The 105,445-nt window shown below is 45.1% G+C and overlaps 1 protein-coding gene across 2 annotated transcripts; it reads right to left on the bottom strand.

Moving 5' to 3' along the window:
- Positions 1–1,327: 1,327 nt before the first annotated feature.
- zbtb16a (zinc finger and BTB domain containing 16a) lies at positions 1,328–104,383 on the bottom strand. 2 transcript variants are annotated; one of them, XM_068332108.1, is made up of 7 exons: positions 104,225–104,383; positions 99,771–101,111; positions 62,264–62,361; positions 35,732–35,818; positions 9,896–10,066; positions 4,130–4,300; positions 1,328–1,584 (listed from the first exon to the last, which is right to left on the bottom strand). In XM_068332108.1, exons 2-7 carry the CDS (start codon positions 100,997–100,999, stop codon positions 1,355–1,357), a joined length of 1,986 nt encoding a protein of 661 aa, XP_068188209.1. In that variant the 5' UTR covers positions 101,000–101,111; positions 104,225–104,383; the 3' UTR covers positions 1,328–1,354. The 2 variants fall into 2 exon arrangements, with proteins under 2 accessions (XP_068188209.1, XP_068188210.1); XM_068332109.1 differs by having other exon boundaries at positions 4,130–4,297.
- Positions 104,384–105,445: the final 1,062 nt, after the last annotated feature.

Raw genomic sequence — 105,445 nt, 5'->3', positions numbered from 1 at the left:
TGTTTTCGGATGCAGCCTTGTGGAACCCGGCTCACAGTCTTTCACATTCATATTTTGATGCCACGTAAACAGTCTTCGTCCTGCTCGCTGCGCCGCCGTCCGTCACGGCGTGCGTCTAAGGCTTTTCCCAGCGCTTCATTGACATTCGCTCCAAGTCGCGGGGACTCACGCGGAAAAGCAGACCTTTCGACCATGCCCCTCCCTCCCCTTTTTTTTTTTTTGTTTCGCCGCCATGCCGGCGAATTGACAGATCTGCTGCGGGTGTGTCGCTGTTTGTGTGTCAGTTTGTGCACTTCATTAATAGTGTGTGATAAGAGTCATCCGGTGAACGTTTATGGATAGAAGCAGTCCGGTTACCTATGGCTGGGTGTAATGTGACATACTGTGATATAATGAGCAGAGATATAACTTTGATAGACATCGAACAGAGACTGTCGTCGTGATTCGTTGTACCTGTGCAATCAAGCCGCGATAAACTAAGTTGAACGACAGAACGAAAAAGAAACAAAAATGATGAAAACTGAGGCGCGTTGGCCTCCGTCGACGATGACTCCACTTTCTCCAGGAGATGCAGAACCAGGAAGACTATACTGAGAAAACGTCCAATGGAAAAAAAAAGAAAAGAAAAAAAGCAGCAGCAGCACCAACATCTTCCTCCTTCTCAACCAATCAGATTGCTTGGTTTGTCTACAGGCTCCGCTTGCTGATTCTCAGGGGCTGTCGGATCTCGACTGAAAGGTTGTGATGTGCATTTCTTTAGTTTAGTCAGTGTCAAATGGTGAGACTTTGGGAAATATATGTTGGTTTGTAACGTCTAGCAGATAAAAGTTCGCAGTTCGTGAGGCACGATGAAGCCTCAACTGATATATTCACATCTTTTTCATCTGATCCGGACTGAGAATTAACGGATAAACCAACACAGGACAAAAACAAGACCTTTCTTGTCTTGAAAACTTACTTCCTGTCACAAACTGGTAGGGTTAGAAAGCCCCTGGGAATCAACCAATGAGAATCCCCGAACCGCCTTTTTTCCGTGCAGCCCTCTGGCATCACGGCGCTGCCTAAAACCAAATAAACCAGATGTAGTGAATGACCCGGTGAATCCGAACAATGGCGGAGAATCTCTCTCTCCGAGTCCAAGACGTCGCCGTTTAACCCCTTCGCCGCTGCATTTGCGCGAAAAGAAAAAAAAGGAAAAGAAAAGAGCAAACAAACCGTCTTTGCTTCCGCGTCTTCGTCGTTGCTTCAACCGATAGGTTCCCCCACCCCCCCCCACACACACCCTTTTTCCTCTCAACCCCATCCCCCACCCTCAAAACGAGCCCCCCTTCCTGTCGTCCGCCCACCCGGCCCCTCAGACGTAGCAGAGGTACAGGTAGGTCTTCTCTATGCGCCAGTCCGGCGGGACGTCCTCGGGCTTGTGGCCCTTCATGTGCTTCTGCATGGCCGACAGGCTGGGGCAGTACTCCAGGCAGATGGTGCATTGGTAGGGCGAGGCGCCGTTGTGGGTGCGCAGGTGCTTGATCATGGCGGAGTAGTCCCTGGATCGCTGGTGGCACAGCTTGCACTCGAATGGCTTCTCACCTGCAGAGTAAAAGTGGAAGACAGCGAGAGTTTCAGCGCCGCGGCCCCCCTGTTGAAGGCTGATGTGACTGTTAAGCAGGAAATAAATGCGTTTGATTCGAGGATCAATAGAAACAGGAAGAAAAGCTGATTAGTCCTGGAGGTGTTCGCTGAGAATTAAGCCGCTTTTGTCATTCGCGGCAGGAAAACAACACGTTACGTGCTTCCGTATTGTTCCGTGATCTGTTCGGGAACGAGACGACATCGGGGCGGCGCCGTCGACGACACGCGAGCGGCTGAAGGCGTCCGACAGGGAGAACCGTGGCAGCTGTCTGGCTGTGATTTATGGTTTTCACGGCATTTTTTTCAACATCACACCATTTTCCATACGATAAGAAGACAAAATCACCTGTCAGTGACGACATTTTATCTATCAATAGTTGAAACTGGGATTCGAAAATGACTTCAGCTCCCAACAATCCTAAAAAAATAACACCGTCGAGGTAGCGGCGGTGCATTTCCAACCCTTCTATTAAAAAAGCCCGATCCAGGTTGAGACACGTTGTGTGTCAAATATTAATAAATCACTGCCGTGTCATTACAGCATACATACGTGTTTGAATAAGTCCCAGCATGTGAAACCTTCTTTTTTATTTGTACTTATGACTTTTTTGGTCCATTAGAATATCTGTTGTTCCTATAATTGGTCCGTGAAGAGAATAAGTGACAAGTCAAACCTCGGCAGTGTTTTCCCACCCGTCTCTGGGGGACTTACTTTAGCGACTTTAACGTCGTCACAAACGACCGAAACGATTGCGGAAATCTTTGAAAATACGAACCCGTCTTTTGATTGTGTGTGTGTGTGTGTGTGTGTGTGTGCGCGGGAGCAAAACTTACAGGAAATGAAATAAAATATATAACTCGTAAAACTTTATTAAGATCTAAATGGGTTAAAAATCCAGGAATATGCAGTCAAATGTCTGCCATTTCTTTTGTAATCCATCTAATCTACGCTTCATTATGCAAAATGCAGCTGCCGGCATGGACAGCTCCTGAAGGTGTCATAAATCAAAGAGCGGCGCCGCTTTCTTCCTGGGGTTGGTGTGTGTGTGTGTGTGTGTGGTGGTGGTGGGGGGGGGGGGGGTTTGCTGCTATATTCGGGAGGTACATTTCAATTCAGCAACAGCAGCGGTCCTAAATGTGCTAATGATTTGAGTGATGGCGGGGAATAATCCACCAGCAGACGCAAATTAGACATGTAAATGCTGACCTTTCCCAATGGCATTTGAAATGAGCTGTCGGAAGCCATCTAGCTCGCCGCTCGCTGTCAACCTTTCAGCCGGAGCCGAATCGGAAGGCCTCCGCGCCACCGCCGACGGGTTCGCTCTGATCTTTTGGAAGCGATAGTTAACCTTGACCTCCGCCTTCTAAGGGCTCGCAATTAAGACGCCTTTTTTAGCCAATGAGCATCTCTGATGGCCGTCGTGGCGTGGCGTCGCTTGGCGGCGGCGGCGCGGACGCCTCGCATTCTGTTCATATTGATAACCGGACTGTAAAAACAGGGTCGCCTCACATAACCAGCTAATAATGAATTGCAAATGAGGTTGGGGTATCGATTCGACATTGGCATTTGGGATGTGTGGATAGAAGCGGGAGGCGGGAGTTGGGGAGGGGGGGGGGGGTGGTGGTTAGGTTGCCAATGTCGATGATTCATCAAGCAGCTCCCTTTTGTGCGAGGTGGCCTTTGACTGTGAGCTTGTCACTTGCTCTTGTTATCTGCTGTTGCTCCACGACTTAACGCAAAGCCCCTTCCCCACCCCCCACACAAAAGGGGGAAAGGGTGGACGAAGGGGAGCCAATTATTGGACAGGCTGCCTCGATAGTGTGGCTTAACAGCTGGCTTATTGAATGTGAGATGGGGAGGGCCAATGCGGGGTGTGTGTGTGTGTGTGTTAGAGGAAAAAAGACGTGGTGAGGAAGCGTTAAGGTTTTGGCCGCGTGCCATCCTGGCGAGCGCTCCTGGTGTCCTCGTTCGAGTCTGGTGCACAGCTCGCACTCGTTTCTCCAGGGCACCCAGCTTATCACTGTGTCAACATCTTTATGGGGCTCTAAATATACTGCAATCAATACAAAGTCTTCCGAGACATCCGTCTACTGTATCACGGCAACAAAGATACTCATCTGGTTGGGATTGGTCTGAGCGGCTCGGCAAACAAAAGTCTGCGTTGTATTTCCGATCACGTTATGGACCGCTGAAGAATGACATCAGATATACGTATATGATGGAAAATACGGTTTTAAAGAATTAAAATAAATATTTTAAATATTCATATTGATGATCATGAGACGAGAACAGTCTCATGTCTGGTTTTCCAGGTTTAAGCGAGGACATTGTTAGCTTAGCAATGTGAAAAATGTAACTTCCTTCCCCTCCTGGAGATCAATATTTAATCTTATGTTGGTTGTTTAAGATTATTATTTTTATTGGGGACCGTTAAAAGATTAGAAATGTACTCTGCAGCTCGGTAGGTTGACGGTGGATCGATGCGTGATGGGGTGGCGGTACCTGTGTGCACACGGTAGTGGGTCTCCAGCTGGTGCTTGAGGCTGAACTTCTTCCCACAGCCGTTACATTCATAGGGCTTCTCCCCGGTGTGGATGCGTTTGTGGCCCTTCAGAGTGCTCTCATCCCGGAAGCAGCTCCCGCAGAACTCACACTCGTACGGGTGGTCCCCTGCTGGAAGGTGCAGGGAAAGAGAAGTTCACTTCACCTGAAGACCAAGGTGAACCCAACTTAAATTAAACTTAACCCTGATCCAACCCTACCAAATGTCACCCTACCCTAAACCTAACCTCACCTAACTCAACCCGATCTTACCCTAACCCAACCTCACTGAATCTTAACCCTAAATCAACCTATCCCAATCTAACCATACTAAACCCGAGCTCACTTAAACCTGAGCTCACTTATACCTAACTTAAGCGAACTCAATCTAACCACAGCAAAACCTAACCTCATCTAACCCAAACTACATCATAAATTAACACAAACACACATAACCCTGAAATAAACCTAATCTGACCCAAACCTATCCCTTTCTAGCCCTAACTTAACCTAACCCAATCGAACCACAAAAAACCCAATCTCACATAATCCTAACCAAACTCTAACTTAAACCAACCATACCTAACCCTAACTTAGGCTGACCCTATTGTATCCCAGTCTAACTCTAAATTAACCTGACTTAACCTCACCTCACTAAAACCTAAACACAAAACCTAACCCAACATAATCCTAACCCAAACCGAGTCTAACTTTATTTAGCTTTTTTTCAAGCTGTTCATATCTTCTGCTTTTAAAACCTGGATGAACAAACGAGCCCCAGACCAACATATTTCTGTCCGTGTGATTTCACAGCTCGTCATCAGCATACGTTCCGTTTCTACAACCGTGTTCTCGCTCACAGGGCGCCGTGTTTTCACCTGCTAAGCACGAGGCTAATTTTAGACCCCTGGGCTGGTAGCGGATGTACAGTATGTGGAATGAAAACGACAACACGTCCCACTCCTGGGGGCCGCCAGAGCCCGGGACCCCCGCAGGGGCGGGAAGGGGGGCTGTAATGGATATTCAGACGTCAATGATCGGGGATATTATGATTTGCGGAATGCTCTCACCGCCTCCATCAACCTTCCCCCGCCAGCTACGCCTCTCCAGCCGAGTGAGACCGCGGTTATCTATTAATGCGTTTCACTCCACCACTACAGGTTTAAGACGCCATCAATGACCTGTGCCTTTCATTATCTGCCAGCGTCGTGCCGGGGAATAAATTACATTCCTCGTTCTGAGATGCCACCCCGTCGTCAGGCGACAAAATGTCACTTCAATCCTCCAATATTTTATTTACATACAGCTGTCACACGTGATTCGGTTTATTTAGGAGGAGCGACGGGAGGCGGATCGCCATTTAAATGCCGATCACATCTATAGGTGTGCAAATACTTTAATGAATAAAATGTTCTCCGCGTCTGGCCGCGCTGGATGCCTTCCCATTAAAAGGAAAGCTTTGTCGGGGATGGAGTGGTGTGGGTGGAGGGATAAAAACCGAGACAGGGATGGAGCAGAGGGGGATGCGGGTGCATACGGTTGGTGGCGGTGGGGGTTAGGGGTAAAAAATCAATAAAAGTGACAGTCTTTATTTGTCTGCGTGAAGTTATCAGTGGCTCCCGCTGTAAGACATTGTGCTCTTTCTAGCGTTTCAACCACAGCAGAGATCACAATCCATCACGGGGAGCTCGGTGGGCTCGCGCAACGCCGCATGAATAATAATGGAGTTCAGATTCACCTGCCTTTAATTAGGGCCCAGGATCAGACGGGCGAGTGGGATGCCAATACTCCAGAGGAGGCCTGTGGAAGGTTATTTACGCTTAATGTCCTGCTGTCTCGCTAACGTGCTAAAATATGGCTTTTCTACCTCGGATTATAAATATGGAGACTTGTGTACATGCTAAAAATCTTTCAGTCGCTTTCGCAATGACTTACGGTTGCAAAACGCAAATAAAAACATGCAGGTCATGTGACCGGGTGCGACCTATCAGACGCAAACACGTCCGCCGTCAGCCAACAAACAGAAGGTCACGACATGCAAATGGGGTCACCGTCCGGCGTCCCGTTTGTCTCCAGGGTGAGTCGCGTTCGTTCCAATTCCAGGTGGATCCCCCCCCTCCCCCCCGGTGGCCACTGGGGGCCGCCAGAGTGCAAAAAGCTACACGGCCTGAGCTGCAAGTAAATCAAACGCAATCCAATAATCACCTTGTGAGGATGTAAAGGGGGGGGGGGGGATAAAGCTGTCCCCCCCATCATCCCTTCTTTCCCTTCCTCTCCGGTGTGACCACATGGCGGGGGGCGCAGATGACGACCCCTGCATAGTGAGGTGGAACCCGAGCGCGGTGAGTGGACCCCCGAGCATCACCACCTGCGTCTCCTGAATCACCCCCCCACTACATTTACCACCCCCCCTCCCCCCCACGACTCTATCACCACCTCTGACACCCAAAAAGCCTGCTAAGGGTGGCTGTACCCACGGGCACCCGGGGCGTGTTCATTATATGCTGTAAGAGGCTGTAAATCAGGCTCCATGACTGCCAGGACCAGCACTGCCCCCCCCCCCCCCGCTGCCCCTCATACACACACACACACACACACACACACACACACACACACACACACAACACACACTCTCCGTCTGGCTGTAGCGCTATCAAATACAGCTGCGAACACAAAACACCCAGCCATAGCAGACAGCAAATTGGCTCCGGGTTAAAAAAAAACACACAACTCACACACACACACACACACACACACACACACACACACACACACACACACACACACACACACACACACACACACATTTATATACAGACACACACACACACATTTATATACAGACAGTGCACAACAACAGAATAATAATGAAGGCCTGGTCTGTGTGTGGTGAGAGGTGTTGGGAAGGGGAACAGCACAGCTGCCATGACTCCCACTGTAATAAGCTCACGCTGTGTTGTGCGTCTATATTGTACATATATGCAATAAAGATGTGCAAACAACACACACCACCTCTCCGCCTGTCAACACAACTAAAGTGGAGGTAGAGGAAGAAAATGAGAAGAAGCGAGGGAGGAGAAAAAAAAAGATTAAGATGCTGAAATAAGAGCTGGTGAGTCAGATTTTTATTTTGTGTGTGTGTGTGTGTGTGTGTGTGTGTGTGTGTGTCCGTGTCCTGAATGGCGATCCGGTCGGTGTCAGAGTCGGAAAACCCAGCAGGGCTGCGTTGGGAAGATAAGCCGGCAGACAGGTAAAATGAAGCGCGCGTAATGAATGCCTTTAAAAGAGCGTGTGGCGGATTCTTCTGCTGTCAGGCGACTCGACGCGACGCTGACTCAACCGCTGAAGCTGCTCCGTCCAAACAGGCTCAAGTCGGACGCTGGAAGTGGAGATCTGGATATTTAAAGGCTGGGATTTCTTTATTTATTTGTGATTTTTACATGTGTGGCTCTAAATGTTTATATGCTGCAGGATAATGGATAACACGGAGGCATCATTACGCCACTAAACCTCATTAATGACACCGTTAAACAGCTGCGTGTTAAAAACCCTGACCTTGAAACGCCGCTCTGACGGTAATCATAACCGAGCGGAGCCGGCGGGTTTCGATTTTAATCGTGAGATTTCCTCCTAAAAGTTTGTCTGACTTTACAAGCGCTGTGATTTAAAATGTGAAATAAAAAATAAAAAAACTCCATCAGATATACGGAGGGTCCTTAAACGCATCACGATGCAGAGCTGAGCTCAACAGGTGCAGCACTGGATGCATAAAGAGAGAATTAACTTTAAAGGTAAAATAGACAAGAATGATAAGGATGTATTTATGATATTTATGATAAACTGTCAGATTTCAAATTAATGTTCAATTAAAAGGTGCTACTTTCACATATTTGCTTAGAAATAAAATATTTTTTAGCAGCTCATGCATAGAATTTTAAACATAAATACTCAGATCAGGGTAATAAACGCGTCTCCTGAGGAACAAACAGCCTCCATGGGGGTAAATGCGTGCGGTGGACGTGCTGAAGTGTGGATGAGATTCTTAACATCAAAGCATGCATGCATTTTTATTTTTTTATTTCTTATTCTAGGATAAATTAGGACCTATTTCTGGAAACCATTTGCGGCTGCGTGAGTTGCTGACTTTATAATCCCCCCTTGCACACACACACACACACACACACACACACACACACACACACACACACACACACACACACAAAGAGGCTGCACATCATTTTTAAAACGATTGCTTTCACGGCTGGCTCATTGTGATTTAACACACACACACACACACACACACACACACACACACACACACACACACACGGCGGTGGGGATGAGCTTCAAAATGGCACGAATGCGAGCCGAGGTGACATTTGCGTCGCCCGGGCGGTGCAGGTGGATCGGAGGCGGCGCTCGCCATCCTCTCCCGTGTCTGGGAGACGGGAGCAGATGTGCATGGCGCTACTGTACCGGCGGCTCCAGCTGCCCCCCCCCACCACCACCACCACCTCCACTCTCCTCCACCATCACACACTAATGGTGTATTCGCCTGACTTGTAAATAGGGCCGACTGCTCTCATCTCGCTGCCTTTCGTTTCAAATATTTATCCGTGAGCTGGTGAGCTAAATCGGCTCTGACAGGGAGACTGTTATTTAAGGTCGCAGACAGGCGAGGGGGTGAGGCAGGGATGGAGGGGGGGGGGGGTGAGGGACGAAAAAAAGCATCCAACCCTCCTCTGCTGCTGAGATGGGATTCATTTCCATGTGTTCATATTCTGTCATGGTTACGTTTTGTGAATAGCTGCATCCCTCAGACTCTCTCTTTACCAGGCATTAGCATCCCGGCTTCACCTCAGCAGCCGGAGAGAATCACAAGTGGACTGAAGGGAGGAGAAAACAACAACACTCACTGTAAATAAGCGTCTGACTGCGGCGCCATCCATTCCGCTCCCGACCTGAATTAATGCTGTTTATTCAGCGGAGCTAAAGTTTGCAGCGTGAACGGAGCAGAGGAACATTCATTCCTAAAATAAAACACGGCTGTTTGCTTTTGTTTTACAGTGGAAGCTACATTTTTAACCCACAAAACAAACTGTCACCGTGCAACAAACTGATTGGTCGGATTTAGATGGAGGAAGACTAGAAAGCTTTATCTCTGGTTATTTATTCCTACATCATGAATCACAGTCATTTCATCAGCCAATCAGAGCAGGAGGAGGCTGTGCCGGATTGCTCATGACCGACCACGCCCCGCTCTGCCTCTGATTGGCTATGGAATTACGTTGATAATTCTCACATTCAGGGACTTAATAATAAACGACATCTAATATATAGTAATTGAAGCTCCGCTCAAACTATTCCGAGATAATTCCAAAGATTTAAATCGTCAGAAATAAAAATCCTGTGACGTCACGGCGACCACGCCCGTCTGCTCCGCTCCATTAGAGGTTCGCTGGAAACAGATCAAATTCAGTTTTGAGACTTAAAAACGCAGACAAAAAAATAAATAAATCGGTGATGCAAGCGCAGTGCAAATTTTGTACTTCAGCATAACTATCATAGTTGAGGAATTTCCCCGACTAGAGATGCAGCTGCAGCGTCGCACCGGAGGCCCTGATGGAAAATGGGTTAGCCCCCCGGAGGGGTGAATTATTACTACCACAGGAAGCCGTGCACAGTATAAAACACACATATTTACATCAGCGACGGCCTTCCACCGACCTGTGTGTGAGCGGAGGTGACGCTTGAGTGCAGTATGGCTGGGGAAGGTCCGGTTGCATTCGCTGCAGATGTAGCTGCGGACGCCGGCGTGGACCTCCATGTGCTGCTGCAACGCCGTCTGGGTCTGGAAACGCTTCCCGCAGAGCAGGCAGAAGATGGCCATGTCCGAGCCTGCAGGGAAAAAACAAAAAAGGACATTTTCTAGCATCTTCTTTTTTAATAATCAGGCAACATGGAAGTGGGTCCAGACTGAGAGAAATAGATCCGAGTTGTGTTATAAATGATTTTCTTGCTTTAGAACCCAAGGCCACAGATCACACTCTGGTCTTGTGTCAAACTCATGGCCCCGGGGGCCAAATGTGGCCCTCCACATCATTTTAAGCGGCCCGCGAGAGCATAAAAGGTCAGTTAAAAAAAAAACAACAAAAAAAAAAAGTTCAAAAGTGTGCTTTGAGCAAAACTACATTTCCCACAATGCAGTGATTCAGCCCATTTTAACTCTGATTCTATTTAATCATTGGACAGTTTGATCTTTGAATGATGGAGTTTTGTGGGTTTAATAAAATGAAAAATATAACAAAGCAACAAGTGAACATTTTTTCTGTGTAACTGCAATGTTTGTAACTTGAATGTTTGTAGCTTGAATGTTTGTAACTTGAATAAGCAATAAATGGATGGATGGATACTTTTTTTTTATCCTAAACTGGGAAGCTTAAAAAAGTTATTTAACATTAAGTCGTAGTTACATTTATTTTCCATAACATTGAGTTACATTAGATGACTTTTACACACCTGTACTACAGCATACGCATTAATGTAGGCGCGACACGTTCCAGTTTATCTGCCGTCATTAGCTGCGAGTCGTATTTATAGGATTAAAAGGTGTGCAGAATACTCATCTTTCAGGGAGGTGGGTAAAAAGATAAAGATCTCCGATGCAATACTTCAATCCAGTGTCGACTCGACGTGAGCGCCGAGCATTTTTCTCCAACGGAGATAAAGAGCGCAAACACATAAAAATCACAAACACATGGGAACAGACCCACACACACACACACACACACACGGTCGCAACACGCCGCCTTCAACACACTCCCTTCACACTTTTTCAATTACCAGGCTGGGGGAAAACTCTGGGGAAGGACTGAGTGTTTGGAGCTCAGTTTCTATTTCATCAGTCAATAACACATCTTTGGGGCAAAGCTGACACTAATTTAAAAATCTATGAAGAGCAGCCCGCCTCATGTTCATAACCACCGAAGGAGGGAGGGAGGAGGGCCCACGACAGTCCCCCCCCCCCCCACAGACAGATCAATCACCGTCTCAGCCGCTCTGCACGCTAAAGAACCAGGATGGAGGGAGGAGGAGGAGGAGGAGGAGGCGCTGGAGAGGGGATGATGGGAAAGGAGGAGGAGAGAGGAGAACGGCTGGATGGCGAGGTAAAGATTGGAGATTCGTTTAAAAGCGAAGGGAAAATATTCCACTGCGTGGAGGAGAGGGAGAAATATCGACGAGGCTTCTCCTTCCAATTTTAAAGCTTCGGTTTTTGATCGGAGAGACGAGCGTCTGCAAGTGGGAGGGGGCAGACGTTTCATTACATCCCTGTTTGGAAAGTCTGAGGCGCTAATCTGTTAGCTCTGCAGGCTAGGAGGATTCTAGCTGATGCTACGTAGCATATGCACATGTAACTAATGCTAAACCAGTTTTCTCCGTGATGGATTTCTCTCCTCCTCCTCCTCCTCTCTGCTTTCATCAATGAAGGAGATATCGACTGGGGTCGACCCCCCCCGCCCCCCCCCATGACTTCAGGTACTTAAAGCAGCTTTGACGGACAGGAACGCCTCCGACTCTCTAACTTAACTCCCTCGCTCAGTAGAATATCGTGTATTCTAGGTTTCATCCGTCGTCGTCGTCCTCCAGGGCGCTCCTGGGAAGTTGGAAACAGACGCGCCATTATTATCGGAGGGGACGACCCCCCCCCCCCATTCGACGGAAGGAAGTGGAGAGAGAGAATTAAGGTGGAGAATTAGAGGAAGAAGAAAAAAAAAAAAGGTTGAGGAATGTAAAAGGTTATCAGACCTTTGACCCCCCCCAGGTCGAGGCCGAGGCGTGGACGCGAGTGAAACACGAAACCGGCGCACACTTACATGCAAACAAAGACGGCAACTGAGCTGCGGAACAAAGAGAAGAAGAAGAAGAAACACGTAATGGAGAAAGACGTGGACTTTGAAGTGGCGTGCAGCTGCAGCGGCGAATCCCGTCGCGCTCACATGTCATCTTTGAAAGATGACACTTTAGGACGCTTCTGTCGGCGTGTTTTTCAAAGCAGCCTGAGATGAGAGGGGGAACAGATAATGTGCCGGTGAAGAACAAAAGGTACATTTAAAAATACACGGGGCGGCGCGCAGCGTCTGTCGCCATCGCTGCTCGTCACATGACCGTCAAACACGCCGATTGACGCGGGTTCACGTCCCGTTGGCGACGTCTAACAGTAACTTGTCTACATCCGGCGTTCCCTAAAGGACGGGATCCATGGAATTAACTTCATTTCTTCTCAGAAGCTCTGGGATCTGTTATAGTTTCTCTTTTTGGAAATAAACCCGACGTGTTATTTTACTTTCGTCACGTGCGATCGTTCGATTTGAGCCGAGCGTTTGCTTATTTTTACGTCTATCTCTTCACCGTGGGCGGGACTTACGTCAGTCCTCAACACACACACACACACACACACACGAACAGCGAAGAGGAGACGCATGAAGGTTACTAGAGTTGACATCTCATTAAATTAGATCTTGTTACTTCTTCCTCTGTTTTGTTCGGGTTCAGATGCGACATGAATCAACAGGCGGATGAGCTTTTGCTTCAGTTTCAAATGAGATCTGAAAGAAATTCTACACCTCCCTCCCCCCTCCCCCCCAAAAAAAAGATAGAAGTGGATTTTTTGGGGGCGAAAAACAACAAACAGGTTGAGGTGACAGAAAAGGTTTAGATGCTACCTGACTGTGTTGCCCATAGCAACCCAAGAATGAATCAGACTAATGCGATAACGCGACACGCTTCCTACGTGGTGCGTTAAAAATACTCTGATTGGCTGTCAGAGAGCAGGAAGCAGGTGAGTCTGGACAGGAAGTCGATATCACTGGAACCCACGATGATTTCACTCATTCACACCTCTTCTGCTTTAATAATCATCAGGATTACATTCAAGCGCGATTTGAACCCCATCGTGCTCATCTATACCACATGTGTCAAACTCATGGCCCGCGGGCCGAATGTGGCCCTCCACATCATTTTATGTGGCCCACAATAGAAACAAGCAAACACATTTTTTTCTGTGCAAATACAACATTTGTAACTTGAATAAGTAATTAATTTAGTTAATTTACATTAAGGAGTAGTTACATTTAGTTACATTTATTAGTTATATTTGGCCCTTTGAGGACAGCCATTATAATGATGTGACCCTCGGTGAAAATGATCTACCTTCACCTTTATTCCTACAAACCAGAGCCTGGAGTAAAATGTGGGATGAACTCTGATTAGAGCGAGACAAAATAAAGTGGAACAAACGCTACAGTGAGTAAAGGGAATAAAGTGTGTGCAGGGAAGTGACTTAAAGTGTTTTAGCTCCCTGATAAATGAAAAGAGCAGCGGAGAGATAAGCAAAGCGAGTTAGGGTTTGGGGAAAAAAAGAAAGAAGTTGACCCAGGAGGTCCATTACAGTGTAAAATTGAGTCAGGGGCAAAGTGACACCTGAATGGAGGGGCTGGAGGAGCAGCAGCGAAGCCGGGGACCAGCTTTGGTATAATTTACCACCTCTAACCAGTCGCTCTCTCTCTCTTACCTTCTCCCGCCATCTATTTATAAAGGCTGGGGCAGTTTGGGAGTCTTTGTGTGCGGGCATGGCAGCGCCGCTGGTGTCTTAATGTGCCTGGAGTGGCAGGGCTGCTGTTATTTAAGCGGAGGATGGACCCAGCCCGGTAATGGAGAGAAATACTCCCCAATGGGAGGTGACAGTGGCTGGATAGGCTCGGAGAGAAATGGCCTAAGGGACACTTTTTTCCCCCTGATTCTTGGATAACCACGCGCCCATGAACCCAACGGGCATTAAAAAAAAATCCCCTCCAAAATATCCCAATTAATGGCCTCGAACTACTTTTAAGGGCCTCGGGGTCTCATTGCATAATTTCATTGCTTTTATAACATCTTGTGAGAAGCATCGCTCCATTAAGAGGACAATGAGGCCCACAGAGAAGTCGCCAAAGTCCGCCGGATTTGGATTTAGGGATTTTTTTGCCGATTAATCCACAAGAATGCGAGCACTAAAGCTAAAGTGCAGGATTTCCTCAAAAATCTACAGGTAATTGAAGATTCTACAACATGTTGGTGCTTCTGGAAACCTCAACTGAACCTCACAAAAGAAATGCATCCACAGAACTGTTTGGATGCATGTGGCCTTGAAGCCAACCAGGAAGCTGGGATGTTTAACGCCTGGAAGACACGCTTGAAGACGGTCCTTATAAACTCTTCCTGAAGTCTTGAACTGTAGACAGTTAAAGGCGTCCTAGCCGAGGCCTGCAATGCAGCACGATGAACAGAGGACCTGCCAGAGTTAATGAGGCAGAGAGCAGTGGGACCTCAGCACAAGGTGTTCAATCACAGGCCATTACCACGGCTCTCAACCTCTGTTACTGCTTCCTCTTGTCAATAGTGATCCATAATAAACTATACTTTATCTACAGGGAGGGGAGCCCGGTTGGCAAAGCGTTGGCTCCCGTGTCCTAAAGCAACTGTCGATGATTCCAGTGTCACCGTCGTTGCCTCCAAGTGCTGCCTTTACATATATCTGATGCAACTGCCTCGCTTAATCTCAAGGTTGCGTATTTCTGACATCAATCTCTCCTTTTGTCTCTCATTGATGATGTCATCCTCTCGGAGGATAGCCTGAAACCAGAGATGCAGATATCTGCTCCGCTTTATTCGAACACGCATCTCCATTGTCGTCAAATCCCCCTCCGTCTCCCCCAGAACCCGCGTCATCATCTTGCAAGACAGGTTAGCGCCGCCTTTTAAAGCAGCCGGATCAATCGTCCCCCCCCCCCAACTCCCTCCGTCTCGCCTCGGACGACTGTTCCTCTGCAGCGGCTTCGGCAATCACTCACAACAACACCTCCCAAATGGGTGCTCCGCTGAATACTGAGCTCGGCTAGCCGCCACCGCCTCATTGACGCGGTTGAGTCCCGACGATCAACGGGGGAGGGGACACTTCATCTATAATGTTTGCTGTAATCAGCCTTCATCACACATCAGATCTCAGCAGCGCCCCGAAAAGGTCACCAAACACCTTCATACCCCTGCCCCAACGGGACGCCACCAACAAATAAATGCCTTCTGATATTTACTCTTGTATGGGTTGGAGGGTTGTCGTGCTATTTTTCATCATTTCTGGCATATCGCCCCCCCCCTCAGCTGGACTCCTCGGGGCTGCTGCCCGTCTGGGGAGAGAGACCAACTACCATGCATAAAGATTTACCACCCAAGGCGTTCCTCCAACCCTGCAACCGCCGACGACCTTACCCCTTAGACGCACACGTACACTGATCGGGGGTAACAAAGACTTGTCAAAGATTTAATAAGATTGAGATTTAATGAGGATCATCAGAAGTCAGGAGGTGAAGGAAATCTTTCCAGATGATCTCTACAGTAGAATCTCTGTTATCTCGCAAAATTGCAAAATAAAACCAAAATTAGCTTGTTTCACCGAGACTATGTCTTAAGGTAACAGCGCAGGAGGCATCCAAGACGAAGACTATCAACAGCTTCCCGAGGACAACAAAGATGAAGATCTGGACAGGGGCAGGGTAAACAAGTTGTCATCTGAGGAGCAAATTTAATTCGTTAATTTCTCTGACTGACACGACAAAGTCGATCTCGCTTTACCGCTAATTTCTCACTCTCCGCACCGTCGGTGAACGCCTCATTATATTACGATCAAACCGGCGTAGCGTCGCCGTCGCCCGCCCCCCCCCCAAAAAAACCCTTCGTCGTTCAGACGTACAGTAAAAGGCATGCGTTCCGTTTGTCGCTCTGGGAAAACGTCTAGAAAACCAATTTGTTTTTTAACAGCGGAGAGAATAACGGCCGGCTTTTTTTTTTTCTTCCCCGCGCTCGCAAAACAATTCCAGGAGATTCCGTTTCATTCTGCACGAGTCCCCAACACCGACGGCGGAGGAGGGCGACCGCATGGTGGCTAACGGAAACATGAGGTTTACGTAACAGGCGTTGCATCCAAATTACGTCACTCAACGCGACCTGGGAAGATCATCTCCTGTGTGACACGCCGAGTAAACATCTTGGGTTAAGATAGGGATTAAGTGAGGATTACTATTTCAGGCCTTGACATCTGCTTTATGTCCTGAGATTTCCCCCCAAAATTCCTATTCCAGGAGCTTCCAAATATTCCAGACACGCTAGGATAAATTTGCGTGTGCGCAGCTACGTTAAAACCCCGATGAGGACCAATCCGGCGGCGACACACGGCCGATTCGCTGAGGGACGAATGAGGAATCACACGAGCCGCCGTGCAGCCGACACACTCTGCCCCCGCTGTGCTTTGTTTGTTTCCTCGCCGCCCCCCCCCACCCCTACACTCTTCCATCGGGTGGCGATAATTCACGTCTGGGGGCCCGCAGCGGCGGCGCTGACATTGTAAGATTAACTGCTCCCAGTTAGATTAATGCCACCAGATGCCAGGCGAGATGCCATATTAATTACCCAGCGATAATGTCAGCACAACCATATGGCAGCTCAACTGGCCATTTAGTTGACAGGGAGAGGTCTTTATAGCGCCGCCAATGTCCCGTCATCTCGCACGGCGGCGGCGTCGCCATATTCCCTCCCTTACTGTAACCGCCACGCGTGCGCTAATGCTGGGATTATTGTGGTGATCAGTCAGGATTAGAGGTCAAATATTTCTCCTGCATCAGACGATCAAATAAATGATTAAAAAAAAAATGCTCCCAACGTGAATGAACACCTCATTCCTTTGTGCCAGAGATGTAAAAATCAATCCATGAGCCACAAATGCTGCACAATTCTCCATTAACACACACACACACACACACACACACACACACACACACACACCATCCTGCTGTAAATATTCACCAGGACGCCAAATTTATATTCATTTACAGATGGAAATAGTCTCCAGGAAATAACCCTGTTTGAGAAATGTTCAAAACTGGAGCCCATCTGTTCCAGGAGAAGCTTTTTACAACAATTAAATGGTGTATTTTGTGACCCCATACCCCACCCTCCAATGGTTTTCACATCTTAAACACACATCCTAACCCACCTTAAGAGGCTTCAAATAAATCGTAAACCCCCCCCCCCCCTGCACCACAGCAGTGCAAATAAATTCTGAAATGTCATTAGAATTTATTTATCTGCACGTGTTTGTTTCTCCGCTCGCCTCCGCCGCCGACTGTAAAGATCATAAAGCCGGGAATTAATGCCGCCGCCGCCGCCGCCGTACCCTTTACCGTGATTTACAGTTCCACCGCCGGCCCCCTTCCCCGCCGTTGGACGGGAGGATCGTTTACAAAAGACGGACCAGGGTTGCCATCCAATCCACCAACCGGAGCACCAACCTACCCCGCCCTGCAATCCCCCCACAAATCCGATTTAATCAGACAACTTGTGCAGTGTGGCTCGGAGTAAGAAAAAGGATAATTAGTAAACAGAGCAGCTCCTCGCCAGGCTTCATTGGCATTCGCACCGGGTTACTGTGTCGCATTTAAAATGCAGTCTGATGAAGTCTACAGAATCAAACCATTTGTTACTCCTATTGAGGAGGCTTCGGGCTACTGGCAATTAAATTGGAATTAGCGCTGGGGAATGAGATACGGCAGATTCATACCAAGGAGGGGAGGAGGATGGGAGGTTAGGGAGGGAGAAGGAAACAGGGAGCTCTTTCTGGACCCGGCTGGATCAAATCCGGAAGTCATTCGGTTTCCTTTTACTTTTTATTTCCTTGTTGTGTTTTTAGATCCAGAAGCATCACCTCATTTCCAAACGTCTTTGAAATATGTCGTTTTAAACCGATTTATGGACTTCTAAAAAATAGATGCTGAAGAAAAGAGGACAAGTGAGCAACAAAAGGGTGATTTATAAAAAATGAAATATAATACTGGGTGGCTTTTAGTACTCTTAATATCCATCCCCGTTGGTAACGAGTATATAAAAGCAGTATATAAGAATAAAAGCAAATATATAGCTGCACTTAAACTCTCAGTGGTTGAGGGATGGGGTGGAGGAACAAAGGGATGCCATTTGCTCTGCCACAGCTGACTGGGCACAGCGGAGAGAACGCCGGTCCGCTGGCAGAGGGAGGAAGGAGGGATGGATGGATGGAGGGTGGGAGGGGGGGGACAGATAAATGAAGTGGAAATGAGAGGGAACAGCTCCTGAGCCCCCCCCCACCCTAACTCAGCCAGCACGGCCATGGCAACTGGTACGCTCTTCCTCCGTCGGGCAAGAGGAAGAGGAGCTGGAACAGCTGAAGGAGGGTTGCCAGATCTGAGAGAATAACCCCCACTTGATGTTGTGGTGATGGAATACAGTGACCCACAAATTTATAAAACAACATGACAAATAGGAGATGTGACATGAAACTTTACCCAGACAAGGAAGGGTGAATAAAACATATTATTGAGATGCATTATGGGAAATGTAGGACTTTTCAGGCTTGACCTACATCAGGGGTCCCAAATTCATTTTCACCCAGGGCCAAATCAGCATAATGGCTGTCCTCAAAGGGCCTGATGTAACTAATAAATGTAACTAAATGTAATGTAACTAAATGTAATGTAACTATTCCTTAATGTTAAATAACTCAAATGAGAAACATTACAGTCGCACAGAAAAAAAATAAAATGTTTGCTTGTTTCTCTGTTTTGACAAATTATTTTTATTTGTCAGGTTATTAAACCCACAGAACTCCATCAATCAAGGATCAAAATATCCAAGAGAATAAAGAAAAAATAAGATCAAACACAAGTTAGGACATTAACTTTGTTTAAAATGTGTTTGTCAGTGTTAAAAACGGCTTGATTGCTGCATTGTGGGAAATGTAGTTTTGCTCAAAGCACACTTTTGACCCATTTCTTTTTAGACACTCTGACCTTTTATGCTCTCGCGGGGCCACATAAAATGATGTGGAGGGGCCACATTTGGCCCCCGGGCCTTGAGTTTGACATATGTGACCCACAGCATGGACAAAAAGAAATGCTGCATAGGAACTGCTCATAAATATCCGTAGAAAGAGAAATATGCTCTATGCTAACATGTCACCGTTTAATAGCAGCAGTAAAAAGAACATTAATGTTGTTTAATTGTCATTGGAACCACTCTAACATTACGAAAAAAAGAAGCAAAATAAATGAAAAAAGAAGTGCTTTTAGAGGAGAGAAAAAAACATTAAGCGCGTCGATCATTATCATAGCAGAGCGCGTGTCCGCGTGTGCGTGACTGACATATGCACTCATACGCCTCATCCTCAAGGTTAAATACAAAGATGTTGTTCAAGCGAAGTCCATTACTGCAGGAAACCAACGGAAATAAATGACAGCGTTCGGTGGGAGGTTGGAGCGTCCCACTGAGAAATTTGCACAGCTCAGTCATTTGTATACCCAGTTTTCCCCACATGAAATGCTCAATTGTGTGTTTACAGACGGAGCGCGGCGTTTTAGCGCAGCCCTATTTCTCAATAGGAAATGGAGACATTTTGGCTCTAAATAGATCAGCGGATCTGTCAGCTGATGTAAATCCCTGTCATGTAGATTTATGATGTCGAGCGTTAGGAAAAAACAGTCTCCAGATCTTCAATTTGTACAATTATAAGACTGGAAAAAATAGGGACAAATACCAGGTACGTTAGCAGGATGTTAGTTGGAACAAAACAAATGCAGCTGGAAAGAAAGAATAGAAATATTCTCTCAAATAAATAGACGATTTTCCATCTTGACAAATTTTGGCTTCCTGTTCATGTCTGATCAGGTTTTTCTCCTCTTCAACCAAATTCTAGTCCTCAAACATCACTCATAAAGAAGAAGAAAGATTCCCTACATCAAATACACAGTTAAGAGAAATAAAACTGTTTTTTTCCCCCCATCAAAATATGGTAAAAAATAAAAATAACTTTGAATTATTTCTGCTTTTTAGCTCCAGAACTGACATCTTAAATCTTAACGTTTAGTAAAATTCTAATTTATTTATTTTTGGACTGGACATACCGAGCACCGCCCTAACCCTATTAACCTCCATCACCCCCCCCCCCCAAACCCCAACCTTTACCCCCACCCTGTCCTGCAATGGAATCTCAGATCTGTCCTCACCCTCTCAGGATCTGTTCTTCTCACCGGCCATCTGGACAGTCAGGATGGACAATGTAAAGGGAAAAAGGGGCTGGGGGGTGGGGGTGGGGGGGCAAACCCACATTAGTCACAGGCTCTTAGGTCCTGCAACCCACACACACACACACACACACTCATAAAAAGGCCGAAACCAAATGACCCCCCCCAACCCACCTCACATTTTCTCCTCTCTGCTGCTGACATTGTCTTTCCTGCTGGACAAAAGGCTTTTAGCACCTTACTCTACTGTCCTAAACACACACACACACACACACACACACACACACACACACTGGACAGGATGAGGTGTTTGTTTTGTTTTCGGCCTGGGAAGACAGGGGCGGGTGGGGGCAGAGGTTTTTAGGGGCGTCGGGGTGGTTGAGGAGGGGGGGGGCCGATCTGACGAGTGTAACTTTAAAAAGTGGAGCAAACATGAATGCGTTGGGAAAAGCACGTCCAAATCGCCCCTGAATGATGACAGCGGCGGGCACAATGGCGGCGGCGTGCTCCTCGGATGGCTTAGATGTAGTTAAGGCGGGGGTTTTGTCGGGAGTGGCGTGGGATGAGGATTGGTGGGGGGGGCGGCGGCGGAGGTCCGGGGAGTAAAGTCACGGCGCTTTACAAGCATCCATTGTGGAGGAGGAGGGTTTAAATGCGGCGAACGCAGGTGAACGTGAGGAAGAGGCGGGGCTGTGACATGACACTGCAGGGGTTGATGGGTAAAATAATCACCTGATTTCACATCGGCGATGCTTCCGTTGTTTTAAAATCGGAATTTACGACATTTTAGAAGCAGTTTGTTTCCCGTTTCCGTTCATTATTCTTCCACAATTAGACGACGTACACAAGACCTGCAAACCTGATAAACCCGTTAGAATAAACATATCAAATACTTGACGATCTTCATTCCTATCGTTAAAAACACAACGTGTTGGATTTTCGAGGAAAGCCAATTTTCGAGAAATGCCGGGGTGGTTGGGGTGACGGAAAAAGGGGTGGGAAGTTTGAGTCATTCTTTCACCGGCGTTTCTGAAAAGGAACTCAATTTAATTAGTTTTGATAAATAAGGGAAAGCAAATTAATTATGAACGTCACCACAAGAGTCGGGGAAAAACGCAAAAACAGACACCTGCAGATGCTAATCTGTGGGTTTTAAGGTTGAAAACAGGTCTGGTGTTCCTCAGGGAGCACAGCTAAGAATCTTATCTCTTTATAAACATTTATTTCTATCAAACCACAGATTTTTGCATAACAATTTATACGCTTTATATTCACAGATGCAAAAATAAATGGATTGAATCCGACATACCGAACACTGTTTTGTATTTTCTTTTTATCTCAAGCGGCGAAGACAAACAAACCACGACCTGAAATTACACCACGCGTCTGACTCGTTTCCACGGTTTTTGATTCTCATCTGCCTCTTTTTTTTTTTCCCTTCCAGCAGGGACTCCACTTATCACAATATCACTGGACAGCTTGTAGATGCAGTCATTTGCATGTTCAGGCGGAGGAGTTTTCATGTTTTCTTCCTCGTTTTTGTACAGAACAATCAAAGGCCGCTCGCAAACAACAACACTCAAAAAGGAGCGGAGAAACAGTGTGTGTGTGTGTGTGTGTGTGTGTGTGTGTGTGTGTGTGTGTTTGTGTGTGAAAACCACCTGTATTTGCCCACCTGCTGCTTTTAAAAACCGCTCACACAAAGAAACTGATGCCGAGAGGGGAATTAAAACAAATTCTGAAATTATCCCTAAAAGAAGACTTCACCGAAAGATTGCCGATTTATTCCTACTCGCGCGGCTTTTCTTATCTTAACCCCGAGCGTGTGTGCGAAATGCAGCCAAATTGAGCTTAACTGAACATTCCCACTCGTGACGATCACATCGGGATTCGCTGATGGCAGAAATCATGACTAAAAAGACCATCATCTTAAGCCTCCATCTCTGGAGACGAGCGAGAAGTCTGCTGCCCCAAATTGCCTAAAAAATAAAATACAATAAAAAAATACAGATATGAAACATCTCTACAGTAGAAAATAGTCCTGTAGGAGAAATCAGCACCGGTTGTGACAAAACGCCCTTGTGATGTCACCTCTGATTCAAAAACAGGTGAGACAAATGAGCTGATGCTGGGAAGATGGATGCGTCAGTACTGCCTCTGGCCAGCAGGGGGAGCTCCTCTGTCTCAGCACTGGTTCCCACTAGAGAACCAGAGCAACAGGAAAGTCCTCACATGACCTTCCAGTTCACTGGAGTTTGCCTCCAGAAAAAAAAAAAAAAAAAAAGCCTCTTATATGGTATATGGTGAGACTTAACAGCCTGAGTGTCCACCGGCGAGGCTGTTAATGGCTGAGAACGGAGATTAGAAAGTAGTTTAAAGGGTCAGGCGTTTGTTAGGGGCGCTGGGGTCAAAGGGGTGTGTGTGTGTGTGGGGGTGCTTCACATACAGGCAGTAAAGTTAAATTTAGATATATGCTAAAGACGTGCTACAGACATCTAATTATTGCATAGACGACTTCTTTAACCGTCCAATGGCGTGAGACGATCCGTGACCTCGATTGTTGTCCATGCGAGTTCTTCAATAAACTTTTGAAAATAGAGAAATTAAAGAAATGATTGCTGATTAGTTTAGAAAATTGCAATGGGAAGTGTGTTTTTTGTGTGGTTTTTTTTTTAACTTAAATTACGGCTCCTGATCTGAAATTGGGTTTTTTGGTGTGTAACGTACATTTATTGATCCTCAATAACTGAACTTAAGTTTGACACAGAAACAGAAAAGGAGAGGCTGCAGCCTTAAAGGACGAGGATTTAAATGTGTAATACGTTAATTAAAATAAAGTGCGGTGGAAGGATAAAGAGAATAAAATGGGATATACATATATATTAAAGTTATACATTAGCAGAACTGGGTGACAAATGTGATTAACTAAAAAACTGTGACTAAAAGAAACGGAACAGAAAGATATCCACTAAATGACAGACTTCATTAACGAAATCACGAGTCAGCGAGAGGCTTAAAAGGTCAATAAAAATGGTAAAAAGATAAGCTCTGATTATATTTTCTAATGTCTAAAAACAACAAAACCAACACCACAAAACTTCTCCTTAAAGCCACTCTTTGTTGTTCCAAACGGATTTTTTTTTCCAGGACTATTTGTTGCTGAGGATGAATACTGTATTTACTAGTTTGGAGTGTATTACAGCAGTGGGACGGTGTTTTCTCACCACGCCGTCGTTCCTGTTCACAGTGAAGAAGAAAGGCATCAACATTACGGCTCATTAGTTCTCTTCTCGTAGTTGTTTTGGACAATAATGAAGCACAGGAGCGTCGGGGCGACGCAGGTTGTTAGCGACATCAATTCATGGGCTGACGATAAGAAAAATATGGAGGCGGCCAGCCTTTATCTTTTTACCTCTTGAAGCAGAAAGATTCTGTGATGAGCCCTTCATTTGTTCCCTGAGCGTCATTAAGAATCATTAAGGATCTTAATGAAAGACATTGTGAGATTTGTGCTTAATGGAAAACAATGTGTAGCTTGTTGTCTTCCCACAGCGTCTTCCTCATTTCCATCATCTTCATCCTCAACTCTTTCTTCTACCTCAACGTCCTCCAGGGCCGGATTTCTATCCGTGGACAGAAATTATAGTGTGGCGTGGGGGTGGGGGGGTGGGGACATCAAACACTCCATAATCTTTTTTTTTTTTATTCTCCCACCTTGACCTCTTCACATTCTGGGTTCATTTGACCCGCCAACAAGCCGACTGACCGCATTTCTGACGTTACACATGTGACCGCACAACCACAACCGCCTGATGCACAACCAGGATTGTGTCTATGGAGACAAAGAAGGGTAAAAAAAATAAAGAAAATGAGACAAAGAAGGCACTTTTAAAAAAAAAAAAGAGTCTCGAACGGATTAGCATCTGCTAACGCTAACAGCGTATCCTTCCATCGCCGACAGGAGAAAAGCAGGAAGGAGATCGGTTTAACTTTAAGCTCTCAGACTCAGACAGTTCAGACAGTTGATCAGTTTAAACTACCCAGGTAAAAACCAGTAAAGGAAAAAAAAAAGTTTGCAAATAAATAACTAAATAAACAGATAAATAAATAAAAGCATAAATAAGAAGCACTTAAGACGTATAAAAGAACTAAAAATGTGTGGCGTTTTAAAAAGACTTTCTCTTTTTACTCCTTTCCCCTCCTTTTCTGCCCTGTTTGAGATTCCTGGCCTTTCACCTGACCCCAGGCCTCAGCCAGGGCAGTGTGTGTGTGTGTGTGTGTGTGTGTGTGTGTGTGTGTGTGTGTGTGTGTGTAGGGGGGAGATGGTTGCTTGCAGCAGTGGGGGGTTAAAGTGTAATCCTAGTCCTGTGACCACAAAGGCTTGGCCCCAGAGGGGCCAAGGACCGGCCACATATTCCGAATTGCGACGTTATGCGTCTGCAAACCCTCCGGACCGACTTCATGTCACAGGATTACATCCCGGGTCCGAAGACGACCCCCACACACCCCCACCCCTAGAAATGCAACTTTTCCGCAGCCTGTTTTAATTATATTTAAAGCGTCAGAATCCCGTCGTACATCCATCTGTTAACGCGAGTCACCGCCACATATCATCGTTACAACGGACGCATATTTTTGCCGCCGTTCAGACGCAGATATCGGGCTGCGTGCGCGCTGCTAATTGCTTGCTTAAGTAATCCATTAAGGAGTGTTTCTACAACAGCTTGCATGCTCCATTATCATTAGTTTTATTCTGAGGAAAACCTTAACAACCCTTTTTAGCAGCGCCGCCTCGGCCCCAGCGCCTCTTTATATTTAAACCTAAAGAATTTGCGCCTTTTTTTTTTTTTTTTTTTAAAAGGACCAACTTCAGAAGATGGAGAGAACTGAAGCGAAAGAGAGAAAAGGTTTAATTGACGCCTCCCCCCATTTTCCCAGGGTGAAGACCGGAGGGGGAGGGGGGTTGGTATGACACCGCTCTCCTGGTGTTGCGACTGTACAAAAGGAAGCAGATTTGCAGAGGAGGTGACCCCTGACCTCTAAAGCTGCAGAAAGGGCCCTTGGTGGCCCCGGCGCCGACCAATCAATCACCTCCCTGAGCCGGCCGGTCAGCCGGACTGTAAGAGGACACCCCCCGTTTGGACGGCTGGACCCACCCCCCCACCCCCAAACATTCCTGAGGAGGAAAGTTAAACTAAAAAAGTTGAGGCGGGACGGTCAGGATTCTTTAAAATTACAAAATAAAAAATAAAAATCCGAAAAAGTCTAATTTTTTTCTGAAAGATTTGCAGTACAGAATGTTTTCTGTTTAAAAAAAATCTGAAAAATAAAGAAATGCCACATAATTATTGACTGTCATGGAAAAAGGAAGCGGAAATGCTGGTGATGTGCACTTTTGGAATTTTTTTAATTTTAATAATGATGTCAGCAAAAGATCTTGAGAAAACGCAGTGAACTACAAACCTTTTTTCAGCAATTTAAATCTACTTTATTCAGAATAAACCACCAGAAAATCTCTAGATTTCTCACAATAATGCGGAGTAAAATGGAATATTTTAGCTAAACTCGACGCAAACTTGAATTATAGTTGGTGAAAAATAAACAACCCTGCATACCTTGACAACTCTTATTCAAATGTTGCGTGACATTTGGATGCTGCACACAGAGAAAAGGCCAGAGATTTATTTTTCTTGTATTTCTACCTACGTGAAAGGCCGCACTCTGAAAAAACAACAAAAAAACACAACTTGTGATTTTCCTGTGACATAAAAAACGGATGCTTCGCGGCTTAGAAGACAAGTCAAGGTCAGCGTTTCGCCGAACAGCTGACTGCTTACTTATGAATGTGTTTCTGCCACCGCCGAGACTTCAGGCTCATTTGCGCACGAATAAATACATAATTAAATGGTAAATTAACTTTCAAGAGAACATTTACATATTAAAGTCAGGAGAGCGGGAGTGAGACGGAGCAAACACAACAAAGAACCGGTGCAGGGCCTCGAATCGCTGGGAAAATATCATCCGACCCCAACATGAGGTTAAGCGTTTTAATGCTTTTTTTATTCTAACGCTTAATATCCAGCGTCTCTTTTCATTATATTCAACAGCAAACCTCCCATAATGCAAAGCGCTCTCGTGCTGTCGTGCAGAAGTAACGACGGATTCGAAGAGTCGTGGATCTTTTTGTACAGTAATCACCAATAATGGGTTTAATAATGATCTTGCGTGTGATGCTGGTTAGAAACGTTTCCATTAGAGAGAATCCTGCCTCCAAGTCGGAGATCTGGGATCAGCTTCAGCCTACTTTACATCCCTGAATTATATTCCAGGTCTAATTGCAGGGCATTAAATTTTACTCATCATTGGAAAATCATTGTTTACGTTTAACCTCCATCTCCATGGAGACAGGTTGTTCCATGCTTACTGCCGTTGATACGGGACTAAAAAAAATCAGAATAAACAGCAAAATAATAACTCAAGATGTCAAACGACAGACGAGGACCGAAGCATTCTGGGTCACCGGAAAGATTTCTAATCAGAAATCGTGAATCAGTCGGGAAACGTTCCACACGTGTGGTTTTCTTCTCCGCTTCCACCGATGAATGAACGCTGTTGGGATGCTGGTTTTATTTTACTTCCACGTCTTATCGCTAGTGCGTGTATTTTTTTATTTTTTTTTGTTGGCCGGTTGGCGAAGACTTGACCAGGTGCCATCTATCAAAACAATCTCCTCTCAGGGGAAACCTGCTATTAACTGATAAGAGTCTGCCCTCAGTGGGGTGTAATGGGTCCCACTTGAGTTTCTTTTCGGAGTATTGTCCTATAAAAAAAAAAAAAAGGCCACCTCCAACACACAGACCCAACTGAATGGCTGCTCCTCTGTTGGATTACAGGAGCTGTTTGCAGCTGCTAGTCGGTCCTCGAGACCCAAAATCAGCCTTTAAATCACAGAATCAAAACACAAACTACAATTAAAATTTACCGCCATGGAAACGAACTCCACCTCTAAAAGTTTCAACAGGTCGATGTGAGCAAAACGGAATTTCCAGGAATCTAACGTCGCGATCGACCGGATCTAAACGTCATATCTTAAGGCGCATTTGTCAAACTCAAGGCCCGGGGGCCAAATGTGGCCCTCAATATCATTTTATGTGGCCCCGCGAGAGCATAAAAGGTCCAAGTGTCTAAAAAGAAATAAGTCAAAAACGTGCTTTGACCAAAAACTACATTTCCCACAATGCAGTAATTCAGCCCATTTTAGCTCTGACAAAAACGTTTTTTGAACAAAGTCAATGTCCTAACTTGTGTTTGATGTTATTTTTCTTTATTCTCTTGGATAGTTTGATCCTTGATTGATGGGAGTTCTGTAGGTTACATAACCTGACAAATTAAAAGGATTTAAGTTAGAACGGAGAAAAAGGCAAACATATTATTTCCGTATAACTGTAATGTTTGTAAGTTGAATAAGTGACGAGGCACACCTGAGGAGAATGTACCTTCGGTTGCGTTACGCTCGGAGGGAGCTGAGACAGGCTGAAGATGAGGGAACCCCACTCTTCCTCTTCCGTCGTTGCGTTTCTACGGGAAGGCTGCCAAAATGAACTGTCAGAGATTGACGGGGGTTAAGCTCCCATAATCAATATGACACCGCTAAGTGCTCTTTGATTGAGCTGCACGCGGCGTAAAAAGGACATTTCTGCGTGCCAAGCTGCTCTCGCCGCTAAGAAATGCAGCATTTGTCCAAAATTAAACCGTCTCCCGAATGTCATTGTCGCGGGTACATTAACTTTTATACGAGTCTGAGAGACGGGCGACCGAGGGAGGGAGGGAGAAGGGCCGTTTTCATCAGCGTGGCTGCTCCGTGCCATTAAGGGCGCCGTCAGACGGACGGCGACGGAAACGTTTGGGTGCACAAGCGCCGGGGATTTCATTCCCTCGCTTGTACCACCAGGAGCCAAAGGCGGTGGCGGCGACGGCTAAATTTGCCGGTGTGAACCCCCCCCCCCCATGTCACTAGGCAACTGGATCCGATGGCGCCTTTGTTTGGGGTGAAAGGTTGGAAGCACTCTTACTAATCTCCTTGCTTCACAATTAAGGGACACAGGAGGAGCCGCTCGAAGCTCTTCCCGCTCTCCAACAACAACAAGACCCAGAAAAGGATTGAAAGACTCCGCTATTGTCCCTCCTCTTCGGTCCTGCCCCCCCCCCCCCGAACCACCACCACCACCCTCCTCTCTAATCGAAAGGTATTTGCACTGTAAATTAAAAGGGCCCTCGCGCGTTGCTGTTTTAACACCGACGCGCTCGCCTGGGATGTCCACAAACAGCTCCGATCTAATTACATACGGAGATTTACTCCAAATAACCGCCGGGACAAAAGGACCCCGGCTATTGTTGACACGATAGACGCCGTCCCACATCTATTTCTCTCTCTTGGAGCGAATCCCTTTATGCTAAAAGTCCTCGCCTTCGCCAAGGTTAAAATGCGATGGGATATCTCGGAAGAAGTAGGGAAGCTCCTGACAAAAGGAGTCGGCTTTTAGTCCCCAAACGACAAACGGCCTTCATTGGTTGTTCTCTCTCGCTTTCCCTTATCTCACATTTTATAAGTGCAGTATTCTGGACTATAAGGCGCACCTTCAACGAATGGCCTATTTTAAAGCTGTTTTCATATACAGGCAAGCCTTCGTTACTGACGGCTGTTCGAATAGCGATTTGTTGGAATTCCAAATACATTTTTCCACATTACAAATAATGTAAATGGTCTTAATCGGTTCCAAGATGCTACAAAACTACCTTTTTTTTCAACATATGTTATTTCATAATGTCGTTTATGTATCAAATTGTATAGAAATGTAAATGAAAGAAGCAAACACGACAAAGAAAGAACAAACATCGACGTAATCAGGTTAGCCTAAGGTACGAGTTACCGTCGTCTTTCGGACTGAAGTTTACGGTACCGTAACTCGTACCAGAGGCAATGGAACGCAAATTAAGTGAAACATTATTGAGTACAGTAAACTAAAATAAAAAGAGCATTAACGTCATGTTTTCTCTCGACTTTTCTCACCGCAAGGCGTTTGTTTTGCGTTCGACTTCCAAATTTTGTTCGACTTCTAAGACAAAAAAATTCCTAATTTTTTGGTCAAATTCCGATTTGTTCGATGTCCAAAGCGTTTGAAAACCAAGGTTTGCTTGTATATATGCACTCTGGCAGTTTTTGGCTTTTATTTGCGCCTTAAAGTGTGGAAAATACTGTATATACTTGTTTTAACCAAGCAGATCTAGAACAAAAATGCCGCCGCCGACATGCAAATGCAGAAAAGCGGCGTCCGGGGGAGCGGAGATTGTCCTTGGGTAAGGGGGGGGGGCACATCCTCCGGGTCGACACAAGGAGGAAGAGGATGGTGGGATATTGGCCGGCCAGATTTGCAGCGTGTCCTGCTGACTTCCATTTTATGTCCGGTGAATCGCGGCGCCCTCTAGGAGTCTATAATCCTCCTGCCCCCCCCCAATTCAACCCAACCTTCCGCTGCCCATACCGCATGATTTTATCGCCCTCTCTCTGGATCCACAATGATCCGTCCATGTGGGGGATTCTCTCACAGCCAGACCAACATCCCCAATTTGTGTCTGGATCCCACCCACCTACTTACCCCCCCCACCATCCCACCCCCCGTCTCATAAGAATACCACCTCCCTCCTTGACACGCTGTTGTCTCCTGGTTTCCTACGGCGACGCCTCAAAGCAGTTGTGCCCACCGTGACACTAAAGCCCCGGCGCTGGGGCCCGATGGCGCTGGGGGCCCAGTTGGGTATTTCTCAATGAATGAAGCTGGATGTGGGGTGCGGATAGGATTGGGGGGGTGGATGTAGCAGTGCCAACTCTCATTCATTCATTTTATCTCATTTGCGCACAAACTACACATCTCCTCTTCACACTCGGCGGCGGGTTGTCGTCCGCGCCGCGCCCGTATCCATCAGCCTGAACGCAGCATCGTCCTCCGCCTGGAAAAACTCATTTAGATCTTATCTGGGGGAGAATTTGTTTGTTGAGGGAAAGAGAGAGAAAGAAAGGGGGGAGGGGGGTAGTGGCGGGAGAAGAGGCAAGTGCCGCTTGATTTAATTTAGCCGCCGATGACCACTTGTTTCTCCGGGAAGGTGAGAGTCAGAAATGCAAGGAGGACGGAGAGGATTATCACCCGCATCCTCCGCGTGGAATCGAATGGGGATACCCCAAGCTGGACGCCGGGATGGCGAACGCTTCCCTCCATAAAGACGGCCGCGTGGAGCGAAAACTTCTATTATCCGTAATGTGACAACATAACTGTTAGCAGAGTTAAGAGTGAACGCCGGTTTAAGTGGAATCACATTTACCGGGTCCAGAGGCATGTGTGTGTGTGTGTGTGTGTGTGTGTGTGTGTGTACAGCCTGCCTGTGCTGAGGGAATATTTACTTTGCTTATTGCCGCCCTAATGCTCACTGACAACTTAATAACATCACAATTAACTAAATGCTAAACAGATGCCGGCGCTGGACTAATGTGATTGAGACAATCGGCACTTTTTGACGTGACCCCCGTGTCGCTCCGCCACCGGCCTAATTTGCTTGAGTGACACGACCGTGTGTGTGTTTGCAGTCAGGGGGGGGCGGGGGCGGAGGGAACTGATTGGCGAGGCCACCGCCGCGAACAAGGAAAAAAAAAAAAAAACCCTCACAACGTGACTAAACAGAGCTTATTTTTACCACGTTGTCGATCTTTTCTCTCCTCTATATCCTCCCTCCCTTTATTTCTTTATTTCTTTCTCCTCTTTGGCCAAAACTATTTCTGGCTTGAGAAAAGAAAGTGTTTACTCTGCGGCGGAGGCCTGCTGGAATCACGCTGTGTTCCCACTGGCTAAACCCACTATTGCCACTCCATGGTTTGCATATTTTCCCTGTATTACAAGACTTAAAAAAAAAAAAAAAGTACTGAAGGAAATAAAGAAAGTGAGAAGAGAAAGAGAGCACCCCCCCCCCCTTTTTTTTTTTTCCTATTATGTGTGGATTTTCTCTGGCACGGCGTGTATGTATGTGTAAATGGAGAGGAATAATGTATAAACAGGAACACCAACACATTCTTCAGAGGCCTGTGGACTCCCAACTCATTTCTACACGGGTCACATGGGAGATGTGACCCCCTCCTCCTCCACCCCCTCCAGTTTAAACTACGAGTCTCCAATTGCACGCAAGTTTGGTGGAGGCTGCAAACGATAGACGACGCGTGATTGGACGATGTAAAATGCATGAACCCATAGTGGTGAAAACTTCTTTTTTTTAAAATCTGTGCTTAAAAACAAACAAAATAAATGTAACTTTTTGTTTGTGAGTCTCTTTCTCTGAGCTTTAGGTTTTTCTGCACCGAGCTGCAGTTTAATGGAGTGGAATGCGAGCGCGGTGGGGTTTATTTATTTATTTTTTGCCAGTGAAACACAGCGGCTATAAATCACGGCCGCGACCAAAACAATCTAATAAACAATGAGATGAACACGACCGGCAGAAGCTCGGCGATAAAGACGGAGCGAGAGGAAGAAAATCAGCAGCTCGAAAGCTGGGAACCACCTCGTACTACTGAACGGGACGAGGCTACAACCTGGAACGATTGGAAAACAGTTCCATGACGTGAACTTTGCAGCCGTGATGCACGATAAATATTGACTTATGAACAATATGCATTCTGTCACATCAGGATTAGACCAGAGTCATCCTAAGTTTTCAAACATTAAAATGTATTCACTTATTTCCATGTAGGTGCGTTATTTTAATACTAGACCTTCATCAAATAAAACTCTTTGAATAAATTTGCCGTCTTTCACTGAAAAGAATTATCAAAAAACAAAATTCATCAATGCCAAAGAAATGAAAAGATTCTTTGGTAAAAGGTCTGAATTATTAGTTTGTAGGATAATGAGGAGGGGGCGGAGCTAATCCTAATTCTGTGTGGTGTTGCACATTTCCTTCAACATTTTTTTTTAAATTTTTTTAACCAATAAATCCCTTTGAAGGAGAAAAGAAACGCGGCTCACAAAACCATACAGCTGATACGCTCCTGGAAGCATTTCCAAACCGGTATTACATCAGAAGTCACTTTAATATTTAATTATGGCGTTCTAAATATTTCTGCCAAAGGTCTGAGAAGCTTCAATCTGGTCCAGGACTCTCATACTTAACGCGTTTAAAAAATATGCCACAGGAAGAATTAAAAAAAAAAAAATCCATCTTTATATTTCTTTTTGCATTTAAAAAAACCCCACTTTAGAGTCCTTTAATAGCATCACGTGCAATTCATTAGTTCTTCCTGTTAATAACCTGGGAGCCACACGATGCAATGAAAGTCTCATTTTCCTGTCAGCATGTTAAAATAAGAACCTGTTAGCACCCAGATAGAGGAGGAAATTTCAGTGCAAACACTTCAAACCACTTCAAAAATAAAAAAAAATGCCCTGATGCCAGGTCCGGTTGTTTGGAGACTACACCCCGGACGCGGCGCCATCCAGTTTGGACGTGAGGCTTCAGCTCCTGAACAGACACTCCAGGATGTGGATGTGTGGCTGCCAAAGACGACCGTGTGTTTGTTTTTGTGCATTTGTACCCAACACACACATGATGTTTGGATGTAAATTTCCTTGGCATCACAACCAGCAAACACACACACACACACACACACACCCCTCCTCTCTAATCCACACGCAAAAGACCTCGACCGTTAGGAATGACGACAACTGCAGACAAGAATGTCTCAATAACCGCCGCTTTACATACAGTCGTGGGGTTGTTGGGAGGTGTGTGCCGCGTCGAAGGATGGGTGGGGTGGGGGTGTTCAAAGCGACACACAGAGGTTGAGTCAGACTGCAGCTGATCGGGCCGATGAAGGAGACGCCACAATGGTGCCCATTCAAAGCGGGAAAACAGCCACAGCTTCAGATGCCAAATATTGTCATCAGTGAACACGAGCCAAGAGCTGAAGCGGCGCCAGGAGGCAGCGATCAGATCTGGCTTTGATGGCCAACAGTAACCCCATGATCCCACCACACACACACACACACACACACACACACACACACACACACTGATGGTGTGTGAGACGCAGTGTACCCACAGATGCTGGTGTGAAAGTAAATGTCCTGATGTCATTTGGGATATAATGTAATTTTTAAAAAAAGGCAAAATGTTTTAATCTACTATTAGAATTTAAGGGTATGAACGCAGCAGATCAATGAAATAATCATGTTTTATCCATAAATATCCATTTAGAATTCAACAGCAATCACCCCAGCCGCGTACTGGAAGAAAATAACATTTGACGTCCAAAATTCCTGTTATTCAATATAAATTTCAAAGTGAATTATCGCCGGGGAGATCGACCGTCAGATTCACGCTGACGGGCGTCACGTGTCGCTGGTTTCCTTTCACACGCTACTGGGATGACGTCGCGTTAATGTCAAGTGTGAAAGAGGCGTCACATGATCAGCAGCTGCACTTTTGGTGACGATAACCCCCATTGATCAGCTGATCGATAACGCTAGGCACATTTACGTTTGGAACTTTATCGTTGCGAATTTTTACATCATCAGATGCTAAAACCTGTGGATTCGCTGACTACCCTATCAATCCTGTGTTCTGATTGGTCCATTCGTGCTCAGCCACTGACCTCTGACCTTTGCGATAGCTAACAGACTTGCGCTAAGAAAGCGATTACTACTACTATTACCACTACTACCAATACTTAAAGCGACACAACAGGTTTATCTGGATCTGCCGCTTCCAATACTCACAGAATAATTATTTAGTTTTATCGCTTCATTTTTAAAAAACAAACATTTGGTTTTATTTAAAGTCTTTCATCTGATAAACTTGAAAAAAAATTTTTTTTTTAAATATTTGTTTTCCGAAATTCTGATTTTCTCTTTTTCCCCAATGTAGACAGTGAACTGTCCCGATCTGATGATGTCATCATACAGTATGGGGGTGTAGGGGGCGGGGCCACACCGTGTTGAGGAACTGCCTTGTCATATTTTCGCAGCGCCCCCCCCCCTCCGCCTCCGATTCCTTCAGATGGACTCACAGATGATCGCTATATTATTACTGCTGCTGCTCCCCCCCCCCCCTGCAGTCGTCTGGCAGGCAGACCCGTCTGCCCCCCCCCACCCCAGTCCCTTCCTCTCCTTCCAGACTGGAATGCCTATATTTAGAGCGCTCCTTTCCGCTGTTATGGCTGTCGGATCATTAGCCTCATTTAACCCTTCTTTACCTCCAGCGCACTGATTGGTCGAGGGGCCAGCCCCTCAGGAGGAACTGGACCGCACCGGCTCACCCTGTCAGATGTGTGTGTGTGTGTGTGTGTGTGTGTGTGTGTGTGTGTGTGTGTGTGTGTGTGTGTGTGTGTGGTGGAGCTGAGGGTCAGGGCTTCAGATGAAGGACAAAACAAGATGATGATGATAATGATGATGATGATGGTGTGCAGCTATTTTGGGGGCTCGTCTCTGGCTTGAATGCATTTGACAGGAGGGGGGGGGGGGCTTAATTATTCTGTGTCTTTATGTCTTTTACAGAAAAAACCCTGCAGGATACAAACGCATGTGTGCAGGACAGAAAGAGGAAGCTCCAGGACGTTTCCGATCCAGTCCTTTCTCCCAAATTAAAGAGTTCATCACCGGCAGAATTCTGGGGGCCGTCACACATCTGCCGAAAGTGTGTGTGTGTGTGTGTGTGTGTGTGTGTATGGGGGGGATTTACGTCTCCCTATTAACATCTTGGCACCCGGATCGTCCTCCTCTTCCCATCTTCATAGCTGAGCGCTGATAAACAACACCGGCCTGCCAAGTTTCTCCCTGTTTGTTGATTACTGTTGTGTCGCTCTTGATTTAGGGCGAGTGGGACTAATCCAAGATGATGTGATCTATCTATCTGTCAATCCTGGGGGGGGGCGGGGGGTGGGATGTGTGTGTGGGGGGGGGGGAGTCCAGTTAGCCAGGGAAGGATGGATGAGCTGCATGCGCTACATGCATGCTAATTCAGGGAAATACAAAGAGATCGGGCCGCGACCCGACGAGAGCAGGTTTAACATTTAACTAACGCCGGAAACAGACGTCTTCATCGTCGGCAGTTTAATAAAGATTGTTTTTATGCTTGTTTTTTGATCTTATTTTCCACATTTGAATGATTAATTTTGCTATTACCGTCAATAAAAACTGCACCATTTTACTCCAATTTCGAACAAATGCATCTTTCAAAATAAAAGTGCGTCTTCTTTGAAATCCGCCCATCACAGATTCACACGTGTTGCGTAAACCCATGCATCTTCCTGCTCGTGCGTGTGTGATGTCATGACGATGTCATCCGGTTGTGTGTGTGTGTGTGTGTGTGTGTGTTGCGTTCGTACCGGTGTGTATCTGCCGGTGAGCCTCCAGGGATTCCTCCGTTTGGAACTGGGCCCCACATTGGTCGCACACGATGGCCTTCTCACCGGCTGCACCGACAAAAAAGAATGAAGCAATAAAGCAGTTAGCAGACAGTTGAATAATATACATTACAGTGTGTAACGCATGTTTGCGCCATGAAACATCCTCCTGTTTCATTCCAGTTATTTCAAACTGAAATGCATTATTCTGACTCATTCATTTGAATCGCGGCACATCACTAGCTTTTAATTTGGCCTTGAGGAGTAAAAAAAAAAGTCCAAATTGAATTAATTAGCATATCGTAGCATGAGATGTCATCTCCGGGCCCCTCTGCAAATGCTGGATGGGGAGTCGCTATTTATTCTCTTGATACCGTGACGGTTTTATTCCACACAGTCTAGGATCTCCTGCGTTGGAATGAGATATTTGCGAAGCCATATTTAGCGCGTTCGAAGTTGTATCGGCGTAATAAACGCCTCCGAGGATGCTTACAGAGCTAATCTTGACTCCGTCAAGTTCTCCTCGCGGCGCTCTCCCGCTTGTGTCGGGTTATGTAACGCGTCAGGTAGCCCTGGTGATAGGATCTGAGTCGCCTGGTCCTTCATGGACGTGCGTGATCCAGCAGCCTGACATCCACACATCCAGTGTTTGTTGGGGGGGCAGATCGGATCAGGTCCAGGCAGCCACTTCTTTTATGGCTTTGGCAACAGGCGCACATGCCATAGACATCACACACATGACGCACATTTAACATCTGGATGTTGTGTTTGTGCATGAGAGTGTTTGGAAGCCATGTCTCCTTCCAACCCGGGCCCTGGTTTGTTCTTGGAACGGCGTTCCCCAACCCCCCCCCCCCCCCCCCAGGGGTGAGGGGGTGGATTACGACACTTCCAAGGAAAGATGGATGAAAACAGGAAGTGAATTCTTACAAGACAGAAATAAAAATTTTTAAAAAAAGTGGAGAAAAAGATTGGCTTGTGTGGTTTTTCTGTAACGGCGGTGACATTAAGGGACGGGCTGTACTGTAACAAACCGGACCCCCCCCCCAAAAAAAGCAGAAGCGACGCGGCCGGATCGTGACAGAGTGCGGCTGACAGTTGGACGCTTATGCAACAAGTTATGCAAAAAAAGACGATCCGCTGCAAAAAGCGAGAGTGTGAGTCGATCACAAGCCGCCGCCGTGAACCCCCCCCCTGAAATCCACTTCAGCCTGGATTTGCCTGTGATTTATTTCCATTTAACAACTTTAGGCTAAACGGATCTGGCGGGCTATGGCCTTTTTTTTTTTTTTTTTTTCTTTTTTTAATTGGCTGCATATTCTAGAGGCGTACTCCGTGGTGGGGGAGCGTACGGGACGCCGATGTTAAATGCACAGATGAACATATGGTGGAATTAGCCGGCAGCGGCGGCCACTTAACCTTTAGAGAACAAGACGTGCAGAGACTGTCGGGAAAGCAGGCCCACAAATAACAGTAATTATTATTTTCTTTACACACTTTAGCTACCGTTTAAACGGGGTTGGACTGTTTCCATCATACGGGACAATTTTATGACCGTATAAGAACAAAGCTGCACCATTACCCAGCTATTACACACACACCTCAGCGTTCAGAGCAACAAAAAAAATACAGAAATTCACATTTTAAATCACACTTATTCTCTAATTCCTATTTCGATTGAACTAATTTATGTATTTCTTTTTTTTATTTATTTTAAATTTAGCTGGAATCTAAAGATAGCTGGGAAAAGTTATAATTTTTTTTAAATTTTGTAAGATTTAAAAGGTGTTTTCTCAACTTTCTTTAAATTCCATCTGAATTGAAATAAAAGAAATCTACAAAAATCAGTTAAAGCGAAATAGGAATTAGCGAATAAGTGTCATTTATCCCTCCCACAGCCCTTACTGTAACCTCCAGCTGGCCCTTAAGGGCCCCTCTGCAGCCAGAAAAAAGGTGATTATACCTGATAGCATCCAGGTGTGAATGTGTGTCGCTGTGTTGTGTGTTAAAAATAATAATTTTTTAAAAAAAAGGCTAAAAGAGTTAATCTGGCTAAAGAAATGTTCAGACACCAGGCAAGAAAAACCCTCAGGTATGATTATCAGGGCAAATATTCATGAGATTAGGGGCAAATCAGATTAATGCCGGCGTGATTACTGATAATTAACAACCCTGCCTCACCGACGGCGGGGGCAACACTATAACTAGTCTTCTGGGAGGCCAGGAGGCGTGTGCTAAATGGGCCAGGGGTAGGATTTTTAGTGTGGGGCATGCCCCCGCATGTGGCACACGGATATAAATTGTCAGGAAATGCCTGCGTGGTGCCTCGCTTCAAGGAGAACGGACTTGTGTGGGGTCACCGTGGGGCAAAAAAAAGGGGGTAGAGGAAGAAGTTGGGAGCCACCCAGCCACATGCCCGTCACTCCAGTTAGCCGGCTAAGCGCTAACAGGGGTGGGGGTGGGGGGTGGGGGAGGCTCTGCCTGGTAACAGCCGTTTGCACTGCCAAATTAAAGTGATAAATCTTTGGAGGAGCCTTTGATCACAAGAGGGCGGATTCGTTCGCCCCGGGAAGACGGGGCAAGAGAGACAAACATCCCCGACCAGAAGTGTTTAAGAGACGGCGGCGACATTTAGCCAATCTCTCATTTTATCAAGAGGCAAAACAAAACGGGAAACGTGGGACTGAATAATAATGTCGAGGAAATAAAAACGAACTATCGCACAATTTTTTTTAAAAAAAGGACACAAACGAACGTGACCGCCGCCGGCGTTGCGAAAAGCCGATGCTGACTTTTACAGTGTGTGTTTTTTGCGCACAAGAACGGAAGGCGATCAGGTGGCGCACGCCTTCCGACGCCGCTTCCCTTTTCACTTCCTCTCTCTTGAAATATTGCTCAACCGTTGTTGCAGCACAGCGTGGCTCGATTATTTCTTAAAGGGTTGTAAAAAGAGAGAACAAACTTCTTTACAAAGTCTCGGCGCAACAGACTCCTGAATGCACCGTAAAAGCCCGACGCGTTTACACGCGCCGGCGTTTAAATCCGGTTTTGGGAAGACGACTCCTCTACATGCAAGTGAATGGAAGCGACGAGAAAAGATCGCTTCCTCGGTTTCATTCTTTCACTTTTCTTCTCCTTCAGTAGAAAAAAAAGACCTCTTTTGATTCTTTTTCTTCACGTCCCGCGGAAGTTTTCCCCGCGACTTTATGCCCACATCCAGAGTCGACACTCGTTCCAACCTACTTTCCTTCACAGGTTGAGCATACATGCTAAGTTTGCAACAGATGTCGCCCCCGTGGGGATTGTAGTCTAAACAGAATCTTTCATCAAAGACAATGGCAGAATTAAACATAAGAGTTACACAGGCTGTCTTTTGCTCATAGCGACACAAAAAGTAGGCCAGCGTGTTGATAGGAGCGCATTAAGGGGGGGTGGGTTTGGCTGTTTCTTCATTTCATAATCTGATGGATGCATGGATCTGCACATTGCGACACATTGCGACCTATTAAAACGTGTCACATGACACAAAAGCTAAATCTGCCATTCAAAAAACAAAAAAAGAAGAATTCAAGATGCGTTTTTTTTTTTTTCTTCTTCTTTTTTTTCCAGCATTTCAGCAAAATTCTATCAGAGACTTTCTGTTCCCTGCAGTACAGTCATTCAAGTCGGCGGTCACATGTCTGCTCGCGTGCGATGGCATGACACCGTTTAGCATCCATTACTCAAAAAAACAAAACACCCGTCTCAGAGCTTCCTCATTCAGAACGGGATCGACAATAGAGACCCACCCGTCATCATTTACTGCACATTCTTACAATAAAATTAATCAGTTAGTTTAATCAGCCGACTTCCAATTGGTTAACACATCGCTAGCATATAGTTGGAGCAAAGTTGCAGCTTCTGTAAAGTAAAAGTCCTGTTTCCATGATAAGGCTTCAATTGTATTTTGCAAACTTCATCTCCACACAAACAAAACAGCTAAAAAGGAACAAATGAGTGGCCGTGAGTCAAGAGGATATAATAGTGTTGTGTAAGCCACCTCTATAACTTGTTAGTCATAAAATGTTGTTATGATGGCTTCAGCATCTTTAAAAGTTATTGCATGATTCAAATTGTCTTCATGCAGATGCAATATCTAGAATAACCCTGTTGGTACAAAAAACAGAAATGCAGATGACCAAGAGGCCTAAAAAGCTGCCACAACTAAAATTTCCCCTTTTGCACATTTCCTCTAAAAAAACGCTCGGGCTGCACCGACCTGAAAAGTTCAATGTCTGTCATCGTTTGTTCATGTCTGCACGAACGTGAATGTGTTCAGGTTATCCTGACATGATTAGAGTTGCAGGTCGGATTTTTCAGTTCCTGCGCAGGCGTTTTACTGTACGTACACATATTTCCGCAGAAAGTGGCTGAATGAATGCGAGGAGGGAGTGTTGGGGGTGAGGGTGTGGGGGGTAAATGGGAAATTAAAAAGGCTAATTGCAGTCTGTCTGTCGATGCCCATCCAATATCACACCCGGTGGTTTTTAACAGTGTAAACAGGGCAGGAAGGAGAGAGCAAGATGCAGATTAGAGAGAGAGTGTGTGTGTGTGTGTGTGTGTGTGTGTGTGTGTGTGTGTGTGTGTGTGTGTGTGTGTGTGTGTGTGTTTGAGTGTGACAGAGGGAGGCAGCCTGACAAGCCCAGTCACCAACAAAAACATAGCCTGGCTGTTCGCTGAGCCTACATAAATGTCTTACGTAAGACGGGACTCTCAGTACCAAAAAACTGCAAAAATCCATAAACACCCCCCCCCCCATGCACAAACACACACACACAAACACACAACCACACACAGGTTGGTTTTACTACCTCGATTCATTCCCACAAAAAAAAAAAAAAAAAAAAAAATCACCCCCCCTCCCTCAACATTGGGTGCGTTGGATTCGTCTCCTCCAGAAAAACAAAAATTGACATCAGGTGTCAAAAAAACCCTTTTTATTCCCAGCGTCTGAGGCTAAATCTGGCTCACAGACAAATAGCAATACATTTGTACATTCATGGGAACACACAGACGCCGTATGCTGTCAGTACAACGAGTACAGACACCACATGCTCCCTCTCATCCCACCCCCCCCACCACCACCTCACCCATCCTCCTCTGCCTCGCTCTACCTTCAGCTTCATAACGAGGCACGCTGTACAGTTTTATTTACACCAGCCTCTTATCAGCGGTACAACAGCACAGAAGCTGCCAATTGGAGAGGACAGACTCCGGTACTGCCTGTACCCGGTAGTGGAGGAGGTGTGTAGCGCCCTGCTCCCAGCATTATCAAGGCTCCGAGATGAGCAACCCCCCCTTGCCAGACCACCACCTCTCAAAATACAGGAAAAAGATAGTCATGCAAGGTGAGTTTGCATGAAGTCAACGCAATAAGAGGTGTATGATTGGAAATTGGGAGGTGTAAGATAGTCTTGAACAGCTTCGATAGATTTCAAACATTCTTAATTCGACACCCCAACAGGTGCCTGGAAAACAAATGTCAATAAAGTTTTACAAATGCGCAAATCAAGACCCATTCCAGGAATCTCAATGGTGTCTCTGCCAAACTCTTCTGACATTGAAAGGGAGAATTGGCAGGCGTGGAGTAATTCTAGGAAAACTGGACCTATCATGACAGATATTGTGTCTTCCAGGATGGAGAGAGAGAATCCATCCCAACTGGAACCAGTGGATCCAGGATCCATGGTGGGATGACGGGTCGCCAGAGTCTAGAAGTGGGCTATCTCTGCTGAGAGGTGTTATACCAACGCATTCAGATGACAACTTCCAGGAAAGTCAGTGTTTATAACCGCATCACCGCTTCATCAACTAGACCGCCCCGATTACAGTCCAGACATCTCAACCCTCATCTCCACCCACAAAGCACCACAAACAAATCCCAAGACTGTCAACGAAACCAAAGTCATATCCAGTAAGAAGAGGAAGGCAGTTCCTTGTTTATTACAGACTGTTTATACTTGTTCATCCACCACCTAATTACTCGGAATTGGCCTCACACCAAGCTAACTTTGACGTAGCAACTTGGATTTGTTTGCAGGCTAATGCCTTTAGTGGCAAAAAGTGACCAGTGGATCAAAAAATGGACAAGATGGGATAAAAAAGAGTACAAAAACAGCAGCAGAGCAAGGAATTCTGGGAAAACAAACAGCTGCACGTAGGACATACATATTTTACCATGGAGACGATGTTGCCGCAGGCTAAGTATGAAACACGTGCTGCTTTTTCACAAATATCAGTCATGCACATTGGCAGAAATGACATTATGAAGCGGGCGCAGCCAGCGCGAAAAGATAAGGAGCTAATCTTGCTTTTCCTGTATCGAGCCATCAAAAGCGCGGCAGCAGGTTTGCTTCCCGACGACACCCTGCTATCGACAGGGAGGAGAAAGAAATCAAAGGGGAAGCCAGGGAGCACGAGGAAGAGGGGAGGGAGAGGAGGAAAAGGAGGATACAGATGAAGACAGAGAATATTCAGGTCGCATTTGACAGCTTTACGGTCCGTTGCGCCGACTGGGATGTCGAGGGATGTGGCTAAGCAGACAAATATTGACTCGCGGAGTGTTCGGATGCACCCATACATACTCCTAGACAAGGGAAATTCACGACACGCTTCCACGTGAAGAAGCCTCTAAATTCAGGCCTGTTTCAAAATGCATGAGCTCGCATTGCAACATCAGTCAGCCTCGTTTTTTTTCCACCCGACTCAGGCCTTTAATCCATTTTGCCAGCAAACCAATTTGTTTGTCCAGTAGGTCACAGACAGTTCCCTGTCCTCACTGTTCCCTGTTCCTTTGTACTGTTTATTTCTCTCTCTCTCCCTTTTTTGAACGCCGGAGCCATTTCCAGAGATTTGGCCCCGTGGGACAACGAGGGCATCTCAGTCCACAGATCAGCTCCTCCTCCTCTTCCTCCTCTTCCTCCTAGTTACCTTCAACTGTCCTGTCCACTTTAGTTTTGCTCTATCAGACAATCTTTTTTATGCATCTATTATTACTATTCAAATAGCTTTTAAGCGATAAGTACAATCAGATTAGGACTCAGGAAGTGTTGGCCTGGGACTTTCAGGAACCTGGTGCCTTAATGATAAAAGATTGGATCAAGATTTTACTCCTTTATTCTCTTAAAATCTTTTTATTTCATGAATTATTTTGTCTTAAATTGGATTTTCTTTCCACATAGCATGTTAGCATTTGCGACACAGTCTTTTGTTCACCATTCTGTCATAACTGGAAGGAGTGGAGGGTGAATGGAGAAAAAAGAAGGGTTTGAGTTGTAAAAACACACACAGGCTACACACACCCCGTCTCACCAGTCACAGCAATTACCCCGCTGTTGCCAGACACTGACCAAGTGTTTCAAAAATACCCCCACCCTCCCCTTAAACTACAGTCCTCTCTCCCTCCCTCCCCCCGACCGCCCAGTGGAGGTGAAAGGTGCCATGTGTTTTCAGCTTTGCTTTTTAACCCCCCTCCGCTTTGAAAGAGAGAGGAGAAAATGAGGCTTTGACATGCATCCATATGCTCCTGCAGGCCGCAGACACAAGTGTATCTCCAGGGCCTCTGGTGTGTGTGTGTGTGTGTGTGTGTGTGTGTGTGTGTGTGTCTGCAAGGACATGTGTGAAGACGTGCAAGAAAGGAAACAAGAGCTGGATGCACGGAGGAACCACCCGGGGCTCTCCTGGTGTGAAGAGGCAGGAAGTGAGTCGGGCTGCTCTGAAGTGCCAAAGCCGACCGTTTCTCACAAGCCTGGGGGTCTGGTATTAATAGATCCTGCTTGGACCGGGGTGGGTGGACTCCTGATGAAACGCCGACTCCGGCGACCCCCCGCCGCCGCAGTTTGAGTCTGTCGACAGAGGCCTTGATGAGATTACAGCAAACTGGATTCTCAGTCTAAATAAATGAATCCGTTGCTCGGATGTTGTGTAATTTGTAGCTGGGAAGGGTTTTCTGCCTCCGAAATAATCCGAGGTGATAATGGAAAAATGCACACAGAGCCTGGTGTTTACCGACCCGAGCCGTCTGCGATGGGGTGTAACAAAGCCAGGGGCGTTTAAAGATCTGTTCCTGCAGCGGCGCCGTGCACACGAGTCTTACGCCGAGGCTGCTGGGATTCTAAGTGGTGGAGTTTTGGGGGAATTTTTTACAATATTTGTAGCGTTGATACATTCATTCTTTCCTTTATTTAAAAGAAATACATGCAGGCTCCTTTGCTATTTGATAAATGTAATGCCCCGACAGCAGATTGGCTGCAGAAGCACGTCCAATGCACACACTGATTAGCCTGGCTTTTCTGTTTTCACAGTTCTGTGGAATCATCATTTGACACCAACATGATGAATAATCAGTGGCTCACATGTTGCTCTCTCTATCTCAACAGCCTATATATATTATGTTAGCAACAAACCAGTATCTGTACTATTGTTTTGAGCACAATTCATCTAAACCTGATGACCCAAATCAGATCCACACTTGTGGTTACTGCGAAACCTGATGATATAAACCGACTTCATGAAAGCAGAACTTGATGTAGAAAGTTTAAGTTACCAGGAGCGACATCTAAGGACTATTAAGATGTCAAAAGACTGGATTAAACCAGAGATGTGAGAGAACAGGATGGGAGTCGGTGAAAGTTGTGTTGCGATTTAATTTCAAGGGTTTTGCATTTCTCTTGACAAGGAACCCGCGACATCCTCTTTCTGGTGAATGAATTCATTTAATTTCACTCCCAACACAATAAAGACCGAAAGAAACCTTCTTTAGTTCTATCTACCATTAGCATTTTAGAAAAAAACCGTAGCTCATCACGACAAACATCCAGTCTGTCAGTAACGGCGGCTTCGGCGCTTTGATTTCATTATATTCATGTGCGTCTCTCAGAGATAAGTGGACCCCCCCCCCCCCCATATAAAATCCCCTGTCCCTTGATCTGCGTTTCAGTTCCGCGTCATTCCTCAAATCAGCCGTCATCTTGTCATCTCTTCAAAAGCAAAAGCAAACACTAGCTGGAATCTGACTACCTGTTGGGTATTAACGGGGGGGGGAATGAACGCTACGCTACTTCCTGTTGACGTCCAACTCCACGAAACCCCGATTGAACTCTGATGCCCTTTGATCCAGGTGAGCTGCCACCCGCTCGGGGTAAAAAGAAAAAAAAAGAACAGTTTTGTTTTCGATGACGCTATCGGGTTGGGAAAGTATGTCAGTCCCGTTCTTGCGTCATCCAAACATCAGCATCGACCTTGAATTGATTCGCTGCTTATCGCGTGTTGGTCTCTTTCCCTAGAGCTTGTTGTCGGGTACATTTAGTCCGTCAACAACCTCAGGTGTAGCAGCCAAACGTCGACCCCCAACAGAGTCTTCTTCATGCGGACGAGTCGGGCTCTGGCAGCGAAGTGTGATGAAACTGAACAAACCTCTTGGCCAAGGCCCACTGAAGGATCACACGGCGATAATTCACCGAGTCGACAAAACCAGGGTCAACGCCAGTGCACATTGTTTCACGACTTCTTCAGGGGGGAAGTTTGTGGTGGTCGGTGAGGCGCAGATTTTCACAATATCACCCCCCCCCCCAAAAAAAAAATGAGGAAGATCAAATCAACAAGCATATTTGTGAACTAATCCAACTATCTGCTGGATTGCAGATAACCATTTTGGATGGGTTTGTGTTCAAGACAAAAAGGAATGAGAACCCAACAACATCAGAATTTTGTAATTCTTTTTGATTTGTGATGAAATGAAAATTGTGATGAAACAGAAAATATTAAAAGTTTAACCTTTAACTTTGCCGGTCTTTTTAAAATGGATTAAGATTTGTATTTAACATACAAACGTTACAATGAAATAATAAAAACAATTTTTAATTATAAATAATATAATAAAAATAGTAATTATTATAATAATTACAATAATACTTAATAATTAACAATATAAATAAAATATATTAATAATGGTAATTCTTAATAATATAATAAAATATTAATAATAATAATAATTATTATCATACTAATAATAATTATACTAATAATACTAATAAACAAACCTCACTTTGGAATAACTTGATGTTTTGAGTCGTCTGAAGCAACAGTCAAATGGGAGACGCTGATTTATTCACCGATGACGTTTCATTCTGTGTCTAACTGGTGATAATAATAAGGCCAAGAATCTGTAAACGCCGGAGCAACAAATGTTTGTTGCTTCCTTTCAGATTGGATGCAATCACCTTTAAGTTGTAAGTTGTGACTGATTTCAACCGGATCCTTTCAGGTCCGTGCCGTTAAAGCGGCTCTAGCATCTTTCAGAACCCTGACATTTTTTATTCCTTATAGGGAGTTCATCGCCGAGTCGTGTTTATCTCTGTATCAGCTCGTGAACGCTCCCGATGAATTTCTGCTGCATAAAAAACATCTACTTCTCTGCTCTTGCAGCAGGTTTCCCGAGGCAGTTTTGACATGAAGCAGAAGCTGGCGACGTCTCACAAACAAACTCAAAGTAGTCCTGAATCAGCAGAGCAGCGTGAGCCGTGTCCATGGCGACCGCGGCAAACACCTCGCTAGGAAATGTTGGGAAACTTTTGATATTTCTGTGTAAAGAATAATCAAAATAAAGCATGCTGGCTGCATCTCAAGGAGCGAATGTTCTTTTAAACCTTCAGCATTTAAACCTCACCAGTAAGAAGACTGACAGTCGAAGCCAAAACACTGTTTTTAAATCCATGAATATCCAGAACAAGTCATTCTGTCTTTTCGCCAAAAGTCCTGGAACAGACTGAACACACATCGTCAGAGTTTGAAGCCGAGTCAAAGCCGAGCAGAGCACTTACATGTGTGCAGACCTGAGGGTGTGACCGGCTCGTGACCCCCTAACCCCTCCGATCACCACGGACCTGTTGCCCCCAGCCAGCTGCTGGGAATCCAGCAATTGACATCCTCTTTACAGTGCTGTAAATGCATTTATAGTTCAAGAGAGGAAGGGAGAGATGGCGGCTGGATCGGGGATGGAAAACTCATTTTGGGTTCCTGGGGGGGGGGGGGGGGGGGGCTGAGGTTTAAAGGTGATTGCACCGAATCTGAAAGGAAGCAACAAACAATCGTTGCTGCGGCATTTTTTAAAAATATTTTGATTTTCTTCTTCTTTTGCAGCAGAAATAACTTGAGCTCGACTTTAACAGCGAAACAAGAGATACTGAGCTGCTGCTTATTAAAACCTGGGTGGGTATAGAGGGGGGTGGGGGGGGGCATGGAAGTTTGAGCTACTTTCATGGTAGGATATGGGAATGGAGGTACTGTGCAAAAATATTTAAACATCCTGTCCTGTTCTTCTACTTTTAATTTACAGTAAAAGAAGAAAAAAAAAGGTCATATAAGAAGTGAATTAGTTACCGGACGCCCCCCTGTACATTCTCTCCTTCTTTCCCAGGTCAATAACCTGTAAAGATTTAGTGTTTAGGGCCCATTATTTCCTGCTTTCAAGTCACACATTGTCAAAGGCAATGCTGAGTTTATTAAGGCTGGAGTCACGGGGGTCGGGGAGGAGAGCTGGGACGCCGGGCGATCACCTGGGTAGTAAAAGACCCCAAAGGAAGAAAAAAAAAAAAAAAGGAGGAAAAGGGAATTAAAGGAATGAATCACGTTAGAATATACTGAATTATATTTGATGGTAGGACGCCGAGCCAACAGAAACAATGGGAGACACGGCTGATAGAGCAGAAAATGGGAAATCCAACAACAGGAAATACTTGAAACACAGTTTTGTTTTGTTTTTCTCTCTACCGCACTCAGGTGCATCGATTTACATGTTTATTTGGTTTGATTATAAAATCCTTTCTTCCAGCCGGTTAATTCTTCCACGTAAAAAACGTAATAAGCGTCGACTTCAAACGGGGCAAATTGGACTAATCAGGGAAAACGCACAACAAATGTTATTTAGCAATAAACTCTTTAAAAAAACTAAAATAAAAAAACCCCGCCGCGGACCTGTAGCCACGGGGCCCGTGTTATCTGTCGCCACCAAACTTCCCAGTGTGAATGCACTAATTGGTTAAATTTAAATAAATAAATAAAAAACTCTTCAAATTCCATCCAGACACTGGGATCCAATTAGAAATCATTTATGAGAGACTGAGCTCAGCTTTCTTGGCTCGCCTTCGTCGGTTGCGTTTAATTTGGAGCGACAATAAGTTGTTTTAAAAAAATTTAAAAAAAAAGACGCACGCTGAACTCATCAGAGTTTTTGAAAAGTTTCAAGCTTTGCTGGATTGGAATTCAGCTTCTTCTTAAACTTTAGATCTGCAGGAAATGTCAAAAGATTTCCTCACCAGAGCCAATCGGTCCGGATTGGAAGGATTTCCCAGGCCACACACACACACACACACACACACACACACACACACTTAGCTGGATATACATACACAACGGGGCTGATACTGTAGAGGCAATGACAGCTCCTGGCCGGCAGCCAAAAGTCGGGAAGTGTGTATGTGTAGCTGGAGGAGGTGGTGTGTGTGTGTGTGTGTGTGTGTGTGTGTGTGTGTGTGTGTGTGTGTAGGGGGGAGTACGATCAGCTGAGGCAGAAATAGGCCAAATGGTGTCTGTATGGTTCAAAGGGTTCATGTGTCCTGCAGTCGCTCTCCGTTTGCTTCACTTTGAATGATGGATTTTAAACAGAAAGCAGAATCCTGTGCACCCGGGTGACCCTAAGAGCAAAATATTATTGTTGTAATATTCCTTTTTAACCTCTATTCTTTCTCTCCTGCTGTCAGTTCTGAAAAAGAAAGTCTTTTCTGCCCGTTTTCCGTCTCCTGAGAATCTGTAAAAACGGGCAGCCTCGTCTGAAGCTCTCACCTCAGTGAAGACGACGTTTCAGCGATCCGAAACCCAAACGGGTCCGAGGTGGAACACTTTCTATCGGTCGGATGCGCGTTTTGATGTTTGGTCCAGAGTTTGCAAAGAATTTTCCACATTTCAGAGCTTCATTTCAACTCCTGAAGTCTCCATCGTTCATTTTAACCCCCGGATGGAGACACGTTTATGTATATGTGGACACGTCATGAAGAAAAGTGTGTGAAACAGTTGAAATATAACACAAGACTGAGTCCTATCAATGCACGTCTGATGTAATCCAACGGCCCAGACGCTCCAAAACTCACACATAAACCCCGTTGAGCACAAAACAGGGAAACATCTTGAAGTTTCTGACTCCAGATTTACTGTCGGATTACCACGACTGTCGTCTAATCCGGCATAAACCCCCCTCCTCACATTAAAACCCAACTGTCAATAAGACCTCAGATTCTCTGACAAGCATCAACCTGCCGGAAACGTGTCCGAAGAGGATGACCCTGGCTCCCCCCCCAAGAACGGTGAGGATTTATCATTTCATTGTGTTTCAATAAAGACGTCAGCCAATAAGACGTCGGAAACGACGGCTGGACGTGGTCTCTGACATGTGATACGAATAAAAACGGGAAAAGGATCATTACAAGGCAGCAAAATCAAGTCCCAGGATGGAAACGGAGAGATACCCCAATAACCTGAAACAGATGGTGGATGGGAATCAATACGATGTGAGAGGAAAGTCTGTTTACCCCTGGACCGAAGAGCTCTTCTCTGGCCAGTCCCATTACAATTATTCTGTTGCTTGCTTGTTTTGAAAAGTTATAACAGAATATCCATCCTTTTGCTTTTATGTCGCACCTCCCAGTGGAATTAGCAGCATAAAAAGCGATCCTTGTGTGTCCCGGCTACTTCCAGATGGCTTTGGGAGTGCTTTTATCTTTTCTCCCTCTGCCTCACTCGCTCCAGTCTCCTTTCACTTTTCTCATGCTTTCTTTCTCCCCCCCCCCCCCCCTCCCCCCCTGCCCGACATGAAAGCGCCGTCGGCGGATCTTTTGCTTTAGCCGGGGTTCATTCTCTCCTTCAATCCGAAAATATAAAAGTTTCAAAAGGAGTATTTCATGAGGGAGCTCTTCCATAAATGGGATTCATAGCTTTCTAATCTGTGCTGCGAAATTGATCTAAAAAGTTTCCCAGAGCTATTGGGCCAACTTACATAATGCAATAAAAAAGGTCGCGCCGGAGAGAGTATTTACTTTTATTAACGTTTGTGTGGCAAACATCACCCCCCCACACACACACACACACACACACACTCTGCCGTCCCAGGTGGAAAAGCATCCAAATCTGAAATGAAAAGAAGCCGTGATTTTATTCTAAGGCAATATTTGGAGCAAAAATTGAACGAGTGAGTGGAAATGAGGAGTTTAATTCAATCGGTGAAGATGTGTCACATGGTGCAGAGCAGAGGAACACAAACCGTTTATCCAACCAGCATAATGTAACACACACACACACACACACACACGTGTGCGATTGTCTCAGCTGGCGTACGAGTTCCCTAATCACACACACGACTCGACGAATGAGCTGTCAAAGCACGACGTCTCGCCGTTTTTTTGTTGTTTTTCTTTTTCTGCCGATGTCGCCGCATACCGCGGATCTCGTTACGGAAAACTTGCAACAAAGTGGTAATGAAAAAAATAAAAAATGGAAATCTAATCGCCATGCGTGAATGTGTGACACACTGTCATATCATTACCCAGAACAAGGTGGTACTGTTGGGGCAATAACGCTGCAGAAATCTGAGGAATTTCTGGAAACAGTGCTTTAGCTGTGGTTGTTTTTTTGTTTTTTTCCCACCAAAAACAGCTTGAGAGAGGATGACGGTGACAAAAACACAAGGAAGGAAGATCCGAAACACGAGCGATTTTCAGTAAGAGATATTATATGTATGAATTTAAATGAACGATGATCAACTTGGATCATAAACACACAAGTTTGGCAACAAAAACAACAACCCAAAAAACAAGAGGCGACATCTTTTTAGCAGATTTTGCGCAATTACTCATGGTTTTATTGAATAGAGGGAAAATATGTGGCAGTAAAAAACAAAAACAGCTGCTCACAGCTGTAATCAGCTGTGCAGACAGTACACAGCTGCATTCATGGGTCGGGTTTAAAAAAAAAAAAATCCTAAACCCAGATGCCCAGAACCTACCCCCACCCCCACCCCAGCCTGAAAAAAATAAGTTAAGTAGAGGGAAAATAAAAGACAGGAGGTCATTTTCAGGAGAATTTCTGCAGCAGACGCAGCAAAAATAGTAAAGTCATGGTTTGAAAGGGGGGTAAGAGGGAGGATTGACGGGTGGGGGGGGGGGTGCTCTGTGCTGGTGAGTCACCAGATCTCAACCACACACTGGGTTTATGGTCACATGTTGAAACCAGGCTGACTGGTAGAAAATGTGGAGACACCAAGGGAAGAAAAGGAAAGGAAAAGTTGGGATAAACTACTGTAGGTGTTTATATCATTAAAAACGCTGACAGAGGGTGTTGATATAAACTATAAACGACGCTAAGCTAAGCTAAACTAAGATAAGATGAAATTCTTGCTCCAAAGGTTTGCAAATGACGTAACATATTCCAGGAACACGGATTATATGCGCTTCCAGAATTTATTGCAAGAAACAAAATTTTCGGATCCACTGGGAATCGATGACTAAATGAATAAAAATATTTTAAAAAAAAAAAACCTTTTCCAGTTCCCATCATGCATTGCATTGACAAGCTGAAACTCACTCATCGGAATGTTTTTATGATCCTTGATGGCAGGAATCATAATACTGGTGCATTATGGGATGTATCGAGCGTTATTCGACACGCATTCCTGAAGCGCGACGCGTGACGGTTTCACACACACACACACACACACACACCGACGGGCGTCACAAAAACAAAACAGGTGAGATTTACAGTCGACCACACCTGCGGTTCGGAATCTGGTCCAATCAAACGCGTGCTTTCACTTTTTCTTTTTCACCTCTTTGCTGGAGAGAATCCATTTTCCTCCAACCTGATGTATTTAAACGCCGGGCCGCAACCAGGAAGGAGATGATTGTGTCATTAGCGTCCGTTAACGTACAAACATTGGGAATTGCGGCGTCGGCGCGGACCCGCGCCGGATGTACGTCTCGCCGATTGGCTGAGCGTGGGCGTGCGCGGTGGCGCTTCACGCACGCACTCACACAAATCCATACCAGCCACAGGCTGCTCTCCAATCTATTTTCTGCTCAGCTGGTTTTAAATGAAGTTATTATGACTCATTAAAATGCCCACAAGCTTGTGGAAGTTGGCCAATTACGATTTAAATTTAGCCTCCCGCTCTCACAACCTTATCTCTCCCCTGCGCTACCCACCACTCTTCTTCTTCTTCATCTTGGGGAAGGGGAGTGGGGGGGGGGGGGGGAACTACTTGTAAACGGATTCAAACATCCTTTAATGACCCCACCCCAGACGGACACACCGAGATAAGACCGTCGAGCTCCAGCGATCTGCGTGAATATCTTTTTGCGAGTCTAATAATCGCATATCAAACAGCGAACGCACACACACACAAAAAAAAAAAGATCATGTCGACATGTGTTCTCCAGACGCGCTCCAGCACCTCCTCCCAACGCGGCCGCGTACCACTAATTGCTATACGGAACTGCACGACTGGATCGCGCCAAATACCGCACAAGCACGCACGCACACACACACACACACACGCACACACACACGCGCTTCTTAACATGACGGTTTTTCCTCTGCAAACTTTTGGTTTTCCCTTTTCAAATACTAAAAAAACCGCACCGACACAGGATTTTACAAAATACATCTTGTCGTGCAACTTCTCATTTTTTTGGGGGGGGGCATTAAAGGCCAGCTGGGCTCGTGTGCCACGGAACAAACACACACACACACACACACACACACACACACACACACACACACACACACACATGCCGTATGAAGCACCAGGTGTCTGTCTTTCCTACAGGTTTTCTGTTTTCAGGAGTCGTTTGACTGCATTTCACTTCTATTTTTTTTCCGAGACGCCTCCAATCAAAATTAACATCCTGGGGCTGGACTCACAATCTGCCCACCCCCCACCCCCCCACCGCCCCTTCTGTCATCTGGACACCCTGAGATAGTCTGGAGGACCACTCTACCTAAAAAAAGACACCCCCATAATACCTGGAGACAAAATCCGAGCAATTCCACCTGATCCCACTTTAGCCCCTTTAAGCAGTGTTCTCTATTCAGCCGCCTCCCCAAAACACACACAACCTAATTCAACATCACACTCCGAAGCAAATGAATGTCTGCAGCCTGTGCATCCTCTTCTAGCTAATGCTGAGCTCCGTGTGTGTGTGTGTGTGTGTGTGTGTGTGTGTGTGTGTGTGTGTGTGTGTGTGTGTCCTACAGTATCATTCGAATTTCCAGGAGAGCAAATTAATTGGCAGCCTTTGCAATAATTGAGTTTTAAGACAAGACACACACATCTCACTCACTCAGACACGCATGCACGCGTCCACGCAAACACACACACACACACACACACACACACACACACACACACACATCGCTGGCTGACAACAAAGCTGCTGGGAGGAGGGAGGGATGATGAAGTGAATCCAAAATTCAATCGACTGTGTTCCCGTTTTGAACAGAAGGGACAAAGTGTACTGTACTGCGAGAGGCCATAAAACTCTCTCTCCTGCAAAAAAAAAAAAAGAGAAAAGAAAAAGAAAAACAGCCTTCGGTGTAGACACACAGACGTTTCAGCAATCACCCTCCATCAAAACACTTTGTCTCGCATGCAAAAAATAAGACTTGGCATCGGAGCGGAATACCAAATCACACCCATTAAAGGAGCAAAAGGGGCACTTGCTCCTTAGCAACCGAAAGGTTTCGACGCGGCTGTACCCCCCCCCCACCCCCACTTCTAATATAAAAGAAATCCTCCTGTTATTTTCTTCTTGTCTGAAAATAGTCTCGTCTGTCAAAGCTGCTTGTTTGACAAAAGCTAATTACTTATAGAATTATTACATTACGTTTATCTTGTTCCCTTGCTGTAAGAAAGTAAAAAAAAGCCTAAAAAGGCGATAAATTAAAGGTATAATTGTTCAAGATAAAGTTTTATACAGTGGTTAAATTTGGAGTTATTAACTTACGATTTTTCGCATCCTTTTTAACTTTTGCTTTCATGCGTTCCCGCTTGTTCAATCGCACATCGCCTCAAATCAAAACGCGTCAGTCCGACGAGACGATATCGCAAAAACAAACGAGAGCTCTTCTCAACAAAAAAACTTTCAAACCCCACCAAAAAAAAAAAAAAAAAAAAAAAGGATTTAAACGCTTTAGTTTAGCATCGAGCTGCTCGGATTCTGCGTGTAGCATCAATAAGAGACGACGCCCCCGCTGGAGGATCGGCGTCGACGTCGAGATTGACGGCGTCGAATCTTTTATGAAACAACAAACGCAAACTGTGTGACTATCAGATGGTAGACGGAGCTCAAACAGACAAATATAAAAAAAAAAGATTCCTTTATTCCAGGGAGGAACGAGTGACGGGGTTCATGGGAAATATGTCGATTTTTGAGGTAACACAATTGAGTTGACTTAGCGTAGCATTGAGGAGCTAATATTTTATTTAAGGGTAAAAAAGGAACCCTAACTAAAGCAAAACGATGACATTGTTCCAGGCAGATTTTGCCCCAACAGATGAGCTAATTCTTGATTCTGATGCTAACTGCGGTTGTGCTAACCCAATAAAAGAGACCTTTCCAGTTAATATCCTACAGGTGTCAGGTGGAGCCACGCTGAGCAAAATAATCCGGCCTTCCACTCCCCGAGCGTACTTTCCAGACACGGAACTGTCAGCCGGATCAATCAGAGACTGTCATCGCTCGGATTCTTTTCAGGCTCGACTATTTTTACTTTATTTCTTCTTCAAATAAACAAGAACAAGAGTTTTCCAAGAAGCTTTCAGCACAGGTACGCCGAGATCAGGTGAAGCGTTTCCAATGAAGGATTTGACATCCAACAAGTCTGTCTCTGCGGGAGGGTGAAAGTACCATCGTCCTGACGACGACGGCCGATGCTACGGCAGGGCAAGCACCACGTCTGCCTTGAGATTTATCCACCTGCACAATCCGGGCAGCGTTCAGGACGGTAAATCAGCGCGCGAGGGAGCGTTTTGCAAAAAAAGTGCATGAAAATTGGGAGCTTTAAGTTACAGAGTGTGTGTGTGTGTGTGTGTGGGGGGGGGGGGTGACGTTATGCTACCAGAGCATGAGCTACTGCTGTTTAGTCGCTCTGTCTGTCACCCCCGGGTTAATGTAGCCAGGAAACAGCTGTGATGTATGTAGATGTCTGCACACGTGTGCATCAGCTGGGGTGGAAAAAAAAATGTACATGCAAACCGCAAAACACTTCGGATCATTCTTGATTTTTTTTTTTTTTCTCCTTTTCCTTTTCCGACCTCTTGCTTTAAATAGCGCTTTGCCTCTGCCACTCCTCCCCCGAGTCTCCAGTCTTTCTCCTCTCACTCATGCATAAGCAGACACACACACACACACACACACACACAGACACATTTAGGAATTTGTGGCCTGGAAGGCAGTCAAGTTTCATTAATTTCTGGGTTTTGGTACAGTACAGTATGTTCCTGGACTCACATCTGCGAGCGATCATAAATGCTGGAATGCTGGCAGAACATCCAGACCTGCCGGCACAAATATGGCGTCATCACGGTGAGGGAAGAACCCGGCGTGACGCCAAAAACAGCCGAGCGGCCGACGGCCAAAAAGGCCAAACAAACGCCACAGAGTTAGAAATGCAGATGGGGGTGGGGGGTGGAAAGGGTAACGGGAAAGCAGCTCCCAGACTCGAAGGGTTCACATCCAAATTCTTTGCATTCATCTAAAAAACAAACAAAAAAAAAAACGCTCTGGACGTTTACATGAGCGTTTCAGTCCCACGCTGATCGGGATCAGATCAGAACAAAACCAGACTTTAGGCTAACTCTAGTCTGAGCTGAAGTTATGGTGATCTCTTTCTACATGAACTCCACCAGGACTTCTTTTTTTTCCACCACCACCACCAAAAAGGAGCTGATGTTGGGCAGAATAAAGTCAGTTCTAAACTGTAAACCTCCCTCTAGGCTGACTGATGCTCTAACCAAACACAGGCATACCAAAGCGATGAAGCTCGTGCTGCACACCATGACACAGCGTTAGCATATGAGTCAAGGACATGATCAAATAAGTTTCCATGCAGGGATATATTATGGGCTAGATCAGGGGTGTCAAACTCATTTTCATTGAGGGCCATATCAGCATAATGTCTGTCCTCCAAAGGGCCAGATGTAACTAATAAATGTAACTAAATGTAATCTCTGACCTTTTATGCTCTCGAGGGCCACATACAATGATAAGGTGGGCCACATTCGGCCCCCGGGCCATGAGTCTGACACGTGGGCTAGGGGATAAACTGGGACTGATGGGTGAAGAACAAACTGCCATTTAAATCAATTACTGGTAGCTTTTTGTGATTTTTGAAAAGATTCTTTACAGTTTGACACCTCTGTCTCCAGATGTCTGTCTGACGCACCGTTACGTCTCCATTTTAAAGACACATATGGAATAAGAACAAAATAATCCAATGCTTTTTCTATTCCTTGTTGTAATATGTGTATAAAATGCTGTATTTTGAGTCATTTCCGCACAGGAGGCGTGCCGCCATGTGACCGCCGTGTGACCCTGACGGTTTTCTGAAACTATTCGTGTCACAAATCGACCCCAGAGGGTTGAAAACGAGCACAAAAGAAGCTTTTCCACCTCAGCTCATGTCGCCGTCTATTCATTCAGGCAGTCAAGCTTAAACAGTTGAAAAGAAATGATTTCAAACGCCGACTGGATTCAGCAGAAATCCAGTCGATAAATTTTGAATGAAACAAAAGAAAAAGAAGAAGAAAAAATCCGAGGTTTGTTTGTTTGCGCTCTGAAATAAAGTAGGAAATATGCAAAGGATATAACCTGAAGAAAACAATCAGCAACAAGGCCAGGTAGTTTGTGAATAAAGACAAGCAGATGGTGTAATCCACTGGTTTTCTTTTGTTCCCTTTACTACTAGGAAACACATTAAAGAGAAGCGGCTCTCCATTCATACATCATCACGCTGGGCCCTTAAGCAAGACACGTAGCCTGTGAATAAAGCAAGAGTCTGTTTTTAATGTGCTTCAGGTCTCACTCACACGACTAATCCGGGAACTCTTTAATATGTATATGTACTGTAAATGGAGGATTAAGAGTCTTAAGATATAAAAGGCAGCAGAGATGAAGAGTTGCTGCTGACGGAAGATGCGGCGCGGGTGTTCCAGGAGTCTCGTCGGTTAATCTTATTACGCTGCGACGACTTGATCTGGAAAAATAAAAGCCGTGGATCATATCTGGTCGGGTCACGGTTGATGGGTTCCGACACACACGTGTGCACACACAAACACACACACACACACACACACACACACACAGTTTGGACGATGAATGAAAACCGTTCTGGTGCACCAACCTTTAATTTATTTACATTTCAGTTGAAATTTTGCAGGTCTGGTTGGATTTTTAGCAACAAAACCATCCAGTTATGGAAGGGCAAAGAAACCATGTCAGCTAAAGTCAGTTTAACTTGGCTCCAACTCGACTCTGGTGTGTTTTTATCCTGGTTCCAGTTTCATTCAGAACAGCCGTGATTATCCTGGGATTTAGTTTCTATTTCAGGTACAAATTAAAAAAAAAAAAATATATATTTTTTTTTTTCCTGGGTCGATCTTTTATCCTGAATAGTCTAGTCCCAAAAAATAAAAAATACGGGAATTATTCTTATCTGACATGTTGGTGTAATATCGAGCAAACAACATCAAGGACCTTGAATTGAACCCTGAGGTGAGTCACGGCTCTCCACCCTGTTTGAACCTCGGTACGCCGGCTGAGGCTCAAACATTAGGCATTAAAAAAAAAGAAAAAGAAAAAACAATGTGGACTGAGACAGAACGAGACGAGAGGGAGAAAACAAATAGCTGGCACAAGGTAGACTGTACATACTGTACCCTCGGCGGTGGCAGGAAGCCCAGACTGGAGCGCCGCCAAGTCCTCCATGCAACAAGCAAAAGAGAGACAGACAGAGGAGGGGGTGAGAGAGGGGAGGAGAGGGGGGAGGAAGGAGAGGCAGCGGCGTCGGAAACGCTCCACATTCGCCACGCGCTGCGCATACCAAAAAGCCCCTCTCTCCACTCTCTCTCGCTTCATCTCCCCAATATTCTCCTTTTTCTGAAGTGAGCTGAGGGATGATGGCGGCGGCAGAGGGAGGAGGATGGGGAGGGTGAGGCGGAGCGGTGCTGAGGTTGAGGGTTTTGAGGTTTCGGTTGAAGTGTCATCATTACACAGAGACGCAATATATATATATATATATATATATATATATTAAAAATCGAGACCCGAGAAAACCTTGAAAGTCAAATGTCGGAGATGGAGGAAAGAAGGAAAAAAGACAACAAAAGCGATCAAAGATGCTCCCCCCCCCCACTCCTAAACCGTCGCTCATGTCGACTCGTCTCGACAGAAGCGCTCGTCTCGCCTTTTACGCCAGACCAAAGCGGCGATGAATCAACGCTGATGTGTGTAACAGTACAGGTTGATGTCGCGTCGACGCAGCCCCCGCTCGGAAAGAGGAAAAAGAAGAAGAAGAAAAAAAAAAAAGAGGATAAAAGAAAAAAGTTTGTGCACTTCCTGCCACCGAATCTAAAAATATGATGCCCACATCTCTTCTTCGAGGTGGAGCGAGTTGTTCTTTCTAGAGTTTTAAGTCTGATCAGTTTTAAGTCTGACCTCCATGGCTGTGGACCCCTACCTCGTGAGCTGGATTACGGACTACCTAACGGACAGACCCCAGTACGCCCGTATGGGGGACTGCTTGTCTTCTATGGTGACCAGCAGCACGGGGGCGCCACAGGGGACCGTTCTATCCCCCATTCTCTTCACCCTCTACACATCAGACTTCAAGCACAACTCGGATACATGCCACATACAGAAGTACTCCGATGACACCGCGATAGTGGCATGTATCCGGGAGGGTGATGAGGGGGGGTACAGGGCATTGGTGGCTGACTTCGTGGAGTGGTGTCAACAGAACCAGCTCCAGCTCAACGTCTCCAAGACAAAGGAGATGGTTCTGGATTTCCGGCGGACACCTCCCTCTCCACAGCCGGTGATCATCAATGGCAGTGAGGTGGAGGTGGTAGAAAACTATAAGTACCTGGGACTGCAGCTAGACAGCAGACTGGACTGGTCACTCAACTCCAACTGTGTGTTCAAGAAGGGGCAGAGCAGGATGTACTTCCTAAGAAGGCTGGCCTCCTTCAACATCTGTCCTAAGCTCCTTTTCATGTTCTATCAGTCCGTAGTCTCCAGTGTGCTGTCATACGCCATTGTGTGTTGGGGTGGGGGGGCCAGGAAAAGAGATATGGACCGTCTGAACAGACTCATCCGCAGAGCGGGCTCAGTGGTCGGGCTGAGCCTGGACTCATTGGATATGCTTCTGGAGAGCAGGACCATGTCTAAAATTAAGGCCATCATGAACAACACCAGGCACCCCCTACACACCACCTTCTCCCAGCAGAGAAGCACCTTCAGCGGCAGACTGCTGTCACACAGCGCCTCCACAGAGAGGCTGAGGTCCTCCTTCGTGCCCCGTGCCATCAGGGGGTACAATGACTCTCTCAGGAGGAGCGGGGGGGAGGTGGCGAGGTCAGCACGGGGTTGAAAATGGATTTAATTTAATTTAAATTTAATTTTATACTGTTGTATATATATATATATAAAATTTATTTATTTTTTATACTGTTTTTATATTTTAATTCAATTTTATACTGTTTAGATTTTATTTTATACTGTTTATATCTTAATACTGTAATATTTTTAAATTTTATACTGTTTATATTTTTAGTTATAGTTTAGTATATAAGTCCTGTTAGTGCTGCATGTGCCTGTCTGTTAGTGTAATGTATGTCTTGTGGTATGTCCTGTGATGTCAGTGTTTCCTTTTCTCCTGGTGTTTATCCAGTATTATTTGTTAAGTAATGCCTGAGCAGTGGATATATGCAATTTCCTCCGGGATTAATAAAGTATCTATCTATCTATCTATCTATCTATCTATCTATCTATCTATCTAAAAAAAAGTTATTATTAACCTGTTGATACTAAATGTCTCCTTTCTGCTATTGTTGGTTTGTTTGTTGGCGAGTAACACAAAAAAACTACACAATGAATCTCGATCGGAGGACGGAAATCAAACTAAAAATGTACCTCCTTTTTCTTTTTTTGTTTGCCTTTTTTCCAACATTTTCAGGAATATTCTATGGATGTTACTGTAAACTAAAAACACCTCATGTATTAGAGTTAACGCGCTAATGGAAAATTAAAACACAACTCCATCGACTTAAAACTTGCTTTCATCGACGCTAGCCTTTAGCAACAAATACGACTAATGAGCATTTTTCTGTTTTTTTAATCAAATAAATTTGAGCGATTATAATATTAGCAAAGCAAAAAAAAAAAAAAAAAGCAAACAAATACTTGTATTAAAAGGATAAATAAAGATATATCAGGACGCTCTCTTTTCATTTGGATAATCTCCAAGGCACTTCCTGCCAGACTTAAACGCGCCTTGAATATTACTTCCATTATCGTCCTCACACACTGTAAGGGATATGATTACTGCTACCTCTACAGCTATTATTTGTGCAATATCCAATATTGCTAGTGCAGCTGTTACTGTGTTCATTATCATTATGACTGCTGCTGCTTCTCGTACCTCCAGTCTGCAACGCCGAGGCTTCCCTTCATTAGAAAACTAACCAACAACGGCCTTAAACGGTTACGGTTATGTTCGGAATCCTGGGCCCGGGCTCTCCGGCATATCTCCATTGGAGCATGCAAAAAGCAACACACACACACACACACACACACACACACACACACACACAGGCACCCACACATACTAGGAAAGGCCATGTGTCGCTATGCAAAGAATTTCTTGGATCAGTCTCGACTTTAAGCAAAGTTAAATTTCACGATGCGACGCGTAGATAGTTGATGTGTTTCCGTGACGGATGAGGAAGAGGATGTTTGTTCAGGAGGGACTGGGACAACTGGGACGTTAAAACAAATTTAAAGAGCGTCTCTTCGGAATAACGTTTGTTTTTGACACGTGATCTGGGTTGATTCGAAGTTTCACTGCGAAATTATCAATTAAGAAATTATCTCAGCGATTATTGGTTTCTGCAGACTGTGTGTGTGTGTGTGTGTGTGTGTGTGTGTGTGTGTGTGTGTGTGTGTTTGTGTGTGTTTCCCTCAGAAGTCCCATGGTTTTTACAGTGTCCCAATAAACCATCTGCACTTAGAGCCTTAGGAGTGAGGAGCTCTTTGCTGCCTATAAAAAATGGTCCATTCCATAAAAGCTGCGCTGCCCTAAGTAGGCTCAGTGTGTGTGTGTGTGTGTGTGTGTGTGTGTGTGTGTGTGTGTGTGTGTGTGTGTGTGTGTGTGTGTGTGTGTGTGTGTCAGTGGGTGTAATAGTGTCACACTGGAACAATCAATGTGTCCAGTGTTCTGACTTCTCCTGGCTTTCAGACCTCTCCTGCCACAGAGGTGTAGGATGACGGCGTTGACGCTCTGCAGACACCGATTCGGTTAAGTTTCCCCGAGCCGCACGAGGTTTTTCAGGACCGCCGGGATATTCAATCCACAAATCACACGAAACCGGATCACGGTCACACACAGTCAGAAGTAGCGTATTTATAGTACGATAAAAACAAAAGCGCTGCAGAAACGCCGGGATAAACTCACATAAGACCATCGATACGTGACATTAATGCATTATGCAAAGTGTCTGAACTGATAGCGTCTGAATGTGTGACTGGCTCTTAGCCTGATTTGCGAGACAAGAGAGTAAAAAAGTCGTTCTTAGGAGTGTTGTAATATAAATTTCCAAGAAGAGGAGATTCACTCTCCATTAGGAGGGTGTTTTTAACATATTTAACACATTAACTTGGAGTCACACACTTAGTGTGAATCATTTAAATTAGAATGGAATAGCTTGGACGGAAGCCCGAGTTCCTGGATGCAGATGTTTAAGAATGGAATCTGAAGAGGAAGCTGGCAGGTTAAAAGTCTCTGGGTGGGGTTGTGGTGTTGCATCTGGACTCTGACCACAGTCGTAATGAAGTGCTGGCAACAGCCCGGCTTTGACTCATATATTTATTGGAGTATTCTTGGCTAACGTCCAGTTGCATTAAAAAGCCAAAGTGGTTGTAAATAAACAACAAGGTTTTGTAGAAATAGCAGCAAAACGAAGGGGAAACAATAAAAATCCGCAATTGTAAAATCCCATCGTCTGCAGGATGTTGCAGAAAAAGTTATGATTTGTAATAAATGCATGAAAACATCCAAAAGCAGAAACGCCGGCTCAAAGGGTGTTCTAATAAGGTGGTTGTTGAGGGTTTTTTTTTTTTTTTTTTGGGGGGGGGGGTGTTGGTTTGATTTCCTTACCTGAATGGGAAAGCAGATGCATTCTTAGACGGAGGCTGTCCAGGAAGCTCTTCCCACACAGCTCACAGCCGTAGGTCTTCATTCCGCTGTGCATCTTCCTGTTGAAGAAGAACAAAAACCAACACTTTACCATCAGAACCCAACGTGCATGCATGGCACTCAAATACGTGTATTTTCTCACAGCTCATATCAAATAATGTTCAATCAGATCCTTTGCATTTTCACAAAAGTACCGAGCGTCCACCAACATCTCGTTTCCTGCAGGAAACCAGGCCGTGACTCACGGCCGTAAATCAACTCGCTGCTATTCAAGCGGCGGTGTTATCAACTCCTGACATCTCAAGTGCTGCAGATGGATACCAAGCAATAAAAGAAATGGAATGATTTATTCAGGCTAACATATAACGCAAGCCACTTAGCGTTACGAACCAATCACGGGGTCGCTTCTTTGACTACTGCTCTTAAAACGACGATGGGGGTGGGGGGGTGGCGGTGTAGCTCGGAGCAGCACCTAATGTGCAATGAATAGACAGTCATTTGGCCGTAACACAGTTTGCGCGCACAAGGTCAGACCAGACCAGGGTTCAATATTTGATTATGTGGTCAAGACCTTGAAGGTTAGGCGACAAAATAACATCCGACAGCAGAAAGCCTCTGGAAATCTGCCTACAAAGTGCTTTATTCTGGAGAAATATCGGAAAGTGCTCTAAAGCAATTGAGGTGACACGTCTGAGACTCTTCCAGATGCAGTCAGCCAATAGAATGCGCGTACGTTATCACGTGACTGCCTACCAAAAATCCGCGATGCGATGAAGTCGCGAGCGTTCCATAATCTGTTGCTCTGGAACAAGTGTTTGTCTTTTTTTTTTTTATTTTGATGACGCCGCCGCCGCAATCAGGTAAAATAAAGAAAAAGTGGCTGATATCTCGCATTTGAATAAAAAATGAACACTTTATGACGGAGCCAGAATCATAAAACCACATTTGTACCCTCGGATCAGGTGAGAGCAGCTCCTGGCAGATACAAACCGGGCGCTCTTGACGGAAACGAACGCCCTTGATAAGAGATCTGCTCGACTCGGGTGAGATGACAGCCATCCATCTCGGCGCCGCTCCACAAAGTCACACGGGAGGAGGAGGAGAGGAAGGATGAGGAGCGATGGGGGTGGGGGGTGCGCCGCTCTCCGAAAACATGACTGATTGATGTCAGATGTCGAATGCAAATTGATTTACAGCTCTCTTTCGTGACTCAAGAGCGTCGAGGAGGGTGGGGGGGGGTAGAAGGAGCGGCGATGAGACCGGGGCAGACGGGAGGAGATAATGGCGTGTCTTACGACGACGGTTGCAGGAATTATTTAATGGAGTCTAGTATGACTTCCTTGACAATTAGGAAGGATGGAGATAACTTTAAATGTGACGGCGGTTTGAATTTGTGTCTCTTTGACAAACAGTGAGTAACTACGGAACAGGGGGGGGGTTGAAAAGGCAAAAACAGGGGGCAGAAAGTGATGAAGAGATGAATAACACCACTGAGGATGTAAATAATAGTCAACTACTAGATTGAAATCTAAGAGTCTCCCAAATTTGGTCCATTTTGTCATTTAGTTCAATAAAAACTTTATTCTTCCTTCTTTTCCCAGAATGTCGTTCCTTTTGAATCCTCTGCACACAATAAAAATTAGCATACGGCGATAGCGTTGGAGCGTGTGGAGCTACAGTACAAAGAAAAAAAAAAACATTTGCGGACAAATCAATAGCAATCGCCTTACAGCAGCATTGCATTCTGGGAAGTTGAAGCAGCTGCCGGCGAACGAGCTGCACCTCTATTCAGGAAGTAGAAAAACACCTTTAACATTTTAACTCTAAAGCAGATTAAAAATATCTTTATGTAGTTTCTGACCAGTTTTTTGGACGCGTTCTCCTCTCCAACGACATCAATTTACCGACAAATAAAAGGAGCGGAATCGGGCTTTCGCCCGCCGGGATCACGCGCGATGCACTCGCACACCTTCCACTCCGATAAGGGGGCGACACACGCAAACGGTAACGCGCAACACAACACGGCACAAAGCCTTTCAAAGGCCTTTTGTGTCCCTCCTCAATCTGACCATTGTGCCCCTCAGACGGAGACCTGATAAGGTCGGGATGGACTTATTAAGGCCCCTGGTAGTGGAAGCAACGGATTTTCACCTCCAATGCAGTCGGTAAACAAAGTGAGGTGTGTATGAGTGTGTTAATGGCTTGCGATGGTGTATTATTTGGTGTTTAACGGAACATTTTCTGGTTTTAAAGACCGCCCTGGAGCTTTGATGATGTTTGAGGCAAAAGAATCAGAATTATAAGGATTGATTTCAGTGACAGGACGACAATCTGAAGCCAAAACGGTTTTGAGAGACCTGGTAGTCTGGTTTCTAGATTCAGGGAAGGGTTAAAGGAATTTAATGCACTGAATGCAAACCCAGTATATAATTCTGTGGTGAAAAGCTGTTGGGTCTCATCGAGTTCGATCAAACTTGACCCTCGGAGGCCGGAATGCCCCCCCGAGTGCCCCGACTTTGCGGTTCAATCAATTAGCCCTGCCGACACCCCCGGTAGTAGAAAAACCGAAGACTACGCAAGAACAAGCGATTCCTCATCGCTATACATGAATACTCTCCACGGATAATGCAGGGCAGCGTTTTTGGCAGCTGGAATCTGAATTATAGAAATCTGAAATTTAAAAAAAAAAAAAAAGGATTGAAATGAAACCTTGAGTTTTTGTAAAGACTCGTCGATGCCGCGCGAGTCTGAGCGGAGCTAATGATATACATCACGCAGCTTTAAGAGCAGTTAATGGCATGTAAAAGGAAGCTACAACATTTGGTCGCAAGCAATTTAGCTCAGACACACACACACACACACACACACACACACACACACACACGCAAATCCTATTGTAACTGCTTTAAAGTTGAGCTTCTGAATCAGACAATGAAAGGTGTGAGTGTGTATGTGTGTGTGTGTGTGTGTGTGTGTATGTGTGTGTGTGAGCTCGGGGAGGATGATTTGAAACAGACTGACTGTAGCCATTAAGGAAGTTCACATAAAACTCTCTCAGGCCATTTACTCAGTTAATAATCGACTTTGTCCAACAGTCACTTTTGACAAGGGTAATAAATTTTAAATTTATGTCAACAAAACATATGCTGATCACCTCGCACCGTGTGCTTCCTCGTAAAAACCTGCCCAACCAAGGGCTGTCTGACTGCGAGTGTGTGTGTTTGAAATGTGATCGCATTACAGGCCCGGGTTATTGAGCCGTAACAGCTTGCCTTGTGCAATTCAGAACTTTTTTTTTTTTTTTTTTTTTTTTACCCCCCCCCCCCCTACTTCGCCGCTGGACTCGGACTCGGTCATATATCATAAACAGCAGCGAGTCTGGTGGAAAAAACTTCACACCTGCACCTCGACTGGTGAAGCAACAATCACACAATCTAAGGGAAAAAAATGCTAAACTAACCCACGGAATTATTCTGGTTAAAAATCAAACATCCAAACCTTCTGCAGCGGCGCAGCTACGCTGATGACTCGCACTTATTCCTCATTGCTGCACCCAAAAATTTATTTCTCCCCCAGTAGCCTTGAGCGTCGTTCTCTATCGTCATCCATCCTTTCATCTTTTATTTTTCCATTTTTCACCTCCCTCCTCGTGAAGGGACTATAAAACAACCTGGGAATGATGTTCGTAAATAAAAAGCTTTGGCGCGAGAGCGAAACGCTAAAAGCAAGAGAGAGGCGATTGATAAGGCAGTGGTAAATTGACAAAAGGCTGTGTGTGAGACCGTTTTGATTAGTTGGAAATCATTATCATCAATATCCCTGTTTGTGAAGTGTTTTTTATGTATTCCGCGAATCCCCTAAAGCCGCACTAATCAATATTTGCAGACTAAAAATCAAACAAACGATTAGGTGTAAAAAAGAAAGAAAGGATCGCTCTTTCCTCTTTTTCCTTTTCATTTTCTGGAGAAGCTCTTTTATTCAGCAGCTGGAGGAAGAAGACGGAACGTCGGCCTCGCACTCATCACATGGCTACCTGAGCAGCTTCTATCTAACATGCTAGCGGTAAAACTTAATAAGGTGATAATAGTCCATTTCCAGCTCCTTTTATTAATGCAATTTTACGATCTACAGCGATGTGTGTAAATTTCAAACGCGGATGCGATGAAGATGAGACAATTTCATAGCCAGCAGGTGAGCAGCAATTAGCCTAGAATACCACAGGCAGGAAAAACCAACGCAGGGTCATTCAAACCGGGCAAAAAACGGAGCTGTGACAATAAAATGTTCTTTGTTTTCTCCTCCTTCGCTCCTACCTTTCATTCTCCGTTTGACAAAAATCCAATCCAAAAACACAAGACGGGGTGCATTTCAGTGAAAATTTGTTTAAATTATGTGTTTGAGATAAGATGACATCAACAAAGTTGAAAATAAGTGATAATAAAATGCTAAAAATGACCAAATGCACACAAAAAAAAAGAAATCGAAGACAAATTCTACCCACAGAATGAACCCTAGTTTGACCCAAAGAGGCGAAATTGTTTTACGGTTTAAAAATTATTGAGCTCAAATCCAATTTGCAACCATGGCAACAAAAAAAAAAAACCCACAAAAAACAACTGAAAATATAATTAAGCTTTTAGAATTATGCTCTAGAAACAAGACCACACTTTTTTCTCGTCTTTTTCATTCAAACGAAGTTTTCACATTCAGTGGAAAAAATATTTATATAGTGGATTTAGGGCAAAAGCGCTTAAATTCATTTGTTCCATCCAGATCTTTGTTTATCTTTGAATCACATCCTCAGTCGCCGGAGTTTAAAATATTAAATATTTACGCATCTATAATGTAAAGCTTCTCAGACCGGAGCTGGAAATAATCACCCGCCAGTAATTGCCAGGCAGTAACAGAGCATGTAATGTGACATCGAATGCAAATACAGGTCAATAAAGCATGGCGGCGCAAAACGCAAGTCAATAAAAAGACTTTTGGGGTTTTAAAAAAATGATCCATGGTATAAGTGGAATAAAGCACTCGGGGAGGGGAAGAGCCCGAGCGACGCCGCATTCATTCGGGGATAAAAAAGCGCAGGGTGGGGAAAGAACGCCGCCGCACACACAACTGCCTGTCATGGTGAACAAAGGCAAAATGATGCACGACGCGATTCGGTGACACTTTGTTGGCTGATCCTAATGTGACCATAAGTGGCACAGTGTGCCGCCGCCACCTCTTATTTTGGGTTTTCTGACAGGGGGAAGGAGCGCGGCACTGGTTGTTTTTTGTTGTTTTTTTTTACTCCAACATGAATTTCTAGTCCATTAGAGGGTTGACCATGTCAGAAACAGACAGAAATGGCAGGAAGGAGTGAAAAAGGAGCGGTTGGAATAAACAAAAAGCAAATATTCAGATGTAACTGAATGCGTAAAAAAAAACAAAAAAAACGACACAGGCTGTGTCTGTTGACATTCCTCAAACGTCGCCCTGTGTGGTTTCTCCATGTTTCAGCAGGTCCATTTTGAGGTAATCTGGAGAAGCAGCTAAAAAAAAATAAACCTCTCTTTCTGTCATTTTATCCCTGCTTTTAAGCCTCCTCAATTCGATTGCCCTCCCATGCCCAACCCCCACCCCTCCGGTCTTTGCTCAATCAAAATGTATCAGGCAGGCTGGCGTAACACCGGTCGGCGTGGGCTGTTTATCCCGAGTCCTCCTGCACATATCAATGACTCGGCCCCCACCACCACCACCACCACCCCCTCCCGCTGGGGCGACGTTCATATAAATTCAAGCCACACACGCAAACACCGAGGCACTCGTGTCGAGCATAGATGAGTAGCGAGGAAAGGAGGAGAGACAGAAGGATGGGGAGGAGGGGTGCGCCGCTGCCTCTCATCCTCGCCGTGTTATTTATAATATCACACATACGACCACCCTCAAAAATATGTCACCCCCTACCCCCCCCCCCAGCCGGGGGGCATCTTGGGAGACGAATAAAAGCTCCGTCTGGGTCAGATCGTGGATTTCAAAGCAGTGAAGAGCCTTTCATGAGTGACAGTCAGTCTCAGCCAATCAGGAGCGACATGCATCACCTGTAACGGCGACGCCAATTCCCTCAACTTGTGAGATTCTGATTGTTTTTTGACAGCCGGCTAAAACCATTCAGATTAATGATATCTGAGAGTTTCATTAAAAGCCAATCAGTCATGTTTGAGTTGGCCCAAAAGACGCGTCTTCACCAACAGGCCTAATTAATGTGCAGCAAAAAAATTGCAAATAGCGCCGCATGTAGCTTAAAGGTTCTACACACAGCGTTCGCCATCTCTAAAGACTCCGTTTTTCCCATAAACACTTTGGCTTCCATTCGCAAACACATGTCGCTTCCTGCTGTGACTAGTTTCCTTCTGAGATGGATGATCGGAGCGAAGAGGCATTCTATCTGGGTGTCAACCTCAAACAATTCATAATTAATGCCAGACACTCAGGATTTGCCTGTATTTTCTTCTAGTAATGTGTTTTAAATACGGAATAAAGACTATTTCAGGTACTAAGTTGTCTTTTTCATCAAGATTCACCCCACGGGTCAAGACGGAGCGTTGCTTTCCTACTCAAATTGCCCAATTCTTGTTTCCTGCGCAAGTGCAGAGGCCGCGTCTCTCCTCACCTTTATTCATGTTAAGTTCAAAGATGCATTAATATTCATGCAATTACGCAGGGTTTAGTGTTACACCAACGGGAAAAAAAAAGAAGGCTTCCATCTGCGCTGATTACCGCCGGCCTAAACACTGGCGTTACCTCAGCGCGCACGCTTCAAGCACTCGGGCATCGAGGTGCTCTTAATTGAGCTTCCTGGGCAGTAAAACGCCTTTTTAAGCTAATCCCAGGTAGAGACACAGATCCCCCCTGCAAAGCCAGGAAGGGGCAGATTCTCTCTCTTTCAACCTCTACTCCAAAAACTGACAAAAGACATTTATTTAATGGAATTCAGCAGGTGACAAGACGAGCCAGTCGGGTTAGGAGATCCGATTCCCTAGATTGGCCATCTTTCTTGTCCAGGCGCTCCGAATGCAAGGGGGAGGTTTCAGGTAAACTTTATTCCAAAAAAGATGTTTCAGGAAAACAGCAACTTTAGATTCGCACCATTTTTGAGGAATAAATGACATGTAATGAATGATTAGTCAGAGGAGTCTCATTATCCCGTCACTACGAGGTGGAACAGAGCAGCTCACAGGTGGCAGCCTGTAGCTTCTACCCCGGGTCAGGACTATAAATGACAGTATATATAACCGACTAGCCGGGTTAAATAAGGATTAGAGGGATGGGGGGGGGGCTCCACTTTTGAAGGTAGGCAAACGATATTCCGCCATCAAAAGCAAACGCTGGGCTTCTACTGCAAATGATTTGACATCCTCGGTTCCCCCCTCTCGCCTGCCCCCTCTTGTTTTCCTCGTCTTTAACTAGACCTATATACGCTTCCAACCGGAGCGACGCAACGGCGGGAACAAAGAGGAGGGAGAGCATGTAAGATCACACGTGTAAAGTATTTCTGTTAGAGCCCATCTCGGAGACAAACACCAGCGCCAACGCTCTGCATCCCCCCCTCCCCCACCGCCGCCGCCGCCTCTCTTTGGTTTGTACATCAAAAGACGCTACCATCTGAAAATAGCACGTCAACATCTCTCTTTCGTCTTGTTGTTTCTTCCTTCTTTTTTTTTACCCCATCAAAATTCTAGTTTGCCACATTACCGTCTTTTTTTTTTCGTTTCTCCCTGCGCTCCTGCTCTCTTGATGTGCAAGAGGTTACATGGCGTCGAGCGAGACGGTCGGCTCCGGCACGCTCCTGCAGCTTTGGTGGTCTATAAAAAGCAACCAGACGAAGTCTTCCCCTCTCTCTCTTCCTCATGCATTATGCATTGGCATCACCTTCCATCAAGTGACAGAAAAACCTCAAAGATGTCTAAGTTTAGCTCTCGTTCTGAAAGCCAAACACAAGAGGAGGAGATGGTTTTATTTGGAGCTAAGCACCTGTTACATCAATAAAAAGCTGGATTTCGCAACAACAGCAGCGACGACAACAACAACCTGTATGATGGCGCTCGGAAACACGCAGATAGCAGCGAAGGAGAATGTGAGAAAAGAGACTTCAGGTGAGATTAGATGACGCCGGATCAACGCTTTGACCTTGATGAGAAGTTTGGGACAACAGCAGGAGCAGGAAAAGATTTCCACAGGAGCGGCACAGAAGCACTTAAGCACGAAAAACTACAAGTTTTTTTAAAATGTATTTATGCCAGAAAGGCAAAGTGTGCAATCCTGATGAAATTTATTCCTAATGTTAACATGCAAACATGAAATTTAACATGAAACTTTTTTGATTAAAAAATCTATCGATTTAAAGGTCACATGACACATTGTCGCTGATTGGTCAATATATCAGGCGCCGTATTCAAAATTAGCTGCTGTAAGATGTTTGTTTTTCTTTATGCTGGCATACTTCTTTAAAGAAGTGGAGGGGATGTACGCGTCACACAGTTTTATATCCTGTCTCTATGACGACCACCTAATTGAAAACAACCACTGATGCCGGAGTCGAGCAGGGGCCGGATTAGGCAGTGAATACGAGGCTGTGATTGGTTGCTGTAAGTGTGTCCAAATACACAAATACAAAATATATTCAGACTTTAATTTCTCCACGATGAGAACTTCCGACCTCCTGTCAACACGTTGTTGACGGCGGCGTCCTAAACATCCTGACGCCACCCAAGGGGGTAAACAAGGTAAACATCTTGTTTAACTGTAGGTGGGATCCGGATCTTGTGGTGTGTGTGTGTGTGTGTGTGTGTGTGTGTGTGTGTGTGTGTGTGTGTGTGTGTGTGTGTGTCTGTGTGTGTGTGTGTGTGTGTGTGTGTCTGTGTGTGTGTGTGTGTGTGTGTGCTAAGCAATCCACAGCCGAGCAGCTGACAGGTGATTATTTCGGTATTCGTACACAAACTTATGCAACGCCTGTGGGATTGATTTACTGTACGCGTTCCACCGGACGGATTGCATTCTTGGAAAAAAGATAGCAGCAGGCTTCTATGTGTGTGTGTGTGTGTGTGTGTGTGTGTTCAGTCTGAAAGTAACAATTATATTATTAGCATGGATGAGTGTGTTTATGCTGAAGGAGAGGAATGTTCTAAAGCAAAGCGGTAAGGTTTCAGGGACTTATTTTGGTGGTGCAGATGACCGCAGGCGCCTTGTTTTGATGTCACTGACCTCAGGAACTGTGTGTGTGTGCATGAGTGTTTGGGGGGGGGGGGCTTGGAGAGGTTCAGGTGGTATCCGTGGCGTTTGGCCATCTGCCCTGTCATTCGCTGCATGTCCACCTTCCAAGAGTTGCAGCGCACCCATGGGCATCCCAAACAGCCCCAGCCGCTCTGCAGGGCAGCAGTAAACAAGTCTGTGTGTGTGTGTGTGTATGTGTGTGTGTGTGTGTGTGTGTGTGTGTGCGTGCGTATTGTGACACTATATTCCAGCACACATGATAGCAGCATGGCTGGAATCTTTTGTCTCGTGTTCCCTGGTCACAGACATCCACATTTGTCTTTGACTTATATTAAATGACACATTAAGGATTTCTACAGACTATATTAACATATATATGTATAAATATATATGTACATTTTGATGTGTTTTTGACAAACGCCTCCCCCTCCCATCAATATGTAACTGTCGAAAATTAAAACACATATTTAATCTATTTCTACTGACAGTTTTTTGTGTTTCCCTAATTTATTATATTTGATTAAAGGAACACTAACGACAGAAAACGTCAGCCGGATCATGATATATTCATTAAACACTTATGTAAACTAAGATTAATGACCAAGACGCTACTTGTACATCACCAATGGCGCGACAAAAAATAACATTTGTTTTTCGGGGTTCCCGAAACAAAGCTTTCCTCTAATGAGGAACGAGATTAAATACGACTTAATATGAATCAGGAATAAAAACTATTTCCAGTTCTTCCTGGTTTTTCCTGGAGACTCCGAACCTGACGTCTGTGTTACATAACCCCCGCCTGCTCTGTGTTCTTACCTCCCCAGGTGTCTCCTGGTTGATGATGTCATCAACCAGGAGACACCACGCCTGACCTAAAAGGCGTTGTTATATGTCGGAACATAATAATTACTGGTTTGAGCATCGTATCGAAGGAAGAGAACAGCTACCAGTGAGGCGAGTAAGGCGGGGGCCTCTGTCCTAATAGTGTGGGGGGGTCAAATGAGGGTTGCAAAATGTGGCGACTAAGACAAGGTTGGCTAGTATCGTTGGCATCGACTCAGTTTTAGTTTGCAAAACCTAAATTGAGGATGTTTTATTTGAAGCTGCCGACCCAAGAAAACGGACGAGTGTCTCTTCAATCTTTAAAGGGACCAGGATTGGGAAAAAAAATAGAAAAGAGAGCACAGGAACAGGAAGTCCTACCGCCTTGGCTGAAGAAATAGGACACATATCGATCTGTTCGGGTACAAAGAATTCCACACACCGACACGGTCGGGACTGTACGATCCTGAGACGCTGTCGGGCCCCATCAGCGGCTTGCAGCGGGTCAATATCACCCGTGGTTGAACGTAGAGAGGAGAGGAGACTATTATACAAGAGCTCCGACGAGAAAAGAGGGAGAGGGTGGGAAAAAATACTGTGTGAGGGACGGGGTAAAATATGTGCTGACAGTTTTTTGGCCCGCGGGGCTGGAACACTGAAATAGTAGCGTCTGGGTGTCAGAGCCGGGTCGCAGACTTCCCCTGACCTCGGCTAGGAAAACACGGCGCGCCCCCCCCCCCCCCCCGACAGTGGGCTGATAATGTAGTATCTGACAGATAATGTTCACGCCTGTCAAAACGTGACACCGACACACCTTAGAGAAGTAAAGAACCCTCCTGTCCGTCACAACGCCTGCATCTTCGTCACCGCTGCGGAGGAAGAGGAGCAGGCGGGATGGAGATGGGGTAATAACGCGGGATTACGACGGGTTATTATTCTGTGGATGCTGCTGGGGAGTGGGGGTGTTGAGGGGTGGATGTGGTTTCTGCAGGCGGGGGCCGGGTTCACCTTTTCTTTATGGTGGCAGAAACCATAAAGGAAAGAAATCGATATGACTGCTAATGCTGTGACTCACCAGACGCTTGTGTAGTGTGTGTGTGTGTGTGTGTGTGTGTGTGTGTGTGTGTGTGTGTGTGTGTGTGTGTGTGTGTGTGTGTGTGTATAAGAGGCTGGTGGTTGTGGGGGTGCAGACAGGAGCAGCTAAACAACAAACAGGACCTTTAAATGTTTGACACATGCAGCGTGTTTGCGTGTGTGTGTGTGTGTGTGTGTTTGCATATTTTTAAAAAGCACTGTCACACCTCAGTTCTGCTATTTGATTGGCAGAGACGGAGTAACTTGCTCTTTCGGTCGCAGAAATCCAACAAGTTCCGAGGAAAAATGAACATCAGCTGACATCACTTCCAACAGAACGCTACCAAAATAAAAGTCCGGAACTGACGCGTCACAGATTTAAATTATGCAAATGAGCCGCAGACGTACAAGGTGCTTATCTATGGCGTGGGCCGGCTGTCACACAGCTTTTAAAGGAAGTCCTTTATGTTGTAGAGGAACGTCTAAATTTAAACAGCAGCAAATAAAAAATAAAATAGTCGTAAGTCCAAACGTTAAGTCGTACCCAGAATGTTTGTCCAGAAACATGGGGATGATTTTGTTGTTTATGCAAACACACACACACACACACACACACACACACACACACACACACACACACACTCCCATGTTGAGAAAACTCCCTCTTCCACAACACAAATCAGACAGCTGCTCAATGTACTTGAACAGAAGCGGGTACCTCAGTGTGTCTGCCTTAACGTGGTTAAATATTTGCCAGCTGGGGTGCTTTTCTCTACGTGTGTGTGTGTGTGTGTGTGTGTGTGTGTGTGTGTGTGTGTGTGTGTGTGTGTGTGTGTGTGTGTGTGTGTGTGTGTGTTTGTGTGTGCCCTGTTTGTCACGAAAGGCACAGTTGAGGTGCTGAATCAATCATACATGTAGATAGAATCCAATAAGCGCCGAGCGAGGCTGCAGCTGGGGTCCAAAGGAGACGAGCGCCGGGGAGAGAGAGAGAGAGATGCTCGGCGATGCTCGCTCGCTCACCCGTCTCAGCAGATGCCACGTTACAGAACGGGTAATTAATAGCCCAGTGGGGCCCGAGCGAGAATTGCACTAGACACACACACACACACACACACACACACACATGAAATAATAATGTCTCCATTTGCACCCTGGAGCAGCTTTGTGCCAACTAGCCTTCACCTCATTATGCCAATCAATTGGACTGGGGGGGTGGATGGGTGAGGGTGGGGTGGAGAAGGGCGGGAACAAGCTGTCCCTTCTCATTCGTCCTCTGCTGGCGCAAAAAAAAAAAAAAAAATTAAGAGCATGGTCACTTTAAGGCGACAGGAAGTGAACCAAGATCGGCTTTTTCAATATTTTTTGATTTCCTACCACTTTAGGGAGCGTTTGATTCACGCACCCCGACCTCCAGCTGGGCTTTCTACGGGGTCACTTTGCCATTTTCCTCTAAACTATTTACAGTGTGGGTGCCAGCAAAGTACTTTAAAATCATAACAGATTTAAGTGGAAACCATTTCTCCAGTGAAAAGTTGTCATGTCAAATTAATCTTTACTAGCAGAGCAACCCCCCCCCCCACGGGGACACATTGGAGAGTTTATTGGTTACAAATAAAAGCGTTTTGGTTTGGCTGCATGTTCGATGACTGCACATGTTGTTTACTTTGGTAGGACGCCGTGATCTTCTTCTATTTTCTGATGACGTGGAGCAAAAAAAATAATGTTGCAATCGTCAAAAAATTTCAAAAACAGGATTTACAGTCCGGAATCGGAGAGAAAAGTTTTGTTCAAGAACAATTTGTTCAAGAACTGACAGGATCCATATTTATCGGCTTCATTACAAGCATCTAAATCTCTTAAAATGAAGATTTCAAGCGGGGGGGGTTCTTGGAAATCTGACAGAAAGCTGAAAAAATCTGCTCTCCCTACAGCTGCGATCATGCATAGTTATCATCAACCTCATCTTCATCACATCACAGAAGCTCCATTTGAAATATGTTTCTGTGTATACTGAATAAAACACCGAATGTGCAGTGAAAGGAGCTTTTTCACATTTTTTAGCTAAAATATAAAGAATAATATGTCAAAAACATGACTCCAACAGCTTATTCTGCCCCCTAGTGGTCAAAAAACCCAACCTCCTAATTTTATTCCAAGTCCATTCAATGGAGCGGCCTTATTTCTAATCATTGAATATAAAATAACAAATCATAAAATTACCTTTTAAAGACTTTTCCTTTTCCTACAAAAGCTAACAAGAAGTAACTAACTTTATTTTCAGCAATATCCTTTTATTGTTGTCTTATTAATTAAAAGAATTACGCTCAAATTCAGCAATAACAATAATCTAAATTAATTTCAGATCATATGAGTAAATTAATTATTGGTAACTCGCTCAAATGAATCTTTATGAGGCTGGAGGCTGGAAGGCAAAGACATTCTAACGCTTCTAAAGCTCCACCTTCGCCTTAAGTGCATCCACCATCAGCGCCAGAGATAGCTAAACACCCCAACCTGCCGTCTCCGGCGACAGGGGAGGCATCAGCAGATGCACTTAGACTCTGCCGGGGGGGTCTTTCTCCGGTGTCAGGACGGCGTTTAGGTCGCTCCAGTAAACAGCATCGGTCGCATTCCGTCCCCTGTAGCCTCATTGAAATCAGCCTCTTAACAAACACATCTCCATCCTCTTATTTTGTCGCCGGCTCGCTCCATCCGACCCCACTTCTTCCCCCCACCCAAACCCACGCCGCCTTGCAGCCACTGCCGTCACCAAACTCCCCCTGTGTGTTACCTGAGACAAGCAATTTACCTTTTTTGTTGTTTGCCTGACCTAGAGAAAACAATTTCAGAGGGGTCTTCCTGCGCTCTTAACAGCCCTTTCGTTTGAACAGGTAAAGGCGACCGCCTCGCCACAATGGCTTTTTTTTTCTTCTTCTTCCTCCTAGAAGATGAATTGGCGAGCTGTCAGCTTCAGACAGGCCGAGTAGCAGTGTTTCTGTAATGGGACACTGGAAGTGTCTTTGATTAATGGAAGAGCCATACTGAGCTGTTAGGGATCCCGCCGCGGCCCCAGTGAGAGCGATTGAGCGGCGGATACGTGCCGACAGATGCGCCAGGGAGCGCCGGGCGCCTTGATGCCAGCAGAGGAGGGAAGAAACGGAGTAGAGGAAGAGAAAACGGTACTCTGACTGGCATTTGGCCATTTCTAACCTGGAGTCTTCCCATTTTCTTTTGTCACACAGATTGATTTAGACTGGAGTCTTGTCAATTACTTGCCGGCAGAGGTGTGTACATCTTTGTTTGCTACGACGAAGCCGAGAAAAAATATGAAATGAGACTTACAGGGAAATCTAATCCAACAAAATCCTCTTGTTTTTTTTGACGATACCTCAAAATTGTAGAACATCTCAAAAAGAGCTCAAATTCAACCAATGGTTGCCTTGACTCTTTTTGTTTTTTTGCTAGTCACGACACCGACACATCTTCCAACTTTAGGAACGATGCCAAAAACCAAAAGAAGTTAGAAAACAAGGGGGTTTTGGTAACTGTAGCTGAGACTGTTCGCCGCCGTTATTCCCGTCTCCGGTAGAACGAAATCCGAGGCGAGACGTAGATGTTTCCTTTCTTCTCAAAATACTTCTTTTCTTGCTTCGTGTCTCATTTAGACTCGTGTCGTCTTCTGATTCTAGCTGACAAACAAATCTATGAAAACAAGAACACCCCTCATGCGGGGGAAACAAAGGAATATTATATAATTCCCCTGCCATGAGTACTGCACTATAAACAAGCTTTAATTCCTCCCTGTGTAAAAAAAGTGTCAAAATAAACACTTAGAACAGCTGAGATGAGTGGATGAAGTATAAAAAGTGCGTTTTAAACCTTCACTGATTAAAAAAAAGCACAAATCCCTCCATCCTGATGTTTCCAAGACGGCTGGGTCAGACGCTTCCAGGTGATTTCCCCGCCGCTTCAGTTTGAATACTTTATTCAAATTGTGACCTTGCTGTGTTTTACAAGGCGATTATTCGATTTATAATCTCGCCCTCTCCGCCCTTCACAGGAGTCTGCATCCCGGTACTAACACCAGTGCCTGTGGCAACTTTTACCATGCATTTTCTTTAATTTCTCTTCTTTCTGAGCTCCAAACAGGGATAGGAGGGATTTTAGGTGAGTGCCATGGGGGGCTGGGTATGGGTGTTTATGTTGGCCCTTGTTTCCAGGGTCGGGAACTGTCCCGAGGGAGCGCATTCCTCACCCAGAGCACAACTAAAGGTATGTGAACCATCTGGACAAAGCCAAGAGCCACAATGGCCCTACTCAGACCCGGTTGCATGTGGTCCGGCGACTAGTCAGCGCTCTCACACTGTCAACTGTTTCATTCCCATCCCGACTCTGGAAGCAGGATCTAGATATCCATCGGCCGTCACCTACACTGTGCGTTTTTTTTCGTACTTCCTCCTGGACGAGTCAGGTCCGACGGGGTTGTTTGCGAAGCCCGCACGACCGCGTGGACGCCCAGGAATGCCGCCCAAGGGTCAACGAGACAATTGTTTCCTCATTGGCTTGTTTTATCAGCATCTCAAATTGTCATATGACTCCGGTTTGCAAAAAAAAAAAAAAAGAAGAGGCATACATGCCAACAATGAATGCACAAACGACAAACAGAACGCCTACTCAACATTCTCTTGTATTACAAAATGCTGATTCAGTTCATTTTGTTATCAAAAGATGGGGAAAATAAAGTTTCTATCATACTTCATACTGGAGTTATTCGGAAATATCAAAATGTTAAAAGAACATTAAAATCAAAGGATCTTTCTAGTGATTTTTTTTTTTTTTGCCTGGAAAAGCGTTCCACTCTGTACTTTTTAGAAATCTGAATCGATGACCTCGCACTTTTAGGACTCCATCGATTTTCACTCGAAATGGAGATAAAGGTTGGGATTAGATAACACGAGCAAGCAAGTTTCAACAGTCAGAAATGAATGGAGATCAATGCTTGCAAACATAGAGTGGATGGGTGCAGGAAAAATACATTTGTTTAGCTACGATGGCTAGTTGGGAGGCTCCTACTTTTTACCAGAGCGGCGATGGGAGTGTTGGGGGGCGACGGCAGAGGCAGCTGTGTCTAATAAAGAAACCCAATTTGATAATCAGCCGAGACAGTCAATTTGCTAATAAGGGAATCTAATTAATTAATCAATGTGAATTTGGTGGGAGCAGCCGCGATTGTCAAGAGCGGTCAAGTGCAGTTTGCTTCGCCTCTCTTTTCTCGCCCACTGAACGCAGAAGCTGTTTCCAGTTTCCTCACTAGAGAGGAGAGGACGATTAAGTTGTACTACTATAAAATATTTTTAAAAAAGGCAAATTTAATTCATTAAAATGAAGGCTTAACTTTTATTTTTTATTTATAGTGACTTGTTTGATTAGTGTTTACCACAGAGGGAGAGAAATACGTGCCAACTCAACCCGGTGCAGGTGGGAAAAAAATGCAATCAGCACCATATGATACCGATATAGAACCTTAAAAAAAAAACACTCCTATTTGTGTCTCCTCTGAGTTTTTCCTGTTTGACAGAACAAAGTTTGTTTTGACTGCCCTCCTGACCCGACTTTCCAGCATTAACAAGTGTTGATTGGCCTCCTCTCGGCTCCGACGGCGCTGATTTTAACACTTTCTGACTTCAATGAACACACGGCACTTTTTGCTGTGCAGTCCAGTTATCTTTAGGTGTGTGTGTGTCTGTGTGTGTGTTGTGGTTGCCGTGGAAGTCCCTTGTATTGCAGGCAGTATAGTGCCCTCTAGGCATAATCCAACCCCCCCCCCCCAACAATCCAACTACTTCTGCAGAGAGCAAATGCTTTTCAAGGAGAGTCTAGAAATATGAAGACTAGCAAGTATTTTCATGACCTTAAAAGACCCGAGACCCTCACATATGTTTCGCAAAAAATACAAAGAAGAAAAAAAAAAAAAAGGAAAGAATTTATAGTAGTGGGTCGACCGCAACGCCTCACATATGTGCTGTTGAAATGAATGTACACAGACAGAAACCAGAGGAAAAGGTTCCAGATGACGATTCCGCTTCAGCGACGGATCAGAAAACTGTTCTTTGGACGAACACCAGACGTACAACCAGAGTATTACGGAGCTGCAAAGAGGGAAGGAATTTATAGAAGGGTGGGGGGTTATCCTCCCTGGTCGTACTTGTGTGGTGGGAGGGATGGAGCGAAGTGGTGCTAGAGGTCAGAGGTCAGCTGCTTGCACTCAACAGCTGTCCTAAAAGCAGCACAGATAAGGACTGAAAGCATCCTGTGTGTGTGTGTGTGTGTGTGTGTGTCTAATACTAGCCACTAGGCAAACACATACAGTAAAGCCTGAACAACCAGAATCTCCTGGCTCCGCCTCCCGCGTCCAGCGGACTGAACGCTTTTCAAACTTTAACTCAAAGCCTTGAGAAAAAAAAGGAGTAGATTACCCCACCGAGGGAGGGGGGGGGAGGGTGAGGTCAAGGCTTGACCGGTAGGCCAGGTCATTCATCAACCGCTAATGGACAGAGCTTTATGCTGTCACGATGAATGACCTTTGTCCAAGAGGGAAAGACGTAAAGCTCGACCGCGAGACAATGGCATCTGCAGAGGCATCAATTCTACATGTCAGTGGAGTTCTGAAGTGTGTGTGTGTGTGTGTGTGTGTGTGTCATGACCACTGTCTTTAAATGTTTGTGCATCAGCTCAGGGCGATTACTTATCACCGGCGCTAACAGGACAGGCTGGGGCTCATAGCGGGGGCGGGGGGCGGGGGACAGGTGGTGACAGCGTCCTGTTCAGGCCTGTTCGCCGTGACCCCACCCAACGTCTCACCGCTCCCGTGTCGTAATTACATTGGACGCCGTTCAGGATGGAGGATCGGGGATAAGAGGGGTGTCTTTATAGATCAATCTGCCCCCCCCCGCTACACCAACTAGAAAAGCATTAACTGCGTATTTCTTAATAGCATGTGTGTCATATTAAAGACGTAACATTTGAAAAATGATGCATTCATTCCAAATTGGACAAAAAATAAAAATTTACATTAATGGATGTAAAACTGCGTCTGCGTTGCGACTAGTTTGACATTTTCAATACGAGTCATGTCGTAAATTGGCGACTCGCGGTTCAAAGCGGCCTCTCGACAGCGACGAGCGTCTCATTTGTGTTTGCTCTGCACCCTGAAGGAAGTTATCATCTGTTGACTTAATTTCCTACTGGCCCTGAACGCCCCGGTGAAACTCATCTCCCCCCCCTGTCAAACAGGACTTTTCTGTCCTGCCTGGATCTCATTACTGCAGGTACTACAAACCCAACTGAGGATAGCAAACACGCTTTATTTGAACAACTATTTCGACATTTATTGGTCAGATTTTATGAATCAAATGTAGAATATTGAATTTCTTTTGGGGGTTTTTTTCTTCTAATTTTTGTTTTTTTTAAAGGTCGGTTGAAACTTTTATCCAAACTGCAGAAAAAAAAAATCTACAATTTGAGCGTGCGAACAAATTGCATGGATGTATAATTTTAAAAGCCCCTCATAAAAACACTTTATTTGGAGGGGAAAACTTTAAGTGACTTCACCCGAAATGCAAATAATAACTCCTGGAAAAAGTGTCGGCTCACCGCTCTGTGAGTACAGTAGGTGAAAGTTGATCCAGAATGTGGTCAAGCGTGAAGTTTTCAACAACCTTTATTTACTCTTTCAAACTATCACTTTCACACACTAATTTTTTTGCGAGACGTAATCATTCTTTAAACCTGGATTTTTTTTTTTTTTTTTTTCCTTTTTTAATCTCAGAAACGTTCCTAAAAAAAAAATGAAACGGGAATCCAAGGACGCTTTAATTTGCAGGTTCAAATCTGTTTTGGGATTCTGGGTTGTTTAAAAACTTTAAATAAATGATGGAAACTAACACTTTTCTGTACGTAGTGTGTGTTTATGAGCTGCCCAGCGCTCTCTAGTAAAGTCACTGATGCAAGAAGCGCTCAGAATAAAAAATAAATTAAAAAAAAAAAGACTCGTGTGAGCGATTCCTATCGGCGCCGGAAAACGGCTTCTCTTCCTCTGCACGACTATCACTTCCTCATCTGGAGGTCTGCGCTCATTTCCCCAGACGCTGAAGAAATTCAAATACTAAACTCATACATTATTACTGCTTACACACACACACATGCACACACACTTAAACCTTCTATTTGTCCAGTTTGGTCTCATTAGAATGTGCTTCATTATTTAAAAAAAAAAAAAAAAAAAAGGCATTAAAAACACAACATCCCCCTCTGGCCTCGTGGACACCTTATCATCTTATAATAAAAAAGATGTAGGGTGCGTTTCTTTCCTCTGATCACTGGGCAGACGTCGCTGGACCGTCTCTGATTGTTCCCCCCCCGCTGGTGTCATTTGAAAATGTGAAAAATTAGCAGGAGCTCTCTGCTGGACTCATTCCTGTTGGCTTCATCCTGGTCCCAAAGAAACAAAGTCAGTCCTGTGACCGGCATTGGCTGTTCAGACAAAAACGGGACGTTTTTTTTTTTAATGAGCTTTGTTGTGAATGTTTTGGGGGAAATCCGTCCAACACCCATCTGATTCTACGTGTTAATGACTTTCTGACAGACTTTTTATCTACTATAATAAAAAATTTCAGTAAAAATGAATACAAACAAGCTCCAAACAAACCCCTTACGGAGGACTTTCTGAGCCGTGAGTCACCGCGGGCCCGTTAGCTGCCGCTCTGCTCTCGCGTTGGTTTCTGGCTTCAAACGGAAGCAGCGAGATGCAAAGGACTGATCTCATTAGATCCATATTTTTGAGAAACGCACCCGTCGACAAATTAGGAGGCGGCTGAGGAACAAACGACGCGTTTGCTACTCACCGACTGACGGATAACGAAGTAGAGAGGAGGATGTAAAGCATCTGAGGATAAAAACGATCCAGTTATCAGCATCAAACAAAGACAAAACACTGGATTTCCTATAGGAAGAAGCTGCAACCTGTGGAGTTCCCACCGCTGGAACACACAGTAAATCCCTACAGACGCTCTGTCTCCTCATAAAACTACTTCACAATAATTGCGCGACCTTTGCCTTTACATAAATGTCACTTCTGTGAGTTGCTGCTATCTGATGCTAACAATCAAAAACACAGAGAGCTTTGGCATTTCTTCAACTCCCGCTGGTTTGGTAGCTTTTCCTGAATGTCAAATTTTAGTGCACAGAGGTGACGCATTTAAAGTTTCTTTCTATATTTTTGGTTGATATTTAAATAGAGCGGCGTATCTGAGGTCAGATCAGCAAACCCGATTAAATGTTTCCTGCTTCAAATCAGGAAATACTTTCCAACTTTCAAATTTTAAAAAAAGGTTAATATTTTCTAACTTATGGAGCCTTATCAGATTTAAAAACACTTATTAGAAATACATTTGAGAGTATTCGGGACAAGCAGTGCTGAAACGATGGCTGAGCTGAACTGCAAAGACAAAAACAGCCACCAGCCTTGCTCCATCTTTTATTGCCACATTTCCAGCACAGCCAGATATGTAGTAATACTGATGCTGCAAACAAGACGAAGCAAAATGGATGTTTAGATGAGGTGGTACACCACGCCTGATGGCGGTGATGACATGCAACTGTGACAAATAATGGAAAGCGTTGCATAAATATTCCTTTAAAATCAGATAAATTGCACAGCAGCCAGTGCAGGATTTTCTGCCGGTTTTGCTCCGATCCCCCGATCTGCTGTCCGAATACAAAACCTAAGCAGATGCTCATAAAATTTTTTTTTAAAAAACACAGGGGAGAAAAATAAAAAAATAATAGCAGTGTGTTTCTGGCCTTCTGGCTGTGTTGTGGTTTCATTACTGCGAAAGGACAGCGAGCGTTCGCTGCCGTTATTGGCATACTTGGAATTTCATTTTGCGGTTGATGACAGACGGAGCTGGAGTGGATGAATCTCCACGAGTTCCATCAGGGACACGGTCACAAGTATTTAGCATCCTGTTCTGATTGTTCATCAGATTTTTTAAATACTCTTCCTCGCTGTTGCTATGATACAGCATATATACATACAGCAGGAGAAAAAAACGTGTATTCACGCTTTATTTTTGCAGGAAAAACAAAACAAAACATCCATTCGGTTGTCAAAAAAAAGAGACCAGAGAGGAGAATCTTTCACTATAATGTCAATATTATGTGTAAAATTAATGTGCATTCCCTTTTCCTACAAGGTCATGAGCTCACACACTCGAGAGGTCCTATTCATGGCGTTTCAAACCATTTCTGACAGTTGCACTTGTATAGTAACGGATGAAAGAGGCTTTTCTTTCGAGTGGAGGGCTCCACGTTACCCTCCTCCAGTAACTTTAAGAGAAACATTAAACTATCACAAGTGTGTTCAAGGCAATTTAAAATAATCTTTTTATGGTATTGACCAAAAAAAAAAAAAAAAGTCCTTAAAAAGAGACTGAGAGAATAATTCTGACGTTAGAGCATCTGGAGTATTTACGGCCTTTGAGTCAGTCGCTTGGGGATTCAGGCGTTCTCTGGATCGGGACCAAAGAGCGGCTTCAGCTTCTACACTTCAAACAGATTATTTGTAGAGCATATTGTCATCAAAGGTCATCGTTTCAGCTCTTTTTGAATCCATTTTTCTGCATTTTTCAAAAAAAAACAAAAACAAAAACGAATCACTTAGAATTTCAATCCTTAAAAATTTAGCCGGGTTGAACAAGTTTTTGTTTTTTTTTTGCACACGGCTCTGACGAAAAGTCGACATCGCAATTTAGAACTTGTGATTCCTCCAAATATAATGGAAAATAAAGCTGTGAGTGCACCACAGCATCTTTTTGTTCAACACAAATTTCTCAGCTTCCTGTTAAAAGAAGTTTTTAAGGGAACACCGGAGAAGAAAACCAATAATTTTCTCGATCTGGACCTGACTCATGACGGTAAACCCAGCTGAGCCGATCCAGGAGGAGGACGTGTTCCACCTCATCCAGGGACGATCAACGGCTCAGCCAGAGATGAAGCCTGACTCCACATCATCGTGGACGCTCCTGGAATTACACTCGGCGCGTGACGCTCCAGACGTCCGCCTCGTAATAACAACCGCGCCGCTGGCGCAGGAGGATGGAGTGTCCCCTGCCTTATTGCGGATGCGATTGCCGATGCCACAGAGGAGAATCTGACTGGTGATGATGCTCTATAGGGGGGGGGGGGGTTTGAAGAACGTCTGAATTATGGCCTGGCTTATTTAGCAGAGAAGGTAGAGATGAGACTCTTACGAATTGGAAAAGCAAATTGTTTGGAGGAAGGAGGACGAGTCGGAGCCGGAGATGTCACCACCTGGCAGAACACCCGTTTGGCTCGGCACCGTGTTTGTCGGCTGCGAGTTGTGTTCAGGCTCTTGAACACAAGGCCAGACAGATGCATGAAGAGGATGGAAGTCAACTGCATAGCAAATCTGAAATAATTGGAATGGCAGACACTCCGCCGCTGAATAGGAATTGAGGATACGGGAGAGGATTATGGGAAATGTGGGAGGAATTTAGTCATTTTTATTAGCGTTGTTCGGTCATGGATGAATGCTGTGTTTTTTTGAATGTGGTTTGACGACACAGAGGTGGAAACCTTGACACGAAGATTCATCGTCTTTCCAAAAAGCAGGGGCGTCACTCAAATACTGCAAAGAGCTACCACTGATGAAGATGAGCTGCTGAAACTTCATCTTTGGTTTTTGGTGGAACACACATCTTCCAACCAGTCATTTGGTCAGTCGCAAAAGTGAATAAATAAAATGGAGCTGCACCTTGCTTGTGCATCATTTGCACGCTCTGTGCAGTGCGCTGCTCATGCAGGTGTTAATTGTTGTGTGAATAAAACAACTTTCACTCGGTTTCTGCTGATAAAGAGGTGAGGATTCTAGAAAGGTGCACAACTTCACAGCACCGACGGAGACACAATGTGATGTACTGTATGTTCCAAGATCACCCTGAGGAACTCCAGCATGCTTTAAACAGTAGGTTCTTTTAAACCACTTAAAACTCATCTGTAGCCAAAAACTCTCACAACTTATTTTTCTTGTTTTAGTCTTGGGTGTATATTTATTAACTTTTTGGGTGACATTATGTTTTAAATCTTAAAACCTTATTTATTCCATTGATATCAGCTTTTTTCCTTTTCATACCAATGGTTATTACATTTACTATTATTAAAATTATTATTACTGTTAAACGATAATGTTTCAATATTTCAATCATTATAATTCTTATCATATAAAATAGATTATATTATTATTCTTGTTTTATGATATACTATATTATTTTTATGATATACTTTAAAATTATTATTTCTAATATAATATTGTCGTCAATAAAAAGATTAATTATTATTATTACTACTGAAAACAATGATGCATTCACATTTTATGACTTATCATATATTGATGACAATTTTATTATTTATTTATTTATTCATAATCCATGATTATATTGATGGTACATATAATAATCATAATGCATTATTTTTTATTGACGTATTGATGTAAAATTATACGAACATTATTATTGCATCATCAGTGTTTTATCAGTAATACAACAAGAAGAAGAACAGTAACAACAGTAATAACAGATAAACAGCAAAATGTTACTCAATGCTGTTTAAAACATTGAATTTCCTGGATTTCGTTAATTCCTGTGGGCCGACACCGCTATTAAAAAACACATCTGCTAAAAACAAAAGGCAGCAAAGAAGAAGGTCAAGAGGAGAAAACAAGCGTTTCAACAGATCCAGGCAGAAACCAGGGATTGGAAAAGAAAGTGAAGCCGTATGTAAAACATACTGGAAACCTGCTCTCCTCTTCCTGCATACTTTAACTAGCATCTTTAAGAGCTCATTGAATTAATTAAAAGACAGTAAACTCTATTCTTGGACACGAACCCCCCCCCCCCCTCCCGCAATAAAGCATTACCAGTCTTTTCCATGGCTGCTGACGGTTTTATAAAGACTGTTTCTGTAATGAGAGCTTTTGTAAGATTCACATGACATTAAAAGTGAGGCCACAACTCTAGCAACAGAACTGCGGGAAGTAAATGCGATTAAAAAAAAACAAACAACAACATTAAAGGATCGGAATTCTGGGAATCGTTTGCCTTTACGTCGCTATTCTTAAATCTAAAAATAAAAATAAAAATTTCTTCATTTATGACACTTGTTTGCATAACTTGACTTTTATCCAAAAGATCTCGGTGCTTCCAGCGCCGGGTCTGAAGGATGACCCTGTCACGCCCGCAGCAGCCAATCAGGTGCTGGAATAACCTCATTTATTAGTATTGATAAGGTCAGACTGGGAGGAGCTGTGATGTTAACTTCACATCCTGGAACGGTTGAAGTTTGGGACCCTAAAAACCACTGGTGTTTTTACCTTTTCATAATTACTACTCAAACTTTTGCTGATGATGCCAGATTTTATCCTTCACCACATTTCAAGGAACATGTTTTTTTTAACTTTTGGTGCCAATGCTGCAGACAATCTGAACAAATATACTGCCTCTGATGAAATCCTATGACATTATACGACTAGACACTGGAGTATAATGGCCACTAGTGATAAAGGAAGCTCTGCGTGAACGCATGGAGCAGACAAGTGTCCACAAACTGGCAGACAGACAGTCTGTTGTGACATTATGAGATGGAGCGCAGATACAAGGTGCAAAAAACCTTCCAACAATGCTTCCTCCGGCCCAATAAAATCATAAACCGTCTCAGAAGGCCGCTTCCCTCTCCTCCGGCGCCTCTTTGAACTCCGGTGATGCTTTGCAGCAAACAGTAGACGGCAGACGCAACAGTGTGAACAGCAACAGTCTGGTGCTAGACACCACTTTGCACCCGTGCTGCAATTCACAGCTCCAAGTGCAAGTCGGAGAGAGACAATATTTTGGAAAGATGGGACGAATCAAGCGACCCGCGCGTACGGGATACAACATCAAATTTTGGCGGGCGTTTGGTGGCAAAATGATGGCGGTTGGCGACCCCCTGGGAATGTCCGGTTTGCCTAGGAAGAACAAGTGCGGCAAGAAAAAGAGGGCGTTGTTTGCAAAACAGGTTTGAATAGAAGCGCGTTTACAGTGACACAAAGACACAAATGAAGAGAGTCGTGTTTGACTGAAGGCACACAAACCGGCAATTTTAGCAATTCTTCTTTTTTGAAGGTCTTCCTCTGTTTGGGGCAGAGTGTTGGGGGATTTGTTGCACACTGGCAGCTGAGGCAATCTGGGGTCTCAAGCACATCTAAGGTTGGGCAATTAGTTCCAGTGCCACTATTAATGTGCTGAAGGGGCGCGCTCAGCGGGGGGTTGAGGGCCCGGCTCAAAGGGCTTCGGTCCTGGTGGAGAGGAGGAGGGTGAATGTGACCGAGAAAGGTGGGGGTCAGGACCTCGGGGCCATGTGAAAGCTCTACCTTGCCCACTGACCTCTGAGAGCTCTACAGACCCGGCAGCCACATTGATGAGAAACCGGCCATTACAGTTTTTTTTTTTTTTTTTTTATTTGACTGCAGACACGACGGCACTAAATGTCCAACGAGAAACCAGTGTCCAAAATGAAGGTTGCAGACAATCTGAGGCTCCATATTAACACCACAATGGAACCCTTTCACACGGCATTTAATGGGGCTCGGCCCATTAACGGATAAAACATATAAAAACAGATAACATCGCCAGACTTTTGACATTTTTCAGTTAAATAGCCAGATTTTGTACATCAGAGATTAATTTAAAAAGTTCCTATGAATTCCCTTACATTTTGAATTAATGGCCGTTGAAATTGAAGAGTCGCTAACAAACTGTATTAGTGAGGATTTAATGGGAAAGTTTTAAGTTATGGGAACTAAACTGTTCTTTTTCTTCATGGATAATTTTAAGTTTTGTTAAGTTAAAAAAAAAAAAAAAATCAAAACGCATTTCAAACATTCAATAAATTCTCAATTTGAAAAAAAATTAACTATTAGAGATAAGTAAAAGGAAACTGACAACATTAAGACGCAGTCAGATGTTTTATTCCCATTATTCCGTCAATCGACTAATCAATCTCGTTCTTCCATTTGTCCTTCGTTCTCCTGTTTTTATAAAGAAACTGTTTGAAGCGACAACTCCTGGCTCATCTTCACCACACACACACCGGCGTGAAGAAGACAAAAAAACGCCAACACATTGTGCATTCCCTTTGTGAGTCCTCGCTCCAGCGTTACAGTCGTACCTCGACACACACACACATTCACACACTTCTCTCCTGGGCTTTTGATCTCCTCCATAATATGTCAAGGGCGTTTAGGGGACAGAAAGCAAGGCGCAGGCAGAGAAATGTAACGCCATCAAGCCCTTTTCATGCTGCAGCCGCGCTCTGTGATCCAAATGCAATTTCACTTTCTGCATGCTATTTTTTTTTTTTTTTTAAATATTTTATTTTCAGGTGAAAAATGTCAGCAGGAATTCGACTGCAAATGATAACGAATGTGAGAACGCGACGGGTCCTCCTGCAGAACTTCTGCTAGAAAACCCACTTCCTCTGGGGGCGGATCAGGACGTCAAACGACTCTTTATCTACCTCAAATACACAGAAAAAATGTCAAAAGCAAAGTATTTAAAGTGAAAAATCAGTCCCGAGTTCGGTGTCTTGTGATTCTATAAAAAAAGTTTTCAGTTTTATTTTTTTAAAATATAAAATAAATAGTTTTCCATGTGAAATACTTGGATACAATTAGGTGAAATTAAACTCAATAAATTAAAAAAAACTAATGGTCACTTTGGTCAAGAGTGTTCATTTGTACTTTTCCGATATTATATTTTTGCGTATAAATGTGTGTAACATATGAGTTTACTGAAGTAAAGCATTTCAAGTAAATATACTAATTAATACATTTAGTCGCGTTCTGAACAAAAGGTCCGATCAGGAACGAGTCAATTATTTCCTTCTTGTTCCAATTTTAGGCAAACGAGCCGTTTGGGGGGAGGACAAACCGTCCTCTCTCCCGATTGGTCGAAGGCAGCGGCGGCTGAAGGCGGATTCAAACCTTCTGGTGCTGCTCGGCGGGTTTTTGACCAAAGCGCTGACCGCTCGTGTTTGACAGGAGCCTTTGTGCTCCCCCAGGACAAAAGGGGGGGTGGGGGTCAAACCAAACTCCTAGACCACAACCAAACACGCTTCTTCTGTAAAGTCCTGGCATGCTGACCTTTAACCCCTGCCTTCATTGTCCAAGTAGAAATAATAAAATCTGCTGCGGGTAACGAATGCCTGTCTTTCTTGTACATCTCTGCCGGCTCGTCTCACGTGAAGGTCGACACTAAGATTACGGGGGAAGATTATACTTGAGTCTCCTGGCAGATGGTACCGGTTCTCCTCGTCGTGTTGGCCCTTGGCAACGTCCCATTTATGAAAGCCAACCAACGGGAATTGGGTCTGTAATGGATCGTGCGGGATTAGAGCTTTAATAAATGCGCTTTGACGGCAAAAGCTGCGATGTGGAAGTGAAAGATTGTTTTACTGCAACCCGTTTGGGCTTCCGGTGTCAAATGTCACGAGAGAACGAAGATGACTCGGTTGTGATTCTGAAGCATCGGGTTACGGAGACCCCCCCCCCCCCAAAAAAAAAACAAAACAACTGCTTTTGTTTATAGCATGCATATTTCTTTATGTTCTTGCACATGTAGGTCACAGAGTCACTTCAGGACAAGCCGAGGGGGAAGGTGTTGGATTCCGAACCCACCCAAACTCCACCCACCCAGCTCCCACAGTCTATTAATGTTTGAATCAATAGATCAAAACCAATCAATCAATTAGGAAACTGGGATAGTTTTGGAAGTTTTTCCTGAAATATTCCACCCCCCCACACAAACTGTACAGTTTTGTCACATCCCAGTAAAGTATTTGTGGAAGTCATCACCGGCTCCCTTTTCTCTCCGAATGCGACCTCCCCACCTTTTTTTTTTCCCCCTCATGAAACAGCAACCCCCCCCCTGACACACAGACAAAAGTCAGGTCTGTAACCCCTGAAGCCCCACCCCTCCGTGCTCTTTGACCTATAGTGGAGGCCTGGCTGAGCACAAACAGTGGTCGTCCCCTGAAGCCCCCCCCCACCACCACCACCTCCACCTCCACCTCCACCAGCAGGCTCCTGTTTCACTCGGGCAATGAAAGGGCCTACTGTAAATAACGGGGGGCCAGGCTGACCAGCGTGTTCATCCGGGCCTGAGACCCCTGCATCCAGCGTACTGTAACAGAGCCCCCCCCCACCCCCCCGCTCACAATGGAGTCTCTCATGGGTGTTGGGTGGTGGGCTCTCTCCCCTCTGTGCCCACTCAGAATGGGGGGATTAGAAAAAAAAAAAAAGAAGGGCCCCTGTCAGGTCCTCTGAGGGGGTCAACCCCCTCCAAACCAGCATCACAACCCCATCCCTCAGACACTTTAGCCTTTGTCCCCCCGTGTGAGACTAGGGAGCAGGGAAGGATTGGGGGGAATGTGAGGGGCGGGGCTAAAGCCGGAGACCAATCACTCGGCAGGATCGAAGCTGCAGTTCCAAAAACTCATTTTGAGCTCAAACTGGACACAAAGACACTTGAACTGTTTTTTATTTTATTTTAGAGTGGATGAAAACTTTTTTTATATTTATGATGTTCTTCTATTTGTAATATTCTTGGAACTGAGAATTATAATCTATAATTCTGATCGAAATTCAAGTTACTGATCAAACAAATGAAGGGCAGGGGCCATGGCTACTAGGATATTAGCATTTTCTGACTTCTCAGAAACTAAAAAAATTTAATTATTGATTAATTATTCCTTCTTTTATTGTGAAGAAGATTAATAGACAAATTGATAATCGAGCAATTTCATTTCAGAATCGGCCATTTTGGGGATTTTTTTTTCTTTCTCGCTTTGGACTAAAAATCAAGAGAAGACAAATGAAAACGGAAGTTAGGTGATGATGATGAAATGTCTATCAGTTCCGCAACTTTTCTAGGTGTGTGTGAGTGTGTGTATGTGTGTGTGTGTGTGTGTGTGTGTGAGAGAGAGACCCAGAGATAGGAAAAGGAAGGTTTGGGGTCAGAGGCTAAGTGAAATATATCCCCACTCTGAGGCGTGCAGGAGAGAGGATGCAGGAAGCTGAGGGCCGGAGATAAGGGGGGAGACGTTGGCGATAAGAAGCCAAACACCTGTTAGGGGAAGCTAAAGCTCAGACCAACACTCACAGGAGACAATAAAACGCAGGCAAGGGAAGGAAGAGCCCAAAGATGACGACGACGCCGGTAAATGGGCAGAACCATTAGAGAGAAAACCGCCGGCGTAATCTGCTTTTCTTTTGCAACAACAAAAAAAAAACAAAAACGGGTGAGAGCAGGGAGCCGAGGCTGCAGAGGGTTGTTTGGGGGTGGGATTGGTGGTGGTGGTGGTGGTGGTGGGTGGGGGGGGTAAAGCCCCTTCCTGTTTTACACCAGGCTTAATGGCACACGGCGGGAGCCTACAGCATCATTTGTAAAGGCGGCAGCGAGACAGGAGTGGCAGAAATGATGCTGTTTGAGTCATGACATGTCAGAGCCACCCGCTTCAGTGATCAGTCCAGGAAATGGAATGCCCCCCCCCCCCTCCACCTTCCACATCTTTTACTATCCCACTCTCGCCTTTTGGGGCCCAGGGACAAACAGACAAACACAAAACAATCTGGAAGCGGTCAAGAGAGACCTTGGAGAAGCCTGACAGCCACGCAGTAAACAAGAAGGAGAGGATTCATAACGTGTCAGGAGAGAAATTCATGGACAGAGAGCCGGAAAAAAATAAATGTGTACGCTTCTGTGATGCCATCAGAGAATAGACGGGTAAATTCACGCCCGAATTTTACGTCAAAGTTAAAAATATAGATGGAATCTTCTCAATTCTGGTGTTTAAAACTCAGACTCGACCAATATTCACTTATTTCTGCATCTAACCAATTGATTTAATTTCTTTGGAATTGATTTGGCCGGAAGCAACATAACGCATCCGGTCAAAATCTGACAGTCCAAGTCGTGCAGAAAGAGATTTTTTTTTTTTTTTAAATTAAAGAGTAAAAGCCAGAAACAAAATCCCGAGCTGGGGGAGATGTTTCGTTCTTCCTGCGACAAAAAGTAGAAACGTGAGTTGTCTCTCGCAAAATTGAGTTACGATACCAGTCTACCCAAAAATCTATTCTTCAAAAATAGCCTAGATTGTGTAATTTTTAAATCCTTTTTCTAAAGAATAACATGGATTTTATATCAATGTGTGTCTTTATATTATAGAGTTGGTATTGAAAACATTACGAAGGACTTCAACTAATGTTAAATAAAATCTGGACAGACCTCGGAAATTATGAGTGACGTCATGTTTGTGGCTTATTTATTCCCCTCAAATCCCTTAAATTTAAATTTAACATGCATCAATATTTCAGGCATGCTAAGTTACCTAAAAGGAAAATTTAAGTGGTTAATTATGATAAAACTAGAGAATAATGCACTGTTCACATTTAAATTAAATAATCTTAACTGTAAATGCCAGGATGCTAATTTATAAATAATGAAAGCATCAGCAAGACTGTTAAAAAAAAGGTGGAACGGGCCTTTAACATAGAAACACTGCAGCCTGATTTTCTCTATATGTGCATTTATTTTCCCACTCGGTGTGTTTTCAGACATTCTTGTTCTTCAAACAGACAAATCTCCCTTCAATTGAATCCACCCCCACCTCGCATGCCGCCCCGGCGAGGTGGGGGCGGCCCATCCATCATCAGCTCCCTGCCTCGGGTAATCTCTCTGGGCGTCTTCGGTCAGCAAATACATAAATCAATTATGGTTTTAAGCTTTATGCCATGATTTACCCGACTGATCCCTCCTGGATTACAGCGGGGCTTAAAACGTGTCGCTCGCCGCTAAAGCTTCAAGTCGCCTTGACATTCATTGCTGTCCGCCGCCACGGCGTTCGCCCGACGGCGTGTCAGACGCCACCCTTATAGATGTGAAAGGCTTTCAGATGGGATGGCAGGTCGACCAAACCCGCCCTGTGATGCACAAGCATTAAAGAAAGTTTAAATTATCACCATTTAATTCTAATAGTCGCCTTCTGGTCAATATGGAACGCATGCCGTAGCTCCTTCCTATTAGCGGTTGCATCGATAAAGCGAAAACCAAAAATCCTGACAAACTCCGGTTTGAGTGAGCCTCACTTAAACTAAAACCCAAATTCCTGCATTAAAAAACCCAGGATTTGATTTTTGAACGTGAAGTTCATGTGAATCTGATTATTTTGTAACTTTTTTGTGAATGTTTTAACTTCATCAAATTACACTAATTCTGAATAGAACAAGATGACTGACAAAAACAGTAACCGATGGTTAATTTAACTTCCTCGACCCGAACGACTCGTGAATATTTCGAGTCTTTTTCAGCGCCACAACTACTTCGCCGGTTTGCATCACCAGCAACTTGAATTTTTGATGTTACTTTTTTAATTTCCGTGTTTCCGACACCCCCTGCTAGCCTGTTAGCACATAGCCACCTGGTAGGGGGAGGGGAGGGGGGCACGCGGCTCCTGGGGGGTTCTTGAGAGGCTAGATTAGAAGCTAACATGTTCTCCATTCCAACTTTGCTTTCCTACCTGAGGGTTCCTTTGTGACAGGTGATGGTGGAGAGAATGGGGGGGGGGGGTAATTTTTTTACGAGCAGCTTCTTAGCGTGCTGGTATCACTCCATTGGGGGGCCTCCCCTTTGCCAATCTCTGGCAAACCATTCAAGTAGCAACAAAGAGGCTAATTAGAAGCTCTCTCTCGCTGGAAGCCCACGGAGGGCTCTGGTTTGATACTTCCCAGCGAGGCTTGGGGGGCCTCTGAGGTGGTGGTGGCAGCTTTTTCACACACACACACACACACACACACACACACACACACACACACACACACACACTACACACACACACACACACACATTCGGTGCATTTGTGAGCACACTTGGGTTGGCCCTTTGGCTCCAGCACATTTGTTCATTGTGGCCGTCCTCCCTATGGTCTTGCCAGAGCAATGGAATCAGAGAGGGGGAACCGACACATCTTCTTTCATGTGGCGGGGACCCGGAGAGGGGATGCTAATGGGATATCGATGGGATTAGAACCTCAAGCGTTCAGGACCGGGAGAACAGAGGCAGGGCTCTGTGAAGTAGAACTAAAACCCACTCACCTTTTCGGACCAGATCAGCCTAATTCGATTGACTTTTGCTGCTTTCTTTTAATTTTTTTAATTTTTTTTTATCTAGTACTTTAAATGCACATGCGGGGGTCGGATAAAGTCTGATAAAAGTTTCACAAAACCCAAGTACGGGAGTGTTTTCGGTGGCAACACCTCCGACACTCGCTGCAGCAGCAGAGATACCCATCAGGAAGTGTGGACCGATAACACATTTGCATGTCACCTGATAACTGGCTGTAATTAGCGCTCCCCTTGAGGCCCCACCCCCCAAACATAACAAAACAAAAAACCCAGCACACACACTGACACACACATAAGGCCCACTTCCAGTACAGTATGTTATCCTTATCCCTCCCTCCAGACCACAAGGCCCCCAAAGGGACAAAAGATAGGGGCCTCAATGTGTTCGTTTCATTGCAGCCGCTGCCAGACCGCATCAGCAAAGGCCACGTCTGCTGGGCGCTGAGAGCCACTCAGAGGCAGCTGGGCGCGCCGAGTCAACCTGCTAACTTTTCTTATCTCAAGCAAGGAGGCGATTGGCCGATTAGGTTCCCCCCATCGCCATAGTCTCGGTATTAGTCCATTTTTTTCCTCCCCTCTTGGTGTTGTCAAGGGTTTCAATCCCCTTTGACAGACGCAAGATGACAACTCTGCTCCTGACAAAAAATAAATAAATGAAGGAGTCGCCATAGCACGTGTCTGCGTGCACGCGTGTGCGTTGGGTCAATTCCGCGTGACGCGTTAAGTCTTTAATCGATACATCTCCCAATCCTGACAGTGAGGACAGAGCCCAGATGTGAGATCAGAGCGATGGCGGTGTAAATCTTTACGGTTCAACCGCAGCCTTTTAAAGCCTGCCTATAATTGGGCCTCCGCCAGCAGCCGCCTCAGCCTCGGCTATCACCGTAGGCCCCCGGTCAAAGTGTCGGTTCCTCAGGGGCGTAAACAAACAAGCGCACCTCCAATAAGGGCAGAAAAAGCACCTGTGTGAGGATTAAACCAGACGATGTGGCAGTAAGCTCTCCGCTGTCGTCTGTGGTCGAGGTATTTCTTGGAGAGGTGGGCTTTTTTTTCCTCGCCGTTGGATTATTACACCATCATGTACTGTACCTCAGAGAGCAAGCCAGGAAGACTTAGCTCACTGAGTGATTTTAAATAGAGGGTAATCCACTTCGATGTAATGGATGCTTTTGCACTGGGCTCCTTTCCAGAAGCAGGAAAATGCTTGCTCAGTTTTTTTTGTGTTTTTTTTTTACAACTTGGGATCCTGAGCGGGAGTCTGCTTCCCTTACATTTTATTTCAGAGCAAAAAGGTCGTGCATTGCCGATGATGGTGTGCTTCAAAACACGTGATTATCCATCTTTTCTCCACACATTTCTTTGCATTAATACTTCTCAGGAACCGCTGAGCTGCAAGCGGAAGCAACACGTGGTTCTATCAAGGACAACTAGGGTAACAGAAGTCCAAGCGGTCCCGAATGGTGACTCACACCTTCTATTCAGTTATCAGAAGCTCCTGTCACATGACGTGAGTGCCGTTGGATGACGGTAGCAGCTGATGGCGCCACACGAAAAAAAAGCAACCTGATGAAATTTCAAATGACTTCCTTCTGCCTTTCCTCCATCAAAACCGCTGCGGTGGCTATTTGAACCCAAAGGCGCAGATATGTTTAAGGGAACAGTTGTCTAATGGGTGATAGTGTGAAGCTCCAGCGTGCACGAGAACCAACGACCTCACCTCCACGTGCAGGAGGTACATACAGTACATGTGAGTGTGCATACATTACTATCACCGCTAAAAAAAAAAAAACCTCAACGGGCCGCAATCGGCGCCCGATCTGCTCTGGCTTTACCAGAGGAGGAGTGCCGGGGGTTATCTGCCCGGCTCTGATATGCACAGATAAGAGCCTTGGACCCTATGTTTAAACACCTGGGCCCCCGGGTATTGGAGTGCCCTCCACACCCCCTTTTTTGCCCACAAAAAGGACAGAGTAGATGGAAAAGCGAGCGCCGGCGGCGGCTGCTGCTGCTGCTGAGGGCGAGTGTGTGTTAAAAGGAGGGAACGCGTGAGTGTGTGCGCGTGCAGAGGTTAATGCACGGGTGATTATTTGTTCAAATCCTCGCCCCCACCACCCCCCACCCCCCACCTTCCCTGTTTTTACCCCGATTCCTTCAAAAAAACGACGAGACGATAAACGCCAGCTGATATAAAGAGGGGAGGAAGAAGTTATCCACGTGTCAAAAAAAAAAAGAATCCGACTGTATTTTGAGTTAAATCGCTGATGGTTATCAGTAATGGTTAACAAATATATTGGAAAATAGGCTCTTCTTTCACTTATGGGATGTACATTACAGCAAGGGTCAGGCATTTGCATGAGAATGGACGATTAAGTGAAAGAGATAAACCCAAGGCTAGTTCCTGTGAATTGGATGTTGTGTTTTGAATACCAAGCAGTCAAGAGTCCCCCCACCCCCTCCCCCTTTTTTTTTTTTCACCCCCGTCGCTGGAGAATTAGCTTCCTGCATCATGCATTTATTTTCCCAATAATCACTCGGGCTCTTTCTGCGCTGATTATTTTCTCAGTGCAAGGGTTACTAAAATATTGCTGTAATCCTGTCTGGCTGCAGCCGTAACAACACTCACCCTGGACTTCCTCTAAGGAATAAATCTCTGGCTTGTCATTGGGGGGGGGGGGTTACATGTTTAAGTTATGGTCATTCATTTTTCTTTTCAATTTCTTTATATTTGTAGACATATTTTATTATTTATGATAGCAGAATAATTATCTTTAAGGTGCTAATATGACAAGTTTTCCTAAAGATTTTTTAAAAAACCGGGCTATTTCTACTTATTTACTTCCTTTCAAAATGTAATCAGGATGTTAAATTATATTTTTTGATAGACACTAAGCGCAAAAAAGGTGTTTCGATTCTAACACCTAGCTGAAGCGTATTCCTTCATCCTCCGCAGGTCGCTCCTGAAACACCACTTGTAGAGCCGACATGCGTCGCATTCAATCTGGGTGGACTGTTTATTTACGATATAATCCAGGGCACACAAAGTTAATGAAAGGAAGCAGAAAACAAAAATTCATGCAGGAAGTGGGTACTTTCTGGTGCATTGATTTTAACACAGGCACGCACACAAGACACCTCACACCCAACGACCTATACGCCACCATCTGGAAACAATTGCACCCATGTTTGACTTGACCTGCCTGCACCGAGTGAACTCCACCGGCAACTTTTTTTTTTTTTTTTTTGATAAATGCCGAGGCAACGATGACCCCGACACGGAAATGATGCGCAATTAGACCGCGGGGGGAACACGACTCTGAAATAAAACATGTTGTAATCACGTCAAAAAGAGACTCAAGACGACGGAACGGCGTGCCATCAAATGACCCAACGCTGGAATCTGGCGAGGACACGGCGCGGCGTCTGAATTAGCAATCATCTCAGGGCGGGAAGGCAGAGCTTTCATGTGGGAATGGTAAAGCAGACAAACGGATGATGCAACGCAATGTTTGATTTTTACACATCACGCCGCTGTCAAGGATGGCGCGCGCCATATTAAACAGCGTCGTGTCGGCGTATCAACCCGGGCTAAATGAACCCATTAGTATTCTATGAGGCAGAGCGGCAAGATCAATGCATGAAACCGTTTGGAAATCTCCTTTGATACAAGATTTCCCAGCTTGAGAGAATTGATGAAATTCCTCTTGAAACACAGGCAACCATTTTCACATGCCAGACTCTTCTGGAGGAGGGAGACGAGCGGATAGCACGTCGTTTTGTTTTTTTTTAACAGTGAAACTACATTAACGTTGCCGCGGATAGTTTTTAATGTTGTTAAAAGGAAAAGAACGCAGAATGAGAAGCACAACATTGACGTCAACAGTTGCTTTTGTTTTAAATCGGAGTGTTTGTGCCTTTAGAAATTCACCATGTATTCACTGAATAATGAGCACTCATCAAGAAGGCCACGCATACTTTAAATACCAACTGCCAGCACAGAGGAATACAACAGATTTTGGCTTCTCCGCAAATATGAGGTAAAAAAAAAAAATACAAGGGTGAGGAAAAAAACAAGGACGCTTCATCGGTGTTCTGTAATAATCTGGAATAAGCCGACTCTTACAGCCGTACGCGCCGAGACACCGGCCACAGCTGGAGGGGACGGGTGATGGGGTTCAAATCCTCAAGTGAACTTTAGCCACTTGCACATTCTTATTGATTTAAGCAAACATTACAGGGCGTAGAAGGTGGCCTTCAAGTAAGAAAAGGCCTCCAGTCGCTAATCAAGAAATAACACTCTGACCCATTCTCGAGTGAATTCCGCACGCTCCGATGGCGTTGATGAGATGTAAAAGACAAACAGACAAGACGTACGACGCGACAGGATGACACCTGTCAGAATTTGGAATTTATTTACACACCTTGATTGGAACGGAGCGGCTCCACCGCCGCTCCCCTGTTCGATAATGACCTCCCCATCTCAGAGGTAGCGTTCAGCACTCATTTCCTGGGCTGACCGTCTACCCCAATTATCAAGCTAATAAGCCCCCCACCACCACCACCACCCCCACACACACACACCTCTCGCAGTTATTGGAAAGAGGAGGTCACTTTTTGTAAGTGTGTGTGATAGCTGCTGCCCACACCCTGCAGAGTGTGACTTATGGACTTAGACAACGCTACGTTGGGTTGTCAGCTGGGCAATCTCAGCGGATGTCTAGTCCCGGATGGGTGGGGGTTACTCTTTATGTGTCACATTCAATCATGCATATAATAACAGTCATTAGTATACAAATATAAAGAAATTTAAGTGCATGCCTCATGAACAAAACCCCGAATGATGGACTCATTTTTTTATTCCTTAGCTTAAATTATTCCCGAGAAAGTCTTCTGGTTAAGTCTCTACTCCCACAGCAGTAATGAAGCAATCTTGCATAGAGGAATAAAACGGTGATTATTCAAGAAAAACGCAAAGGATCATAAAACTCAAGGTCACAACTGTTAGCGACTCAAAGAAACGACTGGACTCACCTGTGCTGCTCCACGGCTTCATTATCTGGTAGTTCAGCACCGCAAACATTGCACCGTTCGTGCTGGTTCCTGCCGTCTGGTTTGATCCCCACGGCCAGCTCCCCCAGTTTGCTGAAGAACTCCCTCTGGATGAAGCTCTGAGGCAGGAGCCCCCCATAGGCACTGAAGTCCATTGACATAGCCAGGGCCGGGGACATGGGGAGAGCAGAGGCCATGGATGCCGGCATGGACATGATGGCTTCCGATTTATGATTGACAGGTAAGGAGTACAGCGAGGCCAGGTGCTTCTCCGTCATGCCGGCCATCGCTTCCAGCCCCATCTGGCCGGCGTCGACTTGAGGATCACCCACGCCTTCGTCTCGGATGTAATGCAGCTCTCGGGCGCTGGTGATCACGCTGCTCCTGGTGGGCGTTCCCGGACCGTCTCTGTTCCGGTCCTCCCCGCTTCGCTCTCCGTTGCTGGAGGCGCTGGACTCCATGTTCAGGGGGCTTTCGTGGCCGTTGCCCCCCATGTCCACCTGCATCATTTCAGTCTTGATCTCGGTCATCAGGTGGTGGGAGTTGCCCTGGACGCCCCCGAAGCCCTGCTGGAGCAGAGACTGTCCGATGCTCATCAGGCTATCCACCGCCGCTTTGGTGGGACTCAAGTTGGAGACGCCGAAGGAGGTGGAGACCGAGGGACTCTGGTCCAACACGCCGGCCATGATGGAGTCGTGCTGGGACCCTGACAGGCAGGAACTCTCCATGGAATGCTTTTTGGAGTTCTTAGCTCCGTTGTGGCCTTTGCGCTCATCCTCCTCTTCCGTGCTGCCGTCGTTCACGTTGACCTCCGCGTCGTTCTCCTCTGAGGACTGGATCGTTTCCAGTATCTTGAGACATTGCTCTTCCAAGTATTCGATCTCTAAGATCTCTGCTGCATACAGAAGGTCATCTAAATCCTCCACCTTGGCCTGGAGCGTGGCAGTGTAAGCATACTCCAAAATTTGTTGGAAAGTCTTTGGTGAAAGAAAGTCTAAGGTGTAATGCTGGCTGCTGCGGTGAAAGAGGATCTCGAACATTTTGCTGGTGCAAGCTAGCACAGTCCGGTGGGCGTGGAACTCCTGGCTGTCCACCATGATGATCACGTCGCACAGAGTCCCCGCCAGACGCATCTGGTTGGCCTTCTGCAGCAGGGCAGTGGGGTGGTTGGGGTTCTGGAGCTGGATCATACCCATTTTAGTTAAATCCATTATTTGAATGCGATCCACGAGGCCGACTCATGAGGCTCGCCTTCCCCGATCAGTGTTTTTTTGCTTTTTGTTAAATTTTTTTTTTAGCTATCTCTGTAAACAAGATAAAAACCTGGATGGAGAAACATGGAGGAGAAGAAAAAAAGAGAAGAAAAAAAAAATCAGGTCTGGTGAAATTTTGGCATCAAAAAATGTTTCAAATCCAACAAAACTGACGTCTGTTTCATTCAGAGGTCCTTTTCTAATTAAATAAATCCGCAAGATTCATTCAAGTACATAAAAACGATTCAGAAATGACATTCTGGGAAACAAAATGCTATAAATTCATCAATATGTTTAAACTATACCAGCATTTCTTCTGTAAATAGCAAATGTGAAGTCAGTGGCGTTTCAAATCGCAAAAACATCCCGCAGGGATTCCAAACCCTAAACACTGTGTGCAGAGGCATTGTTCTTAAAAATCAGGGGAGGGTATTGACTGTAGATTTTCTGAAGGGAGCCGTCCAACAGGCTCACCCTGCATACCAATCAGTCAGACATATGTTATGCTAAAAAGATGTCTTCATTTAGCAATCTGATGGGGATGTACACACGGATAAACAAGTGTAAATGGTGGTTTGTCGCTGCCGTTTGGCTCACAAAGCCCATCAGCAGCCTCTCTGAAATTAAATAGGATCTTACTCAGTATTCCCATCACAGACAGGGGGGAGAGCAGGGAGCAGTGGCCAGAAATGGATGGAAGGGAAAGCAGGATGAGGCAAAAAGCTCCCCGAGCTGCATCACCAAACCGCCCGGCTCTGCTCTTAGTCACTATTATCTCCGTGATTGCCGTCAACTCGATTATCCAAATTAACAGGGCGACATGTTCCTCTGCCTCGTTTCCACTGCAATACTTTGACTCCTTGTAAAATAATGAAGAGGAAGAGGAGGAAGGGGCGGGGGGGGGGGGTTAAATTAAATTCTTTTACCACTATACTTTAAATGATCATCTCTGTGACTCCTGGCAGCAAGATTATTACACCACTTATTATGAAACATCTTCCACATTCATACAGTTAAATATAAAAACGACTCCCAAATGCATGAAGGCAGTGAATCACATCTAATCTTCATCCACAACAGGTTTGTGAACTATTTCCACTTTATTCTTTTTCTTTTCTTTAACAGGTTGCACTATTATTCACCAGAATTTTCCAGAAAGACAGAAGTAAGACAAGTTTGGGACTATTTTTTTTTTCTTCCCCCTCAGCCTCTGGGAGAAGAGAGGAAATGATTTCTTAGCTGCAGACGAAACGTGGAGGAAGAATAATCGATAATTCTTAAAAATGTCAGCGTGAAATAACCTAATAAAAGATAATAGAAATAGTGTCACCGGCTTTTTGGGGACATTTAAGTTTGTTTGTTTTCTGCGCACTGATAAAAATCCATACATGACTGGAACGACAGGTTCTCATCCAACAGTGCGCAGGAGGTCAACCCGACATTATCTTTATTACAGGTAAGCCAATAGCTGCGATTTATGACCCCCCCCCCCCCCACATGTATGATAAAGAACCCGACGCTGCAGCCAATCCGTGCCTTCAACACTGGAGGGAGTGGGGGGGGGGGTATAAAGTTGCTGCTCCGGAGACTTTATCGCTCCAAAATATGAACCCCCAAAAAAAAAATTACGCACAGGACACATTACGCAGACGTCAAGACAACAACCCGGAAAAAAAAAGAAAAGAAGGTGGGGGGTGTGATGGTGGAGGGGGCGGTGGGGGGGGGGGTCACGCCGGGCGATAATAAAGAAAATTGGACCGACTTCTCACCGAAAGACGGCATCATCGATCTGATCACGAGTTGTCTGCCACTGCGCGCCACAACAATAAACAGCGTTCAATATTCCACACCATGAGCCGCGGTGACAGACACCAATGTATGGGGGGGGGGCAGCTTCTCTTCGGGGAACAATCACAGACACGGAGCGTGGCTGCTTAAAAAAAAAAAAAAAAAAAAGTGCACTCCAGACGGACAGCTGCCAGAATCTCTGCCCCCCCCAACACACACACACACACACACACACACACACACGATTTGCGCGCAGGTGGAGGAGAAACGCACCGGTGTCGGATCTTTATTATTAACGACACGGGGGTGAAATCAAACGAGATGCCACAGGGGTAAATATTAAAATAAAGAGTGAAAGCGCGGAGGGGGGGTGGTGGTGTTGAGTGGGGGGGGGGGGGGGCTCAGACAGTCTCGGTAACAAATCAATTTGCCATCGCATCTGTTTCCCACCTTCACAGCGCGTGTGAACCGCGAGTCGATTATCGGTCAACCAATCAAATACGTGCCTGCTTGTCAATCAGTTGGAAGTCTACGTGGGGGGGGGGATTGGGGTTTGTTTCGAGATTCGACACCAGTGTCCCCACCAGTGCCTTCATCCGTGATGTCATCACGGCTGAATGAGACACACTGGTGCGTCTGGTGACATGAGGACGGGGGGGGGGGCGGGCGGCGCAGCGGGAAAAAAGGACAATTGCGTAATTTCCATGAAAGCGAATAAACGCGATTTCTCCCGTAAAGTCACATTGGAGGGGGGGGGGGGCGTCATGTGTCGTCTGGATCCCGGTGCGCGTTAGCCTGTCCCCCCTCCACACACACACACACACACACACACACACACACACACACACACACACACACACACGCCAAGACCTCACGTCCTCCAGGCTGCGATCCCCGGCATACTAAAAAAAAAAACCAGACGGAGAGGTAGAGGAGGAGAAGGTGGAGAGGAAGAGGGGATGTGTGGGGTGGTGGTGGTGAGGAGTGGTGGTGGTGGGGGGGTACGTCAACCTTAACATCTCCACCAACCGTAGAGCCACGGCGCGTTAACGCAAACTTAAACACCTTGCAAGCGCGATCGGGGTTGAGCTGCGTTTTCACGGCGCGCACCGGTGCGCAGTTCCAACTTGCGTGCCAAAGTCGCGTTTACTGTTAACTTCCAGCGTGAGGTTGAACGGGGACAAGCCGACCACCCCCCCCATACACACACACACACACACACACACACACACACACACACACAAACACATCCTCTCTCTCTTCTAACCTTTAAGCGCAAATAAACGCATCCAAACATCCACATGGTGAATTAAAGTACGCCGAGAACACGAAGCCAGACGCGCACGGAGCCGCGGCTCCCGCACTTGTCGCCGGTAAATCCGCGTCGGTACTCACCTTAAGTTGCACGGGGGGGGTTGGTTTTTTTTTTTTTTTTTTTTTTTGGATTCCGTATAGTGTCCGGGGGAGTGGGGCTACAGCATAGTAAGGCAGTTCGCAGTACCCGCTCTCTCAACACGCACTAACTCCTTTCTTCTCTCGCCTTAGCAAATCAACACGGGCGCTGACGTCAACGCAGCCAGACGAGCAGCAGGCAGGCGGGCGCGCAGGCGGGCGCGCAGGCGGCGGCTGCGCTTCCGACGAGCTCCGGCGCAAACGCTAAGAAAGTGAGACACCTAGGGGGCTGTCTCATGTCAAACCGCTGCGTTACTGTACGGGAGGGAAAGGTGAGCGGCTCTGCCCCCACTTCTCCCTCCCTTCCCCGCCCCTCCAGCTGTCGGTGGCTCCGCCCGCCGCCGGGATGCGTGATTTTAACGGGTTTTAAAAGTAGAAACGCGTTTTATTTATTTTTTTAAAATTACATTCAACAGGTGAAAAGTTAGTTGGTTTTTGTTTTTTGTTTTTCCCCCCACAAAACGAGTTTGTTTGTCTGTAAATCATTTTGATTCCACGCCACATCGGAATTGATTATGTTTGAATCGGTTTGCAGCTGATATCAATAAATAAATAAAAAAAAAATCAGGCGTGGAAATTAAGATCATAAACGGCGGGAAAAAATGGGATTAAAACCTCATGTTAATCTGTTGATCGTTACATTTTTGTTGCCCCAAATATCAGAAGTGACGTCACACCAGCGACACAGACTTTAAAATAAAGTGAAAAGGTCAAAGTAAGAGTTTAAGAGTTTCCTAATATGAAAAAAAATGATGTTTGTCGGAGTTTATTGTAGAAACAGACTTTTTTTTTCTTTTTAAACAGAACTAATTGGAGAAAAAGGAAAAGTTTCCAGCTTCTAAAAATAAATATTAATCGATTGATATCGTAAACATGTTTCAGATTGATTTTTTTTTTAAAAATGCATCACCAGCCTTTGATTGTTTCCCAGAAGGACTTTTATTTTTCCTCTTGTGCGACAGCCAATCGGTCACTATTAAAGTAAAAGCACTTTTTGCTCTAAAAATCAACCTGACTTCATATCGATCATTAATAGGATGCCTTTCTTTATCAATGGACTCATTTCACTACATTTAAGCCCTTGTTTAAAACTCTTACTAAAAGTTATTTTCGTAAAAATACAGAAATTCTCTGCTTTGAGGTTTTGACTGAAATATGAGCAAA

The sequence above is a fragment of the Antennarius striatus genome, chromosome 13 (assembly GCF_040054535.1).
Source record: "Antennarius striatus isolate MH-2024 chromosome 13, ASM4005453v1, whole genome shotgun sequence".
Lineage (NCBI taxonomy): Eukaryota > Metazoa > Chordata > Actinopteri > Lophiiformes > Antennariidae > Antennarius > Antennarius striatus.
This window is presented reverse-complemented; position numbering and strand designations above follow the sequence as displayed.

What these genes read in the sequence shown, in the direction of transcription:
- zbtb16a (XM_068332108.1), bottom strand. Translation starts at nt 100,999, where the DNA reads ATGGATTTAACTAAAATGGGTATGATCCAGCTCCAGAACCCCAACCAC. An exon ending in GCATCTGCTTTCCCATTCAG is followed by an intron (nt 35,819 to 62,263) that starts GTAAGGAAATCA and finishes TTGTCGGTGCAG; the next exon opens with CCGGTGAGAAGGCCATCGTG. An exon ending in CCACTACCGTGTGCACACAG is followed by an intron (nt 1,585 to 4,129) that starts GTACCGCCACCC and finishes TTTACTCTGCAG; the next exon opens with GTGAGAAGCCATTCGAGTGC.